General features: G+C 43.5%; 2 protein-coding genes across 2 annotated transcripts; one reads left to right on the plus strand and one right to left on the minus strand.

Annotated features, from left to right (window-relative positions):
* Positions 1–2,176: 2,176 nt before the first annotated feature.
* Positions 2,177–13,212, plus strand: LOC142784599 (uncharacterized). Its single transcript, XM_075883020.1, has 5 exons — positions 2,177–2,339; positions 5,608–5,759; positions 10,139–10,206; positions 11,618–11,701; positions 12,996–13,212. The coding sequence occupies exons 1-5, from the start codon at positions 2,223–2,225 to the stop codon at positions 13,130–13,132; spliced, it is 558 nt and encodes a 185-aa protein (XP_075739135.1). The 5' UTR covers positions 2,177–2,222; the 3' UTR covers positions 13,133–13,212.
* A 17,611-nt stretch (positions 13,213–30,823) lies between these two features.
* Positions 30,824–105,131, minus strand: LOC142784685 (ATP-binding cassette sub-family C member 2-like). The gene is made up of 18 exons (XM_075883165.1): positions 104,880–105,131; positions 100,998–101,201; positions 98,734–98,880; positions 94,224–94,317; positions 93,010–93,215; positions 75,265–75,441; positions 71,892–72,059; positions 69,331–69,515; positions 61,946–62,021; positions 61,126–61,333; positions 60,031–60,341; positions 58,080–58,412; positions 54,176–54,280; positions 51,602–51,793; positions 46,310–46,468; positions 43,768–43,934; positions 33,912–34,106; positions 30,824–31,037 (listed from the first exon to the last, which is right to left on the minus strand). Exons 1-18 carry the CDS (start codon positions 105,018–105,020, stop codon positions 30,920–30,922), a joined length of 3,186 nt encoding a protein of 1,061 aa, XP_075739280.1. The 5' UTR covers positions 105,021–105,131; the 3' UTR covers positions 30,824–30,919.
* Between the last annotated feature and the right edge of the window lie 7,377 nt (positions 105,132–112,508).

Below are 112,508 nucleotides of genomic sequence, written 5' to 3' on the forward strand. Positions count from 1 at the left end.
CTTGAAGATGTGGCGCATACCCATGCTGTGGGATTGGCAATGAACAAGATAGTTTTCATAAAATACTTCTTTAATAACAAATTACAGTTGTGCTATCTACAAGAAAAAAAAGAAAGATGAAACAGAAGGAATTTTATAGTGCTATAGTAAATAAACTGATGTGTAATCTAATGAAGCGGTGTACTTGAATAAAAATTATTTTGGAAAAGTAATGAAATCTACCGAACAATGATTTCAACACTTAAACCTCTTTGAAGTTTTGACAAACTCCTAAATGCGTCAGCAATCTTCCCATTTCTGTAGACAAGAGACAAGGCCCCGAAAGAAAGCACACTGAGAGCCTTCAAGTCTGTTCACAGGAGGTCGTAAACGCCATGCACCTAAAGTGTTTTAGGGTAAGGCAGAGTACCTGTTGTTGGAAGTGACGTATTGTTCGGTTAACTCATTTACTCCGCAAAAAGAACAAAGAGGGAAAGCTGCCAGACCAGCTCTTTGTAAATGTAAATTTAGTTGCTGAATTTGAGAACAAAGTCTAGTAATTGCAACTTCCATTCCTCTAGTTTCAAATATTTTACTATTCCAATGATACATGAAGTGCTTGAATTCTGATGTTGCTGTTAGTGAAGGTGCAGAAAATTCCTCTGACAGCAGTTTTCTTCCTAATCTAGCGCCTATCAAGAATTTGGATGGCAGTAATACCTTGATAACAGGCCCGTATAGAGATGACTTTGCGAGCGCGTCTGTAATTTCATTTACAAATTAGCCCTTATTCCCTGGAACGCAGGCCAATTTGATCAAATTGTGATGAGGGGAAACTAAGTCTTTAAAAGAACTTGCAGTAAAGGAGGCACATACTTATAGTTAATCCGTCAAAATTACTGTCGAACTTACTGCTGCCACTAATTTACGGAGAGTTCTATATTACAATTGCGAAAATGGCCAATCTTCTTAATAATGTAGAGAAATGGGCTTTAGCATGGTAATTTAGCTTTTACATGCCACTTGAGCCACTTGCTCGATGGAACGAAAAAAGGTGTTCGCGAAGATGAGAAATAAATTGTATCACTTATTTGTACTATTTTTCAGCGAGACGAGAGGCATGCAGGGAAAATGTGTTGCTACTGTCATGTCTATTGCTACTAAAGATACGAGGTCAGTGTTACTTGCGATGGGTAGAGTCTTAAAATACTATCAAAATTTCAATAGGAAATGAGGAGTCGCAGTGCTGTCTGTGACTTGAGTGCTACTTTGTGAAGGCTCGTCAGATGTGGGTGACAGTTCTCCATTACGTACACGTTCATGCTGTCACCCCAAAAGGCGGAAATAACTCATGGTTTTTTAGCTGCTTATCTGTCATTCACATGCATTGTTCTTGTTGTTTCACTCTAATGAGTTTTGGTGCGTCAAGTGGTGATCCTAGATTGAGTTTTATATTGAAGTGAATATTACTGGGAAACTTGTACCGTAACTAGAGTGCGCGTGCTTTTTGTTCAATACTACGCTTTGTTTCGCTGCTGCTTTCTACATCTAATGGGGCCTTCCTACATAACCTAATTTGCTTGTAGTGTTGGCTGGTATATATTCAGGGTAATTTGAGGCTAGTAATTTCATTAGAACATTTTTTACTCTGCAAAAAGCTGTTAGCAGTGTGAATACAAAATATACAGGTTTCTAAGAAGAATTGCTTCGGGCAGTAAAAAAAAACCAGCTGCAAAAAACCTATTCAATTCTCATGGCCAACTAGCTTGATGTCAAGCATGCTAAACAAAAGTAACAAAACATGACAATGCCGTTACCATCTGCCATCGTTTATAACAGTATAATTAAGGTCTCCTTCTTTGCTTCACGCACATAATTGCGTTTCAATCTTTTTTGAGCCTGACGAGTTTAGACCTCATGAACAGTTAGGTACTACAGCTGCAATAAAGAGAACGCAGGTCAACGTGCGACGTGTGTAGCTTCCAATAAAAATGTACTAATTAAAGAAAACTTAATACGAAAGTATGTTGAAATGATGTTACCAAAGTTAGAGATAGGATTCTCGCTGCATTTGTAAGAGAAGAAACATGTCTGCCATCAAATGGAAAAGTGATGCCCGTATCTGCAAATTTCAGTACTCATTACATTTCATGAAACTGGTAAATTTTAAGAATATGTATATATAAGATCACGCCCTTTGACCGGCAATTCATCTTGCGAAAAAGTGCCGACATCGACTCACTATGCACTCTCTGCACTTTTCGCTTGCGGTAGCTATTGCTTGTGTTGCATTCGTCGTTACGCCTGCCTCGTCGAAGGCACCGCACAAGCTTGAACGGAACGTTACCGATACGTTCGAGGTGAGTTACATTTCAGAAAATGTAAACTTTTTTTCTTTCTTACAGCAGCATCATGTTCGTCTCGGTGGATGTAGAGATATGCTCGCCAGCCTCTACAAAACTTTTTTCTAGTGTATGGGTGTAGATATTTATACTGACAGCGTAACTGTGTTTATATGGCATAGCCGTCCTAGACTATTTCAGCGTATCGTCAAGATATAGTGCCGGGGTAATTGCTGTAAAGTTGTTAAAAGCGAGTCACCCAAGGTACACAAATTACTTACGGTTTCTATAGGACCTCATTCTATACCCGCTAGTATATTTTCGTTCTTTACCTGAGATCTTTACATCGTTTAAAAAACCAATATAGAACTTTTCACGGTTTCTCAGTTGGTTGAGTGTACACCATATTTTTATTTGAGAAAATTGATGGTGTCAGCTTAATGAGAAAGAGCCAAAGTTGCTGAAAAGACATCTCCTATAGGACTTTGTAGCAAAACTGTAATTTCGGCTGCTTTGTAAAACTTCATTTGTGTGGCTATGTCATAGTCTTATATCTGTAGTCTTTGTTTGGCACACCACTAAACCTTTTGCCTTCAATATAAAACCTAGAGCTTCTTTTGAGCAAGTGTTAGTGCCAAGCATGTTGCTCGTTATGATGAACACAGAGACTGTAACACAATTTGCGTGCTGACGAGCCTGAAACTAATTATTAGTAATGTTATTGTTTGGCACTCGAATATGAAACAATTTCTTCTGAAAGTTTTTAATTTTTGTTACACACCATAGTTGACCTTCCAGACAGCCATGGGGCAGCAAGCACAACACACAAACGATGCGCGCGAGTCCTAATTCACGAACTCTTTTATCTCTGACTTGATTCCGTGGTAGCGCACAAGAGTCGCTTTGGGCTCCCACTCTTTTTGGACCCCTGTTAGAAAACTCCTATCGTAGGTTTGCTCTGAAGCGCGTCTATAGCAGTGTGCTATTACAGATAGCTCAAGAAGTGGATTTTTTTAGGCTCTTCAGACAAAGCAGAAGTGGAGGGACGCCTGAACTTTCCTTGACAACTAGAACTTGATGGCCCAGTCGGGCCCCCTTGGCATGTTATTCTAATTTCGTAGCCTGGCCTCAGTTCCCATTTGAAGCCTCAACCACGGCTCAAGAAAAAGAACGTCTGTGCGAATAACGTTGACTCTTTATAGCTATCTTTGAAAATCTACCGGAACTAAAGCTGGGAAGTGCCACGTACACCATTGACTTTTTTTTTCTTTTCAAAATCACCCAATGACGCACTACAAGACCTCATGATAACATGCTAACCAATTTAGCAGCGCACTATGTTGATGCAATTGCTGATGATGCCCAATAAATATGTCGTAGTGGTTTGTAATGAAGGGCCTTCAATTTCCTCTCTTAATGTACAATTCATGTGTGTTGACAACTGACGCAAGTCTACGTTTCTGCCTAGCAACATTGCATGCGTTAACGAGACTCCTTGCATAATGAGGCATTCCCATGGAAAATTTTCCAGAGCGATTCCAAGCAACTGCATGATTCTTTGGTGAAACTTCTGAATGTCATGCATGCCTCTGTTTGATTACCGCACTAAAAGATGTTAAAAAAATAGTTCATTTATTTGTTTCAAAATTGTGCTCACTACCAACGGTTGCATCTCCCTCACAACCAACTACGCCAACGCCGGAACGTCTGCGAAGTGACTTCTTTAATGCTACCACGGTGAAACATTTCAGCATTGCTTTGTTTTATCTTTATTTTATGCATAGAGAAGTACAGGGGTGACATGTACACAACACCATCATATTTTAGAAATTTTCGTTTTCTGTCCACGTGCGCTTTTTTCACTAAACAGAGGAGCACTTATAGGAGCCAGTGGATACGGTAGCACAATTCTCTGTCTTTAGACAAAGAACATTCTCTCCCCTGATATAACTGGCAACCGGAGATGGTGCCATGGACACAAATGATGCCAAAAAGCCAGTAATTTTGATAATTGTCTCTTGAAAGCATAGGCAGTGTTAGCTAAATAGATGACTGGATATAGAAATTTTACTGAGGTCCGTTACAAGCTGCCACGCTAGCGTCACCGGCACGAATACGAAGGCAAGAATGACAGCTGGTTAGTTCGTTCCGTATGCAAGCAGAGCAGTGAAGAGATCATAGACGTGTGTGGCACAACGAAACGATAGATTTATTTTACTACTATGCGGCACAAGAAATGCAATACTTAAAACAACTATAAACACGCAGATAAAGAAAACAAATGAGCTTGCAAGCCAGGAGTATTAACTGGTACTAAATTAACACACAACGAAGAAAAAAAAACAGTTGAATAAATGAACGGTTTATTCATTCACACCACTTAGACGCCTACCTCATTCTATAGGTTGACGCCCACCATGGACGATCACCTCTACGTCGCTTTTTACTAAACACTTCTCAAATAATTAAAAAGAAACACTTCTCATATATTAAACGAGTAAACACTTCTCAACTGTTAAAATGCCGTACCACTTTTTATTCACTTCATTCTTCTCCCATAAGTATACAAAACATCAGGAAATTTATATATAATTGAGGATCGCGCGCTAATAATGTTACAGCTAGCCCCTACACTTGTGTGTGGTGCATTTTTGGTTAGACCAAAGCTTGTTCGAAATTAGTTATTCTATTGGAAATCAGCGTATGTACAGAATTTCTGTGATTACTTTTGTTCTTTTTATCAGCATGCGCTTCGCATAGCGGTAAAATACGCCCATTTCATTGCAGCTACAAAGGTGCCGAGCCAAGTTTTTTTTATTTAATTTACTGTACCTAACGTAAATATATGCGCCTATACAAGTTAGGGTGTCACACTTTCAAGTGTATTTTGACTGACTTTGGCGTTTGAAAAATAAATAAAAACAGTAACAAAAGTCTAAAATTTAAAAATAATCACGGATACTTCATGAACAGCCAGAGAAAACAAGGCGTTCTTACATTTTTTTAACAGGATGGCCAATGAATAGGCATACATAGTTGAAATCAAAATTACTGAAGGCGTGAGTGACAGTGCAGGTGCAGCTTTGGTAGTTTTAATAATATTTTCATTCTGGTTTTCCCCCTCACCATAAAACTATTATATCTAGAGTAGCGTTAAACATGTAGTTATACAAAATAGGCACCTGTTCTACTCCAAGAGGCATAATTGTCAAAGGACTTTTTCGTTGTTATTTGTTGAACGGAGATGAATCGCATTCACCTTGATTTTTCATTGTTTGTTTTGCAGCTATTCGACAAGTTTCCTTACGTTGTACTTGTGTATAGTTCAGGCCAAGACCCTGAATTTCAATGCCTGACCAACAAGCGAACTGAGTTGGATATGCAAGCAAAAAAAGCCACGTACGTTTGGATGTTCAAGGGTGGAAATGGCCGTACTAGGTAAATGGTTCACCATTTTAAAATAAAAGTGCTTATCAGATATATTGAAATAGTTTTATTTGTGTGAAAAAAATTACACTTCGGAAAGACAAGACTAAAGACATTTACGCCTGATGATGTTCTCCCACTAGAAATAACAAGTTTGTACACAAGCAATGACGACAAAAACCGGTAGCAACTGCAAAACTTGCATATAAGAAGTAGTATTTCACGTACAACTTCACACACATGTAAAAATATAAAATAAAATGTTTCATGTGAATATATATATCATCAAACGTATCAATAACAACACTAATAACATTGAACGCAAGTAGCAGGCAGTATGCACCTAATAAATTACAAAAGAAAACTATGAAAGAAGCCGTTGAAATATTTGGGGCTTGATTATTTTTTTCTGTTTATAATTTTTTTAAATTTCTTCTATACTTTTGATGTTGTTACTCAAGAGTGTTGTAATCTGGTTGTGTTCGTTTGTACTGTCTTGATGGATTTTTCGGCTTTATTCTGTAAAAGAAAGAGTGATTGCAAATTAACATGCATAGTGCTTCCCCAAACCGATAGGCAGCAATAAAGGTATGGTTGCACATACCACACTAAGGGTGAAGTATCTATAATCGGAACAGCAGCTGATATAACAAAAAGCCGTGTATTTTTATTTTTCTCTGTGACCTTCTACGTTCTATGCACTACTAGACGAAGGAAGCCTAATGTGAAACCAGTGAGCTTACAGATGCTTGGCTTACAAGTTTTCTGCCTTCGTGAATCCTCTTGCACTATTTATGAACGTTGGGAATACAAGCTCCAATATATGGATTTGTCACTGATTTTGCTGCAGTCGTTCTTTCCACCAATGAGCTTGAAAAGTAGTCACCACGATCATCGTCAGCCTGATTACGCCCACTGCAGGGCAAAGGTCACTTCCATGGTCCACAACTAAGGTGATCGTGTAATTACTGCGACCACGTTATACCTGCAAACATCAGGCCATATTCATCAGGCCAATTTCATCAGGCCATATAACTTTCTGTCTCTCCCATGAGCGTTTGCCTTCGCTGGGAATACAGTCAATTACTCTGTAATCATGAACTGTAATTCGTGCCCTGAGTTTCTACTCATCAAGGCAATTTCATCAGTGAATGACAGATTACTGAGAGACTCCCCACTAACTCTTATTCTGAGCCATTCGCCATCTAGGGCCCTGAAAACAACCTGTAAATACTCGGTGGATAGCATTTGAGAGATTGTGTCTTGCTGCCTCACGCCATTCTTTATTGGGATTCTGTCGCTTCGTTTATGGAGAACTACGGTGGCGGTGGTTCTGCTGTACATTTCTTTTATTATGTTTACATAGGGTTCGTCGACGCCCTGATTTCGCAGTGCCCGCATTATTGCTGATGTCTCGACCACGATGTAAGAGACACCCTGGTCTCGACTGAGTCAAATGCGTTTTAGTAATCTCTAAAGGTTATATATATGAGTTGGTTGTATTCCATGCATACCACTAATGCCTGATTAATAGTGTGATTATGGTCTACTGTACAGTAGACTGTGTGAAATCCTGCTTAGTCATTTGGTTGATTAAACTGTCATCTCGCTATATTTTTGTAAATAGTTTGTAGAGAACGGACAGTAGGCTGATCGGCTTGTAATTTTCAGCACTCAACGTTTTCTTTCTTATAATTAAGATGATATTGGCGTTCTTCCATGCTTCTTGTACATTTCTCGTCAAGGAACACTTTCTATATAAAGTGGCTTATTTACAAACACAATATTTTCATCCTTTTAGGCAGGTCCATATTTACCCTAACCTCACCAGCGGGTTTGCCTCTTTACATTCCTCCTAGAGCTTTCATTACTTCCCTCTTCGTGACGGGTAGGGTGTGAAATTTGTGTGTGCTAATACTGCTTCATACGATATCATCCTGCTTATTTCGGCTTCTGTACCGCTCTCTGTAGAACTCCTCCACCACCTGGACTATCCTATCTATATTGGTTAGGACATTGCCTTCCTTGTTCCTTTACGCATACATCCCATTTTTGCCTATGCACAAATTTGCATTTACAGCTTTTAGGCTTCTGCCGCTCTTGGGCCTGCTCAATTATGTCCTAGTTGTACCTCGTGAGGTTGGCTACCTTACGCCTATTGATAAACGTCGAAAGCTCTACTAGCTCTATATTGACGGTTGAAATTCAGGCTTGCATGGTGTGTCGCCTCTTAACGCATTTTTTTCTTCCGAGACAGTTTGCCAGTGTCCTGTCTAGTGACTGCTTTCCGAATTCTATTGCCCAATCTTTCACGATACTACGAAGACAACCGTTCATTGTGTCTATGCTAACAACGTATACAGCCATACTTTTAAGCCATACTTTTAATTCCTGGTACCTTCACTCTCATTACTAGCTCAATAATTGACTTCTTGCGTATCAGTATATGCATTTGTTTTTCTAAATCTATGTGAATTCTGGCTTTTAGCATTCTATGGTCACTGCATCGGATCTCGCCGACTATTTCTACATCCTCTACAATGCCTGGGTGTGCACAAAGAATGAAGTGTATTGCATTTTTAGTATCGCCATCAGGACTCCCCCACGTCCGCTTAGGGCTAGCCTGTGTTCTGTTGAATGTATTCGAGATCCGTAAATGATTACGTTCTGCGAGCTCTGCTAATAGCTCCTATCCGGCATTTCTAGAGCCAAGCCAATAATCCCCCCTGCACAGTCCCCGGCTGGTTTCTTGCCTACTTAGGCATCAGCTTCTCCCATCAGAATAGTATACTGTGTCTTTACTTTATCAACCGTGTACTCTACGTCTTCTTAGGAGCGTTAAACCAAATGATCATCATGGCTCCATGTAGGTGCGTAGGCTGGTACCACCTTCATTTCTACCTTTTGTTAACTTAATTGATACTTGCAACCCCACACTGATGCTATTGTAGTCCTCTATGTTGCCTACAATATTCTTGTGTATAGGAAACCCCACGCCTAGTTTTCTTTTTTCAACTAATCAACGGTAACATAGGATGTGTCCGTTCTTCACAGCAGTATATGCTTCGCGTATACTTTAGCTTTGCCGAGCCCTAATGTATCCCATTTAACACCCTCTAATTCCTCAAATAGCACAGCCAGACCATTCTCACTAGATGGAGTTCTAGCATTAAACGTAGGCCAAGTTCAAATTCTATTTGTGGCCTGTTCGGAGCCATAGATTCGTAGCATCACCCACTGCGCCGCAGATCTGACGACCGCCTTGGACAGTTGCTTCACAGCCACTGTGAACTGAGGGACGAGGGTTAATATGTGCGTTCATATTGAAATCAAGTATTGAAGAGTGGCCAATCCTGCTTCGGTGAGGGAATGCATTACAGGCAGTATGTAGGCTGTACCCCCGATATTTTTCTGTTGTTATTTTTCAAACAACTCCCTAAAGACGTGTTTTAGATAAATATACAATTGAAGATGATCCGGAGTTGACATTCGAATCACATTTTTCTTCATCGCATCCTAGGCTAATGGGCTATCTCTAAGTAGCGGGTTCTGTTTCCCTCTTTCAGCACTGTAGAATACCACCTGACCACCTATCAGCTATCAACTTCACATTACTCGTAGCTCGCCTGGACTTCTCTTAACTTTTTTGAAACTCCTTATGTGTTTATTAAAAAACAGAGTGCGGCCTTGGACTTCGGTCTTAGCAAGCTTAGGCCAGCTTCGTGCTCTGGTTTATTCTCTATCGCATGCGTATATTTTGTCGTAATTTGTTTCTGTCTTGCTCCCTTATGATAATGTTGAATTTAAAATTTTAATACTGTCAAATCGCTGCTGATGCGAGTTGTGACATTCCCACTGTGACATTTCGTGCCAAGAGACGGGTTGCGTGCTCTTTTCTCGCCCAGTAATCGGCTACTACTCTGTGATTGTTAAGTTGAGTGCTACCTCGAGGGCGGTTCGAGTGCTGAAAAATAAACGCAAAAGTTTTACACTGCAATAGAATCAACAGGTGCTCCCTTAACGCTGTATTATACTGCATTGGCGTTTTGGAGTAGTATTTAAAACTCAGGTAAACAGATATAGTAGTCGACAGTGATCCTCAGTCGGAAGTCAAATATACGTACCAGTAATTATATCTACGACTGGCTAATAAAACAGAATAGTGAATGAAAAGGAAAGGACAAAATTATTTGTAGTTCTAGAGAGCGTCGAAAGGAAAAAAACTTCGTACAAAAGTACCGATGTGTTTGCTTTACTCACCGTATAGCGGCAGCTTGAATTAATAGACCCCGACGCCTGCCTTTTTATGTCAAGCAAATGACTATCACATCAAAACACATACACAACGAGAAATACAAGCGACAATATGAGCAACTTCACTTTTGTTCCAGAAAAAATGTTGCTCTGCATTTATCCGCTGGAGATGCACCGGACAGAGCTGTATTCACCCTAGACGATGGTGAGTTGAGACACGTTCCTGTCGCTAATATTGTATTAAGCACTACCCTTCTAATAAACGCTTGCAGATATGGAAATTTTGTGACATTGTGAGTTATTGTTGACAGAGATACGTCAGTAATAGCACTACTATACATCAAATCAAGCAGTGCTTGGCTCTGGATTTCGTGATGCAATAAAAAAGCACTGCTATATGGCAACACGTCTGGCTGATGTTTGAGCTTATTCAGTGTTGTTAAACATTTCGAAATTAAACATGACATTCAGGCGGGGTAGCACAGCAGCGTTTAAAAATGGCCGGAACAGATGCCTTAGAAAGTCTTCCAAATCAGATTTTGTGTATGCGAAAGTTGAAGCATGCGTAAAAAAATTCGGCGGGTTCCTCGTACCTGGGGATCAACATTATGCGAAGCATGCGTAAGAAGGTCACCGTGTTGTAATTTTTTTATTGAGCGACACGTCATGAAATGACGCCAAATATATGTACAAATGTTGCAAGCACAGACATTAGTTGAAGAGTTGCAGATGTTCATATAACCAGTTGTTTAAACTTGCACAACGATGCCAACTGTAACACGCGTATTAGCAACACGAGAAGCTGATATGAAGCGCTGATGCTCGTGAGGACGCTGGCCCTGGATGGGGCCCCATAAATACACTTCAGCGCATGGCAACTAACCACAACTGACGTGACGGCTCTATCAAAAGGGTACATATGTAATGTTTATTAAGTTAGGTAGTCAGCACTGCAACTACTATTGACGTTTCACAAAGATTATTGTCTATTTGAAAAGCAGTTCCGATGCTTGGCGTAGCTCTGTGGTAAAATGCTTCAATGCCACGCAAAACGTTTGAGTTTGACTACAGCTGGGACCCTGACATTTATTCCGTGCATTCGTCGGGGCGACCCTACCGATGTCGGGTATTGCTTAACGCTCGTGCGTTATAATTGCCCGTGTGTGTTGTCGTCATTCCTGGGTAGATACTAAGTGTCAATCACCTGTGGCAGATACCCGCATACCAGTGTCACATACACACCCGTGGGTATGTGCCACTGCCTGGCAGGAAGTGTATGACGACGTACGCGATGGATTGTGACATTATTCGTCTCTTGACCAGCACGTCACATTCGTCAAACAATGTCTCTCTCCCATGCTAATTTTGGTTCACGCCATGTTAAGGAGGCGACTACGAGAGCACCAAAACGTAAGCGGCTAGACAGATAGACAGATTTATAGATAGATAGATAGATAGATAGATAGATAGATAGATAGATAGATAGATAGATAGATAGATATGATCAGAGTCACCAAAGTTTGCTAAGTTTTCGCATTTAAAATGAATCTCTACAATATGACACTCTACTCGTTTAACGTAACAAGATTACTCATGTTTCAATGCGTGCTTTGCAGACACCGAAAATATCAAGATTGCCCACTTTGTGTACACGGACTATAAAGACTGCGTCATTGTGGAGATTCCCTACGACGGAGATCGTAAGAGATATTGCATCGCACTTTGACACCCATGCAATGTTTTCTAACAGATTTTTTTCCTTAGCATGGGTGTTTTATACTAAATGCGTGACAGTTCATCTGATGCTCTCGTCTATTACCCCATGATAGGGAGAGGTATTGAGCTGAACAATATCTAGAAAGATGTTCTAATTACGAGAATATGCAAAGTGCTTTTCAGGATGCGTCTCAATGTTGGTGCAATTGCATGGATAGGAAAAATTGCTACTTCAGAGAGACGTCCTCATTGAAAATGCTGAGGGGTACCCATGTGACCTCAGTGTCATGGCTTGGTGCATGCTGTGGACCATGCTCGCATAAGTGCTAAACAAATTAGCGACAGTGATTCACCAGAACACTCCGCGCTATCATGAGTGCTACCGCCAATTTAGGCCAGGGTAGGAGATTCAATTACACTTTATATAGGCTCATGCGCGTGAAAGATAACTGTTGGAAGGGATGCAGCGATAGGCTAACAGCTGCTGCTTCAACGTGGCACAAAAGAGGTCATCGATGAACAATGCCCATCGAGCTCTGGTTGGCTGATCTCGATTCTGGTTTCTTCGTCACTGAAGCCCAATTACTTTGGCAATGAATTATAAAATATTTATTGGCACACACTGACGATAAAGTGGTGGTCGAAGCTTACTGAAAGAATAACAAATAAAATCAGGCAATGTCCTGAAATAATGCGCATTAGTGTATTTTTTTTGGCAAACGAGTAAAAACACAGGTTTGCGACCTAATGTGCTATACGAATCTGGGTGTAGGCGACGTTCAAACTTCGTTACTGATGAGTCAGTGGTACATTGCCCAGATTAGACAATAACTAAATGCTCTTGTTATCGTGTGACAATAAGCCGTAAATAAACAAAAGCCAAAACCATATCTTTAGTAAGCAGACATGACATGACGGCATTTATTGCTGAACAAAGTACATGCAAGAACTAAGTGTTTTGCTATGTACCTATGTGTAGCCTTGTGCTTGCTGCCAAATATGCGATGTTGACTTCTATGCCAAAAAACAGAAGTAGCCGGCGTCACGCATTGGTACCGAACTCCCGTTATATACATTTATTATTAAAAGAATATCAAAGAATATAAAATTGTTGGTGACAGAAGTTTTCTTTTTTAATAATCCTCTCTTTGGCATCCTTCGGCTTAAAAGTTGTATATCAAATAAATAAAGAATTATTATCAACTTGGTTTAATGAGTTTTTGTGGCTGACCAATTCATTTACTGTTTTAACTTCTTTGTGCTGCATTTTTTTAACAGAATGTCAGCTCTGGGTTTCTAAGGAAGTAGCAGATGACGTCCCCCAGGGCTGCTTAGACCATCTCGAGGATATATGCGACGTCACTGAGGAAGAGTACTCAAAAGAGCTCTGCCAAAATCAAGTAGACGACATTTGAAAAAACAATATTCGTAAGAACGGCACTTATGCACAATGTTGAAATTGCTCAAAAATACTCTTGACGAATAAAAGTTGCACATATTTCTGATCGAAGTAGACGTCTGTTCTTGCGAAAGGGGAAAAGATCGGTCCCGAATATTTGTTGCTCTCTTTGAAAATAACCCGTCTTTTTTGTTTTGAAATTTGCTTTTGTTTATTGATACTGTCAGCGATGCTTCTTTACAGAATAGGTCAAAGGCAGCTTTTCTGCAATCAGTCGTCGAAAATGTGAACAATACAACATAACATCCGATTTAACTCAATATAAAACAGAATATATGAGAGAGAAATCTTTGTGGAGCAGGCTTCATACAAAACAAAAATTCATACACATACACACAAACAGATGCTCTCTCTCTCTCTCTCACACACACACACACACACACAAACACACACGCACACACACACTCACATAAGATGTGTGCCCAACATATGTGTCGTAGCGTACACATTTCAATGTAGAGTTTTCTAATATATGCGTTTCCCATTGGTGCTTTATGGCATTGATGTGGGTGTTCATTTCTATTTTTGATGATTGATTGGAAATAAACTTGCGAGGATTGGTGTTTCTTTGTGGGTGTTACAGTCACCTTGTTTAATTTGTCGTAACATTTTATTTTGTTTTACTGTTCACTAGTAACTTTTACATGTATTTAATGTGTTCATTGAAAGAAAAAAAGTCATTGGCCTAAGTGGACCAGTTGCATTCATCTTACGTGGGAAGCTTCGCAAACAAAGTCTTTCAAAGACAAAATCTTACGTCAAATACTGTGCTGGAAAGAACCTTACGCATTAGTAGTCATCTCTCAAGTCTATCATTTAACGCGTTTATATAAATACTTTCAGCTATGCTGGAATATTTTAGGCCATATTCAATGTATTGTTGCGACTGGGGTTCGCGGGCACTGGAGATCCGGCATGAAGATGCCGAGGCAGGAGGAGGTTTAACTTAGTAGAGAGGGTTTAATTACATTATTTACATGGCACGAGTTTTATGGGCCGAAGCTCTACATTGAGAAGCTCTACATTGAAAGGCTTTTCATAGCACAAACATTTGAACAAGTACACATAGGCCCATGAGGGCTGTTTTTAAACAGTCTCGTTTCCCCAGATTCACAGACCAGGGAGTACGTCCATACAGCACTGTCCAATAAAGGGTCCCACAACGCACACGAGGATCATTATTCTGACACCAAACCCAACATACACACATACAAAAACCAAACACGTGTATCGTCCCGACGATGCTGCCTCCTCCGGCGAATCTTGCTTCCAGCGAGTGGAGTGAAACGTGTTTGTCATCTCGCTGCTTGGGCCGACCACCCATGTCTTTTCGAACGGCAGTCGCGGCTAGGCGCCTCCCAGGGGCCATACCTGGACATGTGGTGCTGATGTGAGCATCGGTGGCTCCTCAGTCAGGGACGCACAGTGCGGTGGTCCGATGTCATTCTTCGGCAAAAACTCGGCATTGTGGCTTTTACTTGGGCACGAAGACGCCACGTGTCGCATTTATGCGCCGGCTTTAACGATAGCAGTGCTCCATCGAGTCAATATCACCACGCACCACCCAGTACATGAAAACAGCAGGTCATCTTCGTGCTGCTATTCATCTCCACTAAGTGAGCTGGCGACGTTTATTTTTTTCGTTGCGATGGCCGCGGCAGAAGGGCGGCCCACCGAATGCTACCCTGTGTAGAGATATGCAAATAAAAATACTATGTAAGACAGCATTGCACTGCATGTTGGGAGATGTTTCGTATTCAAGCTAACAATAATCTGATTTCTGGCTAATTTCTATTTTGTTGTTGGCATTCCTATCGCCTCACTTTAATGAATGAACAGGAATGACTGATTAGTAACCACTGTAAAAGTGTCCTTATAGTACCTGTGAATGCCTATTTTGCCATTTATGTCTCACGGTACAAAGTACCTGTAAAAGCCTGTTTTTGAAATTTGGTACCTATATGAACGCTATCGAGCCTCTAATATTGCTTCCTAGTTCACTGGGAGACCATTGTTCATGTTACTGGGCAACAGTGATTTTTCAGAAGTTGTCGAGTTTCAACTAAAGCACTGCTTCCACCAACTTTCGCAAAACAGCCGCTAGCATCAGCGGACACGCACCGACCAGCATACGACCAGCACCGACCAGCATATGCGAAGCCACAAAAAGAAAAAAAGCAATGGAGAACCCTGAAATAAAATCGAGAATTGAAAAAGTAATTCTGCTACACAACAATAACCCTTTGCGGTCTGAAACGCATAACCACTTTCCTGCTCCACTGGCCCGAAACTATTTTGCCAGTTTCTGGCACCATAAAGAAACAACAAACTGTGGAAGAAATACTCACACGACGCTTAATTTTGCTCCTGCATTTCACAGGAAACTTTTTTACCGATATTTGGGCAGCACATAGTACCGCTCAAAGTATTCTTCTGGGTGCAGGCCAGAGTTGTTAGTGCAGGTGTCTGCACCGCCTTCGTAGTCGCCTCCATCACACATCTGTGTTGAACTGTCATCAGTGTCAGGTGGCGACAAATTCTTCTCTTCCTCGCTAAAGCCATCCCCGCATTCACTAAAAGCACGACCTTAAAACACACGTGGTGAAAACGTGGCCATGATTCTCAGCGAACCGCGCGCGTATGGTTCCGCTCTAGGCTCCATGCTGAACATGGCGCTGCACCCTAGTGTTAAAAAAATGTAAACACTAACAAACAAAGCTTACTTTTAAATGCGAAGCATTTCTTAGCGAAATTCGGCGACTTTGAGCATATCTATCTATCTATCTATCTATCTATCTATCTATCTATCTATCTATCTATCTATCTATCTATCTATCTATCTATCTATCTATCTATCTATCTATCTATCTGCCGGGAATGAATTTCCTGCCGGGAATGTTACGTCACACTGATAATGCGCGTGCCGTTCACAAGCGGGAACCACCGGAGCCGTGCTGATAGCGCGTGGAAAGTACTCGAAGTATGTCGATTATTGTTGTGTAACAGAAACGCTCTCCAAATATTCATTTTTTGCGAAGCATGCTTTGCACCTAACTTGTGTTTACTTTATGTGAGAAATTGTGCTTCATGCAGGCCATACGCAGCGTCCTTCAATTATATAATTGAGCAGTGTGGCTATTTACTCTTATACACGCCGCAGAGAAATTAGTGTCCATCTCTCCTTTATTTTTTTTCCTTCTCGTCCCCTTTTCTCATATTTCTTGTCTGCTTCCCTAATATCGCAGTGTAGGGTAGCCAACCCGATGTCTTTCTGGTTAGCTTACCTTCCCTCTCCCTTTTGTTGCTTCCTTCCTTCCTACTCTTAATTTGCCCTTGGCAGCCATGCCGAAAAAAATGAGACCTAATACTTGTGTTGAATAGATGGGGGACACTAGACTCACCGCTAGGACTGTACGAATATTGGAATATATCTAACAACGAGTCCAGTAGAGTTCCAAATACGTTATTACGCAATGGAAATGCCAGCTATTTTCGAGTACTTTTCAGTACCAAGTGCCGAGGAGTAAACAAGCAAAAAAAATTAGAGAAATGCTTCAAAAGAGGTGGTTATTGTTTCCTAGTTTTACTTTGAAATTAGCAACTTGCATGCAGCCTAACGTCTTGCGGGAGTGTGAAAGCCATAGGTCACTGGATTAAGATGTTTTTTCTAATAATTTCCAGCGTCACAGAAGTGATAGAGGCATCAATCAAGTAGAATTATTATAATAAAAAGGTGAGCTTTACTTGTGTTTATTACCTGTGTACTAATTTTAATTAGAAGCTGTTGACAAACTTCTGCATTGAGTAGAAATGTCACCCCTAAATTTCGACTTACGCTTACAAGTTATTTTAAGGCGTTAGTTGCTTTTGTATACCAGATTGGCTCAGTTTACAAAACTGACAGTGGTGTTTTGTTCTTTTCAGACAGCAGTAATTGTATGTTTGTTAATTCACGTGAGCATTTCTTTCAAATCAATTGTTCTCGGACTGTTGCAAAAGTGTTTGCGATGCCATTCCACAGCTGCCTTGTTATCAGTCACCACACTATTCAAAAACAATTTGTATATTGTTTGTTTTGTGTTCGATTCGGTATGATCGCTAATCAACTCGCATTCGAATGTGTTCTAAGTTAGCGATTTGCGCTGCCCTACCCACCGAGGTAGAAGATAAAATTGGCAGATCCCACGTACATGAAGAATCGATGATATGCGAAGCACCAGCAATAAAGGTTGATATGTCACATTAAAATCAGCACAACATTACGAGGTGGAGGTAAATGATGCCGTACATGACTTCCCTGTCATAATTTTCATGTTTGGATGTGTGTTTTACCTTCGTCTTCTATTCGCGTCACGTGATACCACATGTAGTATATGAGGAGCTAGCAAAATGGCCGCGAGCACGCTATTAGCGTTGTATGTTGTCATGTTCATACATGGCACACGTGTCAGGATTATCATTTTTGCACAAGTCATACATTTAGTCATCCTTTTACGTCAGGTAATACCAACTTTGGTATATGTGGAGCTAGCGAAACGGCCGCAAGCGCATTATGAAGGGCCCAATACACTCCAATGTAGCGTTGACGCGCGCACACGCTAGGCACTGCGACGCTACGTTAGCAGAACGCGAGCACTCTACACAGTAAAAATTTTACACCCAAAAAGGTGTAAAAAGAGTGCTTTTACGAGAAGGCACCCTTCGCAACACCTTTAACACCCAGAAATGGTCGATTGAAAAAAAAGCACCCCTGTGTTTGGGTGCTTGCCTCGATAGCACCCTAAAATAGCCTCTAAGGGTGCTTTTGTGCCTGAGAAGGGTGTAGGTGAGGATTCATCAGATGGAATATGCAGCATAAGAAGAACACATAATTATAATATTTAGGATTTTATGTCTCAAAAACCCCGATATGATTATGAGGGTCGTCGTAGTGGGAAGCTCCAGAGATTTTGACCATTTGGTGTTCTTTAATGAGCGCTGATATCGCACAGTGCACAGGCTTCTACCTTTTCGCCTCCATCTTATTTCGACTGCCACTGCCAGCATTGAACCCGCGACCTCCGGATTGGTGGCAGAGCTGCGTAACTACTGCACAAATATGTGGACCTTGCGTTAAATGACGACCTGATTGACTTTGAATGTGTGAAGGTGCTCTCCGAATACAGCAAAATGCCAGCAGAAGCAAATCGCGTATCATCTATAATAGCGAATAACTGCCATCCATGTTGCGAAAGCTTTCCTTAGCGTTGGTTAGAAGCTACATGTTTGCTATGGATTATATACAGAAGCATAAAGTTCGCCCGAGTATGGGTGTGTGTGCGTGAGCCTGCGCATTTGTTCGTGTGTAAGCGCGATTGCGTGTACACTCGTTCATGTGTGCGTGCGCGTGTATGTGCGAGTCCGTGCTTGTGTTAAGTATGCCTGTGCACAAGTGTACGCCCATGGTTGCGTGCGTTTACGGTCGTGCGTGTGTGTGGCCGTATGTGTGTATGCGTGTATGAGTGTGCACCTTTGAATAAGTATGCGTGTGTATCAGCCCGTGTGCCCACGAATTTCGTGTGTGTGTGTGTGCGGGGGGGGGCACTGCTTCTTAGTGTTTAAGGTCCCGCACCTGTTCATACTGGGAATCTATATGGGAGGTGGCTTAAGGAATGGCGGTGGTCAATGCACTGTACACAGACTATTCAGTACATGGAAAACAGCTGCACATTCTCGTACCTCATCGTTGCTTACGAACTTGCTGTGGTAGCTGATTAGGTACGCTGAGGCGCTTCTACGTTCGAAAACGTGGGTTATGACCAATTGACACAGAAAGCTGTCACTGCACTTATGCACAACCATCGTTTATATCAAAAACGTTTAACAAGTACGTGCCCTGCCTTTGCTACAGGTGCTTTGCTAGCTCATTGGGCAACCATAAGGAGATATGTGCTGATCATGTGGTCAGCAAAAAGTTTGTTATAAGAACCTCGGCACGTTTCGTGGTGCGTGACAAGTCTTCTAAACATCAGCGACTGTGGATTGATTTGTTCCAGCTTCGACTACGCATTCAGTGTTTGCGGCATCATACGCGGAATTGCCTGAAACGGACAATGCGAAAAGAAATTCCTCTGAAAAAAGGTGTAGCGATGTTCTCCCGCTAATGCCACCGAAGACAAAATAATGATTGTTTCTGGCCATTCCAGGGTGCACTTTGTTTTCCGCAAGTTTTTCTTCACTATTTTTTGCCAAATGCAGTAGCTTTCCGTGAAAATACTCAAAGAGCCTGAGGATGTTAAATAACCGGCGCCGCTGTGCGGCTGTGGGGAAGGAGAGCTGCCATTTACAAGGAATCATTCTTGAAGCGCAATTCAATTGTCTTCCGCGTCAAACCGCCGCCCGCCGTATGCGCCTTAGCGTTTGCCTTTCGGCGCCCTCTTGGCGGGTTTCCCGTTCGCCCCGCTCATCCGGGTCAGCCTTGCCCCCGCAACGGTGGTGTAGATAAGCGAATACTTGTGTCACAGAACACCTGCGTCGACAGCTACGGCGGGTGCCGCCGCCAGTGCCTCCTCCTTCTCTCTCCAACGTTGCTCTTTCTGTCTCATTCGTCTTTCAAATGCGTCGCGTTGGTCTGGGGTCTTGGTCGCTGTGTAAGTTCTAGCAAACAGGCGCATCTTGAATGGCGGCCACGCATGACACCGTGTTTGAAGTGACGCTCGGATTAAGGAATATTCATGAAGCGGCGTACACGGACAACTTGGGCCTGTTAACGGTGAGTGTACTATTTTCGTAGGTAGTAATCATACAGCGCTAGCTGGGCGCCTGCAGCAGCTCTGCCGAAGTAGGCTGCCAGCCATTTACAACAGCATGCGTTCGCGGGCCTGTTGCAGATGCCCGATTAAACGTGTGACTTAACGAGTTCACACTGCTATGCACGATGTTGTGTAAGGGCCTGCATCAATCATACAGTGAGTGATGTGATCACTTAAAAGGGCGCGATTAGTTGCTGATCGCACATTGTCTCTACACTGCTCAAAGTGATTGATATTGTTTCAAGGTGCGCTTTAGGCTGCATCGTAATAACATTTCTATTAATACTCAAATGTGCAACGTGCTTCTGTAGGTGAAAAACGAAAAACGTAAAAAAAGAAAGAAAAAGAAAAATTTATGTACAGGGGCGCACTGTAAAAAAGGGTTTTTTTGCTTAAAGACGGTATTGTTTGAGGTGCTGATATGCCGCGATGCTCCGAGCGTGTGCGCGTCGGTCTTTTAAAATATTTAGGACTCGTTTCAGCAGCAACAGGGAAAGATCTAGTAGACATCCAAAGGTGCGGTGTTGTGGCCATCGCCGTGCGTTGTTTTACCTCGTTTCTGTTTGCTGTTTTCGTGCTTTCTTTTCATTTGCAATAACGCTCAGCGTTATAACAGAATCGAGAGTATACGCGACTGTGGGAGCTATGTGCGGTAGCTCTAGCATAGGTCATGGCTGCTGCAACGTGGACGGCGTCCGCGCGCGTTGGTGTCATTCGAGCACTCCTACTTGCTTGATTGTGTTTAACTGAGTATTGAGGCACGGGTTACGTTTGTGAATTCCGTGGTCAATAATCGCTAATAGCGTGCCCCTGATTGCCATCAGAGGATGGGCTTGGTTGTCGAAATATGCCAGACGCTTTTTCTAAAAGCAAGCTTTGAAGAAATTTTTTTAAAAAAGAAATACTTTCATACGTGCTAGGCAGTGCCTATTGCAGGCCCGCATTTCTTTAAAAACTGGACGAGCTATCACATCTTTTATCAAATTACAATAAATTAAGTGATAATATAAATTAGGAATTTCTGTGCTAGATTAGGTGCACAAGATACATGCTCGCAGCCCTACGTCTAGAAAGCAGGCAAATAGGAAGCATAGCGTCAAATTTGGATTATGTGTCATGGACGGAGCTTCTTGTGAGGGTAGAAAGAACGAGAAAATTGTTTATTTTTGATGCCCTTATAGAGGCAGTCAGAATTGCACTGATTGCTGAAATGTCACAATTGCTCAAATTGTTAGAAGCGTGATTAAAGCCAGTAAATCTTTTACGTTTTTTGCAGACCTCTTCGCTAGTGCCACGCCCAAAATTTTTTGTTCTCATGTAAAACAGAAAGCAGAGATGCCTTCACTGTTTGTACATGAAAAGGTAAGTTTCTTGTGCGTTCTGTTCAATGCTACTTGTTCTGAACGTTGTACTTTAAGAACTGTTTTTCACACTGGCTCACTACCCTATGAGGAATTTGATTCTTAGATGAGTTCAGGCTTTCGTAAGTGCCATTTTCGAGCTGTAGTCTTACACTTCACCTCAATTCGGAAATTCGCTGTATGCTGGAAAACTATCTTACCTTTATCATATGACATTATTGGAATGTATGTGTTGTATGCTTCGAGTTAAGTGTAATGTCAATTACACGCCATTTCAAAGGATACACACTACACATTCTTCATACATGGTGCTGCCAGAACAGCATGAACATCATTTTATGAGAAGTCATCTTTGCTCTTATTACAGGACGAGAGGGGGCCGCTGACGCCCTGCGTAGTCTACCCCGGCCCCAGCCTAGAGCAAGCCTAGTTCCTGAACCTCCACATGGATAACCGAAAAATCTTCCGTGTCGGTAATGACGAAGAAGGAAGGAGTGACAGCACTGATGAGTTGATTTTTTTTATTTTCAACATTGTCTACGGCCGCAAGGCCTTTAACAACCACCGTGATTGAGCGGCTTTTTCTCGGCGTGAGATTGGAGTTTATCAAAGAAGTTGTTCAGGCAGTACGACGCTGAAAATTTTAGTGTCACAATGCCTGAACAACTTTTTCTAGTATGGTCATGGTAGATGAACAAATATTGTTACTTGTGTAAGCTATTTTGGTTAAATATAGCTGGACCATTCCATGCCAAACGTCCCAGCCACTTTGGCGACCATCTGAATTGTATTTGAAAAAAAAAATGTGCTTACTTACTGCGTTGAAAACAGTGAACTGCTAGAATACTTCAGCGAGAAAAAAAGTTTTGTTCATGTGGCTGGCTTATAACTTCCTGGCATAATGTCGTCTGTGTGCTGTTTGTGGAAAATTTTGTTTTAAAACTACCGCTTATTTTTTTCTAAAGCAAATTCGGTCTACCTGTTAACTAAATGTGCTTCTGTAAGGTATTTGAAGCTCAAGGTTATTACTAGAATTTTTTTACCACGATCGCTTCCAAGAGTCAAGCCAAAATGTGTTATGTTTGCATTTTTTATTGTATTATTGCACTTTGTATGAATATCTGATCAGTGAATACTTACTCCACAGAAAGTATATTTTGAGGAAAAAATATATTTAAACCTCTCAAGCTGCTGAAATATACGAGAAAATATCACGAATTTCACCAGATTGTGATTTTTCCGTATTGAGATGCAATCTGCTCCATGTTGTGATACAATGAAAACTCATAATTATACCTAAATTGTAAGAAAACGAAATTCTTTTTACAATAAAAATCTTATGCAAAAAGGACAGGAAAGAGCGCTGTCAACTGAATTTTATTTAAGGTGCTACGAGCGTTTTTATACTGAGCACAAGACCAGGGCTCATCTGCAACAACACATGTGTGACCATGACAAAATAATTTTAACCGAGAAAAGAATACTCTTTTTAGGAAAAGATAAGTGAAGGTGTACTGATGCATTGATCCTTGGCCTTCCTGATAAAGAGTTCTAAAATCTCTCATTTTTCTGCTTGCTTTTTTTCAAAAACCGTGTTTTATGAAACCTAGGACTACACTTACATTCTTTACGGTGTCCGGCCATGAGACTACTATAGCCCTTCTTACCATTTGAAGCATGCTGTCTTGCTTGATCATTGAAGCATTGCCCAGTTTGTCCTATGTTTACTTTTCCACGTGTTAGCGGTATCTCATACACATTAGATTGGCATTCAGTAAACCTATTCTAGTGACGAATGGTGCAAGATTGACTATTCCTGTTGCTGTAAGTACATGCACTTTTGAAAGCTTGCAATGGGTGGAAAACAACAATGTCATATCTGCTGGCTCTTTTCCTAAAATTGTGAGACACCTTATGTATGTAGTACCATGTGACATGCAAAGGTGATTGGTCGTTCTCTTTTTCTTTTGGTCCTGTTTCCTTTAACTTTACTTTCTGCAGGAGGGTTTCGCAAACAAGTGTGATGATGCTGTTGGGGTATTGGCTGGTGCTATCAGCCCAGGAGCGCTATGAATATTCTGCCTTTTGATAGTAGGCATTCAAAATAAGTAAAAAGAGCAATTGATACCACATGTATTCAGGCCATCCTTCAGAAGTCATGTTAGCACAAGGGTGAGGTCAGGCGGCTTAAAAACCAGAGAAAAAGACTAAAAGATGCTGGATATCCCAACAGAATCATCACACCCGTTTGCAAAGCCATACTGCAGAGTGTAAAGTTAAAGAAGACAGGACCAACGAAAAAAAACAATGACCAAAACCTTTGCATGTTATACCACATCACGTGTCTCATAAAAAAATAGCCAGCAGATATGATACTAACGCGTTGTTTTCCACTCCTTGCAAGCTTTCAAAAGTATGTGTACTAAACTGCAACAAAAATAGTCAATATTGCACCATTCATCACGAGAATAGGTTTACTTAATGCCAATTTAAGGTTTGTAGAAGTATTTTTATCAAATAAACTAATGATCAGTGCATCACTACACGTTCACTTATTCTTTCCGAGAGGGAGTATTCTTTTCTCAGTTAAGATTATTTTGTAGTGGTCACACGTGCCGTCGCGCATGAGCACGGCTCTTATACTCCGTATAAAAGCGATTGTAGCACATTCATCAAATTCAGTTGACAGTCTGTGCTATTTCCTGTCCTGTCTGTCTCTTCCTGAAGTTGTCGCGCGGTGACTAGCACACAACCACGATGAACCAACTCGCCCAAATTAAACTCTTGTTATGTAACACGTAGACTGAATTTCGTATAGAAAGAAGGAGCGGTGCTTTTAAAATAAAATTTTTCACATACAACACCTAGACGGCATTCCAGGAAGTTCAGAAGACAGCCACGTGACCAAATATTTTTCCTCTCCTAAATATTCCAGAAGTTCACTATTTTCAATGCAGCACGAGTTTTTCAAATACATCTGAGATGGTTGCCTAAATGGCTGAGACATTTGGCATAAACTGACCCAGGTGTGTCATTTGCCATAATTATGCATTACCTCTTTTGTTTTTTGTGTGTCCTGACTCAGTTTTGTGTTCGTTTTCAGCTTATTGTGTTTCTGATCATTGTATTGTTTTTTTAAGTATTCGCTAAAGTTATATGTGCGAAAACACATATATGTTTGCATGTACATCATTTCTCCTAATCAATTGTTATATATCCAGGAATACAAAGCTTAAACCACTGTGATTGTATACATTTGAAAACACTATCGGTATATATTTTTGTGTGCTTCACTTTTTGAGAACGATTGTGTACATGAAGGCGTATATAGTGAAATCATGGTGATTGTATATATTTGAAAGAATTATAAGTATATATTTGCCTGTATTTCATTCCTATTAACCGATTGTGTACATGAAGAAGTATTAAACTGGAAACCACTGGAATTGTATATACTTGAAAGAATTATAGGGATATATTAGTGTGTTTTCATTTGTAGTCTCTATGTACTTGAATCAGTATACTAAACTGAAACCAGTGTAATTGTATGTTTCAAAGAATTGTCAATAAGTAAAACTGAAAAAATATAATCAACATTTGAGGGGTTGCTTGTGTAGTGTACGTATACGTGAACTTGTTACACATCTGGTGACAAAGTTGTGTGGCAGAAGAAAAGTTTATAAGCTTTATTTGCCTATTAAATAAATGCAATATTCAAGGACAGCAAGGCTTAGTTTTCTCTAACGCGCATTATGCATATACTGTGAAGTATATATAGATCCTGCAGAAGTTCATACACGACTGTACGTGTTTATGTTTGTGCCAACACGCAATAAATGGAGCTCGACAGGTGGCGCACCATTGATAATCAGGACCACTTTCTTCAAGTAGTGTGTAATCAGTGCATGCTGATATCTATAAGTGCAGCCTAAAAGAATACTGGCACCCCTGCCATGGGCACTCAAGACCCTTGTGCACCCTTTTCGCACCCTCCTCAGAAGGTGCTAAAAAGTGAAGGACATTGAAGGCACCCTTCCTTAAGGGTGTTTTCGTAACACCCTACAGTTTTTTTTACGTGTACAACCTATTCTAAGGGTGCATGGAAAAGCACCCTTTTGATAAGGTGCTGAATTAACACCCTTAGGGTGTCGTCCTTGGTAAAAGCCCATATACACTCTTTTGGGTGTAAAAATTTTTACTGTGTACAGTCTGGTGCCAGGCGCGACCAGCGTTCGTCGGCGTGGCCTAACGGCAACCGGCGCGAAATTCAGACCGATGAGTTACCCGGACAATACTGCGTCTCCCTCTTTTCGTGATGGAGGGACACCGGACGCGCTGAAACACACATGCGTCAAAGCAATGCAGCGTGGGGCACGCATGCGAATAATGGCAAAACCGGCACCTCGCGTCGCAACGCCGGCATGACGCGACGAAATGAACGCCGACGAGCATGCGCACAGGCTCACGTCGAAACACATGCGCCTTGGCTGTGGCATCTAGTCATGTTCTCAAATGACACGCATCTCATGATTACCGAGTTTGCACAAGTCACATACCTTCGTCATTCATTGACGTCACGTAATACCAAATTTGACATTTGTGATGCTAGCGAAACGGCCGCGAATGCATCATCAGTGCGGCATGCAGTCATGTTGTTACATGAAACGCATGTCATGATTATCATGCTTGGATGTGTGATTTAACCATGTCATCCATTCGCGTCACGTAATACCGAGTTCGAATACGTGGAGCCAACGAAACGGCCGCGAGCGCATCATGTGCGTAGCATGTAGTCATGTTGTTTGTTATATGACACGCATGTCATGATTTTCATGTTAGGGTCTGTCGCTTGTGTTCACCCTGTAATCATAACATAGCATACCAGTTTTGCAACGTGTCATGAATAAAACCACCGCAAGAGCAGAAAGACCGTGAAGTGTAAGTCATGACATTATGACATACATGTCATGACTTTCATGTTATGACTAGTCATATATGTGTTTCATACAGTCATGTTATGCCACACCAAGTTTGGTATTAATGGAATTATCGAAACGGCCAGGAGAGCTAAAAGTCGTAGGCGGTTATATAGATAGATAGGGAGATAGACAGACAGATAGATACATAGATAGATAGATAGATAGATAGAGATAGATAGATAGATAGATACGCTCAAAGTCGCCGAAGTTCACTAAGAAATGCTTTGCATTTAAAAAAATTGCCCGCAGCTTCCCTCCGGGGAACACTGAGGAGGATGCGGAGCATATAAATGGTTAATGGGGTGTTAAAGTGCGACTTACTTGGCTCGATGGCTAAATTGGTTAACGTGGTTGTGAAATGGGGTGTTAAATTGCGACTTGGGTCGATGGCTAAATTGGTTAACGTGGTTGTAGGAGGGGGTGTTAAATGAGTGAACACGTACACACGTATGCGAAAGGGCGGCGCTGGTCGAAGGGACGTCGATCATTGTGTTTGTGAATTCGTTGGAATTCATTTCACCGCGACCTTGGACGTCGACGCGCCGTACAAACCAACCGACGAGCGGCAACTGAGCGAGCGAGCGCCGACCTTGAGTATATATACAGCGCGACGGCGCATGCACTGTCAGCTGTTGAATGTTCTCGAAGCGCGACGGCGCATGCGCGTCCACTGGAGAATCAGGAGAATTGTAGAATGTTCTCGAAAGGGAGAAGCGCGCGCGGCACAGATGGTGGGTGACGGTGCGTGCGCGCGTCAGCTGTCGAATGTTTGAGAAGGGGGAGAAGCGCAATGGCGCATGCGCGCGCGTCAGCTGCCGATGTTCTCGAAGCGCGACGGCGCATGCGCGCACGTCAGCTGCCGATGTTCTCGAAGCGTGATGGCGCATGCGCGCTACATTATACAGCTAGCGAATGTTCGTGAAGAGGAGAAGCGCACGCGGTGTGTAGAGGAGGAAACGTGCACAGATGGTGGAGGAGTGAAGCGCGCGCGGTGTGTAGAGGAGGAAGGAATGCACAGATGGTGGAAGAAGGAGGAGGAAGCTTGCGGACGGCGCCGCACTACAAGCCTCGAGTATTAGATGCTCTGCATCTGAAAGAAGACTGTTTTGTACACCGCGGGGGGAAACGGTTGCGAGGCTGCATTCATCTACAGGCTTTTTTTCTGTCTTGCGGGCGAGCAAGGCGGCCAACAGGCTCGGCTTGCCGGTCCCTACGTGGAACTGAGCCGTGTGCGTGACTCATTTGCGTTCCGCAGGACTAAAATAAAGCGATTTTCCTTCCTTCCTTTGTGCCATCATAAACATACAGTGCTTTTTAGGGGCGAAGCTCCTTTTGGCGTGGCTTGTGCGTCCCTCGTAGTACGTAACCACCAGTGGCACATACCCGAAATTGCGGTCCTTACGATTTTGAGCTCCAAGGTGATTCCGGTGAGAGATTTCTTCTGTGCGTTGTTGAACAATAAAAGATAGTGCTCATTGCACATATTAATGGCTGCTAAGGGGGAATGAGAGACAGGAGCATTCCACCTTTAGGCAACACACACGCTGCGATCCCCTTTAGCAGCTATTGGCATGTACATTGAGCCCGATCTGACAAGACAGGGTTGCTACGTTATACTCGCTGGGTGTAACCTCCTTGGTTTTAGAAAGGTTTACCGAGCATTGGGCCGCACAGCCATGAATACAGTGAACTAATATTTACCATGAACTCAAGGTGGTTAAATGTGGGAAGTAAACCCGAAGCGCAAGCCGTAAGGAAGTGTGCATGTGCCACCTCCCGTTTAGTCCTTGAAATGTCCGTGGGATGGCGGTGCTTTTATATGGAGAATATATGATGAAAAGATGCGAGATGGTGGTACTTGGAGTGCTGAATAGATGGATGAACGGACACACAGACAGATGCATAGATGGACGCATGAACGGACGCAAGCGTGGATGCATGGACGAACGCCGGGACGGACGCACGCAAGGACGGGTGGATGGACGCATGGACGGTTACACAGACGTACGCTGGAACAGACGGAAGCAAGAACGAATGGACGGACGAATGCTACGCCCCACTCCCCATCATTCACTCCATGGATATGCTGCCCTTTTTGTTTGTTGAATGTACAAGTTGAGAAGATGATTGATTCGAAGTTATTCAGATTCGTATAAAAATTAATATATATATATATATATATATATATATATATATATATATATATATATATATATATGGGAAACAAGTGTATACTTAACGGCTTGTTTTTCGTGTTTCACACAATATTAATGAGGTCTAACAGACAATAATATCAAGGAAGGTATAGGGGAAGTTATTATGCCAATTGTAATGTAAATGAGAAGAATAAAAAGTGGGTGAAAAGATAATGCCGTGGGTAGGATCCAAACCTGCGAACTTCGAATAACGCGTTCGATGCTCTACCACTTGGCTACCACGACAGCTATCCCCCCAGCCACTTTTATTACGTATCTATGTCAATTTAAACGTGGGAGTATCAGTCAGCCCCACTAGTAACCATGGCGCCGAGTTTGGCACACTCTTTGTGAGCCTGTTTGGCGTCACGTAGCACATGAACTTATTACTAACTGGCAGCTGACCAATAGTCCGTCGTATACAGCCTAAAGGCACCATGTCTGCCAGTACGAGACCCTCCTTAATGAATAAGGGAAACAAGTGTATACTTAAGGGCTGGTTTTTCATGTTTTACACAATATTAATGAGATCTAACAGACCATAATTCGAAGGAAGGTATAAGAAATGTTATTAGGCCAATTGTAATGTAAATGAGAAGAACGAAAAGTGGGTGAAAAGATAATTTGCCGTGCGCAGGATCCGAACCTGCGACCTTCAAATAACGCGTTCGATACTCTACCACTAAGCTACCACGACAACTATCCCCCCAGCCACTTTTATTGGGTATCTATGTGAATTTAAACGTGGGACTGTCAGTCAGCGCCACTAGTAGCCATGGCGGCGTGTGTGGCACACTCTTTATGAGCCTGTTTGGCGTCACGTAGCACGTGAACTTGTTACTAACTGGCAGCTGACCAATAGTCCCTCGTATACAATCTAAAGGCACCAAGTCTCTTTTTGTAAAATTCCTAGATTTGTATGAGACATTCGTTAATGAATAAGGGTAACAAGTGTATACTTAAGGGCTCGCTTTTTGTGTTTTACACAACAATAATGAGATCTAACAGACAATAATGGCAAGGAAGTTATAGGGAAGGTTATTAGGCCAATTTTAATGTAAATGAGAAGAAATAAAAGTGGGTGAAACGATAACTTGCCGTGGGTAGTATCCAAACCTGCGATATATATATATATATATATATAAATATATATATATATATATATATATATATATATATATATATATATATATATATATATATATATATTTATGGGGACCTAATACATTGATTTGCTGATCTGTGTCTAGTGGTGCCGAAAACGTGCTTTTTTATTGGTTGCAAATCCTGAGTTCCGTCACGCGTTGCAGCTTTCTATGTCTGCGGCAGTGGCCGCGGCGTTGTAGGCAAATATTTTGGCGCGGGCGGGTGTACTGATATCTGGCTGCAGAATGTGCACTGGTCACACGCACATTTGCATGCGCCTTTCTTCATCGTGGGCTTGTGTGCGATCAAGCATTTCTGATATCGTGATCTGATGCGTTATTAGGGGACTTTTATCCCGTTGCTATACTCTACTGTTGATAGGATGCGAACCCATAGCTGACGTCACTGTCAGTTTTAACTGCAGTGTTGCGTTGGTAAACACGTAGACGAATGATGGAAAGCCGTTATGTAGGAATTGATTGATATGTGGGGTTTAACGTCCCAAAACCACTATATGATTATGAGAGACGCCGTAGTGGAGGGCTCCGGAAATTTAGACCACCTGGGGTTCTTTAACGTGCACCCAAATCTGAGCACACGGGCCTACAACATTTCCGCCTCCATCAGAAATGAATCGAACCCGCAACCTGCGGGTCAGCAGCCGAGTACCGTAGCCACTAGACCACCGCGGTGGAGCACCAGCTGGCACCAGGCGTGCAACCTTTGAATTACGAGCCCGATGTACCTATACCAATTGAGATACTGGGGCAGTCTTTTCATCGTGCGCTTTGGGGAGTGGGGGACACTAACGTGCGTACAAAAGCCTGGAAGCGTCAGTCAGCCCATATCTAGACCGGGACGGTGAATGTGGAACACTATTTCTGACAGGTGGCCCCACGTCACGTGATCTTTTTATGAGCAGACACCGGACCAATAAGCCCTCGCACACTGCTTGAAGGCATCAAGCATGCCGGAACGAAAATTCACTGTGAACGCTTTGAATGCTGTTTGTCGTATACCCTATAAAAATTGAGGGTCTTTTTTCGACTCAACGTTGAAAAAAGCAGCAGATAATGAAGGCAAAAAAAAAGTGTGGGGAACGTTCACATTTCAGCCACAGTAGTAGCTGGGCGGATCAGAGGCTTTTAAAAGAAAACGTAAAAAATATCCACGACTTCTGTTGTGTAGATGATGAGCTTTAATAAAGTGATATAATACAATTATCCTAAGCACATGGCAGTATCTGTGTCCTGTAGCGAGATATAAACGGCTCATTCTAGCTGTATTCCAGCGCTGAGAGCCATGCTGCGAAACGTGGAGCGTTGATCAGCCATGAGGTCATAAACGGGCCCGTACTCCAGAACTCGGCCATCTTCCATGACGACGACTCTGCGAATAGATTGTGGAATTGTTATTTTTCTGCTACCAATACGTGAAGCGCAAGAAAGCTGATCTCAGATGTTCATTTTTCAGCACTTCTGTCGAAGGAAAGCAACAACCCACTGCAAGGTGTGGTGCTGAAGGTCGAGAGTACGGGCTTTATTCCTGGGCATGCTCTCTACGTTTTCAAGAAGAAATACAATAAGCAATTTAATATAATTATATTTTGCTGACCATCAACTATAACCAGAGCAAGTCCAATCTATTTATTCATCAGTATCTACTCCGCCATGCCAGTGTGTATCATAATCATGTAGTGGTTAACTGCAACTGTTTTTAATTTTAATTTAGGCGTGTTTTTAATTTTTGTGTATTTTACCTTGGCAAGAGTTTTTGTTATTTTGATTTCATTTATATGTGGGGTATAACGTCTCAAAAGCACCGTATGATTATGAGAGACGCTATAGGGGGAGGAGGCTCCGGGGACGTTGACAACCTGGGGTTCTTTAACGTGCACCCAAATCTGAGCACGCGGGCCTCCATAGAGAATGCAGCCGCCGCCGGGATTGCATCCTGCGACCTGCGGGTCAGCAGCTGAGTACCTTAGCCACAAGACTATTGCGGTGGGGCGTTTTTGCTATTTTGCATCGTGTAGTGGTTGCGGCATTATAAACACCAGCAATTTACTTTAGCAATAATTTTTTGAGGCGTTATATCCAGTCAACGAAAACAGCCCAAGTTCTATGCGATTAACTACTAGGTATAATATGTGGGGCGTACACGGTGCAGCGTTCGAACGCGTACCATTTCTGTGAATTTTTTTTGCCGACGAGTATCAACCAAGCCCACCTTGCTTCACTTTTTTGAGCTGTGTGCCGTATTCCGAAAGATATCTCGTAAACACTAGTGTGCCACCGTGTGGCATAATCGGGCTATTCATCTAGCTTTTAACTTCGTTTTTTTAGAGATAGAAATGATTACATGAATTTTTGGGCATTTTTGTTAACTAGATAGCGCAGCTGATTCTACAACTTTTGAATGGCTGGAACAGGCTCTCTGTAAAGACGCTTCTATACACGAGAGCAAGCAGCAGCGCAGTCCCAATAGTGCCACGCTGAGAGCTGCATACCATGTTATCTAGTTTGTAGTATAGAACAAACATGCATAACTTTGCAGATATCACAGTCATATTCAGCTGCCATTACTTGGAGCCGTTATGAAATCTTATGTTCGACTTTCAATGTTTCTGTATTCGCTACTCCGTAAAATGGTCCATGTGCTGGCCACGATGGTTGAAAAATGAAAAACGATTGCGCTTAACAGGGTCAACGCGGCACTTTCGCTTGGTACTGTGCTGGAGATTCGTGATTGTGGCGTGGGTTCGCGTTGATTCATTAGCATATAGAATTTGATTGGCGCAAACCTCTAACCTTTTCGGTGAATCACTTTATATTTACCTCATGCTGAAGACCCCGTTTATCAAGTCAGATTTCGAAGAAGAAAACTGCTCCCGTGTAGGGGTCCTCTCCGAAAGGTGCTAGAATATTTGCTCTGCGTTGTTACACTGCCTTGACAGTTTTTGAATAACTACGCTGCGATTCGTGCTGCTGATTGCATGTAGCACGTTTAGTTCCGTTCTGCCGTCAAAAGCTGAATATGCACGCTGTTCACTTGGTTGTAAAACAGAGCTATGATCGGGCCAGTGTATTTCGAGATGAGGCAAATCATAGCTTGGACTGTAATATGAGTGCTTCTTCATTTTCGTGTGCTGGTCCAAGTCGTTAGTTTTCTAATGAATAAGGCCGTGTGCTTACGAACACTCACTTGTTCATATCTGCAGTTGTTTATATTCTAAGCAGATATATGCAAGCAAACTACGCACGATACGAATGCACTGACGTGATATTACATATACGCACGAACATACGCTTACGCAAGCGCGACCTTCACGCATTCGTTTGTGTGCGTGTACATACGAGAATTAAAATAAATATGAGTGGAGGGAAGGATATTACATCGGCTTAGTTTGGGCATGGGCAGCATGACCACTTGCGCAGAGAAAAAGCATATTAAAAATACATTCGTAGACGTCACGCAACAAATTTTATAAAGCTCTTGCTTATATAAGCGAAAGTATACTCCGCGCTTGTAAAAGCCTGAATACTGATAAGAATGCACATACGCTCACGCTCTATGATGGCGTACTCACCGAGGAGAATGAAGTCGTCACGAACAAATTCATTAGAAAAAAACATCGTAGTGTCCGTCACCTTATTTTCAACGTGTTAGTTTTTCGGGTTCTATATTAGTACCGTTCTCAGTCACTCGTCATCTGCATCCTTCGAGAAATGATAGAATGACACGTTTTCTTCTTTCCACCACAACGCCACGCATTGCGGCACTCTGCAATGGTCTTTAGACATCGCTTTCCTTTTTTGCGGGCTCGCGCGTGCGGCATGGCGAAAATTAGGAAACTATGCGGCCGATTCTCAACGCGCGCTTCGTGGACACACATCTCTTTTCAATGTTTACCGTGTTAGCACCTTTTCGAGGCACGGCCACTAGGTAGCGAGAGCTCAGTTGAAGCCACGAATAGTGAAGTGGGAGCGGTATATCATGTGAAGACATTTATAGAAAAAAATACTTTGATACTCGTGTAAACCAAAGCGATTTAAGAACCAAATATGTATAGAGCTATCGCTGGCTTATATTTCTCTTTTTTACTGCGGTAATTTTTCTCCGAACTAAAACAACAACACTGCGGGGAAGATGCTCCATAATACTGCCCTGGTGTCACCAGGACAATGATATTTAGAGCTACGTTTTCGAGTTATTTGAAATACGTTCTGAATAGAGTTCGGAAAATTGTGCACTCTTAATCACCTGTCATAATCAAGGATGGTGTTGATGCGGTGTGCTACGGTGATCAGTGTGCAGTGCGAGAAGCATTCACGAAGAGTCGTTTGCACCCGGTGGTCTGTGTCTTGGTCCATCTGTGAAGTGGCTTCGTCGAGCACCAAAATACTTGTACCTCGAAGCAGGGCCCGCGCGAAGGACACGAGTTGCCTCTGGCCAGCACTGAAGAAGGTAAAATTTTAAAAACAAATAATTAAGGATGCATAACAACATCAGAATGACTATGAAAATTATCACAACAGGCATTCAAACAAGCGGCAAGAAAATCGAGCTTCTGTCATGACACATACGATGAGTTATAACGTCTACGTCTGTTCGCATCACTGTTGAGCCGATCGCACAACTACATGGGTCGTAAAAAAAAGAATGAGCCTTGGTTTGGTGCCCTCTTTTTAAAGTAAGCTGTGTGGACTCTGAGTGTTGTATTTTATTTGAGCTACTAATCAATAGTCAAAACGCAGTGGTCCCTGGCTCATGGGTATCTAATCGCTTCAAACATGGAACGCCTGAGCGAGTGCGAGGGGCATCGAGAGATATGTCAAACGCCATATAAAATGTCAAGGTGAGAGCTCTAAATGTGGCATCAATAGCTAAATATAACCTTCAGCGTCAACGCATTGTAGTGTTGGGACGAGTGATGCAAAAAATTGTTACGCGACATCTGGCGGTATCACGTCTGTCTAACGTCAACGCCATAATATGACTACGTTCTCATGATATCGACGTGATGTAACTCGACAAACTTCACAAGATTACGTCATAAGGTGACGGTAAAAGGTGCTAGAACGACGGAGGCAATGCGAAACCAGGTCAAGTGCCTTCAATCTTTGATGCAATGCAAAAAATCTCGTAAGGTGGAGTAAGCGTTCTATTGGCAGCTACGCTATATCTCCAAAAGGACTAAGAATAAAAAATAGCTTTTGCCTTAGAGTTATGTGAAGTGAATGCACGAAGGACTTTCTTATTTTTGTGTGTTGAAGTGAATGCGCGCTTGAGAGTCTTTAAGTCCATTACTCGCGCATGAATATTTCATGTCAAGCGTGTTTTGATATCCCTGACACTTGCCAGCAAGAAATTACTGTTAGCCCACGTGGATCAAAAGTTACTGGAAAAAACGGGGAATGCCAAGACCTGCTTCAATACCTGTTTGAATGACGAGCACGAACACGAATTTGACCTTGTGTACACAAGACAGGGATAACTTTGTTGACGGGAAAAATGAATATCACGAATTTCACAACCGCATATTGTACGGACTGTTGGCCTGTGGAGATGAAGCATTTATACCTTTGTTTATTGTCGACTTAAGACCATCGATTCATTAAGTAGTCCTAAGTTAGTCGTTGAGCCTGTCATAAACCTTAACTGCTGTTGGCCGCCCGTGTATCCTTCCTTCACAAATTGTGGACTAGAAACTTAGTGGGGCTTGCAATACTCCTCAGCCGCTTACGTGCTTGGAGACTACGCACACATAAGGCGGACAATTGTTTTTAGGGGCGGAGCTCCTTAAGGCGTGGGTCTGTCCATTCATTATATGTATGTATGTATGTATGTATGTACACAGTAAAAATTTTTACACCCAGTAGGGTGTAAATGAACTTGTACCGTGGACGACACCCTAAGGGTGTTATTTCAGCACCTTCCAAAAAGGGTGCTTTACCATGCACCCTTAGAATAGGGTGTACATGTAAAAAAACTGTAGGGTGTTAAAAACACCCTTAAGGAAGGGTGCCTTCAATGTCCATCACTTTTTTAGCACCCTCTGAGGAGGGTGTGAGAAGGGTGCACAAGGGTGTTGAGTGCCCATGGCACGGGTGGCGAGTACTGCCACCAATAGATATCAGCATGCACTGATTAAACACTACTTGAAGAAAGTGGTCCTGATTATCGATGGTGCACCACCTGTCGAGCTCCATTCATTGCGTGTGGGCAAAAATATAAACGCGTACAATCGTGTATGAACTTGTGCTGGATATAGCTATATATACTTCAGTGTATATGCATAATGCGCGTTACAGAAAATGAAGCCTTGCTGCCCTTGCATATTGCGTTTATTTTTAATAGGCAAATAAAATAAACTTTTCTTCTGCCATACAACTTTTTCACCAGCTATACGTTCATGTATACGTACACTACACATGCAACACCTCAAATATCAGTTTCACTTTTTTGACAATTCTTTGCCACATACAATTACACTGGTTTCAATTTAGTATAGTGCTTCAAGTACATAGAGACTACAAATGAAATACATGCTAATATATCCCTATAATTCTTTCAAGTATCTACAATCCCAGTTGTTCCCAGTTTAGTACTCCTTCGTGTACACAATCGGTTAATAGGAATGAAATACAGGCAAATATATACTTATGATTCTTTCAAATATATACAATCACCATGATTTCACTATATACGCCTTCATGTACACAATCGTTCCCAAGAAGTGATGCACACAAAAATATATAAGGATAGTGTTTTCAAATGTATACAATCACAGTGGTTTAAGCTTTGTATTCCTGGATGTATAACAATTGGTTGTGAGAAATGATGTACATGCAAACATATGCGGGTTTTCGCACATATAACTTTAGCGAATACTTAAGAAACCAATACAATGATCAGAAACACAATATGCTAAAAACGAACACAAAACTGAGTCAGGACACACAAAAAACAAAAGAGGTAATGCATAATTAAGGCTAATGACACAGATGGGTCACTTTATGCCAAACGTCTCAGCCATTTTGGCAACCATCTCAAATGTATTCGAAAAACTCGTGCTGCATTGAAAATAGTGAACTTCTGGGATATTTAGGAGAGGAAAAATATTTGGTCACGTGGCTGCTTTCTGAACTTTCTGGAATGCCGTCTAAGTGTTGTATGTGAAAAATTTTATTTTAAAAGCACCGCTCCTTCTTTCCATACGAAACTCGGTCTACGTGTTACGTAACAAGAGCTTAATTTGGGAGAGTTGGTTCATCGTGGTTGTGTGCTAGTCACAGCGCGACAACTTTAGGAAAAGACAGAAAGGACAGGAAAGAGCACAGACTGTCAACTGAATTTAATGAATGTGCTACGAGCGCTTTTATACGGAGTACAAGAACCGTGTTCATGTGCGACGACACGTGTGAGTACTACAAAATAATTTTAACTGTGAAAAGAATACTCCCTCTCGGAAAGGATAAATGAACGTGTAGTGATGCACTGATGATTGGTTTACCTGATAAAAAATATTTCTACAAACGTTAAATTGGCATTAAGTAAACCTATTCTCGTGACGAATGGGACAAGATTGACTATTCCTGTTGCTGTTTAGTACACACACTTTAGAAAGCTTGCAATGGGTGGAAAACAACACGCTAATGTCATATCTGCTGGCTATTTTTCTAGTTGTCAGACACGTGATGTGGTATAACAAGCAAAGGTTTTGGTCACTGTTTTTTTGTTGGTCCTGTCTTCTTTAACTTTACTTTCTGCAGGACGGTTTTGCAAACGGGTGTGAAGATTCTTTTGGGATATCCAGCATCTTTTAGTCTTTTAATCTTGTTTTTAAGCCTGACCTCACCCTTGTGCTAGCATGACTTCTGAAGGGTGGCCTGAATACATGTGGTATCAATTCCTCTTTCTATTAATTTTGAATGCCCACTATCAAAAGGCAGAACATTCTTAGCACTCCTGGGCTGATAGCACCAGCCAATACCCCAACAGCATCATCACACTTGTTTGCGAAACCCTCCTGCAGAAAGTAAAGTTAAAGGAAACAGGACCAAAAGAAAAAGAGAACGACCAATCACCTTTGCATGTCACATGGTACTACATACATAAGGTGTCTCACAATTTTAGGAAAAGAGCCAGCAGATATGACATTGTTGTTTTCCACCCATTGCAAGCTTTCAAAAGTGCATGTACTTACAGCAACAGGAATAGTCAATCTTGCACCATTCGTCACTAGAATAGGTTTACTGAATGCCAATCTAATGTGTATGAGATACCGCTAACACGTGGAAAAGTAAACATAGGACAAACTGGGCAATGCTTCAATGATCAAGCAAGACAGCATGCTTCAAATGGTAAGAAGGGCTATAGTAGTCTCATGGCCGGACACCGTAAAGAATGTAAGTGTAGTCCTGGGTTTCATAAAACACGGTTTTTGAAAAAAAGCAAGCAGAAAAATGAGAGATTTTAGAACTCTTTATCAGGAAGGCCAAGGATCAATGCATCAGTACACCTTCACTTATCTTTTCCTAAAAAGAGTATTCTTTTCTCGGTTAAAATTATTTTGTCATGGTCACACATGTGTTGTTGCAGATGAGCCCTGGTCTTGTGCTCAGTATAAAAACGCTCGTAGCACCTTAAATATAATTCAGTTGACAGCGCTCTTTCCTGTCCTTTTTGCATAAGATTTTATTACAGAAAAGAAGTTCATTTTCTTACAGTTTAGGTATAATTATGAGTTTTCATTGTATCACAACATGGAGCAGATTGCATCTCAATACAGACAAAAATCACGATTTTGTGAAATTCGTGATATTTTCTCGTATATTTCAGCAGCTTGAGAGGTATGAAGATATTTTTTCCTCAGAATATACCGTCTGTGGAGTAAGTATTCACTGCTCAGATATTCATACAAAGTGTAATATTGCAATAAAAATGCAAACATAACACTTTTTGGCTTTATTCTTGGAAGCGAATGTGGCAAAAAATTGCACTATTATTATTGACCTTCAAATACCTTACAGAAGCACATTTACTTAACAGGTAGACCGAATTTGCTTTAGAAAAAATAAGCGGTAGTTTTAAAACAAAATTTTCCACAAACAGCACACAGACGACATTATGCCAGGAAGTTATAAGCCAGCCACATGAACAAAACTTTTTTTCTCGCTGAAGTATTCTAGCAGTTCACTGTTTTCAACGCAGTAAGTCAGCACATTTTTTTTCAAATACAATTCAGATGGTCGCCAAAGTGGCTGGGACGTTTGGCATGGAATGGTCCAGCTATATTTAAGCAAAATAGCTTACACAAATAACAATATTTGTTCATCTACCATGACCACACTAGAAAAAGTTGTTCAGGCATTGTGACACTAAAATTTTCAGCGTCGTACTGCCTGAACAGCTTCTTTGATAAACTCCAAACTCACGCCGAGAAAAAGCCGCTCAATCACGGTGGTTGTTAAAGGCCTTGCGGCTGTAGACAATGTTGAAAATAAAAAAAAATCAACTCATCAGTGCTGTCACTCCTTCCTTCTTCGTCATTACCGACACGGACGATTTTTTGGTTATCCATGTGGAGGTTCAGGAAGTAGGCATGCTCTAGGCTGGGTCCAGGGTAGACTACGCAGGACGTCAGCGGCACCCTCTCATCCTGTAATAAGAGCAAATATGACTTCTCATAAAAATATTTTCGTGCTGTTCTGGCAGCACCATATATAAAGAATGTGTAATGTGTATCCTTCGAAATGGCGTGTAATTGACATTACACTGAACTCGAAGCATACAACCCATACATTCCAATAATTTCGTATGATAAAGATAAGAGTTTTCCAGCATACAGCGAATTCCCGAAATGAGGTGAAGTGTAAGACTACAGCTCAAAAATGGCACTTACGAAAGCCTGAACTCACTTAAGAATCAAATTCCTTCTAGGGTAGTGAGCCACTGTGAAAAAAATTCTTAAAGTACAACGTTTAGAACATGTAGCATTAATAAAAACGCACAAGAAACTTACCTCTTCATGTACAAACAGTGAAGCCATCTCTGCTTTCTCTTTTACTTGAGAAGAAATGATCTTGGGCGTGGCACTAGCGAAGAGGTCTGCAAAAAAAGTAAAAGATTTACTTACCTAAATCACGCCTCTAACAATCCGAGGAGTTGTTACAATTCACCAATCAGTGCAATTCTGACTGCCTCTATAAGGGCATCAAAAATGAACAATTTTCTCGTTCTCTCTACCCTCACAAGACGCTCCGTCAATGGAATCTAATCCAAATTTGACGCTGTGCTTCCTATTTGCCTGCTTTCTAGACGTAGGGCAGTGAACATGTGTTTTGTGCACCTAATCTAGCACAGAAATTTGTCATCTATAATTAAATCATCTTAATTCATTGTAATTTGATAAAAGATGTGATAGCTCGTCCAGTTTTTAAAGAGTTGCGGGCCTGCAATAGGCACTGCCTTGCACGTATGAAAGTACTTCTTTAAAAAAAAAATTCAAAGCTTGCTTTCAGAAAAAGCGTCTGGCATATTTCGACAACCAAGCCCATCCTCTGATGGCAATCAGGGGCACGCTATTAGCGATTATTGACTACGAGATTTACAAACGTAACCCGTGCCTAAATACTCAGTTAAACACAATCACGCAAGTAAGAGCGCTCGAACGACACCAACGCGCGCGGACGCCGTCTACGTTGCAGCAGCCATTGCTTATGCTAGAGCTACCGCACATAGCTCCCACAGTCACGTATACTCTCTCGATTCTGTTATAACGCCGAACGTTATCGCAGATGAAGGCAAAGAACGAAAACAGCAAACAGAAACGAGGGAAAACAACGCACGGCGAAGGCCACAACAACGCGCCTTTGGAAGTCTGCTAGATCTTTCCCTGTTGCTGGTGACACTTGTCCTAAATAGCTTGAAAGACCGAGGCACACGTGCTGGGAGCATCGCGGCATATCAGCACCTCCAACTATACCGTCTTAAGCAAAAAAAGCCATTTCGTACAGTTCGCCTCCGTACATAATTTTTGCTTTTTCTTTCTTTTTTTGCGCTTACACCTACAGAAGCACGTTGCACATTTGAGTATTAATAGAAATGTTATTACGATGTAGCCCAAAGCACATCTTAAAACAATATCAATCACTTTGTGCAGTGTGGAGACAATGTGCGATCAGCAACTAATCCTGCCCTTGTTAAGTGATCACATCACTCACTGTATGAGTGATGCAGGCACTTACACAACATCGCGCATAGCAGTGTGAACTCGTTAAGTCCCACGTTTTATCGGGCATCTGCAACAGGCCCGCGAACGCATGCTGTTGTAAATGGCTGGCAGCCTACTTCGGCAGAGCTGCTGCAGGCGCCCAGCTAGCGCTGTATGATTACTACCTACGAAAACAGTACACTCACCGTTAACAGGCCCACGTTGTCCGTGTCCGCCACTCCATGAATATTCCTTAATCCGAGCGTCACTTCGAACACGGTGTCATGCGTGACCACCATTGAATATGCGCCTGTTCGCTAGAACACACACAGCGACCAAGACCCCCGACCAACGCAACGCATTTGAAAGACTGATGAGACAGAGAGGGCAACACTGAGAGAGAGAAGGAGGAGGCACTGGCGGCGGCGAGGCGGCGCCGCAGCTGTCGACGCAGGTGTTCGGTGACGCAACTCTTCGCTTATCTACGCCGCCGTTGTGGGAGCAACGCTGGCCGGGGTGAGCGGGGGGGGGAGGAGCGGAAAACCCGCCAGGACGGCGCCGACAGGCAAATGTTATGGCGCATACGGTGGACGGCCGTTCAACGCGGAATGACTCCTTGTAAACGGCCACTCTCCTTCCAGCCAGTCGCACAGCGACGCAGGTTATTTACCAGCCACGGGTTCTTTGAGTATTTTGACGGAATGCAATTGCAGTGGGCGAAAAATAGTGAAGCAAAACTTGCGCAAAACAAAGTGCACCATGGAATGGCCAGAAACAATAATTATTTCGTCCTCGGTGGCATTAGCGGGAGAGCATCGCTACACCTTTTTCCAGATAAATTTCTTTTTGCATTGTCTGTGTCAGGCGATTCCGCGTATGGTGCCGCAAACACTGAATGCGTAGTCGAAGCTGGAACAAATTATTCCACAGTAGCGGATGTTTAGAAGGCTTGTCATGCACCACGAAACGTGCCGAGGTTGTTATAACAAACTTTTTGCTGACCACATCATCAGCACATAATTCCATATGGTTGCCCAATGAGCTAGCTAAGCACCTGTAGCAAAGGCAGTGCACGTTCTTGTTAAACGTTGTTATTATAAACGATCGTTGTGCATAAGTGAGTGACAGCTTTCCGTGTGAATTGGTCATAACCCACGTTTTGTGCGTAGAAGCGCCTCAACGGAGCTAATCAGTTACCACAGCAAGTTCGTAAGCAATGATGAGGTACGAAAATGTGCAGCTGTTTTCCATGTACTGAATAGTTAGTGTACAGTGCCTTGACCACCGCCATTTCTTAAGCGACCTCTTATATAGACTCCCAGTCTGAACAGGTGTGGGACCTTAAACACTAAGAAGCAGTGCCCCCCCCCACACACACACACGAAATTTGAGGCCGCACGGGCTGATGCACACGCATACTTATTCACAGGCGCGCACACACACACGTATACACACATACGGCAACACACACACGCGACCGTAAACGCACGCATGCATGGGCGTACACATGTGCACAGGCACGCTTAACACAAGCACGGACTCGCACATACACGCGCACGCACACATGCACGGGTGTACACACAATTGCGCTTACACGCGAACACATGCGCAGGCTCACGCACACACACCCATACTCGGGCGAACATTATGTTCCTGTATATAATCCACAGCAAACATGTAGCTTATAACCAACGCTAAGGTGAGCTTTCGTAACGTGGATTGCAGTTAATTGCCATTATAGATGAAACGCGATTTCATTCTGCTGGCATTCTGCTGTATTCGGAGAGCACCTTCACACATTTTAAGTCTAGGCCGTCATTTAACGCAAGGTCCACATATTCGTGCAGTAGCTACGCTGCTCGGCCGCCAATTCGAAGATCGCGGGTTCGATGCCGGCCGTGGCAGTCGAATTCAGATGGAGGCGAAAAGGTAGAAGCCTGTGCACTGTGCGATATCAGCGCCCATTAAAGAACACCAAATGGTCAAAATCTCTAGAGCTTTCCACTACGACGACCCTCATAATCATATCGAGGTTTTTTGAGACGTAAAATACCAAATAATATAATTATGTGTTCTTCTTATGCTGCATATTCCATCTGATGAATCGTCACCTACACCCTTCTCAGGCACAAAAGCACCCTTAGAGCCTATTTTAGGGTGCTATCGAGGCAAGCACCCAAACAAATGGGTGCTTTTTTTCAATCGACCATTTATGGGTGTTGAAGGGTGTTGCAAAGGGGGCTTTCTCGTAAAAGCACCCTTTTTACACCCTTTTGGGTGTAAAAATTTTTACTGTGTATGTATGTATGTATGTATTACATAGCCACTGGTGGCACATACGCGCGCTAGAACAGGTATGTGCCACAGGGGATGCGACATTGGAGAATGTGCTACTTGGATTGTTCACTAGATGGACGCACGGACGGATGGACATACAGACTAGCAGTCGGATAGACGAATGGATAGACGCGCGGACGTATGAATGGTTAGACGCATGATCAGACCGACACATAGATGAACGGACTCACGGACAGACGCACGGACATACAGACGGTCGCATGGATGAACGCACGGATGGTCACGCGGGCGGACGGAATCAAGAACGAATGAATGAACGGAAGCACGGACGGGCTGACGGACGCTTTGCCCTACTCATCATCATTCACTCCGTGGATGTGCTGTGATTTTTTTTGCCTATCCCTATAGTGCTTTGCTGCAAAAACGCAAATGCAAGCTCTGATTTTGATTTATTGTGGTCACCTATGCATTTGTGATGATCAGAGTCATGAGTTAACATGAGTAACGCCTTAACTTAGCGTTGAAGGTGTTGCAGGCATGAAGTAAATACGCGACGACCAGTATTGCATGAAATCTGTGAAGGGTCCTCCCCGTCCCGCTCACCTTAGGTTTTCACCTTTTTCAGATATTAAAAGAGAGAGACCACTCGGATTTCTTTTCGTGAATTCTTCAAGCCCGACCTTCCGCAAGGCACACCAAAGCTCCGTGTCAGACTTGCTACCTTGCGGATCCAGATTCTCACGCAGGGTGCCGCAGAAGAGCGATGGATCCTGCGGAACAGAAAACCAAACCATTTGCCCTGTCACATTTAATGAAAAGTTTACAATGACGCATGTCAACATGAATACGTCCTACACTTGATGAGGCGTGTGGCGAGAAGTGTATGATGATGAGCTATGTCGATATCTTGATTTCCGACCATGTTAACTGGAAGGCATGAATCTACCTATCTTCCCAAGGGCTCGCAAACGCAAAAACAAAGACGACAAACGCAAAGCCGAGTGAGTGGACCACCTTTTAACTGATGGGTTGCATCCTCAGATGAATCAGAACCGACTCCGAAGTTCTGTCAATTTTGACTTCACTGAAACGTCGCAACTCATCGATACATCGCAATCGACATTGGTCCTGTCGGTATTGACACTGGCAAAGCAGGGAGTATCCAAGAGTGGCACGGCGTGGGTCAATAGCCTTCCAGTGACACGGTGTACCAGTGTGGTGTATCCCTTGTGCAACCCAGTGCCGGAACGGTCGTCTTCCGGTCATGTTTCTTCCTCAAGCTTGCCATTTTCTTTCTTCAGTGCGCACCTTTCGGGAGCAATGGCTTCGCAACCGGAACAGATTGTACTCCATCTTACAAGAATAGATAGCACTGTAATATTGTTTTGTTGGTGATAAAGACTGCGTGGCTTATAGTTGCAAACCACTTCGTGATCACAATAATTTCTATGGCACCCCTCGTTCATTGCCTTAGTGCTAACTCCCTTTCTATCAGGAAACGACACAATTATTAGCACCAACGCGCGGCTACAAAGATCAGAAAACGTCGACTGTAAGTGCAGCTGGCAGTGTTTCCTTGAAGGTTGCGTAAAAAATAACGTGGAAATCGTGCATTTTAGCGGCATGTACTGGGACTTCAATCTTAGATTATCAGTAAAAATGAATTGCACTGTACTGTATGAAAGCGATGTCAAACGCTGTTCAGGAGGTTATATCTGCTCTCTTGAGAATTGTATTTGTCTTCTTGCTCAAACGGTATTTCCAGTGAGATTTTGTGCTCTTGTCACCTACTCAACGCTTATGGCTGAAGGCTATTTATCGGGACTGTTTTTAAACGCCCACAAAAACGCCATTTTCACTTGCCCCATCCTGTGTTCCTAGATTTTGCTGTGAGTCGCACCACCAGTTGATTTTTTCTTACTATCAATATTCAAAACAGAGATAGAACATAGGAAAGATAGAAAGGTTAACTAGATTACGCCGCGTTTTCTACACTACATAGAATAAGAGAGTAAAAGAGAGAAAGAGAGAAAAGGATATGGACGCGTATAAATTGCACACTACCCACATAGTGCAGGCTTTCACAGGCAGTAGCTCAGTGACACTGCCTTCCACTATTGTTGAAAGGCTGGTGTGGCTTTGTCCACTTATGTGGTGTAAACCCTGAACCCATGATTGTTTCCCAAGAGAACAGACAATTATCCCTTCTCCTCAAGGGCCACTAAAAGAGTCCGGTGATCTTGTTAAAAGTCGGGGCAGTGACACAATCAAGGAAGAGAGATATGCAAGAAAAGGCAAGGATGTTAACCAGACTTGCTTCTGTTTTGCTACCCAGCACTGGGAGAAAGTATTAAAGGGGGAGAGTTGTAGAAGAGAGAGAAGAAAAATACACATTATCACGAGTATGCTTGAGGGAGTGCATACAGTCTACAGAGTTGTTGAGTTCAGGTACTTCAGCACTTCAGTTGCGAAAGATACTAAAGTTTGAAAGCACTTTCAGAGCAGACGTCCAAGGTCGTAGTTTATTCTGTACTGAAAATGGCCGGAAGTGGAGTTGTTTAAAAACTATGTGGAACAATCATTGCTAGACGTCAAAGCGAGCGCAGCTACACAGGACACGCTCGATGGTATTTTCAACTCCACATGAGTCGCATGCGAAGATGTCCACCATACCGAGCCGAAACGAGTGCGAATCGGTAATTGTAACACCCAACAAAAGGCGGCCTAACAGTGCCGCATCACAGCGGGAAAGTTGCTAATGTAGCGGTTCAAGTGGTTTTAAGAGTTCATTAAAGCTATCCGACTCGAAGATCATGTCAAGTGTGAGTCAACCTAATCAAACTCTCTATACCGAGCGAATTTATGCATCGATAATGATAATGGCTGATTGCTGTGATCAGTGTTCTGGATTTTCTTTTTCAAATTAGTCTCTTTTTGGGTAGTCAGAGTAGCCAGTGTTTTAGTGCGTTAGAGAGCAAAGTCAGAACACCACATCGAACAATATGTGTGTAGTGTCGATTTTTCAAATGAGTGGTTACGATTTTTTTCATATAAGTCTAATCAGTCACATCACTAGCATATATGTTGCAAAGTGTCCGCCCCCCCCCCAAAATAAAAAAGCATGTGCGTCACTCTGTCGGCTCACCTGTGGTATCACTGATACGGCCGAGCGCAGCCTCTTCAGCGGCACATTGCCGATATCGATACCGTCAATAGTAATAGATCCGGACGTCCGCTGAATTATTCGCAAGAGGGCTAGCACAAGCGTCGACTTTCCAGCCCCTGTTCTTCCCACAACAGCTACCTGGAATTGAGAGACATGCGCATTTTTTTCCGAATACCAACTACGTGATGGGAATGCAGGTCTGTAGTTTGATGCCTTGCTTAATAGCTAACTATTAGAACTGCTACACTTATACTTGTAAGAAATATGGTTGAATTGTGAATACATTCTAAAACTACATTACTTCAGTACGAGTTGAAAGCTCATATTGAGGGGCGCTTTCATGCGTTGCAATGCCAAGCAAGCAACAGTACAATCACCGTAATTTAGTTAAATGGCACTAATATATTTTTCTGCTCAGAGACGACTCTACTGAATTATCATTGCGTGCTTTCATGCTTCAGCATGTTGTTAAAGGCAAGCGTCATCAATAACCGCGGGTATACTACACATATCATCCCGGTGAAGAGGACATCGAGGCAGGAAATGTCTTGGTGGTACTAGTTAGCTGTTTTCGGCCGCCAGTGTAGCGAGCTTGCTCGTTTAGTTTGAATTGATGAATTAGATTGTAGAGCCTTTGTTTACGCACCCAGCTCTTACGTCTGATTCTACTTATATAGAGGGGTACTGATGCAAATTTTGCACTTATCGTTTTTCTGCGTCAACTTATGGGCCAAGCAACCGAGAATGTAGCAAATGTGCCGGTGAGCATGCGTGAGCCCTGAAAAATGATCTACAACGCGCTTTTAAAAGCTGGTTTTGGTTCTTCCTGTACTCTGACGTCACGACTTGGTATGAGCAGCGCCAGCAGGTGGTATGTGCACGCGTAAGTTTCGCGACATATCTATGTCCGCGCATCGCTTGTTGGATAGTCTGCTTCGTGTCCTGCGCACAGCACGTATGGCGACTGTCTTGGCCGGGGGGCACAACACTGGGAGGGCATCACATTTGAGGCGAAGATTTTTCGTTTAAAATCAGAGGTCGGTCAGCAACTGCATGCAGTGAGTGTACGCGTCCGGAGTGAAATGCAGCGAACAGACTCAACTCCGCTTGGTTAGCAAACAGTCTCTGCCTTAGCCCCTGCAGCGCACGAAGTCGACCCCCGCTTGTCTCAGTGCTGGATCAGACGGGAATTAGTGGAACTTCCACCTATTGTCCAGCGTTCACTGGCACGAGACTTCACACAGCAAAATAAAGGTGCCATCAAAACAAATTTAAAATCAAACAATATCCTTTGCCCTCACCTCGCCCTCGTTATCTAATGACTAAGGTACTCGGCTGCTCACCCGCAGGCCGCGGGATGAAATCCCGGTTGCGGCGGCTGCATTTTCTATAAAGGCGAATACGCTGAAGGCCCATATGCTCTGATTTGGGCGCACGTTAAAGAACCACAAGTAGTCAAAATTTCCCGAGTCAAATTTATAGCTTTTTTTTACAGAATAGTACTCCTAGGTAGTTTTAATGAGACGTGGAAAGAAAAAGCAATTTCACTTTCCTTTAAATAACAAGTTTGTATTACGCTTCTTGAGATGAATAAAAAGAAGAAACATGCTTGGGCTATTGTTAAAGAGCTTGCTTGTAATGTCATGCCTGTTTGCATAAGCCCACAAAAAACGCTGCAGCATTTTGTTCCTTCGCCTGTCATCTGCACTCTGAGGACCAAAATTACGCTTTTGCTCAGTTCATAATTCCTCAGGTTTGTCACATGACTTGAGGCACACAGTATTACTGAACTTACGAAGAGTGTGAAAAACATCGGATAAGTACTGATTTCAGTGGTCTCCGGGCGATAGCCGTGATCGAGGGGACAACTCGTGCAGCGCGGAAAGGCGAACGCAATCTACACTGTGCTAAAAAGGACCTGTACTGTACAAGAGAGTGTGGATTTTCCTAAGTACTGAGCTATTGATTGCTTGAATCAATTTCGATTGCTTTCTCATTTCACTCTAGAAAGCCGAAAAAACAAATGGTCTCTCCCGCAGAAACAAGTAGAAATGCATGGCTTCGTAAAATTTATGCCCGTGGAGAGGTTCGCGTGGATGAGTGTTTTCTGCACTCCTCAATAAGGGTGCAATGCAGGCTTTTCTGTGTGCCTCGGTGCTACAGTGCTATGGCACTGGGATGCTGACCCAAAAGTCGCAGGTTCGATCTTGGCCGAAGCTTTCGCATTCCAATGAAGACTAAAGGCCCGTCTACAGCACGATGTCGCTACAGGTTAAGGAAACTGAGGTTGCCCCGCCGCGGTGGTCTAGGAGCTAAGGTAATCGGCTGCTGATCCGCAAATCGCGGGCTCGAATCCCGGCTGCAGCGGCTGCATTTCTGACGGAGGCGAAAACGATTAGGCCCGTCGCTCAGATTTGGGTGCACGTTACAGAACCCCAAGTAATCGAATTTTCGGGAGCCTTCCACTACGGCATCTGTCATCATCATATGGTGGTTTTGGGACGTTAAACTTCACATATCAATCAATCAGGGAAACCGAGGTTGCCTAAATTTTATGAAACCTGCGCCGCTATCCCGTGCTCCCTAATCATATCGTAGTGTTCACTCGAGAAGGCAGTGTACAACAACCTAAGTGGTTCGAAATAGGAATGTCTTCTTTCTGAAAAATGGTAATAGGAACTGTAATGACCGGAACATGCCTTGATGATTGATTGATTGATATGTGGGGTTTAACGTCCCAAAACCACTATATGATTATGAGAGACGCCGTAGTGGAGGGCTCCGGAAATTTAGACCACCTGGGGTTCTTTAACGTGCACCCAAATCTGAGCACACGGGCCTACAACATTTCCGCCTCCATCGGAAATGCAGCCGCCGCAGCCGGGATTCGAACCCGCGCCCTGCGGATCAGCAGCCGAGTACCTTAGCCACTAGACCACCGCGGCGGGGCCCGGAACAAGCCTTCACCTTCTACATTATTCTAAATTTTGTCGGCGTGGCCCGCAATGAAAACTTCAGACACGTCTCTGGTGATGATGGATTTTGGCAGTTTGCACTTTCCTGTATTTTGGTTGATAACATAAAGACACTGTGTATTTCTAAACATTTCTATTTTGTTTTCAAACGGCCTAATATTCGTTTATTTAGTTATTGTTTGATTGATATTAATAACAAATACTGCTTGCCTAGATGAACGAGATGTAGCAGAACTGCGCACATGAGTTAGTAAATTAAGCAGCGATCATACGATTAAGAGTATCACACAAGGTTGTTTGGCCATTCGGCCACGAACATTTGAGGGTGTTTTTTTCACGCAAGGAACCATATAAGCTGCTCCATATGCCAAGAATGCTTGAAAAAAAGAACGCCTAAATAAATCCACAAATGAATGAGAAAGAACAATACTGGGGGGGTGGTGCGATCAGCGCGTGGCCCATCTAGTGAAATCACTGAAAGAAATCGGAGCCTGAATAAATCTATAGCAGTGTAACACTTATGAAGCAAAGTGACACGGTGTGGACGAGCCAGTGGCTATTACAATAAAGCGCATGCGTGAGATTAAAGAGAAGCTTTGCGATTACATAGGCGAAAATTGAACCATATTGCTTTCCTTTGTACGACCTCAAGCTTATTTATGTTAAGTGCAGTGTAGGGGGACCATACCATTTGGGCGTACTTTATCAAAGGCACGATGAGGACAATGTAAGCGATTTTTTACAGTCATTGGTTGAGGGCTTGTGAGTTCATTTTAGGTATCTAAATTACCTAAAGGTCCTAGCACAAATTGTTTCAGTGTGAAGGTCGGGCTTTAGATTTTCAGTAAGGATAATGCCAAGATATTTCGAAATATCGACAGAATTGAGGTAGTGCTTATTGTAACTATAACTGTAATGTAGTGGCTATTTTTATTACTAAAGGTAATTCGTACAGTATTTTGGTAATTGATACTTCTTTACCACGCAGGTCTCAAGCCACATAAAGGACACAAATACATTGCTAACACCGTCTTGCTGCCGTTTCTTGGTTACAGTGACGTAAAGCACGTAATCATTGTTACTTTGATATTCAGTTCACGTAAGTTCGTTCTTTATCGCAGATTGATACTTTTTAATACGTAGAATTCAGGATCATGTCATATTGTGAAGGATGCGTTTCTTCTTTTCGTTGTTGAAAAACGTCACCCTTATGCGGAAGTTTCAAAAAAACTAACCAAACAAACCAACCCGAACAAATAAAACACATACATACTTTACGTCACTGATCTTTTTTTTTGAAAGGATATTCGTTACTTCTGCCTAACGTTCGCTTAAGCTATGCGGCTGTAGACTATTTTACATAAGACACATGGGCGCCGCCCTCTTGGGCTGCGGAACGAATGTTTTCCTTGCCTTTGTTCCTAGAGACATGATCTGGTCAGATTAAAAATGCCGAGTTCACCAAATAAACCATTACCATCCGTATACGTCCACTGTGGCAGTGCTCTTTTTGTTGTTCATAATAAAAAAATGGCAAGGATAACACACCAATATGGGGGTCTTATAACTCGTGTGTGAAACAGTCTGCCTTGAACGGTAAAATTCAAAGTACCAACCATTCTATCATAACAATATTCCTTGTTGAATATGAGTAAGTAAACCTGTGATCTAAATATTTCCCAGTATTGCTAAGGAGAAAGTTTGTGCCGTCATAATAATTTTTAATAAGAATCATCGTGTACAGTTTTGCACGGTGCTTAGAAAAGTACATGCAGGTACATCGTTGAAACAGCAGTTAACTGTATTGCTACGATGCTCTGTCGGCTGTGGGTTGGCGTAGCTTTTGCTAACTCATTCAGTTACCGCATTGGTACGGCTGACTGATCCTATTGTTAAAACTCTTGACCGCGTCTAAGCCACTGCCCCAACTTTCAACAAAATCACTGGACTCTCCAGTGTATTTAAAAAAAGAGGCAATGATTTAGAGTACTTCGTATCCTACTACCAGATGATTAAATTCCTTCTCAGGAGAAAATCTTAGGTGCGTGGTGTACAAGTACATCAGCCCAAAAAGCTACCCGAGCCCTTCTACAATTCTTGATGACAAGGTCAATGAGCGACTGCCTGTGAAACAATGTGGAATGTGCGTCTCTTTTTCTTTTTCTCTCTCTTGTTGTCTCTTATTCTCCTTTCTCCACACTTAGCATAGCAAACTGGTCGTAGTGTAGTAGACTTCCCAATTTTTCTGACATTCTTTCTTCCTATCTGCTTAAACTATAGAGTCCAAAATCCTTACCTTTTCTCCTGTGTACGCCTCGAAGCAGATATCTTTGAGAGCGTCTTCTTGAGTACCAGGTCGATAGGATGCACTCAAATGCTGAAATTTCACGACACCCCGGCTGGGCCAGACGCCGTCGTATGGTTCCAGGAAAAGGCGAGGATTCAGGATCTTAAGTTCACAAGAAGTACTTAGACCACGTGATGTGTCCTGGGTGAGAATAATAGAAATGTGTGTGCAATGTCAAACATTTCATCGGAATGCGTAACCAAAAAAGTTAAAGATTTCATTGCCTGGGCAGGACAGGGTGCAAGACAGTGAGTAGGCTTAAAAAATATATTATGTAAATTCCTCAGGGTTATGCTTCAGAATGCACATCTTTCATAGAAAAATTGTCTCCTGTTTCGAAGGGATAGATAGAAGCTGCAACTTTCGAGGGCTAAAGCCTGTTTGAGAGGGGCAGACGACTGCCGTTCTGTTTTCCACAAAAACAAAACTTTTGCATTTTAGAGTGAAGAGAACGCATTCGCAGCTATAGCGCATGGCTAATCTTCTCATACGACTTTTTGCTTCCAGCGTTAGCCTTTATACTTTCCACTCGCTTCAGTTTTTCTTAAAAACTTGCATAAGTAAAAACAAAACAGAACACCAAACCAAGTCTTAAAAAACCTGTTACGAAGCAATGGCTTATTTCTACAATTCGCTTTTGAATGAGGAAAACTAACGTAACTTCATTTAGAGGCAATGACCTATGGTATGCGTAGCCTTTCTTGCTGTTATTTCTGTTTCTCGTAAAGGTGTTTCGAGCAAGTGCTTCATGGTACGTGTTTGCGCATGCGTATGTTATTCCACGAAACGTGTTTTAATTTCACATTCTACATGTGCCCCTTGTCTGCGCCACGTTGCTCCATAAGCGTCCCTCCTTCTCTTTTCTTTCACATTTTGGCGGTGGCTGGCTGCAACGTTAAGACCAAGTTGTTAAATGTTTTGCATTGAAATAGCTACAAAAGCAATTGCTGTGCTGGGCGAATTCATGTGCTGCAGGCTATATGAAATAAACTGCAGCAGAACAGTTATTTTCCGCACTTCATTTAACGCTTAATGTATTGATTACTTCTTGGAAAGAGAGCAACGCAGGGACAAACGCATGAGGTCCTAAACTTGTTCGTGAGCGCTGCCATTACCTACCTTGAAGAATAAATGAAATAGAGAAAACGCAAGTATCTTAAACATTAAAATACTATGCGTATCCACAATGAGGATAGACACAGGGAAGTCCAAAGGTATGCAGAAACAGAGAGAGAAATAAAGTGAGAGAGGGCGTGGCAGTGAAACCTGTGTTGCACCTTGGTATTCATCGACAAGAAAACGAAGGGGCTTGTAAACACTTGTGAGCACCAAAAAAAGCTGTGACATACTTTCTTTACCGTCTAAAACCCCACATAAGCAGTTCTCGAACACATCAAGATAAAACGGACAAGTTGTTACTTTCAACAAGTTTATATTTCTGAGGCGCACAGCTTCTGGCACTCACCTCGCAGTGATCAGAGACAGCGTTCACAGCAATTGCTTGTAGAAATAGATTTAAGATTTTTCTCATAAATTCAGCTCGAAGTTTCAAGTTCATTCTTGCATGGTCAGTGTAGATTGCACCCAGTTGTGGCATTTGCACAAATGCTTAGCACAAACGCTATTGTGTATTTGTTTATTCTCCTCAATCATGTATGGCCGATCAGCTTAAGAAAACCTTACGTCCACTTTAGATCCGTCGTTTATTATGCACGCGTAGAGCACTTCATGCGATATAAACCTAACCACGTGGATCGCATGTGTTTCGGTAATAGCCGAACTTCGTCCTGTTACAGCCGATAACAAAAATTTATCCCGAAATAAATACATTTCCCGATAATTTTTATATGAAAAAAACTCAAGAGTTTCAAAAGATAAAAAAGCGCTGCAGTCGACATTAGAGACCGATGAATAACGTCTTCACGATCGTGAAAAAAACTGTCTTTTTGCTTTTCAAATAAATTTTTTGCAGTTTATTCTGCTAAAGCATAAAAAATCACAGCATATTCACGGAGGGAATGATGATGAGTGGGTCAAGGCATCGGTCAGTCAGTCCGCGCTTCCGTCTATCTGTTTGTTCTTGCTTCCATCCGTGCGTCCGTTCATGAGTTTGCACGTCGAACCTACACACAACGGACGGACGCAGCCAGTGGATGAATCACGGTTTGTCGATAAAACCCTCCATAGATTCACCCCACTCATCATCATCCACTCCATGTATATGTTGTGACGTGGTTACCACTTACATGCACACAAATAGGTGAAGACCGACCCACTCCTTAAGAATCTTCGCCCTTAAAAGAATACAGAACTTCCTTGCTAGCAATTGTACACTGCTATGCATTCACAGTAACCTATTCAATTGAAGAAGCGTGTATATGACAAATAGTCCACGTGTATTGCGTACTTTACTATGAAAGAGCTGTAATCAGCTGTCCCTCGGCAAAGTTTATAAACGCAGTAATACTGAGACGGCTATTAATTTGGCATTTTATGAGATTCATCAAGGTTGACTCGTCATACCTCTTCGACTGGTAGTTCCGTGTATACCAGTGCTCGTTCTAGTGCCACAAATGATAAGACGCCCCAAAATATGACCAAGGATACACCAGTCATTGCGAATGGTACCTTTAACAAACAAAAATTGCAAGTTAAAAAAAAGAACACCGTGATTACACACGCGCTATACATAACATAATACAGCGATGTTCGCCAGAGACAGTAACAGAGTTACCAAATGCCACCGAGCAAACAAAAGAATGCTCATCACAAAAGAAGTCGTAAAATGCAGATGGCAATTTCTCACTTTTGAAAATACTTTTAACTCGTAAAAATGTTACTCAACTACGTGTGAGAGAGAGTTTAAACAATCACCTAATTGTTTTTTGCAGCGAAAGTATACGCAACTATGCCCGAAAGCACATAGCTGTTTTAAGAACTGTCTCCAGTATAGCCTCAATTTGGTAGAAGAAAACGAATCATTATTAACGTTACTTGAAGATTCCCTCATTGTATGTTTGGACGCAACAGGCATACGTAGGCGTGCGTACAGGGTGGTCAGGGTGCTCTCTTACCCGTCAAGTGAAAAGGGGGATCAGTAAATCGGCCCCATAGGTTGACTTGATGGGGCATGGGGAGGCGCTTCGTTGACCCTTGGCACGCGAACCCTGGGCAAGAGTAACTGGTCAAAGTAATTGACAATTATGGGAAAGGTAATTGATTCAGGCTCATTGATGAGCGCTAGGATCCCTGCAATAAGTACATTTGGTATAAAAATGCACATAAGCTTAAAAAATGTCTCCCCCTCCCCGAAGGGATTCTTGAGGAAATGCGAATGCATTGCGTAGCGTTCATAACGGCATTTCGCACATGAGAGCTCAGCGTTAGGGAATAATGTTTTGTTTTTTTGAGTGTGTTACGCCATGCAGCCAGTATTTCACATGCACGTCGTAACGTTGTGCTGAATTTAGAGTGGCCTATCAACTTTCATCAATAGTGCTTTGCATATTTCCCATTGTGCATGTGATCTGCCAATTTTTCGGTAGAGATGCACGTTATAAGCGAGGTTTACACTGGAGGTATTCTCTCCGTCTGGCGATGTGGTAATGCTTCGACAAAATTACACTTTCCTCATTCCATCTGTCCTGAACTAGACGGACGCGTAGAAGCGACGCTTTGAAGGAACTCTTCGGGAATGTCACGGTCTTCACGCATTACTGCACTTTACCAAGAGTACTGAGACAACGTAATGGTAGATATAAAAGCCTTGTTTGTAAAGCTTACTGAGCATGTATACATGGCGCAGGCATCTGTGGTCGCGGACCAAGACGTTACATGTTTGACTTTTGTTGACGGCCCTTTTTTCTTTGACTTTTGATCATGTGTATTTTAGACGTCAGATTCGTGACGGAAATACGTCACCCAAGTCTTGGTGGACCCCACCATAGAAAAACGCTCATGTTAAAAAACGCGGCAAGCGACTGGAAAGTTTTATAAGTGACTTCTAGAAAACAAAAGCCCTAACTCCTTCGTTATAGGCGGCACTGGCAACTCTGAGCACTAATGCACTGCTCAAACTTGTATAGCCTATGTTTCAAGTGTTTTTTCACCACGCAATGTAATTGCTTGACGTCTTCCCAAAAAGCCATCGAGCAGTTGCGAAGAGGTATGTGTTGCGTGATGATAAAGCTACACACAATAATTGGAAACATTTCTTATAAAACATTGCCTCGTTAAAATCATTAAAAGTAGAAGTATTGTGTAAATAGGCGAAATTACAAGAAGAGCACTTGTATTCCTTTCATTAGGTTTTAGTTTCCCGGGGCTGCGTTTCTATTCATAATACAGTTCCCAAGTTAACGTTACATATTTATTCTCAATCTATGTTGTTAGTGAAGTCTATGTTTTAGATATAAAAAATTCACTTGGACGTAACACTATCGCCTACTTATTTATTGTCGAAATGCGTTGTTTCACCACGGAAGAAAAAAAAAACCCATCCGACATAAGTCGTTCTGTGTGAGTGCGGGAAATATATAAATGGCCACTGTGGTACATTATATCGCATCCTGGATTATAGCGACGTATTTTGTGACATACCCTACTTCCTATTTTCCTGAAAGTCTTAAGTGCCTTCGGCCTGTAGGAAGCTGTGTTGCCGACAAGAAGCGGCAGTATCATCATCATGGCGATTTTCGTGTTCGAGTAAAGAACACTACCTCATTTCTTGTAATGGATTCTCTGCCTTAAGCCAAAACACTTTAGGTTACATTTGCCACCTTCTCGCAATAGATTTAAATGCGCAAAATATGCTTTCTTTTAGGCCTTGTCTCTTGGCCAAAGCGACGGGAACATTGTTAACGCATTGCGGAAGTTCGTCAAAGGTTCAAAGACGTTGAAGTGTTGAAATAATTCTTCGGTAAATATTACTTTTCCAAATTGACTTTAAATGAAATGCACCACTTCATTGCGTTACAGTACAGATTATTTACTATTATACTATCGAGTTATGCCTGTTGATTTTTTCGTTTTCTTTTTCGTAAATAGAATAATCTTAACCTGTTAATAAGAAAGTAATTCATAAAAACTATCTGGTCCTTGGCTAATTTCTCAGCGTGGGTGTGCGCCACATCGTCAAGGATATTGACTTGACTTAAAGAAGAGGTCGACTGTGGGCTTCACCATGGGGACAGTGGCTTGTACTTTTCTCCAGATGGCCTACACTGTCAATAGCTTGCGGAGTAAGCGACATGCGCACCTCTTAATTTCGGATATGCATGATGCAAGATTGTCAGGCATGGCGCTGTATATGTCTTTATTGACGACGCCGCAGGGAATACATGTAAAACACTCATCTATATTTTTGATACGACGTCTTTTGAGCTAATGAAACCCATGTGTTGTGTTTTGTTGAAAATATTTTGGGGCTTTGAAGATTCTTTAATAGCGTGAGAAAGGTTGTACATATTCTCTAGAGCTAGGCAAAGTGGACTTTCGCTCGTTGTTGGAATACATACCACCGATATAATGTTAGAAGTGCTTACGCTATCTAACTGAACCTACGTTTTACATTTGTTTAGGAATTATGAACATTGAATTACAAATGACGCAACAACAAGCCGAGTGCAATACTTTGTGGACCATTACAATGTTGTTTTACCCTTTGTACGCAGCATGTGCGAATGATGCAGCGTAATATTGTTTTGACAATGTAATCAGTGTTGCGTGTTGTGCATTCAGAAACAATTCAGCTGCTTGTCTTCGGGAGCCGTGGAGTCAATCCAAACCCCTGGTGACAACGGGACTGTATGAGTTTGAGGGTCAGTATAATGCAAATACTCTAAACGAATGTAGACGCTGTATCAAAAGAACAAATATAAACCATGAATAGCAAAAGCCTCATGTTCACTTAATTGTTATGGGCGTATTATAATTTTACGCAATTTAAACGGCAGCGTGCATGGAATAGGGAACTATGAAACTGCTCATCTTATTTCTGTTGTTTCGAAAGACGTTTGTATGACAGTCTGCGTGACGTTCAAACGTCTACAACATTTGTATAGGAAAACATTTTCAACCTTTGTTGTTTCATATATCCACGGGGTCCATGGCTTGCATTTTTACATTACCAAGGTGTAGTAGTGACTATCGCAGTTTTGTAGCGGCAGCGAAATTCCGCACAAACGTCAACACGAAAGGCTGATTTTGCAAATTGTAAGCATTGTTCAAGTAGCTCGGCGAGGAATCAGGCCAGACGAAGCTACAGCCAACTTTCGCATAATTTTAGAGTACTCATTTGAGCGCCAAGTATCTGCTATCCAACTACTAAAACACCACTTAGCACAGCATAGAGCTTTCTACGAAATTATCTTTCATACTGACAGACAAGGCTGTTGTCTCTCTCACAAAAAGTATTTGCAGAACGTACCGTCAAGGCCGAAAGAAAAGACAGACCAACCGAAGCTGCAGCTTCCTCGTTGCCTCGGCTTGGCACCACCACAATGACTATAGTGAGAAGAATGACAAGCACACCGAAGACGGTCACAATCAGTCGGGTGAAGGAGTAGGAAAGAGTAAAGGTGTTGAAGGCTTCGAAGTAGTCATTCATGAGTCGCCTGTACCGGGCACAAAACTTTTCCATGACTCGAAAGCATCTAATCATTCCAACAGAGTCGAGTGTCTCTGTCAGTTGCTGCAGCACCATCGATAATCGTGTGCTCTCGTACTGCCTGCTGATTGTTGTCGCCCTGATGACGTAGCGCTGCAATCGTGCAAATGGAAATACCTTTATATTGTGGTAAAATTGCTGAAAATGACTCCTTGTACAATGGCTACCGCTTGTTTACGCTTCAAATGTACACATTGTTGCTGATGGCTGTGCAGCTTGCCTATCGATTGGTCATATATCTGGCCACACAAGACTTCCAGAACACCCTAAAGTGCGTTTTTGAATAGTAATGTTGGCAAACAGCAGCAAACCCCGCCATGGTGGTCTAGTGGCTAAGGTACTCGGCTGCTGACCCGCAGGTCGCGGGATCGAATCCCGGCTGTGGCGGCTGCATTTTCGATGGAAGCGGAAATGTTGTAGGCCCGTGTACTCAGAATTGGGTGCACGTTAAAGAACTCCAGGTGGTCGAAATTTCCGGAGCCTTCCACTACGGCGTCTTTCATAATCAAATAGTGGTTTTGGGACGTTAAACCCCACAAATCAATCAATCAAACAGCAGCAAGTGAAAGCCTAAGCACTAACAGTAGCAAATGCAAGGCTCATGAGTATAGACTTTATTTCCTTTACAATTTATTTACCAAGCCCTCATATCAGCAACAACTCGAACGGGTGGTAATATCACCATACCAAATATTATGCCTTAGAACACATACATTAGATGTTAACATCACCCTATCAGCAACCGAAACATTGAGTTGACAGATACAAGTTGCTCGCAACGCTGCTTGATGTGTGAAAGTGTTTGCCTACTGTCATCTATAAAAAATTCTTATCCCCTATCTAAAACCTGCGGGAAACGGGGCTTACAAAAACATTTCCGAGGGTATTAAAGATACCACTACACATAGTGATGCTTAGTATTCACACGTCACAATTTTATCCCTCGAAGCCCAATGTAACTCGTTGCCTTGTCTTTTTTCATGCGTACGATGTGATCGATTCTCTTGCACAATGTTTAAGACTTTGCACATAATCTCATTACTTACCGTATATGTTCATCTAACATATCTGATTGCACAGGCTGTGTACAAGACACTCACTGAACTTGGCATGATGAAGTATATTTTCCGCTCCCGTTTTCGTCAGAGCAGCTACTCATTGTAATGGTCTTCTCGGGGTACTGTCTCCGACAAAAGTCATTAAATATACTTGCCTAACGCGCCCATTCAGTTGAATTGTTATATTGGGTCACAATGACTACAAGCCCAAAATTTATCTATTAACCCCACTGGATCATTCAAAGAATCAAAATGGAATGAAATATAGTCGTTTGTGGCTGTGTTTTTTTGAAGGCTCATTGATATGGCCTGCGGAAACGGCAGCCTTATTTGAAAGGGCACTGTGGCATTTTGCTTTTATTTGCTATTTTTATACATTACTTCATTTTATACTTGCTTTCTTCTGTTTTCTTCCTTTGTTTAGAAGTATTCATGTCATACTATATTTACTCTGTTCGTCGAGCTTGTTCGCTGTCAAATTGCGTAGCAACTTGTTCATGAATTTCCTCCTTACTCAGCAGAAGAGCGATTTCATCTACTACTGAATCACAAGAAAGATTGACTACAGAAATAAGGGAAGACAAGCTACGAAGGGCTCGATACTCAGCAGGTATATGTCTCAATAAGGTATAAATGAAGTAAAGTGGACTTACCATAATGAAGATGAGCACAATCTCAACACCACAGGCCAGAATGCAAACATTGAGCGCCTGCGTTCCAATGACGGCAAGCCGCGCTACCACTGCAAAGAGCGTCAGGTAAAACTGTTTCATTGCGACGAATGCCCGGCTGTCGTTCATTTCCAGGTCCACCGAAAAACGGTTCATTATTCTACCTCGCGGGGTGGCGTCGAAAAACGACAGCGGGCTGTTGGCGACGTGTCGTATCATCTTGTCGTGAAGGCGGATTGAGAGGTGTCGCGTGCCACGAGCGAACGAAATTCCAGCGACCAGTCGGAAGAGTACTGCGTAGCGTAAGAAGACGTTATGACGCATTGAATTGCAGGTAAAAGTGCAACAACTTGCAACGCAATCTATAAAATGTTGATCATAAAATGTTTGCTTAAAATAAATTCATGAAAGACACCTACTTTTATTAATTCATGACATAGTATCCGTACTTCTGATAGAATTTTGCAAAATCCACCAGTGTATACGAAATGTTACATATAATATCGTAAATTTCTGCCTCAGTCATTACATCTGAGTTGACAAATCGCATGGGTAAGTTTATCATATCATGCGCCTCTTCAATGGCGTACTGCGGACATTCATGCTGAATTGACATTAGTAGGCCTTTAGATATGAAGTAAGAGTAAGAAGGACAGGCAAGGAGGTCAACTAGAAGCACAATTGGTTTGCTACCCTACACCTATAGGAAGTAATGAAACAGCGAATAGCGAGAAAGTTGCCCGGGCACATGCGCGCCATCAAACGCTTACAAGCAATCAAATTATACGCAGTCAATATTAAAGCAATATCAATATGTTTTGCTTTGAACCTACTGATAAGGCGTAGCCGAGGCAATATAGACTTCAGCTTCACCACAGAAAAACAGTTGGGAGAGAACAGAACAGTATCAATGCCCACGTCGCTTTGTTGGCTTGCAAAGCGTAAAGCCAAGATGTGAGGATCTTCTCCTCGGAGAGTGGTCTGTCGTCTACTTTGTTCAGCGTATTGCGCGGAACGTTGCATCCGCTCATTCACAGAACACACTGGACATGAGATATGAATCTTGCCTGCACTTACCATCTCCAGCGCACGTCAACGCTAGCCACATTATTATGTCTTGGCTGGAATGGCTCGAGTCACTTTTACGTATCTTGTGTACTGCCCATGCTTTGACGCAAAGAAGTTGTCCGGCAGTCATTGCAGCACTAAATGCGAAGCAGAAGAATGCCAGGACCATGCACAGGCCCGAATAATTTATGTACGCCATTAAAATAGCGAAAAGTCCCTGCATAGTTAAAAAAGAAAAAAAAAGCATACTGTGATGACGTGCATGACATCCAAACGAATAGCAATAAAGAATGCAAGAAATTTTCATGCTCTAAGCAATTCTACAGGAAAAAAAAACTGCCATACCTAGAAAAAATTGTTCTCAAGCAACAAATTTCTGTAGCTTCTACAGGTATCAGGTAAAAGACATAAATAACTCGAGGAGAACTTGTTTCAATAATTTCACTGCTGCAGATATAATTTCGACAGAAGTTTTTGTTCAATAAGTGAAAGTGGCACGTCCCAAGCCTATGCAGCTGCTCTTGCTTACGACTTGAAGATATCTTGTTACCGTGTTTTATTTATTTATAAAGCCTCCAAAGCAGTTAATTATTGGGTGTTTTTTCGCAATTACGAAACCTACATTTTTAGGCTGTTTTATTTTGCGGGTGAGAGTAAAAAGCGCGGATGGCTGACGCCAAGCATGTGTGACTTCAGGGCGTACCTTCCGTCTTTTGTCAATCACGTCATTTATGGCTAGTTTCGAAGCACACGTAGTGTATCCATCAATGACTTATTAAAGAATTTTCCTGTTTTTAACGAAGTAGTCTTAAAGCAACGAAGACATTACTTTGTTGGCTGATAGCGCCTCTTCTTTAACAACTGCACTCGACTCCAATGTAATGTCCGTCTTCTTATGCTTCTTTCTGTAGAATAAAAAAAAACGTAGCATGAATGCTCCCGCTATCTCAGACAACAATTCAGGTAGTGATCTCGGAGATAAGATGAAAACCATTCATTCAATGCAGCCTGTTGGTGAGTACAAAGTGGTAATCTTTCACGCTGCGCTTTGGTGTTTGGCTATAAGTGATCTATTGATTGATATGTGGGGTTTAACATCCCAAAACTACCTTATGATTATGAGAGACGCCGTAGTGGAGGGTTCCGGCAATTCGGACCACCAGGGATTCTTTAACATGCACCCAAATCTGACCACACGGGCCTACAACATTTCCGCGTGCATTGTAAATGCAGCCGCAACAGCCGGGGTTTGATCTCGCGACATGCGGGTCCACAGCCGAGTATCTTAGCCACCAGACCCCCGCGGCGGGCCATTGGCATCAAGTGAATACAGCACGTCATAACTTCACACCATAGATTGAAATATTTGGTTCAGACGATGTATTTTTTGGTATTCAAACTTTTTGTGCCCTCTTACATCTTGGAAGGGCTGAGAATTCCTAATGGTTTCACTATAGTAGGAAGGCTCATGACGGTTTTGAGAACGGCATGACATTTTGATGTGCACAGCCAATAATTTAAAAGTGATGACATTTTGAGATAGGTATACTCCCTACTTTTATTTGTATATCACCTAATGACATCAATTTCTCGGCTATCATGAAGCCTTCGAAGGTACGTGTTAAGTTTAATAGCCTCCAATGCAATTAATTCCTGCGTCTTTACGAATGCAGCTGAGAAAGGGGTCGGGTCTAAGATGAGTATACACTTTATCAAAAGCTTTATTGACACCCTCGAAGCGTTAGAGTTGCATGCTTCAAGTAAGATGAATAAACAATTTTAGTTTACTGCGTCCCCGCAGTAAATACGGAAGTCGTGTTCCCGCATAGGCGTGAAGACAAGCAAAAAAGGTTGCATTACTTGACAATTTAGAGCATCACCAATAGGGAAAAAATCACACCATATTCATGGAGTGAATGACGATGAGTGGCGCGAAGCGTCCATCAGCCCGTCCATGCTTCCGTCGGTGTGTTCGATTTTGCTTCCGTATGTCCGTGCGACCATCCGTGCGTCCATGCATTCGCCCGACCGTCTGTCAATGCGTCCCTTCTTGAGTCCGTTCATGCGTCCATCCGTCTGTCCGTTCGTTCGTGCGACCATACGCCTGCGCGTTCGTCCATCTGTCCGTCCACCTTCTAGTATGTCTGTCCATCCGTCCATTCGTCCATATAGTGAAAATTCAAAGTACCGCCATCTCGCATCCCTTGCGGCACACAACCACTCTGCGCATCTATCCATCCATCCATCCGTCCGTCCGTCAGCTAGTCGGTTGGTCCATCCGTTCATGCGTTCATCTCCCATCTCGCATCCCCTGTGCACATACCGGCTCTAGAGCGGGTATGTGCCACCAGTGGCTACCTGCACCAACGGAAGATAGACAGACCCACACGCTAAAGAGCTTCGTCCCTAAAACACAAAACAGTATATTGTTCAATCTTCCTGGTGTCAACAGTACACAAACGCAGGTTACTACTGGATGACTGACTAGCTGCAATGTTGCGCAGCAAGGTATGTGATATACATAGAATAGTAACCACACGTTAAAATGTTGAGCATAAATTGAGTTGGCTTTTGTTATAACAAAATATTCCTATGATAATACAAATTAGTAGTGGAACCCAGCTAGCAGCGAGAATATTGGGAACATAACTGTTTTTGACCGGGCTGCAACGCTACAGCCAATAAAAAATCCTTTTTTGATTCACGGCAATTAAAATATTTGAACAGATAGTTGCTTATGTATTGCTACAACTCTTTGAGCAATCCTAAACACCAATAAGGGTTTGTAAAGTGACCATCGTTTTATTATACCTACGATCAAACGGTTGTAATTCCTACTCAAGTGTATAGTTTTCTTCCACAAATGGAGATGAACTTTGAAATTATACAGTTGGCTTGACATACCTCTTGTATATTGTAGTGACCTGCATTTGAAAATGTAAGTACTGTAATACAAGAAACGTAGCAGAACGTAGTACTCCATACATATTGCTCCTGAAGAATTTTGTGAAAGCTTTCACAGCTTCATTCATGTGTGAAATATTTTTATGCCAAAATTTTATTTTAAGCATTTTCAGAGCGTTGCATGATACTTTTAAGTTATAGTGAAATACATTCATGCAATGTTAGTTTAAAATTGACGTACGTGCTCGTATTAAGGAGTCCTTATTTTCGTGGTGGTGTATGACATAGAGTGGTCAGTGTTTGGAATGCAAAGCAAAAGCAAGATTCGTATGAGCTGTCATTGTGGCATATATTTCTAAAACTATCAGTGAGCATTACAAAAACAAAGCCGCAGGTAATAAAGAAAAAACGAAATACTAGTATCCCCGAGTGCTCTTCCCGAGAGTTAATGTCATAAAACATCATCTTTTTAATTTTCATTATGTTTTGTACAGCGCCAGTCTAGTGTGGCAAGCCATTCTTAGCAGAAGCGAAAAGACTCGTCGAAGCAGATGTCAGACGTTAGCCAGGTGTTAAGACGGTATATTTGAAATGAAAAAAATGCAAGTTAACTGCTTTCAGCTACTCAATGATAGCCACCCACATCATAAGAACGTTCGTGGGTGTGTTTTTGCGCAATTTTGTGTTCTTCTCGATTTCACTTAAGTGAAAACAAATGAATTAAAAGAGGAGCAGCTAGTGCCTTTTATACTTACCGATATCCTAGGCACCTTCATTGAAACGACTGAGATCCTGTCAATGGTGTTGAGGCAGAATATGCATTTCAGTATTTATTTCAAGCCTGATCTGATAACAGGTTTAGCACCCCTAAGTTGAAACTTTTGCCACATATGCGCAGAGAAAGTCTACGCATATGACGAGCAAGGCAATTTGGAATTGTATTAGTGACCATCACTACCAGTCACGTTATGAGGGTTTTCTGGGTTTGCTAAGCATGAATAAAACGTCAAAATGCATAGCTAGTTGGCAAGTACACCTCAGAAGATTTAAAGGCACTCCAAAACACATACAGAAAAAGAGATAAGGTCAACACGGGCACCAGAGCTTGTGTTGTTCTGATGTGTTCTTTTTATCTAGCTTACATGCCTTGGCGTTTTCAATGTAGCAACACCGCAATCTTCCGTGCACATGACGTGTCCATATTCCTTGCCTCAGGAGCGACATTTACATTCTATCGTAAGCGTAATATAGGCATGTGGACATAAATTATTTGCTTGCTTAGCTTTTCCGGGTGTGAACATTACGTCACTGATCATCTGGATAGCTACCTTTGGCAGATTTTGTTTGAAAGGTGTTGTAGATTATCTGTTTTTGTCATAAATCTTTTTCGAGAAGTCCTAGACATTTGTTTTCAAAGTAAAAGGCCACAAGAAAATTAACAAACCCACGAAAGTTAAACATTGTTTAGGTGTCGATCAAGTTTTCAAGATATATAAAATAAAGACGTGAATTTCTGAGAATGCAGGGGTTTACACTGCCGAAAAGATGAGACGTCTCGTCGAAATGTTCATTTCTGCAACAGCTCCTACTGAACAACTTTTCATCAAGAATGGCACAATGAATAGTCGAATGCTTAGGCAATTTCACACGGAGCATCTTCTCGTTTATTACACGAAGGCGTTCGTAAGATTTCATGTAAAATCAAAACTCAGTGTTGTATTTAAAGCGGTATATACGTAATTTTGGAATAAACCTGATTTGATTTAGACCACTATCACACAAAAAACTTGCAGGTGCCATAGCGGTCTTCACAAACACGCAATAAGTTTGCGTATTCGCAATGCCCATGGCCTATAAGTAGCATGCCGTGCAATCAAAGATGGCTGTGGAATTATGATTAACCCGTGACTCGCATAAGATAGGACGCATGAGCGTACTCCCTGTGCCGCTTTCACCGGATGAACTCTTGATCATCAAATGATTGATTGATTGATTGATCGATTGATTGATATGTGGGGTTTAACGTCGCAAAACTACCATATGATTATGAGAGACGCCGTAGGGGAGGGCTAAAAAATTTCGACCACCTGGGGTTCTTTAACGTGCACCCAAATCTGAGCACACGGGTCTACAACATTTCCGCCTCCGTCGGAAATGCAGCCGCCGCAGCCGGGATTCGAACCCGTGACCTGCGGGCTTGATCATCAAATGAATGTATATCTAACCAAAGAACTTTCCCAACCAATAAGAACTGCTAAATGTTCGCTACCTCATTTCTTACCGCAGTGAAAAGGGTGGTGGTGTCAGCTGATCGACCGTGTATCAACGATGCTTTGCGTAATCTTGTGCATGGTACAGAAAGCTGCTCGAACTAGAATTCACGTATGAAATGAACGGCACTTCGAGATCAGTGCCATGCCTGCCTGGTAGTTTTGCTGCAATAGTAGGCCACTAGCGAGTAGCGCGCCGTCACGGCTGCGCAGGACCGATGTTTAACGTAGGAATGGTTTTCTAACATATAACGCCGTCGTCATTACATGCGCTGTAAACATAAAGTAGCTGCTTCTTCAACGGAACACAAGTATTTAACTTCCCGTTAAGTAGAGCTTTTGTCCCAACCATGATCAGGCTAATAGTTCGCAATTCCCTGCACTCGTATGTTGCAGCTTCCATCAGCGCGATCTAAACAAGGATATCAACACGCGTACGCTTTTCGCAACGTACATTGCGACCATTTGTTGGAACAACAACGTTGTCCGGACGGCACCGTTGAAGTGCAGGAGACGTTAGCGTGGACTATAGTCATAAGTGATTATTTCATTGCTTTGACTATTTCACTTCGCTGGTCGAGTTCGAGCGTATTGGAGGCTTGCGGTACTTTGTAATATCCATTATGATTGGAATACATTGAATGCACAAGAAAAAGTGTGCTTTTATTTTCAGCTCGCTGAAGGGTATTATACCATAAATACAATAAAAGTGACTTATGAGCGTGGAAAAATAGTAACGCAAGACGGGGCGTGAAGTGCCACTCTGTTCGTGAGCTCGCAGCTGATTGTTCATCACCGCTGTAACTCTCACCGCGTCGACAACCGCCTATGCCTAGTGAAATATCTTCGACGTCAAGACGGTTTATTTCAACGTCACTGCTGAAAATAGTCAGAGCAATGCTCTCCGCCAAACGACTTTGATAGCACCAACAACGCGTCATTCACCACGCACAAAACCCACACCGCGTCACTCAACACGTTTATCTGAGGGTGCAATCATTTCGCTCCTATACCCAGCAAGAAAGATAGAGCATAAAACATTTATTTGCGACTAGGAAAGGAATGTCAGTGAGCGGGATCTTTTGTCCGGGATTCCATTGGAACGGGCCACTGTCTTCGCTCGTCTCACGAGGGCCTCTTTGGTCTTCGTGAACCTCGGAAAAGAGCAGCGCTTCGAGATAGGTAATAGTGCACTTCAAGTTGTAAAAGACTATGTATACTTAGGGCAGGTAATAACCGCGGAGCCAAACCACGAGATTGTAGTAACTAGAAGAATAAGAATGGGGTGGCACACCTTTGGCAGGCACTCTCAAATAATGACAGGTAGATTGCCACTATCCCTCAAGAGGAAGGTATATAACAGTTGTATCTTGCCGGTTTTTAGCTACGGAGAAAAACATGGAGACTTAAAAAGAAGGTTCAGCTTAAATTGAGGACGACGCAGCGAGAAATGGAAAGAAAAATGGTAGGTGTAACCTCAAGAGACAAGAAGAAAGCATAGTGGATTAGGGAACAAACGGGGGTTAAGGACATCGTAGCTGAAATCAAGAAGAAATGGACATGGGCCAGGCATGTAGCGCGTAGACAGGATAACCACTGGTCGTTAAGGGTAACTGACCGGATTCCCAGAAGAGGCAAGCGGGTTAGGGGGAGACAGAAGGTTAGGTGGGCAGATGAGATTAAGAAGTTTGCGGGTATAAATTGGCAGCAGCAAGCACAGTACCGAGTAACTGGCGGAACATGGGAGACGCCTTTGTCCTGCAGTGGACGTAGTCAGGCTGATGATGATGATGACAAGGTCTGCAGGCGACGCCACGCTACCTGAGAATCTTTACTGAGCTTTGGCCCCGGGGGCGGATGTTTCCGCCTTTGGAGTCTTTGATATTCTAGAATATCTGTGTATGTTAGGAGCGGGTCCTTACGCATAGCCGAGGGTGGGTGCGATATTCTGGAGTCGGAGGTCCAGAAAAGTAATTCTTGGGCTGAAGCATGGGTGAGCTCATTGCCTCTAACTCCGCAGTGGCCGGGTATTCATATCAGCTGTTTCCATCTGGCCTCTGAACGTGAAGACGAGAGTTGTTAAGAAGTCGATGCACAATCGGGCCAATGTAGCCTTTACAAAACATTCGGTAGGCTGCTTTTGAATCTGTTAGAACGAAGGCGGACCTTGTGTTTCGTAGGTCGAGGGCAATTCCTACTTCTTCCACACTGTGTTGTCTTTGTCCTAGTCTGATATATAATCAACCTGGTTTCCACGATGAATGACGCTTGCTGTATATTTGCCGTGCACTTGTCCAGCTGCGCCGACAAAGAAGGCACCCGCACTATACAAGCTGTTGTCGTGAACGTTTGCCCGAGCTCGACGTCGATGTTCGTAGAACTGACGGTGCATGTTGTGTGGTAGTGGTTTGATGACGAAGTCCTGCCTGCATTCATGTAGGATACGTTCTTTTCCCATTCTCTCAATGGGGGCTTGCAGTGTGCTGTTATCCATCAACGAACGTAAAAAAAAAACAAGCGGCGCAGCGTAAGCCAAGGTTTATAAACGCAAATCGCGAGCCTGTGCTACTTTCCACGTACAATAAGTGTTATGGGACTAATGCAATACAAAAGCACCTTGAATGGTATGCGCACGTGAAATAAGGCGAGCTTTAACTAGATTGGTCAGGCGATAACATTTAGTTATTCAAAGTAACTGCGAAAAATCTCGAGAAGCTGATTTGTGTATACTCTGCAGGCTATATTCAAAAGCGAGAGTCGCCACGTACTTTTTCGAAAGCTCCCCGTCTCGCAAGAAGGAATCAGATTTATCGTGTAGCGGACGGTCCAGTGTATTCACTGTTTCAAAAAACATACAAAGTGGCTTGTGTTTGTTTCTTGCTAACGCGTTGACACTGCAGCTAGCAGCGCCGAACAAGGGATCATTGGGAGCGTCTGTTTACTGATCATTCTTGAGAGGACGCTCCTGATTTCCGCTAAGTGGTGCGACAGTCTATGAACATTGTGAATACCACGGGAAACTTCGAACATTTACGCTTACTTTTCTTCTGCGACGACTTGAGGAACAGGTCTACTTCTTGGTGCTTTGAACAGTTCAGTCGGTGTCCCTGGGTGCTTCTTTAGCTCACCAAGGTCTTTCAAAAGCACTGCGGTCCTGTTATGCATAAGCACCCACTGGTCAAGACAGAATGGCAGCCACGTTTTGTTGCTTACGAATAGACGTGTCTGGAGTAAAAGACCACAAACAGGAATATTCAACACATGAGTGAAAATGCGATGACCAAACATGCACAGACTGTAATACTATTCGAATACAAAGCAAATAATGCTCATTTAGCTGTGCACTCCCATGCTCACACTAATGTTCAAGGAATCTGGCCAACTAAATATGGAATAATTGGAGGACTTTTTTTCAGTTTGTTACACGTTGTGAGTGGAACGAGGATAGATCGAAGTAAAAACCGAGGATAAGATGAAGTAATCTACTCGTGGAAAAAACATGATAACATTCGAAATACAAAAAAAAGATCGTGTGTATTGCCTTAAGGAGTTCAGTGGGTATAGAAAAAAAAGATAGGGGCATAACTCAATGGCGCTTGAAATAAATGTTAGGCGTCAACATTGCTTGCGCACTAAACACGATGTTTGCAAGGTGTATGCAAGCGTGCTCTTTCACATAACAGAAAATTCAATTTACACAGCATGTTTAAGTTGCCTGCTACATTATTTGAAATGTATTTGTGCGAATCAAAGATTTTACAGTTTTTTATGGTGAGTTCGAGGGTATGGTGCTGAGTTCTCGATGACATTTTATTTCCTTTTAGACGAATCAGCGGCTCAACGGGATCATTCTCAGCGGCATATATGACACGACTATTCTGTAACCACATAGCCAATAGCTCACCGTAATCACATTACAGTCCACTAGTTATTATTAGAGCCCACTAGATTTCAATGAACCCTGGCTGCCACATTCGTCAGGCGCTCAAGCCTCTCCGTGACTTTTACATCAGCTGCTTAGCACTCATAGCGCTCTAGTACAACTTCGATAAAATGAGGTGAATTGTTGCAAAATGTGCGAATATTTTTATTAGAGATATTAACAGGTGATGATAAACGAAAAAAATTGGCAGATACCACGTACAGTGGGAATCGATTGTACGCGAAGCATGAATGAGAAAGGTTGATATGTCAATTTAAATCAGCACAATGTTACGAGGTGGACGTAATTTATGTTTTACATCACTTCCGTATTACGTATTTTATGTTTGCGGCAGTCATTTGTGTTCGTCGCTGTCCACGTCACGTAAATATTGAATTTCGTATATAGAAAGCTAGTGAAACGGTAGCAAGCGCGCTTTAAGCGTAGCATGTAGCCATGTGTTACATGACTCGCATATCGTGATAATCAAGTTTGGACGTGTTATTTACCTTCATTATCTATTTACGTCACGTGATACAAAACTTTGCATATCTGAACCTTGTGAAACGGCCGCGAGCACGCTATAAGCGTAGCATGTAGTCATGCATTACATGACGCACATGTCATGGTTATCATGTTTGGACGTGTCGTGCAGTTTCGTCATCACTTCACCTCACGTAGCACCAAATTTGGTATACGTGACATTAGCGAAACGACCGCGAGCACGCTATGAGCGTAGCATGTAGTCATGTTTTACATGACACGTTTTACATGGCTATCATGTTTCGACGTTCGATTTATCTTCATCGTCTACTCCCGCCATGTGATACCAAGTTTGGTATATGTGGAGCTAGCAAAAGGGCCGCAAGCGCGCAATGAGCGCAGCATGTAGTCATGTGTTACATGACACGCATGTTAAGATTATCACGTTTGGACGTGTAATTTTACATCACCGTTCATTCACGTCATGTAATAAAGATATTGGTATACGGGACGCTCGTGAAACGGCCACGAGCGCATCATGAGTGTGGCATGTATTCGCGTTCTTACAAAACATGCATATCATGATTATCATTTTTGCCCCTGTCATATACCTTCGTCATTCATTCACGTCCAATAGTACCAAATTTGTACATATGAAGCTAGCGAAATGACGGCTAGTGCACCATGAGATGGCGTGTAGTCATAACTTACATGACCTGCATGTGACGATTTCCACGTTAGGTTCTGTCACTTATGTTCGCCATGCAGTCATGTCATAACACCACTTTTGCTAAATGTCATGTGAACAAAACCTACGCTAGGGCAGTAAGACCATGAAAGGTATATACAGAATTTCTTGATGCACATTCATGATTTTTATGTTATAACTTGTCAGTTATGCTCGTCATATCCTCATGTTATGAAATACCAATTTTGGTGCAGATACCATTATCGAAACGGCCAGGAGAGCAAAAAGGCGTGAGCGGCTAGATAGATAGATAGATAGATAGATAGATAGATAGATAGATAGATAGATAGATAGATAGATAGATAGATAGATAGATAGATAGACAGATAGATAGATGGATAGATAGATAGATACATGGATAGATAGATAGATAGATAGATAGATAGATAGATACGGTCAAACTCGCCGAACTTGTCTAAGAAATGCTTCGCATTTAAGGCACTGTCACCTTTCTCCCCAACAGACCATGCGGCCCAATCACGTGCTCAAGGATATTATGAGTGACGTGGGGGTCTTGAGAGCTGGTGGGATCATCCAGGAGACAAATGTCGCTCCTTGAGTACACAGCTCGGGCTAATGCTACTCGTTGCCTTTGGCCTCCACTCAGCATTTCACCCTGCGATAAAACAAGCTTTGTTATCAGCGTCACCATAAAAGTGACATCATAGAACAAGTCGCAATACTTTGAAGGTCTGTCTGGTGCAGACTATTCCCCAGGCTGGCTCGTTTTGTTCATGCAGTTTGCGACCAGAGAAAATGATATCAATAACTTAAAGAGTTTAATTTTTGGTGACCTCCAACCTACAGCGTATACGCACGCTCTTGTGTTCTTTTGTACTCCCAGCTGCACTTACAGAGAATAGAAAGCAACACAAAAATTTGCGTACGCGGAATGCTGGGGACACACTGCAGTAAAACAGTTTATTATTTTCCGAGTATAAGTGCCCCGGCGAAGTTTTTCACAGACTTCGAGTACGTGAATACCACTCTCCAAACACCAAAGTGGAGACTCGTTTTTGGGGCTATAAATAAAGTTCAGTCTACCGCATTTTGTCCCTAATTATTAGAGCTTTTTTTATGGCGAGTGCTGGCCCGAAGCTCACGTGATCAGATTCCGGCTTGAGCCACGTGAATTTAGGCACCAAGTTGTCTAAGTTTCGGGAGCCTTTCACGGCGGTGTCTCTCAAAAACATATTGGAGTTTTCGGGCTGTGAAACACCGAGAATAACTGTTTAGAGATACCACCCGTATTTTGACGTAGTCGCAATTCTTCACGCCCGAGCGGTGTATTTCATGTAGGTACAGCAGATGTATTTCATGTGTGCGTGTACTTAAATAGAGGCGCACATAAATAACCATCAGTGCTCGAAATCTCGGAAGGCCTCTACTAAGGTAGCGCTCGTAATCATATTCTAAATTTTGAATTTTAACCTCTCAACAATAAGTATTTGTTTTGTGGTATGACAATCCAAGCGTCGCGGATAACCTAATGATTGCATCAAAAACTAAGCAAGGTTGATTGCCGAAGCGAACCTTTTAACCGTACTCTCTTTCTGCACATTCAAAGGTGAACATTCATAGGGCGCATTCAAAGGCCGCAAAGGTGTACAAAATAACGCGATAGAAACAAACTGGAAGGTCACGTGCTGATTGGCAAGCAGGTTGAATTGTGCTCCGCGTTTCTCATGCAAACATGGCCCCGTATCTGCATGTATACTGCAAATGTCGTCGAAAGACCATAGTCTTGCATGTGGAGAGAGTGAAAAAAACATTTATTTGATGTTCTGCGGAAGAAAAGTGGTGAATGGTATTTCGGAAGCGCTGTGTTAGAGTGCCTCGAGCGTGCAGCGGAGGCGAACGAGCGCATCAAGTCACTTCACTCGTGAGACATGAGCGCCATCTGGCAGTTTTTTTTTTGGAAAACAAAGCGCGTGTCTCTGAGACGGGCAAGCATGCCCGTCTCAGAGACACGCGCTTTGTTGAGGTGTGGAATGCAAGGCGACGGGTAGGGGCCAACACCGCGTCTTCTTAGCAAAGCATTGGAAACACTCGCCTTTCCGTGAAAGCGTTGCATTGTCAGCGCAGCATGATACGCTCTACGGTCCTTAGAATTACCTATGTATGCCTTTTCTAGTAAAAGACGAACATGCAGAATATATACGTGTAGTTTTGACGCCTCAGATATGCACACTAATTCCTTTTTATTTGACAATCGCACGCGTATAAACGCTGACTTCTGAGCAACATAGGTGGGCGCTGCGGATGGGGTCGTCCATTCTAGGTATCGGCTGGTGCTGTTTAGAGTACTTGGTTCGCGGTAATGATAGATAAACGGACAGACAGACAGACGGTCAGACGGTCAGACAGACGGTCAGACGGACAGACAGACCAAAGTTTTTGCGTCGAAGGTCCCCAAGAAAGACCATCGTCTTTAGAAATACGCACGAAACATAGTCAGAGGTACAGATGAATGCGAATAAGCGTCTCAGTTGTTACTTTGCTGTGCCTAAAAAGCGTGCCCTTTTCGCAAACGGAGGCTGTGTAACAATTGCAGTGACCTTTGTGTGTCCGGTAACTACAACAGAATCGTTCCGACGAAACCCAAAGGCTAGCCAAGACATACCATTCTCCGAACTGCAAGATAAGGGCTTGCAATCGAAAGTACAACCTCTTATTTTCTACGCGGGCCAAAGTACGCCTGAGACATGGGAGCTGCCACGCGCTCATTGCGCCATCTAGCTGATATTGCTTAAAACATAAAAGTTCCCTCCCCCCCCCCCTAAAAAATGCTCGCCAAACACGGTAAGTGGTATATGTGAATAACTTGCCGTTTGATCAATTAAGGGGTACCTTTCAGTGGCTCTGTGGTTAACGCCTCGCATTCGTGACGTGGAGTTTCTGCGTTCGGTTCCGCGCGCCGGAGCCTCTTTTTTTTCTGGGATTTTTTTCTTTCTTCCGTTTTCATATATATAGATACGTATACATATACGATGCATGACATCGACGCTACTCGACGCTAATGGCGGCGGCGAAATCCATCCGAGAGTGTCCATATAATTGCTATCGCAATAAAAGAAATTGATGCTTTAACATGGAGCGTGACCCTGATGGAACTTACAAATAAAAGCTTACCTCTAGGAGAACTTCTGTGCAGAAAAATAGTCATTATTTTGTAGGGTGCTCTCTGAAGTTGATATGATTATTGTACGTGCCCTCCTCGTTTACGGCCTTTTCGTGAAACACTGGGCGGTTCAACACGCGGTGACTGACCCCTACAATTGCAGTGTCAACGAAGCTCAACAGTTGTCACAAATGGCCATTGTTTTAACATATAAGTGCGTACTTATTGTGCGCACTAACTAAAAATAAGATAATTGTTATGGGGCACCTGTAGCATTCATGAAAACTATAACACCTTAATACCTATAAGTAGTTGCTAAAAATATTGCTTATCACTTTCGGCTTACCTCAACGTGCACTTTGTGAGGTGGTTTCAAATTTACTATATTTGTTGAATGCGCTAGTCACCTATTAATAATTCTGGCCACTACTAAGGTTAGGCTGAATAGGAGCTTAAGCAGTATTTCACCAAAGTTGCGAAGTCATGTGAATAGCATTCGGTGTGTTTTTTCTGGGTAGTACATACTCAAAAAAGCAAAATGTCAAACATTTCGTGACAACTTTGAGTATGCCGAGTGTTTTTTACCTAATTTCAGAAGTATATTAGGCTGCATTTTAGTAACACAACCAGTACCTACTGCAAGTAACGCACGCTATTCATTGCGCTATTAATACACCATATTGACACTGTGGTGGCTTACCTTCTCCCCTGCTTCGGTCATGTCGCCAGCCGCAAATCCCTCGATGTCACGAATCATTTCACAAGCTTCCAACACTTTCCAGTAGTACGACTCATCAACACTGCGACCAAATATTATGTTGTCTCTTATGGTCATGTTGAACACGTGGGGCCTTTGACATAGAACACCAATCGTGCCCTGCGCATATGTCGCGTGATGGACATTCATAGCACTAAAACACTGAACACATTCATAGCACTAAAAAAATACTAGCTTTTTCTACAATTACAATTGGGCTAATTCCCACGGATGTCACTCTAAGGCTTCTAGCTAATACTGTGATAATACTGCAACATACAATTGTGGCACCAGATGGTTCACTGCTGAATATTCTTGTCCACTAAATACCTGTCAAAAAACAGGGCATAGGAAAACCGACGCAGGAACAAAGCCAAGACCACACAGCCGCCAACTAACTGCAAGAAAGCAGAACAGCGGTAAAAAAAGAAAGAATTCATGGAAAGTTATGACTGCACGTGCATGATAATAAGGAGGACCAGCAATGAAACGTATATATATATATATATATATATATATATATATATATATATATATATATATATATATATATATATATATATATATATATATATATATATATATATCGCCAGCATTAATCATACGCGTCATCCTATATGTACATACTCATCATGATCAGTCTAACGGGTGTTGTGGGGCAGAGGCTCGGCAAGTAAAAAGAAGTGTCTTGCAGCCAAAACGTTGCCTTACCGGTCAAGTCAGTTAGGTACTTGGGGGTAACCTACACCGAAACACTTAACTGGTTTCCCCACATAGAAAAAATGGCTGCTAAAGGAGCACGTGCCGTAGGAATGCTGTGCAGGCTCAGTAATTATCGTGCCGGTTTGCGTAGAGACGTGCTCGTTATGATATATTGCATGTACATTCGACCGAAGTTAGAATTCGGCTGTGTTTTATTTTCTGGCGCTCCGGCCTGCAAAGTTCGACCACTGATTCTGCTAGAACGCGAATCTTTACGCCTATGCCTAGGGCTATCGAAATATGTTGCCAACAATTTCCTATACGAAGAATCCCGCCTGCCTTCTCTGATTAAAAGATTTCATATTCTAACAGTACGTACATTCCTTAAAATCTATGCGTCACCTCAGCGGAGGGCACAGTATGTGTTCATTAACCTGCAGACCTCATTTTTCAACCACCAATCGCCTAAATTAAGGTGTACTCAAGTAATATTCACTCAGAAACTTTTAGAGCCCTTAAGAGTTAACCTTTGGGAAACACTTGTGCTCAACACTGTAGATGCAATTAGGATAGAATTTGACGACATATATCCCAAAAATGCTAAAAATTTACCATATCAGTATATAAATGGCTTTGTGGAAGATCATTTGGCCAATCTAGAAACATCTATTGTGATAGCGCCTGACGCTTCGGTTTATCAAAAGAAGGCTGGCGTAGAAATTGTATCATTCTTTCTAGATTGGGATTTTTCAATTCGATTACCCGACTTTACACCTATTTACCAAGCTGAACAACTGGCAATAGTCCTTGCATTGCGTAAAGTGCCGCAAGATATATCAGCGGTGATTGTTCTCACTGACTGTTTCTCGGTCTGTACTGCCTTAGGCTCACCAACTTTTTCGCGTACCTTAGAAACTTTCTACTCGCTCATTCCTACACATGTGCGACTCGTCCGACTAGTTAGGGTACCAGGCCATAGAGGTTTAGCTCTGAATGAGCATGCAGATGCACTAGCTATATCTTCCGTTGATTGTCATGTATTACCTATTTTGCCTACTTCGGAATATATCACAGCAGCACGCTTTGAAAAACGCACAATGGCCAATAACTTTGAAAGATTCCCTTTGTTTGTATCAGACTTCCCACAGCTAAAGTTCCCTTGGAAGAACAAGTGGTGTTCATCAAGAAAGGAAGAAATAGTGATTACCAGGCTGTGCTGTCGAGTCCCCTCATTGAACTTTTACCTTCACAGATCGGGTCTGGCACAGTCGCCTATGTGCCTTTATTGTAATGAGAGGGAATCTTTGGAGCACTTCTTTTTGTCATGCCGAAAATTTAAAACTCAAGGGGAAAATCTACTAGAAGAACCCCTACGAAAGTTGGGCTTAAACTTTACTATTCCGGTGATTCTTTCATTTGGCGCAGTCACATTTTGATTCAGCCACAGGAGCGTTTTTACCGCTGTTACAAATTTCTTACGAAAATCTAAAAGATTGGAATGCTAAAAATAAGTAACTTCAGTTGTTTCATGTATAATTTTTTTTATTTTTCGTATGTTTATATGTTTTCTTCCAAGGTTTTTTTAGAAATTTAACATCTTTTTATTATTACCTATATTACCTAAGTAATCTCACCCTCTCTTTCAAGAAGTGAATTAATTTAAAAAGCAAGGCACCGTCCCATTCATGGCCTATCCCCCCAGGTGGGTTGCGCCAATGCGTTGAGGAACCAACAAACCAACCAAATTACAAGTGCTGGAGAGTGCTTTCCGGACCCCTGGTCCTCTCCCTGCAGCACTTTTTCGTTATCTTCGACTACGAACCATCCCAGGAGCTCCGGTCGGGTCGCCGTCTGCGCAGTCAGCCTACGGTCATGTCACAAGACGAGCACAACAAGGCTACATCTACCACGCCTGCACCCCTGGGCATGCCTTCTTGGACTGTCACCGCCCCTCAAAAAGATCCACCGTTGTTCGCCGGCCTTCGCGGTGAAGTTGAAGACTGGTTGGATGAGCACGACCGTGTGAGTGCGCTTAAGTATCGGTATGGTTCTGTGAAGCTGTCCTGCGTACCGTTCTATCTGACTGGTGTCGCTGAGACATGGTTTCTCAACCATCAGCTGGATTTCCCAGACTGGCCTACCTTTAAGCGGCAGCTCCGTCAGATATTTTTCAACCCTTCTGTACGTGCAGACATCACCAAACAGAAGCTTGCTGAACGTGTCCAGCACTCAGGCGAGTCCTATATTTCATACATTGAAGATGTTCTCGCCCTATGACGTCGCGTCGACAGCTTGATGGCAGAGCATGACCACGTTCGCCACTTGCTGAAGGGCATAGGTGCCGTCGAATTTAACGCTCTGGTGACAAAGAACCCGACCACTGTCGCTGATGTCATCAGTACGTGTCAGCGACTCGATGACCTTCAACTGATACGTTTAGAACAGCACGAGTTTTTATTGAGGGCATCCTTCACCATATACAGTTCCTCGTTCTGTCTTCGTGTACCAATGCGCTAGTAGGATGGGACTTTCTCTCCTCAGCTTCAGCCGTGATATCTTGCCGTCAGAGGGTCATTTGCATGCCAGATACTGCGCTTTTGTCTGATAACTATGCCCATAGCCAGCGTTTCGTCACCGCTGATGACTGTTTTATTCCTCCAGGTAATGAGCATATTCTGACCCTGACATCAGATAGGATCGGTACTGGTGATGTGTTCCTAGCACCGTGGGGACGCTACATCTCTGGTGGACTTACCATCGCTCCTAGCCTGGTGCGCTTTCGTGACGGAAGAGCATTAGTTAAGTAGTTAACCCCACTTCATTGCCTGTTGCACTGCCCCAGGGCACCAGCGTGGTTTGCTTCACAAATACCTAACCACTTTCTCTGGTGCCCCTTCCCGCAGACTCGCCATCTTTCTGTACGAGTATTGTTCACCATGCTACAACGGCTGCTTTAACAGCCACAATAAATCCCGATCTCACGTCAGCGCAAAAGCAAGAACTTTTGCGTATGCTTCCAAAACACAGCGCTTCATTTGATGTATCTTCCAAGCTTCTGGGTCGCACTTCTGTCGCCGTGCATCGAATCGAAACGGAAGGCAATACAATCGTACGCCGCCGCCCATATCGAGTGTCATCCGCAGAGAGGAAAATCATCGAGGACAACGTTGCTGCTATGCTCAAACGAGATGTTATCCGGCCTTCGTCCAGCTCGTGGTCTTCACCTGTAGTGCTAGTCCAAAAGAAGGATGGTTTGGTGCGATTCTGCGTCGATTATAGAGCACTTAATAGGATCACGCGCAAAGACGTCTACCCGATGCCACGAGTCGACGACGCACTTGATTCTCTACAAGGCGCTGAATTTTTCTCCAGCCTCGATTTACGGTCTGGTTATTGGCAAATACCTATGCACAAAGCGGACAAAGAAAAAAAAGTGCCGCCATATCCACGAAGTGAATGATGATAAGTGGGCGAAGCTCCGGAGGTAAACCTGGTAAACCATGAATCCTCTGTACATTTTGCCCACTCGATTTTATTACATCGCTCCCCCTAGCGTACGTCGCCGCACTAAATCGAACGATTGCCTTCAACCAATGACACGCGCCATATGTGACATCATTCCTATTTTATAAGATCTCGCGTCTTTCATCAACTACAAGTACCGCTTTCTAGTTTATAACATCTTGCATCTTTTCATCATCAGCTACAAGTACCACCATCTAGTAAACACTACAAGAACTAAACGAGAGGTGGCTACATACAGAAGACGGTACCGCCATCTAGTGAACACTGCAAGAACTAAACTAGAGGTGGCTACATACAGGGGACGGTACCGCCATCTAGTGAACACTGCAAGAACTAAACTAGAGGTGGCTACATACAGGGGACGGTACCGCCATCTAGCGAACACTGCAAGAACTAAACTAGAGGTGGCTACATACAGGGGACGCACAGCCCACGCCCTAAGGAGCTTCGCCCCTAAAAACTGCCTTTACAACACCAGACGGGCTGTACGAATTCAACGTCATGCCATTCGGTTTATGTAACGCTCCTACCACGTTTGAACGCATGATGGACACAGTTCAACGCGGCCTAAAATGGAAAACATGTCTCTGTTACCTAGATGACATCGTAATTTTCTCCTCTTCGTTTCGTCAGCATCTTGATCGTTTGGACAAATTTTTGACGTGTATTTCCAGTGCTGGACTTCAGCTAAACACAAAAATGCCATTTCGCCAACAAGAACATCAACGTGTTGGGCCACCTTGTCAGCAAAGATGGAATTCATCTGGACCCTGACAAGCTTGCTGCCGTGATACGCTTCCCTCGGCCAGAAATTCAGAAACACCCACGAAGTTTCCTGGGCCTGGCATCCTACTTCCACCGCTTCATTAGTCATTTTGCTGCCATCGCGTCGCCACTGCACATGCTGCTCACATCCGGATCAACTTTCGCTTGGAACAACGACTGAGAGCGTGCCTTTCAAGCCCTCAAGAATGCTTTAACGTCCCACCCTGTTCTGTGCCATTTCGACGAGAACGCACCTACATGTCTGCACACCGACGCGAGCAGCCATGACATTGGAGCAGTTCTTCTATAGCGGGATGCCACTTCAAGGGAAATAGTTTTAGCGTATGCTAGTCGTGCTCTTACGGCTGCTGAACAGAACTACTCCATAACGGAGCAGGAGTGCCTTGCTGTCGTTTGGGCTATACGAAACTTTCGTCCCTACCTTTACTGACGCCACTTCATGGTTATTACAGACCACCACACCTTGTGCTGGCTCTCGACACTGAGAAACTTGTCTGGTCGCCTCGGTCGTTGGGTGCTCCGCCTACAAGAGTACAAATTTGACGTCATCTATAAGTCTGGCAAAAGACACCAAGATGCAGATGCTCTCTCTCGCTACCCCCTTTCACTTTCATCATCAAGTACGTCAGCCTTTTGCTCGTCTGGTGGGCAAGGCATTGGGTCACCCCGGACATTATCACACCTTGCGGTTATCGACACGCTGGCTTGAAATCGCTACACCGAGTTCGCCACACGCCAGCGTGATGATCCATACTGCAATCACGTTATCCAACGCCTTAATGGCATGTCACCTACTCCTAATGCTAGATTGCGCCGACAACTACGGCAATTTAAGCTCGATAACAATGTGCTCCATCGTTACGTTTACACTGCTGATCGACACCACTGGGTTCCAGTACTTTCGCGTTCTCTACGTTACCAAGTCCTCGAAGCCTTTCACGACGACTCATGTGCAGGACACTTGGGATTTCACAAAACACAAAGCCGCATGAGAAACCGTTTTTTCTGGCCGGGCATCTCTACCTTTGTTGGCAAGTACGTTGCATCTTGCCATCTGTGTGAACAGCGGAAGCAACCAACTTCGTCTCTTGCTGGACTTCTGCAACCTATTCTATGTCCCGAGACTCCATTTGCCATCGTTGGCATAGACCAACTCGGATGTCCCCCCATCACGCCAGCAGGTAATGGTTGGATTGTGACTGCTGTCGAACACCTGGCACGGTACGCAGAGACTGCTGCACTACGCACAAGTGCTGCTTCAGACGTCGCAGACTTCTTTCTCAACGATATTGTATTGCGTCAGGGTGCACCTCGCGTCCTCCTGAGTGATCGCGGCAAGACGTTCCTGTCTACCATAATAGAAACTCTGCTCACAACCTGTGGCACAGTACATCAAACAACGTCAGCCTACCAACCCCAAACCAATGGGCTGACAGAAAGATTTCATCGGACACTAACAGACATGCTGTAGATGTACATCGCACCAAACTACGACAACTGGGATACGATTTTGCCTTTTGTGACGTTTGACGATAACACCGCTGTTCAAAGAACTACTGGCTACTCGCCTTAATACCTCGTGTACGGCCGTTCACCGACATTCACCATCGACGTATCTTTCTTAAATGTGCCAACCAACGCCTCGGCAAGCGTATCAGAGAAGTTCATCACAAGGCTCGAAGAATGTCGGCCACGGGCTAGCCTTAACACAGAAACCAATTTGCAAGATCGCAAGCAACGCTACGACAGCTCTCATCGCGACGTCTCCTTCAGTCCGGGGGATGAAGTGTTGCTTTGGACGCCTATTCGTACTCCACGATTGTGTGACAAGTTTCAGTCACGCTTCATTGGACTATATACAATCAATGAATAAACGTCCCCAGTGAACTATCGTATCACTCCCACCGACCTTTTTTCGGATCGTCGCAGTCGTGGTTCAGAGATTGTCCACATATGGCGTCTGAAGCCATTCGTTCGACGTTGAGTTTCCGTATAAGACGCGTCATCTTATATGTACATACTCATCATCATCATCAGTTTTACCTGTGTTGTGGGGCAGAGGCTCGGCAAGTAAAAAGAAGTGTCTTGCAGCCAAAACGTTGCCTTACAATATATATATATATATATATATATATATATATATATATATATATATATATATATATTGTACCGAAGCATAGTGGCGCCAGCTCTGTGCCAGCGTGAAAGAAGACGTTGACGTCCGTGTGTGGCTCGTGCTTGCCGGGCTCCTGCCTGTACCAGCTTGTTGCGGCTAACGTTTCTCGAATAATAACCTGTGTTTTTACGCAACCTTGCTCGTTGCATTTGGTGGAAACGTGCTGGGTAACGTCCTGGCGCTCCGCAGCCGTAAGCTACCATCTCAGCCCGCGATGACCGAGCGCGTCGATCCCCCACAAGGCTCTTCCACGCTGCCACCTGTCATGTGTTCTGGTGTACTTCGTCTGCGTGACCCACCAGTATACAACGGCACTGAAGATCAAGATGTCGAGGACTGGCTGGCAGAGTACGAGCATGCCAGCGCGAATAACAAGTGGGATGACCCTGCGAAGCTGACTCACGTCATCTTCTACTTGACGAATTTGGCCAACCTAAGGTTCACCAACCACCAAGCCGACATCCCCACCTGGTCGGTTTTCAAAGGGGCCGTCACCTCGTTTTTCGGTCGTCCAGCCATGCGTAAGCTTCGTGCTGAACTGGGCCTGCGGGGACAATTTCAGCGAAATGGTGAGAGCTTCACGAGCTACATTGAGGATGTGATCAGCCTCTGTAGGCGAGTTGATGCGAGGATGACCGAGGCTGGCAGAATAAAGAATGTATTATTACGGTGCATCATCGACAGGAGCAAGCGTGGCACTTAGCGAAGATGAAGAAGACGCCTGCGCGTTAGGCGCTTGCGTGAGAGGCAACTCAGACATCTTGTTCGGCTGCTGATTCTCGGTGGACGCTATCCAGTAAGCCAAGACCTTGCCCCGTCACATTTGGTGGAAGTGCTGCGTAACCGCCTCGCAACAAAACTTCGCAGCGGCCGACGTTTGAAGGGTCATTCCACAACGATGACGGAGAGTACGGCGTCTGCATCTGCCCCTGGTGTTCCTGCGGCCGGAGATGATGCGGTAACTGCATCTCCTTCTGCGACCACAAGCTTCATGCTTGAAACCCCGTGGGATCCTGGCACGTTCAGCGGTTCCGGGGATTCAGATGAAGTCGACGTTGAAGATTGGCTGGCAGAGTACGAACGTGTGAGTACTCGATACCAATGGGGCCCGACTCTTATGCTGGCAAACCTGTTACTCTATCTTAGGGGAACCACCAAATTGTGGTATGAGAACCATGAAACAGAACTTGGGAGTTGGGCAGTGTGCAGGGAGAAAATGTTGGACCTGTTCGGAAAGCCGATTGGAAGAAAAATGGCCGCGGACAAAATGCTCGCGTCTCGGCGCAGACCTCGACCGAGTCTTACGTCTCCTATATAGAAGATGTGTTGTCGTTGTGTCGCAAAGCCAATGCCGAGATGCCGGAGGCTGACAAGGTCGGGCATATTCTTAAGAGGATTGCGGATGACGCATTCAACTTCATCATCTGCAAAACTTTTTCTACAGTGGACGCCATTAAAAAAGAATGTCGGCGCTTTGAGCAAGCGAAGAGCCGGCGGATTAACAGCGTATTTACCCGCCTTCCGAATACGGCTCCAACATCATCTTGCGAAGGCCGTGCAAGAACACAGCCACCACCTCTAGATTCATCGGATCGGGTGACTCGAATTGTACGGCGCGAACTTGAAGCCATTGCCTCTGCTCCGGCTCACACCGCTGCAAGTGACACGACCCCGCTCACTGCTAACATGGTTCAAGCCATCGTCCGCCAAGAACTCGCCAGCATAGGTATTCCCTCGGTGTGCGCTTTGCCAAGCCCGCCGCGAGCTTCATGGCGTCCACCGTCGTCCTATCACGAGCAGCAGTTTACGGCCCGATCTCACGACCCTGCTGCGTGGAGAACCGTCGACAATCGACCAATTTGTTTTCATTGCCACCGTATCGGTCATGTCGTCCGTTACTGCAAATACCGCTAGTCCTCGTCACCTTGGACTTCATCTCAACCTCACTACCGACAGGACAGCACCCGCTTCGCGTCTGCCATGCAGCCTTCTCCGCAAAACAACTACAGAAGGTTCAACAGCCGATCTCCGTCACCGCATGGTGGTCAGTCGCGTTCACCTCCAGGACGTCGCCAGTTGTTTCGCTCACCACATACTCGCAGGCCAGCGTCCCCATTCAACCCCGCTCCTGCCTACCCGGAAAACTATACGGTGCAGCGCCCGGAGGTGACGTTGAATTTTCGACTCCCTCCACAAATCCTGTCTTGACGCTTCCGACGAGACAAAATTTGTTAGACGTTGCCGTTGACGGTGTGGCTATTTCTGCCCTTATAGATACTGGAGCGCACATTTCTGTAATGAGCGCGAACCTTCGCCGACGCCTACATAAAGTGCTCACGCCTGCCGCTTCCCACAAACTTCATGTCGCTGATGGGAGGACCCCTGATGTTCAAGGGATGTTCACAGCCCGTGTGTCCATTGCCGGTCATCTCACATTAGTTCAGTTTGCCGTCATTGAAATGTGTCCTCATGACCTAATACTTGGATTGGACTTCCTGTCACGTCATTCTGCAATCATTGATTGTGCCACTGGTGCTCTTGAGCTTGAGATGCCGCAGTTTGCCAATTTTCCAGCTGACTATTCTCCCCGTTTATGCTCTCGTCACCACGTTCACTTGCCTCCGCATGCTGCTACATATGTCACTTTGTCGTGCTCACGTCATGTGCCCGATGGTGACTACCTCGTAACTCCTATAGTCGACGTACTGATGGCCCGAGACGTCGACCTTGCTCACACTGTTGTCGCCGTCGCTAATAATACAGTAGTTATACCACTACTCAAGTTATTTCGCAAGACATGTCTTTGGCCACCCTATCTCCACTTGACAGCTGCAACGTTACTGGTTTGGACACCGAAACTACATCCCCCTGTCTTCGCCGCCATTACACTCTGCCTGCAGATGACATTAACAGGATGATTGCTCCCGACCTCACTGCAGTGCAAGCTGCCAGCCTCCGTAGTCTGCTAACATCACATAGAGAAGTTTTCGACTTTGACCACCGCCCTCTCAGCAAAACAACTGCAGTGACTCACCGGATCAACACTGGTGATGCCAGTCCTATATGGTGGCGTCCATATCGCGTATCTCACAAGGAACGCCAAGTTTTCAAAATGAAGTGGATAAAATGATTACAAAAGACGTAATAAAACCCTCATCCAGCCCCTGGGCCTCCCCAGTCGTGCTCGTTGAGAAGAAGGATGACAGCGGGCGCTTTTGCGTGGACTATCGCCATTTAAACAAAGTGACCCACAAAGATGTCTACCCTTTGCCTCGGATTGATGACGCCCTCGATTGCCTCCATGGTGCCCAATACTTTTCGTCTATGGACCTTCGGTCCGGCTATTGGCAAACTTACGTCGACCCCATAGATCGTGAAAAAACCGCTTTCGTTACGCCCGACGGCCTCTACCAGTTCAAAGTGATGCCGTTCGGACTGTGTAATGCGCCGGCAACTTTCGAGCGCATGATGGACTCCCTTCTACGAGGATATAAGTGGTTCATCTGCTTATGTTACTTAGACGATGTCATCGTCTTTTCACCTACCTTTGACAGCCATATAACACGTCTGTCAGCCATTCTGGATGTTTTTCGAAGAGCTGCTCTCCAGCTCAATTCTGCAAAATGCTATTTCGGACGTCGCGAAATCCCCATACTCGGCCACCTTGTCAGTGCCGATGGTGTTCAACCAGATCCTGAAAAGGTGCGAGCAGTACAACAATTTACTGAACCACGCTCAACCAAGGATGTCCGAAGTTTTGTAGGGCTATGTTCCTATTTTCGTCGATTTGTCCGCAACTTCGCCGACATCGCTCGACCGCTTACTGATCTCTTATATAATGACGTTCCCTTCGCATGGGGTATAGAGCAAGCGGACGCCTTTTCGACTCTTATCCATCTGCTGACTACGCCACCAATATGGCCCAATTCGACCCAGCATCACCTACAGAGCTTCTGACTGCTGCCAGTGGCCATGGAATTGGAGCGGTCCTTGACCAACGACAGCACGGGAAGCACCTCGTGATTGCTTACGCCAGTCGTCTTCTTTCACCTGCCGGACGGAAGTTCTCCATCACTGAGCGTGGATGCCTAGCTTTAGTGTGAGCCGTGGCGAAATTCAGGCCTTACCTGTATAGCCGAAATTTTTCCGTTGTTACGGACCATCACGCTCTTTGCTGGCTGTCATCGCTAAAGGACCCATCTGGACGTCTTGGTCGCTGGACGCTACGTCTGCAAGAATACTCATTCGTGGTCCACTACAAGTCGGGACGCCTCCACACAGACGCAGACCGTTTTCACGTTATTCGGTTGAAACGCCCGACTTGACAGACCTTGATTCAGACCCCTGCGTTCTCTCCATCCACGCTTTGGGTGATATCTCCACCGAACAACGACGTGACCCGTCGTTACTCTCCATCATCGAGCGTCTGACCTCTGCTTCAACAGACCCTTTCTTTCGCCTGTTCGAACGCTTCGACAACGCTTCGAACTGCAGCTTCAACGCTGATAGCCCGGAATTACTACTTGTGCTTCCCCACCACCTGCGTACCAGCGTTCTCGAACAACTACTGGACGTACCTACAGCTGGTCACCTAGGCGTCTCTCGCACCTACGATCATGTGCGACGTCGCTTTTTCTGGCCCGGACTGTATCGTTTTGTGGTTCGCTACGTCAATGCTTGCGACCGCTGCAACGCCGCGAGTGCCCCTCTGTGCTACCATCTGGCCTCCTACAGCCCATTGACATACCGACGGAACCATTCTTCCGTGTTGGCCTTGACCGGTTGGGCCCGTTTCCTACGTCCACCTCCGGAAATAAATGGGTTGCACTCGCCACAGACTACGCCAAACGCTTTGCCATCACTAAAGCACTGCCGACAAGCTGTTCCACTGACGGGGCTGATTTTCTCTTGTATGAAGTCATTCTTCATCACGGCGCTCCGCGGCAGCTGCTTACTGATCGAGGAAGGTCCTTTCTTTCACGTGTTGTGGATGACATTCTCCGCGCCTTCTCCACTGAGCACAAGCTTACCACCGCTTATCATCCACAGACAAATGGATTGACCGAGCGTCTGAACCGAACGCTGACGCAGATGCTGTCAATGTACATTTCGCCAGATCACCGTGACTGGGACAAAGCACTCCCCTTTGTCACGTTCGCCTACAATTCTTCACGGCACGACACAGCTAGTTATTCGCCGTTTTATTTGCTATTTGGCCGACATCCAGCATTACCATTTGACAAGCTCCTTCCTTCAGCTGCCCCCTTGTCTACTGAGTGCGCCAGCGATGTCGTTTCTCCAGCCCATGCAGCCCGTCAGCTTGCCCGTGATCGGCTGCACTTGTCGAAAGCGCACCAAAAAGACCACTATGACAGTCGCCACCAAAGCGTGCACTTCTCGCCGGGGTCTCTCGTACTTCTCTGGACACCAAACCGCCAAGTCGGCTTGTTAGAGAAGCTACTATCACACTACCATGGCCCCTACAAAGTGTTACGACAACTTAGTGAGGTGAGCTACGAGATCTCACCCCTAAACAATGCCTCTTCGACCACCTCACTCCAAACAGACGTTGTACACGTTTCCAGACTGAAACCGTATCACCCTCCTCGTTCGTCGCCGCCGTACTAAGCGCCGTGACCGCGCTTCCGCCGCAGGGGAGTGATGTTACGGTGCATTATCGACAGGAGCAAGCGTGGCACTTAGCGAAGATGAAGAAGACGCCTGTGCGTTAGGCGCTTGCGCGAGAGGCAACTCAGACATCTTGTTCGGCTGCTGATTCTCGGTGGACGCTATCCTGTAAGCCAAGACCTCGCCCCGTCACAATATTAAAAGGCATTGATGACGACGCTTTTCATATGCTTGTGGCCAAAGACCCACAGACCGTCACGGCCGTGATTCAGCTATGTCAAACTTTAGATGAGCTGCGCAAGCAACGAATTTCTACACGTCGCGCTAATATGCAAACAGCTGATAATTCGGCTTTGAAGTGCAAAAGCAGTGGCCCCGACTACAGCGTGTTAATGCTTAAAGTTCAACAGTACATCCGGAAGAAAGTTGCTCGATAGCTCTCTCTTCTCGCCACCATCAACAAAACTCCCACAACACTGGACCACTCACTTCGCCGTGCTATTAGACGCAAGTTGTCGAGGCTCTCCCTTCGCCCGCGTCCCCAATATCAGTGGCTGCACCGCTGACTTATGCAGAAGCCGTCCGCTGACCTCCTGCCCAACCGCCGCTCCCTTCATACAGTCCAGACACCAACTACTACAGGTCAGCAGTTTCAGTTTATCCGGTAAATCGGCTCTTTCCACCACCTCGAGCACCTATAAACTCTGGGCGTACTCCGGATAACCGGCCCGTCTGCTACAACTGTGGCATTCCAGGACATGTCGCGCGCTACTGTCGTCGCCGTGCATTCTATTTAATGATGTTCAGTATTCCGGCAACATACCTCGGCAATCAGAATGGCACGTGACACCTGAATAACATGACCCCCGCTCACGTTGACCAGACTTCAGCCGACGTCGATCTCCTTCACCCCGTCTTCGGTCTCCTTCCCCCATGCTTCGCCGTTCCAACCACGCCCAGGAGGAAAACTAACAGTCGCCGTTCCTGAGGCAAGAGCTGCGCCACCGACAAAATTTCCAAGGCCTCATCTTTCGCCCCCTAACGAGATTGACGTGTTTGTGGACAGTTTCGCCACAACTGCTCTTGTCGACACAGGTGCCGCTATTTGTATAATCGGCGAAGTGTTATGCCGCAAACTGAACAAAGTGACGACTCCACTGGTTGAAATTTCTTTACGCACAGCGAGTTCGCAACACGCCCAACCATTTGCCACATGCACTGCTCATGTTGTGATTCAAGGAGTGCTTTACATCGTTGAATTTGTCGTCCTTCCGCATGCGTCTCATGAAATCATCCTGGGATGGAACTTTCTTTCCGCTAATCATGCGGTTGTCGACTGCGCTCGTGCTCAACTCGTTTTGTTTCCATTCAGCACGACATTCATAGATCTCCCTCACACACCCAAAGAGGTGATCGTCGCCGCTGATGTCGTCATTTCTGCTTTTTCGGTCGCCGCGGTATCTCTTTTGTGCAACTCCGTTTCCGATTCAACTGCCCTCTTTATGCTATCACAAGAATGCGCTCGTCGCCGGAACCTTGTCGTCCCGTTTGCCGTCATAACACTCGCCGATGGCTCCAGTGCCGTGTACGTGTGCAATCCGTTCCCTTGTCCCGCTACCTTATTGCATGGCGAATGTATTGGGAGTCTTGACACTTATGATGACATCTTTCCTTTCGATGCCCGTTCTGATACGACACCGATGTCCGTAGATGCTGTCACAGCTGCCACCGCGCCCTCACTACCTGACGAAGACGTTCTGTTGCGCAGCGTAGACACCGGCCTTACGCAAGACCAGCGCAATCAGCTCAGTCAACTACTTGACCAATTCCACGCCTCCTTCGACCACGGACAACCTCCCATGGGCCGCACGTCAGTTGTCACTCACCATATCGACAGTGGTCATCATACTCCACTTCGTCAGCGCCCCTACCGCGTCTCGCAGGCTGAGCGTGACGTCATCACTCAACACGTCGACGAAATGCTGCAATGTGGTGTTATTCAGCACTCACACAGTCTTTCGGCTTCGCCAGTGGTCCTCGTGCGAAAAAAGAATGGCTCCATCAGGTTTTGCGTGGATTATCGTCGACTAAACAACATCACACGCAAGGATGTTTATCGTCTGCCACGCATTGATGACGCCTTGGATTGCCTTCAAGGTGCGGAGTTTTTCTCTTCACTGGATATGCGCTTTGGATATTGGCAAGTGCCAATGGCTGAACCAGACCGTCCAAAAACGGCGTTTGTGACACCTGACGGCTTATATGAATTTAATGTAATGCCCTTCGGGCTTTGCAATGTGCCTGCGACTTTTGAAAGAATGATGAACAGTGTTCTCAGGGGACTTAAATGCACATCTGTCTTTGCTATTTAGACGACATAGTTGTATTCTCGGCGAATTTTGAAACTCATCTTTCCCGTCTGCAACAAGTTCTCCAGTGCCTTACGGCAGCCGGGTTGCAACTAAACTTCAAGAAATGTCGTTTTGGCGCCCGCAAGCTCACAATTCTCGGCCACGTCGTTTCAAAAGAAGGAGTATCGCCAGAGCCTGCCAAACTGTGTGCCGTTGCCTAGTACCTCAAGCCTACTACCCTAAAGGAGCTTCGTAGTTTCGTAGGCTTGTGTTTCTATTTTCGGCGTTGCATTCGCAATTTTGCCTGTATAATTGCCCCTCTGACTTAGCTTCTCTCCCGTAGCGCGGACCTATCTGGCTGTAATTCCCACTGCGATGACGCATTCACGGAGCTGCGCCGGCTACTCACGTCTCCGCCAGTTCTCCACCACTTCGATCCCAATGCACCCACTGAAATTCACACGGATGCAAGCGGTGTCGGCCTCGGTGCCATTCTCGCTCAACGCAAGGATGGTAGCGACGAGTACGTTGTCGCCTATGCCAGCCGTACCCTAACGAAGGCAGAGTCCAACTATTCCGTCACGGAAAAGGAGTGCTTGGCTATCATTTGGCCTATAAGAAAATTTCGCACTTACCTTTACGGACGCCAATTTGATGTTGTCACAGATCACCATGCCTTATGCTGGTTAGCGTCCATACAAGATCCTACTGGCCGCCTCGCTCGTTGGGCTTAACGCCTTCAGAAATACGATATCCGTGTTGTTTATCGCTCATGACGCAGAAATTCAGACGCCGATGCACTATCCTGTTCTCCACTGCCTCCTGACTTTGCCTGCTTATCAAGTGCCATTTGCGATTCGTCATCGTTTAGCATCACTGACATGCCATCCGAACAGCGCGAGGATCCTTGGATCAATTCTTTGTTCGACGTCCTCTCTCACAGTTCGTCAGAAACGACTTTACGCTCCCTCTCTCATCAAGAAAGACACTTTGCTGTCCGTGAAGGCTTGTTGTATTGCCGCAATTACGTGACGGACGGCCGTAGGTGGCTCCTTGTCATCCCTCGCCATTTGCGTTCGGACATCTGCGTTGCCTTTCACGATGACCCCCAGTGTGGCCACGCTGGAGTATTTAAGACTTACCTCACCTTCGTCTAAGATACTACTGGCGCGGCTTGTATCGGCACGTTCGCCAGTACGTTCGGTCATGCACCACGTGTAAACGACGCAAGACGCCTTCTCACAGCACTGCTGGCCCTTTGCAACCCTTAACCTGCCCAGCGAGACCATTCGACCGCGTCGGAATTGATATTTATGGTCCTCTACCCAACTCTCTTCGAGGCAACCGGTGGATTATCGTCGCCCTATATCACTTGACACGCTACGCTGAAACATTTGCGCTGCCTGCTACCACTGCGAAAGACGTTGCGTCATTTCTTCTTCACCATCTCATTTTGCGACACGGTGCACCTCGTGAATTACTGAGTGACCGTGGACGCGTGTTTCTCTCGAACGCCGTCGACGAGCTGCTCAAGGCATGTCGCACTGTCCATCAGAAATCCTCGGCATACTATCCTCAAAGCAATGGCATGACGGAACGCTTAAACGTATCCTTAGAGATTATGCTTGCCATGTACGCCTCTTACGACCACACTAACTGGGACCAAGTGCTCCCTTTTGTCACGTACGCGTACAACTCTGCGCCACAAACAACCACTGGCTTTTCTCCTTTCTTCTTCCTGTACGAAAGTGAGCCATCATGCTTCATGGACACCATTCTCCCTTACAGGCCTGATGTTTCCGAAGCGACCGCTTATGCCTAAGAGTGTCGTCAACTCGCTCGCTCATTTACCGCACAAGACCAATGGCGCCAGAAAACTGACCACGATTCATCTGCGTCTACTGTACACTATAACCCAGGAATGCTGGTATGGCTCTGGGTCTCGTCTACCCCTCCCGGTCTTTCCCCGAAGCTTTCGTCGAAATACCATGGCCCCTACCGTGTGGTGCGGCAAACATCTTCTGTCAACTATGAAGTTGAGCCCATTGATCCACCTTCGGACCAACGCTGCCATGGGCGTGAAACAGTATCACGCCTCAAACCGTGCTATGACCCCCTTGTCGTGTCCTTTCCTTAGGTCGCTAGGTTGGCTCCTTTCTGCGCGGGGAGTAATTGTACCGAAGCATAGTGGCGCCAGCTCTGTGCCAGCGTGAAAGAAGACGTTGACGTCCGTGTGTGGCTCGTGCTTGCCGGGTTCCAGCCTGTACCAGCTTGGTGCGGCTAACGTTTCTCGAATAATAACCTGTGTTTTTACGCAACCTTGCTCGTTGCAATATATATATACATACATACATATATATATATATATATATATATATATATATGGTGAACTTTTTGCATCAAGTAAATGTCTGGCTAAATAAATTTTGACGAACTCAAGCTCCATAACCATACAGACACCGTACAGACATAACCATACAGACACATTTTACAAAGAACACCAACATCTTCAAAACTCACTTTGAGAGCTGCAGCTCCTGCAATGCACCTCATGTCTCCCATTACTGCAGATAAAAGCGAAGACTTTCCACTGCCCACAGAACCAACAATACCCACTATGGAGCCGCTGCTCACGTTGACACTGATATTTTGTATGGCCGGGACAGCCCCACTGCAGATTTTCTTTGCCCAGGCAAAAGAGCAGTTGTGAAAATTGACTTGGCCAGCTGCAAAATAACATTGAAATATTTTCAATGAAAAGAAATGCCTTCTTATTAAGCCCATAGTAATAGTGTCAGTTCAAGCAAATATGAGCAATTAAATTCAGCGTATTACAACGAGATCCACTCATCTATTTCTACAAGGACTTCTGCGCATGCGCAGAAGTCATTGTATACAAGTTGACAAAGCCAATAAATTTGTTGTGTTGTGTACAAGGAAGCCTATAAAAGTTGATCATTTGAGGAGACAAACCATTTTGTCAGCCATAAGAGAAAAGGCCTGATAACGCAATTCGACTGCATCTCGCTGAAAAATCATGCTTCTCAAACTCTGTTCATCACTCCAAACTACAGAATGGTATGAGTCAGCGATCAGCAGTGTGGTTATTGTCAAATTAGACCCTGAGAGGGGCTATTTGTTCCAAAAAGGTGTATTCTTTATTTTCGACCGAGATCGGAAGTTAGTCCCACAGGCCGGTAAGGGCTACATGTAGACAGCCTAGTGGCTGGCGGGATACAGAGAGCGAAAGTGAATAAAGATGAAAGAAAGGCAGTGATGTTATCCATGGCTGACCTCAGTAGGTTACCATGCACCGGCCAAGAGGGTTAATGGAATAAAAGATAGAGAAATGATACAGCTATGGGAATATAGTAGAGGCAAACAAGTGACCATTCCAGACGAAGGCTTAAATCTTTACATGAGGCGTAATTTATGCTTCCTAAAGAAACATCAATGATAACAAATTTAACACAACCGGAAGAAAAGAAATGTAGTTATCCAAACTCAGTAAGATAAGTTTCTTTTACTAAACAAAGCTTGACTGGCAGGTTTAGAATATACCGTCTACTGATGAATCTAGAATACAACGAGAATGCGATAAAAACGCGGAAAGTAACGTAACCGATACTTACTTAACTTTATAGCACTGTATGTTAGTGGAAATGTAAAAAAAACTTAAAAATTAGGAGTGACAATGAGACAGCTCTAAATTGGTAAATTATGAGAGCACTTACTGCTAGCTTGTGTACATTGGAGGGTTTTAGTGGCGTCGGCATTCCACTCCTCGTCGGCAAAAAATGACATTAGTCTTCGGCAGCTGCGAAAAACCTTAACAGACGAAACAAATGCAGCTGAGAAGTTTTCGATAAAGTCACTCAACGAATGTGTACTAAACTGTTACTCTTTTCTATTTCATTGTTTTAGTGCTGATTTACGGAAGGGACGATTTACATTTTCCACTTCTTCTGTTAGGCCTTACTTACGTGAGCTGTTCCTCTGATGATTTGTTTTAATTGCATGGAATAGTTTTTAAGTTTGTTCGACTGACCAAAATATCAAAGGTCCACTCATCAGGTTTGCAATTTTGAGCTGACAAGTGCGACGCGTAGACATAGGGCGTTCAGGATCACGTCTGCCAAATTTGCAACACTATTCCGCAGAAATGGGTCAAATTTCAAACTTAACGCTGCTATAGGGCATCCTTACTTTTGCGGGCGTGCACCCGAAGAATAAGGGCATGACGTGCGCGTATGCATGATCCTACGTAGACGGCAACGCAGTGACGTTGGTTCTCTACGCAGACAACTATGCTTTGACGTAAGTGGCACGTGAGACAGAGAGGTAAGCTTCATTGATTTCCGGCAGATGAAATGGCAAAAATTATTCAACACGACACGCGTGGTTTATGTAATTTGTAACTTGAAGAGATTATGGAAACTCTAGAAAAATATTGAGACGCAATAATGGTATGTGTGCGTGTTTTTTTCTATTTTTTTACCGTGAATAGCAACAAGATTCGGAGCTAATGTGCCGGTGTTTCATTTGTGTTCGTGTCCCCGCGGTCATAAAGTTTCCCAAAACTAACTATTGGGCACCCTGGCGCTGCTCTCGTTCAGCGACCATGGGAATGATGGGTAGTACACACATTTGCCTAGTCTTCGTACTTGCGGGTGGCGAATAGTACTTGCGACTTCATTTATTGCTGTGTCTCAGTTTTGTTTTGAAAAAAAAGAACGAACCCTTTTAAACTTAGTGACTTGATTCAAAATGGTAAGCCTAAAAGAATAAGGTTGTGAAGCGCGAACGGTGAACATTTGCTAATTTATGTTTTCGTGAAAAAAAAAATTCCGCCATATCCACGAAGTGAATGATGATGAGTGGGCGAAGCTCCGGAGGTAAACCTGGTAAACCATGAATCCTCTGTACATTTTGCCCACTCGATTTTATTACATCGCTCCCCCTAGCGTACGTCGCCGCACTAAATCGAACGATTGCCTTCAACAAATGACACGCGCCATATGTGACATCATTCCTATTTTATAGGATCTCGCGTATTTCATCAACTACAAGTACCGCTTTCTAGTTTATAACATCTTGCATCTTTTCATCATCAGCTACAAGTACCACCATCTAGTAAACACTACAAGAAGTAAACGAGAGGTGGCTACATTCAGGAGACAGTACCGCCATCTAGTGAACACTGCAAGAACTAAAGTAGAGGTGGCTACATACAGGGGACGGTACCGCCATCTAGTGAACACTGCAAGAACTAAACTAGAGGTGGCTACATACAGGCTACAGGGGACGCACAGCCCACGCCCTAAGGAGTTTCGCCCCTAAAAACAGCTCCAAGCCACACGAACACACACGAAGCCAGAAGCAGGCCACTAGTACAAAAATTAGACAAATGTCTGTACTACCCATCATTCCCATGCTCGCTGAAGCGCCGTGTGTTGCAGCTCCCATAGACACTAGCACCAGAGTTCAACTCTATGCCCGTGGTAAGCGCATCGAGCAGACGATAGTCATGGAAGCGTAAGTAAAGCTCCTACGCGTTCGCACACTTATTGTTCTCATCGATTCTACGACGTCTAAATTAGCGTTTCCAAGCCATTCTGCAGAAACAGGCAGTAGAGCATAATATAACGCTGGTAAAAAAAATAAGCCCCATATCTGCATGTTAATCTGCAAATGTCGTAGAAAGACGACAGTCTTGCGTGTGGAGAGAGTGAACAAAACAATAATTTAATGTTCTGTGCAGAAAAATTGGCAGCATATCCACGGAGTGAATCATGGAGAGCGGGGTGAAGCATTCGTCCGTCCATTCGTTCTTGCTTCTGTTCGTTCATGCGTCCGTCTGTGTGACCGTCCATGCGTCCATACGCCCGTCCGTGCGTGTGTCCGTTCGTGCAGCCGCCCCTGCGTTCGTTCGTGCAGCCGCCCCTGCGTCCGTTCATGCGTCCATCCATGCATCTGTCTGTGTGTCCGTTCTTTCATCTATTCAACACTCCATGTACCACCATCTTGCATCTTTTCATCATATATTCCCCATATAGAAGAACCGCCATCCAGAGGACGTTCCAAGGACTAAACGAGAGCTGGCACATGCACACTTTCTTACGACTTGCGCTGCGGGTCTACCTCCCACCTTTAACCACTTAGAGTTCATGGTATATACTGGTTCACTGTATTTATGAAACTATGACGCAACGCTCGCTAAACCTTTCTAAAACCTAGGAGGTTACACCCAGCGAGTATAACGTAGCAACCCTTTCTTGTCAGATAGTGCTCAATGTACATGCCAGTGGCTGCTATTGGGAATTGCAGAGTGCGCGTTAACTAAAAGCCGAATGCTCCCGTCTCTCATTACCCTTTAGCAGCCATTGGCATGTACATTGAGCACTATATTTTACTGTTTAACAACGCACAGAAGAATTCTCTGACCGGCAGCACCTTGGAGGTCAAAATGTGATACTTGTTACACAACACTACTACGGCCACGAGGGGCAAACGGGTGCCACTGTAAGGAGCTTCGTCTCTAAAACAGCACTCGCATGCTTGGGGGTTGGTTGGGCTTGTTCGGCCTCTTAGTCGGATGCCGGAGAGAGTAGGAAAGGCATTTGGTTTGCGAAGGCTACGCGGAGGAGCGGCAAGGGTATCTAGTCCACCTCCTCTCATCCTCGTTTCGCGCCACTTCAAAAAAAAGAAAAAGTTTTCTCAAATCGTAAGGAAATAGTTGAAACCAACAATCGTGGCAAAATGCTCCTCAATGGATACACGACTTCCACGGTCTAAATAAAATTTTTGTGGGGCCTGGTGAGTGGTCCTTTAATAACCTCTATAGATTTGGAACGCTAATTTCCTTCAATGTCATTTCGCTGAAGCCTGCTTTTTGACTCTGTTACCGGCCCCGCCACAGTTGTCTAGTGCCTAAGGTACTCGGCTGCTGACACGCAGGTCACAGAATCGAATCCCAGCTGCGGCGGCTGCATTTTTGATGGAAGCGAAAATGCTGTAGGGCCGTGTGCTCAGATTTGGGTCACGTTAAAGAACCCCAGGTGGTTGAAATTTCCGGAGCCCTCTACTATGGCTGTTTTATGATCATATGGCAGTTTTAGGACGTTAAACACCACGTATCAATCAGTGAATCTGTTAACGCTGTTCATTTCTTTGGGGCATGGCGAGAAATAATTTCCGATCTTTATAGAGACAAACGCTTACAATGTCTCAGACTTTTGAGAACCTTGCATGCAATTTTTCTGAATGTATGTATAACATTATTCTAACAAACCCTTACGTCATTGAACGTCATTTAGTGTCACGCATTTGGGTTAGTAAATAATTATACCAAACGAATATACTCACTTTTTTCAGCATTGTGCTCAGTTTACGGGTTCCGTCGAACTACCCAGGCTAAATACTTTACCCTATTTGGTCCACTACTGGATTGTTTATTAATGCGGTGAAGAGTATTTTTTGTGAGATTCCACAGATGCAGTGGGTGCATTCTCCGTCTACGTCAATTTATAATATTTGCGTTATAATTAGTAAATTACAGTAAAAAACAGCCGTTATCATCATTTATGATTTCATTGGCCTAACTGCCTTCCGAATCTAGTTGGTTGCGTCTCCCAAAGAAACAAGCCCCTCAGAAAAGTGCCAAGGCTGCTTTATTTTATTGCATAGGTCTCAGACCTGCGATTTACCTGAAGGTTTATTTAAACAGCGATGTTATTTTATTTGCTCTCTGTAGTTAAAGTTTCAAGAGATAGCTGTATATTCTACACCCACATTATCCAGCATTATGGAGCTTATTGAGATTTTATAAGCTTGAAAGAGCGAGTAGTTTCTCTGCGTAGACAGTTGATTTGCAGATCACGTTGCTGTCACACAAGTGTTCAACCTTTCTTGAAAATATTGGTCCTGATGATTGTCTTGCTAAATCGTGCAATGAGAGTTGGTACCGCAGTGGTGTGCTTCGGTGTGTTCTTATTACGGAAATGAATTTCTAGACTTGTATCACACAACAACTGTGATGCATGTTGGGTTCAGGAGCACGTAGCTAGCGCATATTATGTACGCTGACTACCCACGCATTGCGCTGCGAACTTCAGTTGTTGTAGATATACTAAAGCCATAATTGCAGGTTAGCATCGAGAATCCTAATGTGAGGCAATAGCTGTGATCAATGGTTGTTTTATAACATTTATTTTAGACACACGACGCTCTGTTAACGAAACTCACCGGGCTCTTTAGCCTAACAGCGTGGGTCAGCGTAGATGTGAATACGTCCATCAGTGACAGTGTGTACATACATGAGTATATGGTAGCTGGGCTGTATATTTTCTCCGGGTTTATGAATGTAACGGTGGCAAATGCCAAAATAGTCATCTGTAAATAATAAGATACCATTCAACCTACCCAGAAACACTCGCTAGAGCGCTAAAAATGCATTCCAAAGCAGCAAAACTGGCCTTTAGGAATACATATGCCCCATATCTTTAAGGTGTTTTAATTAGTGTGGCACCACCTCTCTATTTCTCTCTTTAGTTCCTCATTGCCCTATCCCCACGTGTAGAGTAGCGAACTGGGCTTAGTCTTGTTAAACTCCCTATTTTTCTTGTTTTCTCTCTCTCTCTATAATCGGTGTTGCGCATTAACGTAAATCTCTGTTGATTGTATTTTTTCCAATGAGTTGTTCACATGTCAATATATCATATTTGGGCATAGGACCACAGTTACAGCTCGGCAAACTCATGAGTATACCCTCTCAGACTCACTAACACTCACCCCTGTATTCTAGAACGCCCCTTCATCCAACACTCCACCTTTACTTGAAGAATCTTATGGAAGCGCCATTTCTAGACAGGGAAAGTCACAGCATATCAGTGATAATGTACTGCTATTCTTGAGTAGCGCAGAGTCATTTTCAGCTGAGCAGGAGAGCACTGCACAAATTTGTCAAGTGAAGGGTGAAAGTCGAATCGAGGGGCGTTTGTGAATACGGGGGTGAGACTCAGATCAGGTACTGAATTTGAGATCGAGTGAGTCTGGTTGAGGAAAATTTTGGCGAGTCTGAGTCCGAGCACGGTGGAGGTAAATATTGTTGAGTTTGTGTTCGAGGGAGACTTATGCGCAAAGTGTATGTCCTGAGTGATCCTTGGTGAGTTGCATCTTTATTTGGCGACCTATGTCGCACAGAACAACTTCCTTGAGCATGAAACTATGGCTCAATAATTACACAAGTGAAATCATACGTTCTTTAAACTTTGCAATCATTTTCTTGCGTTAGCTTTGTAGAAGTACTGCTTCGCCAACAATTCTGCCTTATTTTTTTTCGTCTTATATACTGAAGTGCACTATATTAGGCCAACGCTCAATTTCTTTGGCAATACTTGGTTCAGTGATTCGTGCCATGGTAGCTAAAGTACTCAAGGATGTGCATCAGATCACATAATAACATACCGAAAATATTTGGCCTATTGCAGAAACAGAATCACTCGCAGTATTTAGTTTGCACGTCAAAAAGGAGCCGAAAAATGAATGTCAATAAAGCAGGTGGGCTTGTTCTCGCCTACGCTACTTTCAGAATTCTTGCACTGCGCCCTGCGCACGGGCAGTTCAGTTTAAATAAAGTAAGGATATACCATAACGATGTAGCCCCATATATTCACTGACACTGTTTCACAATATTTCAAAATAACATAGCATATTGTCCTCAAAACAGCGCTGTGCCCGCATGTGTCTGAAATGCTCTATTCAATTTAACGCGTGTATGCTGTAGTGGCACTTTGGTTTCAGTCTCTCTTGGTAACATTTCTCTTATATTGGAACTGAAAAATATAAAACCGTGTTGTAAGGTCACACAACATGTCCTCACCAACATTTCGCTGCTTTTATATAAATACTTGGCAAAACATAGGAGCGAACGAGTTCACTGCATAGAAGAACCATGTGCTCCGACGAAACGACACAAGCTATGATATAGGAGTCAAAATACGTACGCTATTGCAGCTGAAGTAGCTAGACACCAACCATTCATGCAAATGTTCCCGAGCTATCTGGTTCTGTGAGCTACTAAGTGCATTAATGTAGTTACGAGTGTAAGTAAATTAGAATGCACCTGAAAGGTCTTTTTGCCGCACGCCTGCTAAAAACATGCATTGCTCTGTGGTATGATATCAGGCTCCCACGCATAGAGAAAAGCTCCACGGCTACAGTTATGTGGGTGCTCTCTTTTTATCCCATCAACAATGCCTGGGGCAGTAATGGCGAGGAAAAGAGCGCCACCAAAAGTATCTTTAGGATTTATCTCATAGCATCTAACCCTGAAAAGTCACGTTTCCTTCGTCAGTTATATCTCGCAGGTCACGCAGTTATTCCGCGTACGCTGTTCATGTTGCTATAAAATTGGCTATTTAACTACGCAGTATTTGTTTTGGTGTATGAGTGGTCTATTAAAACTAAAAATGGGCCCGAAATACCCTTGCCACAAGCCACCTTCTTACCACAGACGTAGACGCACTGATGACTGTCTCCAGAAGGCTGTCCACTACGTTGACGCGGTAGGCTTGGTCTATCTCCTTCAGCCGGAGGTGAAGAAGCTTACTTCTAAACACGTCTTCTAGAGCCGACATCTTCACCATTCGAAGTACTGACAGAAAATCACTTAGCTTCTTCAGCCGCTCGTCTCGATACCTGTAAAGTTTATTCTGCAGCATACGATGAAATTGAAAAAAAGAAATGAGAAAGTGAATAAGTAGAATCCATGATTTTTTAGGTTAGTAAAAAGCTCAGCCCGCCGACTATACACCACGAGTGTTGTGCACATAAACGGCACACTGGAGATTTAAGATGTCGTACACTGTGCGAAAGTTTGCGCCACTGCCTTCGTTGTATATATACAATATCATTATCCCTTTGTGGGTAAGAATATCAATTATTCATATAAAAGTGATTGACAACCCTGTGTTTCTCTAGAATAGGTATTATACTGTGATAATGCCTGAATGCGTAACCTTGCGTTAGTACGTGCATATATACAAAAATATGCGTCACACTCTTTTACTGTTACAGAAAATGTCTGTGGAATTCCTGGCAACATGCCTGTCAATTTGAAGCTTGCCCAATAGAAAAGAAAATGAAATCATTGTATTCTGCTGTTGATGCACCTGAATATTAGAAAAAAAGGCCAGACCTCTGCGGAAGGCGCAGCATAGTCTCAGCGAAAGCTAGATGAGTAACCTTTCAGAGCCTTTCAAAAGACTGATTGGGTAACTAATGCAAGCACACTTGCTTGATATCCACTACAACATTATTAATAAATCTGTTCAGGTAGTAGGCTGGCGTTCTCTATGCCATTTTTCGTCATTCTTCTGATAAGCGTGGTATCCGCTAAACACTTGCAAGGAATTTTGTGCCAATGGTTTGTGCAGTGGCTGACGACGATGAGAAATTATGACTGAAGTGAGATACAGTTAATGACGGAACAAGAGCAAGCTTTGTAAAGGGTTCGAGCATTGGACGACCCACTCGTTACACTGTTTGCATTATTTGACGACTGCCTGTTGTTTCGCTGTTTTAAAACGCTTTATAAGTCGTATTAACGTGATTGCTTTACCGACATCAAGCCTGCCTAAAGCAAGTTTGCCGACAAGTCCCAAGCACCGATGTAGCTCAGTGGTAAGACCCTGCATGCGCTGGAACCCAGCGTACCCGAGTTCCAGCCCCACTGGGTCATTGGTGCTAGGTCTTTTTTTCAAATTTCGCGCGATGTTGTTACCGACACTGGTGATGGCAGCGGCAGTGGCGGACAACTGCGCGTGACCCGAGTTGTGCTCTTATGACAACTTTCGCTGTGAAAACTATTTCACACCTGCGTAGCCTGTTCACTGCTTTAGTTGGGGCAGCAGTTTGCTTAGCACACGTCCTTAGCGGTTTAAGGACGGCTACTGCAAGTCAATAAAACTGACGTGGACGCGGTGTGGCTGTGTCCTTGCTGCTGCTGATATCCTTTTTCGTTTTGAGATAAGCAGACACTCTGCGAAACATTTCTGGCCGAATGAAAAAAAAATAAAACGTGTCCTTCGTAATTACGTTTTACGAATCGTCAATCACGCTCGCTGATGGGATTCCGCGCATCAAAGTTGGCTAAGGTATTCTCTTCAGAAAATTTATAGCACTAGAAGTTTTACAGCGAAATCTGATATGAGGTCACAACTCGGGTCACGCGCAATTGTCCGCCGCCGTTGCCACCGGTGTCCGTAACCACGTCAAACAAAATTAGAAGAAAAAATTGCGCCAAAGACACAGTGGGGCTCAACCCGTGTCCCCTCGGTACCAGCCCAGTATTCTGCTACTGAGCTACACCGGTGCTTGTGACTTGTTGTCAAACTTGCCTTAGGCAGGCTTGATGTCGGGAAAGTAATCGCGTTATTACAACTTATAAAGTGTTTTAAAACAGCGAAAAAACAACCAGTCATCGCACAATTCGAATAGCGCAACGAGTGGGCCGTATAATGCCCCAACCCATCACAAAAGCTTGGCTGTGTTCCAATTCTTAGACAGCATATAGACAATCTACGAACCCTGCTTATCAGACAGCATCGAGCCCATGCTGTCCGAGCAATGGAGCACATTTAGACAGCTTTTACGCGACGATGTACCACCTCACGTCGAGAACAAAAAGCTGAAATAAACAAACGTTTCAGTTCTAATTTCTGGCTTATTTCGTGTTTAATTAAAAAAAACAAACGTTACTCACATTGAGCGTCTGAAAAAGCGTCTGCTTGTGTGCATACGATTAATCCGGCGAGATTTGAGCGATCTGAGTGACTCGCTGAGCCGGCATTTTGTTTAGACAGCAATGTAGCCTGCATGGTAATTGTCTACGATGCGGTCTTCTCGGAGCTGTCTATGTTGCCGGCTATGTGAGAATTGGAGTAGGACTTAAGATGGCTGCCGTCGATTTAGCTGTCTATTTAGCCGTCTACGGTGAGTATTAGAACACACCACTTGTTCTTGTTTTCCTCTTAACGATGGCGCATACCCACTTCAGCCATACTTTCTCATCATCGTCAGCCACTGCATGAACAATTGGCACAAAATTCTTTGGAAGTGTTTAGCGGATACCAGGCTTTCCTGAACCATGATGAAAAATAGCATAGCGAATTACGGCCTACTGCACCCAAAATTTAGTTATAACGCCCTAGTGGGTGTCAAGCAAGCGTGATTGCAGGATTTACCCAATGAGTGTTTCGAAAATGCTCTGAATGGCCGCTCTTCTAGCTTTCGCTGTGACTGTACTGTGCCTTCGACGCAGGCCTGGCGTTTTTTTTTGTGAATACGAAGTTAGATTTGTCGGCTCGTTAATGTGTACTTTGGCAGCCTTTATTTTAAACTCCTTCACTTGTCTTGTAAGTTCGAAAGCACTTTGAATTACATTTTAAAAGAAGTCCATTGCAAATAAGAGCAGTGGCAGACTTCGTGCTGCTATGAAAAACACTACGACATAGAGATAAATGTGGCTGGGCTGTGAATGTTGATTGACGCAAGAGCCCTCTAAGCGTGTCGAATATTCTTGAGCACGAACCCATTTGGCAATTCACATAACGTGACACCTCATTGATGGCCATATGTATGCGCCACTGCAGCTTGTGCATCTACATAGCTGCACAGCTCCCTTCATCATGGGCCAGAATGCCACTTTTGTATGCTTCGCGTGAGTGCCTACTCATGAAAACATATTGTGTCACAGTCATGTTTGATGATGGTTAGTGGTGCTTTAATGGTGATTTGTGGTGATTTTTAAAGGTTGACCAACTATAATGCGCTCATCAAATAAATGTGTGTGCCGCACGGCTTAGAAAGCAAAGTGTGTCTACGCAGCTGCCAAACGACGTGGGTATTTTTGTTGCCACTTATAAATAGCAGCTGTGTTTGAGCAGGAGTTGGGACTGAATTCTCTATCATGACTTCAATTCGCTAACTGTATTCTTTCAATCTATCTGGTGGGCTTTTCATTTTAGCGTCGTTCATAAATATTGAAGTTGCTCCTGATTTTGTCTAAGAGACAGAGGATAAGTGCAAGCAGTACATTTACACTGGTCGCATAAAAAATCACAGCATATCTACAGACGTCCGTCCGTCCGTGCGTCCGTACGTCCGTCCAACCACTTCTTTTACGCTAGAGAGTGCATCATACAACTAGGTGCTCGCGCATCACGACAGGTATACAAGTGATGAAGAGACTCAAGGCTTTAGGAGCTTCGTCTCTAAAACGGTATACAATCATACAACTAGGCGCTCACGTACCACGAGAGATATACAAGTGACGAAGAGACCCAAGGCTTTAGGAGCTTCGTCTCTAGAACGGTATACAAACTACTCACGTAGTACTTGTGAAGCAGTGGTTCCAGAGAGAACGAGGCTCCTGCGATGACAAGAAGCCAGAGAAGACAAGCAAACACTGGGACACATCCTATGCGTGTACCCAGCAAACCCAGCGCAATGGGCACGCACACGAAGCCCATGAAAGTGTTTGGAAGGAAAGAAAACGACGATGCCACAAGCCAGCAGTCAGCGGCTAATAAAGAGGTCACATGGCCTGCAGGATTTTCGGCAAGCGCAGTGGCTGACAGGCACGTAACTTGCACACGAGAGAAATATGACCCAGCCGACAATTAGTCTTGATTGCAATCAGCATTTGTTAGTGGAGGAACTATCTAGCGGTTTAGTGCAATCCTGTTAAGTATTTCAGTTGCACATACAATCGGTGTATGCTATAATATTGAAGCGTAAAATAGGCTGTGTATAATTACTGACACCTCAGTTATTGTTTTCACGCTCTCATGTCGTGCCATATCAACGTTGACATATATGCAGAATCCAAAATGGTCAGAAGCGCATCAAGGCAATGAAATGTAGGATAGTAGTGCACAATAAAAAGCACTAGATGGTCGATCTTTCAGGGGTCGTCCACTACAACGTCACAATCATACCGTGGTTTCGAGACGTATGATTCCCAATATTACTTTGTTATCAAATTAATATGAAGATTTGTATGTTTGTATCTTCCATTTATTTTCGTCATGTTTACAGGCACGTCGAAAAGCACCATTTTTGTCACATATCAATTAGAGAAACCACTCTCAAGCGCACCATGAGCGTAAAAAATATAGATCCTGCTGTTAATGACATGAATTTTATGACTTTTGCGTTACAACCCGCCGTTTATGTCGGTCCCACAGTCACGTAATGAAATACAAGTTTGGGTATATGTGAATGCAGTGAAATGGCCAAGAGATCACTATGTGCGTGACATGAAAATAGTGCTGTTCATGACATAAATGCCACAATTTGCACGTGTCGGCCAGTCAGTTACGGTCGTCGTAGTTGCGTCATGCAATACCAAATTAGGCACATATAAAATTATTTGCAGCCGTCATAGCACCAAGACAATGACATGAAAATGATACTTCTCATGACGTGCATGTAATTATTTTTGTGGTACCACTAGCCACTTATGCTTGTCGTACGCTCTTGTCATACTAGCCTGGTAAACATCTCCTATGAAAAATCGCCACGAAAGCATGATGTCTTAGGCGTCTAGGAATATGCATAGATAAGCTCGAAGGGACAAAACATGCATCAGAATCGCTTCACATTTAAGACGCGATTAAACAAGGGTATTGTCAAGTAGCATACCCAAAATCAATTTGTCTGGATCGAACATTGCTTGTCACGACAATGGGGAGTGGATCAACATTGTTTAATTTTCCCTCAAGTGTACATTAGAAAAGTGGTTTAAATTGTGTAATGCTCAAATGAATAATTTCTAGTAAAATAATGCCAACTATGAACATCTAAAAGACCCTTTAATATGGTCCATTTACATATTGATTTAGAATTCACTAAAATATATTAGAACACAGGTCGCAATATTCTGAGTTTGGAGGGAAAAGTTTCATTTAGGCGACTTGACGGGCACCACCCGGAAATATCAGTGGTAGGGCGGACGTTGGAAGCGAACACACACAAAAAAATTCGGCAAAATAATGTGTGCAGAATGGTACATAAACAGTGCTCCTTTTCCGCACACACTTCAAAAGGTTGCAATTTGTTAACATTAATCACAATCAAAAAAGGTGCATTGCGACTTATGGTCCTGAACAACCCTCTCAGTCAACTCACAAATATCTGCTGCATGGTTGCTGACCGACATGCCTGCGAAGTCGTAGACGCGTTCATCGGTCAAGTTAGTAGAAAAGAGGCCAGTTATGACTTAGCATCGGGGGCCACATAACTGAGCCTTGTGGTCCGCGGATGGTATGTGGTCGGTTCCTTTACTAAACAAACACTTAGAATTTCGCACAACTTATATATACGTATTTATTTGTGTTGTAGATAAACAAGACACTGACACTTTACCCGTTCTTAGGGGGAGGGCTGTTCGTTCGTTTGTTTGTTTGTTTGTTGCCTGTACGTACTGGCACAAATCCACTCTGGTGATCGGTCATGAAATCTAGTAGTAGCCTATATGTGATACACTGGTTGAGAGCCTATCTTTAAAACAACAAAAATAATGAAAAAAAAAGTAATAAAATGAAAAATAAGAATAAACTAAAAAAATAAACTGAACATGAATCAATAAGAGTAAACTTGAGCTAGAACAGTATTTGAAGACTAAACTCTGAGTATACCAGACAGTTGAGTTTATCTCACCCAGTAAAAACCGAATGAATGTGCGACTTTCAATCACATTATCACAAGTATTCGTCAAAAATATATTTAGGCATGTATTTTAATGAGGTGCGCTTAGATTCTTGAATAAAACTGCATACAGCATCGAATACGTTTCTGTGGCAACGTCTCAAACTAGAGGCACCGAATCTAAGAACATTATCGGCAGGTAAATTTAAGCCTAGTGTGGAAAACGGAAGAAATAAATGTCCTCGCCCAATTATGAATAGTTTTTACATGATATAAAATAGTGCTCTATTGTTTCTTCGCAGATTGGGCACTAGGTAGATATCGTCAAACCAGCTCTGTGTAAATAAGTGTTTAATGAAGAGGAATGACATCAACGTTTGGTTAAGATAACTTCTAACATTTTAGATTTACTCTACTGAGGTTTCCAGAGATATGTTAGGCGCTGACAGTTCATTCATTTAGTGATATTTTCATCATATCCGTGTAAATAGCCAATTCTTTATATCTGATTGACACTGTGTGTTCTATTTCTGCTAGTACTGATATCAGAGGACCATCAAGTGAAGCTCGATCGAGCTAATGAATCGGCTGTTTCATCTGACTGTATGCCACAGTGGCCTGGGATCTATGCAAACTTCAGGAGCATCAGTTTGGGTAAAACTAATGTGTGCAATGTCACTAGGGTTCTTGATTGTTCTGAAGGTGCAAGAGCAGTACACCCCGAAAGGGAATCGGTAATGATCATTGCACTGTCTTCGTTTAAAGGCAGTTTTCGGAGTGCCAAAATAATAGCCAGGAACTCAGCTTCGAAAAACGGAGTGAAGTCCCGCAGTCTTACTGAGAAGGATCAACGAATGTAAGCAGAAGAAATTCCTACTGCTGCCTTTTCTTTATTCACAGAAGCGCCAGTGGCTATTATGTTTATTTCCGCATTAGCGTATGTAATCTTCTAACCTGTTATTTAAAAAACTTGAAGATTGAAACGTAGATAGTGGGGGAAAATTTCGTCATATTCTGTCGTGGTATGCTGATTTAATGCTTTAGTTCCGATTACCAATCTGATGTCTACCGTTATGCTTTCAAGTTTCCTTTGTACAAAAATAGTCTGGGTAGTACGAATGCGTGGCCAATGAGCGAGGAGAAAGGCGTCAGGGACACTAATAAAAGCATATTCAGATCGCCTCGCTGAGAAGCCGTAAAATTTTAAGAAAGTTTGTATAGTTAGGATACGGAATTGGCAAAGAATAGTTGGTATGCGAGCTTCCTGGTATATAACATTAATAGCGACATTCCTGGGGAGTCGCAAACACAAACGTAGCGCTTCTCGCTCCAACAGAACTAAAGGTTTTGTTTTGTACGTAGGTCCACTCGAAAATAGTATGCGCCCTAATTCTATTATGGGCGTATGTCCACTTTCATTTTATATATCCTAAATAAGGTGTGTCTACGTAAACCAAATTTCCTTTCACTCAACCTGCGCACTAAGCCTGAAGATTGCTGTGCTTTTGCCACGGCTCCAGTTAAGTTTTTCATTTTCATTATTGCCCAAATACTTTATAGACTTGACTTGCGGAATTGGTGCCTGCTTATATAGTTCAGAAATATGAGTAGAGTTTGCTAGTGGAAACGCCAGCAAAGCACTTTTACTGATGTTTAGAGACAATGAAATTGACGGCAGCCAAAGTCCGAGGGAATACATATATTTTGCAATTTTGGCTGAAAAGAATAAGTACCACTGTCTGCAGCAAAAACGCGATGTCATCCGCTTAAATGTAGACAGTTATATCTCGTTCAATGGAAATAGAGATCATCAGAACAATAAATAACAGTGTAGATAGGACCACCCTTTGAGAAACTTCACGTTGTTTGACTTTAGATGAGCGATATCCATCTTTTGCACAATAATATTCCCTTGGTTTTAGAAACTCTGCTACCCACTCCACAACATATCACGGAAAGTTTAAGTCCTGTATCGCATTCAATTAAATGGAGTGCTCGACGCTATTATAAGCTTTAGATATGTCTATTATTACTAGTGCCGCGTAGTGCCGTCTTTTTCGGGCAAGCTGTATTCGGCTCTCTAAATCATCACGAGCACACCAAATTGGGAACTTGCTACGAAAACCCATTCGGTTTGGCTTTAACCCTTTCAGCCCTGGAATTTGTATTTTTGTCAGACAGATTATTAGTACATATTTTATTCACAGTTAATGTCTCAGAAAACCGCAAAGGAAAGATTTGGTGAGTATTGTAAGTATTTATTTAATTACAGCTTTTATATCAAATTAGAACATCATGGCCCTATAGCCATGAATTGACAAAAAATAGAAAATTTACTGCTGCGATGCCCCACAATGCCCAAAATCTGAACAAACTCTGTATTTGAAAGAGTTGAAGCACTTAAAACATCTTCAAGGATTTAACTTGAAAGTGCCACCTTCTCGGCTCTGCTTGCCCGCGTCATCGTCACCAGCGACCTCGATTCGAGTTTTTTTTCTTTACGGCTACATGTCACGCAAAAACTAAAACAGTGGTTTCAGTCGCAGTGGGGATAGTTGATGAAATACGTCTACACGAATGAGCAGGTTTGATTAGGTTTTCAAGGTTCTAAGAGAAATGTTTTGTTGTGTCAATCAACGACATCAGGGCCGAAAGGAATAATATAAGCTTGTCAGCTAGTCAAAGATTTATTGTGTTACCTAAAACTCCCGCTATAATTTTAATCAGGTGAGATGTTAGAGAAATTGGTCCGATATTGTCGACGTTAAAATCCAATCTTTGTTTTTTTTTCATGTGGGAACCACTGTAGCTATTTTCCAGTCATGGGGTATCCAGGCATTGCTTAAGGAATAGTTTGTAAGGTTGAGGACGTCACTGGGTGATATCTTGAATAAAAATCTAATCATAGGAACCTTTATACCACCAGGACCAGGAGCTGACGAGGGTAAGCTTCTAATTACGCTTCACACTTCAGACAATTTCACTTTTTCGTAGTCTGTCTTTATGTAAGATTTTTGCCAGTCGATTGTTAAAGTCGAAGAAAATGTTTTTGCTAGACCTCTACCAATCGCTTCAAAAAAATAATTCATTTCTTCCGGCGATAACCTCTCATAATCAGAGTCAGCTTGAGACGGCAGGATTTTGCGTGATCTCACATAACGTAATAACGCTTTCTTATTTCTTTATTTAGAAAGAAAGTCGAAATGTCTTTTGCCATAGTCTTCTTTAGCTTAAGCCACCGTGTGTGTAAATGTAGCTGCAACAAATTTGAAATCCGCCCAGTTTTCGAAAGACTGATTTGAATTAGCTGCTTCCAAGCTGCTTGTCGTTATCTATGATCGCGAGAGCAATCAGAATTTCACCACTGGCTCCCAGACACCCTCTTAGAAGACCAAATGAAAAATTCTGCTTTCATGAACGTTCTTCTAAATACCTTACTTCATTTCATGACTTAAGTTTTATCGTTGTCTTCAGTGAGAGAAGCCAAAGCAACTTTTAGGTCATTCCTAAATTTGGAATACTTCATAAAGGTTCGAGCTTGGGAACATGATGGATCCGACTTCATTGTTCTCGTCATTCCCTAAGCCCCACACGCACCAATGTCCGAGCTCCACTACCACTACATTACACTATATAGGTCATCAAGTTGTATATTTGTGTATATGCAAGTAATTTGTTGCCCCGCCGTGGTGGTCTAGTGGCTAAAGTACTCAGCAGCAGACCCGCTGGTCGTGGGATCAAATCCCGGCTGCGGCGGTTGCATTTCCGCTGGAGGCAGAAATGTCGTAGGCCCGTGTGCTCAGATTTGGGCGCATGGTAAAGAATCTCAGGTGGTCGAAATTTTCGGAGCCCTCCACTACGGGGTCTCTCATAATGATATGGTGGTTTTGAAACATTAAACCCCACATATCAGTCAATAATAAATATATCACTATCATTAAACAGTATTTTAGTCCAGATCACCTTTGATTCTACTTTGTCCCTTCGTGGTTATCTTGAGAAACGAAAAATGCCAGTGCACTTCTAACGCGTACTATACGACGAGTACTATACCGCACGAGTAGTATACTGCACTAATTTTACGACTGTGACTCTTTCCTTGTAAAACCTTCGTCACTTAGATTTGTCGCTTCAAGTGGTTACGCGCAGTTCAACGTGTGTACCACATGGGATGTAATATAAGGAGTAAACCATTGTCAGTTATATTCAACCCCTCGGTTCACTCTGTCTTGCAAGAAACAAACCGAGCTTTCAAAGTCGATGGGAGATTTGTTTACACGAAAGCGGGCACTGTAGTCCGACAGGTACACAATACAGTCTCCCCAATGTCCTTTGCCGAGCATGTTATGAGTTACGTTGTATAACAACTGACACATCGAGAGCTACGAAACGCCTTCGTTGGCCCAGCTGTAGCAAGTTGGCTTACAGTGAGTGTAGCCAAACTTGATACATGGCTGTATTTTATGACTTGCTTTATGCATATAATTGAAGGTATGCAGAGATATTCATTTACGAAACACTCCTGTTCAGATTGGCGATGCTAGAGAAATCACGTAATTTCTAATACTATTTCATGATGAGATGTGAGGTCTTTTCTGTTAAACTCAATTATTGTGGGCATGTCAGGCTGATGACACATTGTGGCCCCAAACTTGAATAGCACTGCATAATGCCATGGAGCTTCATTATGCACAGTGTTCTACAGTTTGACGAGCATGAGTGAGTGGCCAGGCTCACAATGTATTGATTGCATTGAGTTCTCAGATGCACCGGCGGAGTCTATTATAAGAACTACTTTTTTTCTTGAAAATAAGGAAGCACGAAAATGAGTAAAAAAAAAAAACCTGAGCTGGCACTTTATCGCATGCAACGGCTGGCACTATCAGCCAGACGGCAGTTCTCACCTTTTTGAAAACAGCAGTCTGAAGCAATAGCTGTGCTCTCAACTGGCCCTGAACCGTGAAGTATGACTGCAGGTTTGACACGAAGCATTCAGCAATGCACGACGCACAGAGGAGAATGACCGACTGATCGAAGGAGAAGATACTGGTGCTATCAAGTAAGCCGCTGCGCAGACAAATAAAAGTTTGTCAAAGTGGTCATCTGAGATTTGAGCTTGATGAAAGCGAAATAAAAGCACTGTGTTCATTTCTACACATGCTACCCTGCTTTTTATGCTCAGCCTAGGAGCCCAGTAGCGTCGCATTTAACTGTTGCTGTAATATGCTCACAAAGCTTCCAAGTATTATGTTACAACAAGCATTGTCTTGATCGAACAGTTCATTGAAGAAAAAAAAACGGTAGAGTTT

This window comes from Rhipicephalus microplus, unplaced genomic scaffold (assembly GCF_043290135.1).
Source record: "Rhipicephalus microplus isolate Deutch F79 unplaced genomic scaffold, USDA_Rmic scaffold_15, whole genome shotgun sequence".
NCBI classification, from domain to species: domain Eukaryota; kingdom Metazoa; phylum Arthropoda; class Arachnida; order Ixodida; family Ixodidae; genus Rhipicephalus; species Rhipicephalus microplus.

Bases quoted from the DNA above. Each gene is read 5' to 3' on its own strand.
- LOC142784685 (XM_075883165.1), bottom strand. From the start codon at position 105,020: ATGGGCTTCGTGTGCGTGCCCATTGCGCTGGGTTTGCTGGGTACACGC. The intron at 69,516-71,891 runs GTGACAGTGCCT...CTTTTACTCCAG, and splicing joins ATGGTCTGTTGGGGAGAAAG to ACACGTCTATTCGTAAGCAA. The intron at 61,334-61,945 runs GTAATGTCTTCG...TTAACTATGCAG, and splicing joins AGGCGCTATCAGCCAACAAA to GGACTTTTCGCTATTTTAAT.
- LOC142784599 (XM_075883020.1), top strand. From the start codon at position 2,223: ATGCACTCTCTGCACTTTTCGCTTGCGGTAGCTATTGCTTGTGTTGCA. The intron at 5,760-10,138 runs GTAAATGGTTCA...CTTTTGTTCCAG, and splicing joins GGTGGAAATGGCCGTACTAG to AAAAAATGTTGCTCTGCATT. The intron at 11,702-12,995 runs GTAAGAGATATT...TTTTTTTAACAG, and splicing joins GATTCCCTACGACGGAGATC to AATGTCAGCTCTGGGTTTCT.